This window comes from Sorex fumeus, unplaced genomic scaffold, assembly GCF_029834395.1.
Source record: "Sorex fumeus unplaced genomic scaffold, SorFum_2.1 ptg000050l, whole genome shotgun sequence".
Lineage (NCBI taxonomy): Eukaryota > Metazoa > Chordata > Mammalia > Eulipotyphla > Soricidae > Sorex > Sorex fumeus.
In genome coordinates, this window is record NW_026606107.1 from 1,621,085 (window position 1) to 1,753,867 (window position 132,783).

General features: G+C 41.4%; 5 protein-coding genes and 1 non-coding gene across 7 annotated transcripts; 3 read left to right on the forward strand and 3 right to left on the reverse strand.

Annotated features, from left to right (window-relative positions):
* Positions 1 to 44,609: 44,609 nt before the first annotated feature.
* LOC130032701 (U6 spliceosomal RNA) lies at positions 44,610 to 44,715 on the reverse strand. Its single transcript, XR_008793875.1, has one exon. It is a non-coding gene; the product is annotated as a U6 spliceosomal RNA (small nuclear RNA).
* Positions 44,716 to 46,787: 2,072 nt separating this feature from the next.
* HNRNPH2 (heterogeneous nuclear ribonucleoprotein H2) lies at positions 46,788 to 53,178 on the reverse strand. Of its 2 annotated transcripts, XM_056124177.1 has the most exons (3): positions 53,034 to 53,153; positions 51,106 to 51,137; positions 46,788 to 48,977 (listed from the first exon to the last, which is right to left on the reverse strand). In XM_056124177.1, exon 3 carries the CDS (start codon positions 48,922 to 48,924, stop codon positions 47,575 to 47,577), a length of 1,350 nt encoding a protein of 449 aa, XP_055980152.1. In that variant the 5' UTR covers positions 48,925 to 48,977; positions 51,106 to 51,137; positions 53,034 to 53,153; the 3' UTR covers positions 46,788 to 47,574. The 2 variants fall into 2 exon arrangements, with proteins under 2 accessions (XP_055980152.1, XP_055980153.1); XM_056124178.1 differs by lacking the exon at positions 51,106 to 51,137 and having other exon boundaries at positions 53,034 to 53,178.
* Positions 53,179 to 53,399: 221 nt separating this feature from the next.
* GLA (galactosidase alpha) lies at positions 53,400 to 65,700 on the forward strand. The gene is made up of 7 exons (XM_056124179.1): positions 53,400 to 53,639; positions 56,838 to 57,012; positions 59,060 to 59,237; positions 60,215 to 60,306; positions 62,765 to 62,926; positions 64,191 to 64,388; positions 65,280 to 65,700. Exons 1-7 carry the CDS (start codon positions 53,446 to 53,448, stop codon positions 65,550 to 65,552), a joined length of 1,272 nt encoding a protein of 423 aa, XP_055980154.1. The 5' UTR covers positions 53,400 to 53,445; the 3' UTR covers positions 65,553 to 65,700.
* A 2,560-nt stretch (positions 65,701 to 68,260) lies between these two features.
* On the reverse strand, positions 68,261 to 70,934 carry RPL36A (ribosomal protein L36a). The gene is given in 6 exon segments (XM_056124183.1): positions 68,261 to 68,406; positions 68,576 to 68,698; positions 70,062 to 70,129; positions 70,316 to 70,421; positions 70,825 to 70,856; positions 70,859 to 70,934. Coding segments are annotated over 6 exon segments (426 nt in total). The 3' UTR covers positions 68,261 to 68,385.
* A 177-nt stretch (positions 70,935 to 71,111) lies between these two features.
* Positions 71,112 to 117,760, forward strand: BTK (Bruton tyrosine kinase). Its single transcript, XM_056124197.1, has 20 exons — positions 71,112 to 71,135; positions 74,390 to 74,535; positions 87,165 to 87,332; positions 88,183 to 88,281; positions 91,164 to 91,232; positions 93,263 to 93,344; positions 101,425 to 101,553; positions 101,884 to 101,951; positions 103,035 to 103,222; positions 103,897 to 103,959; positions 104,589 to 104,643; positions 104,926 to 105,005; positions 105,302 to 105,429; positions 106,070 to 106,144; positions 107,293 to 107,464; positions 107,962 to 108,178; positions 109,752 to 109,816; positions 110,576 to 110,694; positions 112,692 to 112,849; positions 117,331 to 117,760. The coding sequence occupies exons 3-20, from the start codon at positions 87,192 to 87,194 to the stop codon at positions 117,400 to 117,402; spliced, it is 1,980 nt and encodes a 659-aa protein (XP_055980172.1). The 5' UTR covers positions 71,112 to 71,135; positions 74,390 to 74,535; positions 87,165 to 87,191; the 3' UTR covers positions 117,403 to 117,760.
* A 787-nt stretch (positions 117,761 to 118,547) lies between these two features.
* On the forward strand, positions 118,548 to 121,600 carry TIMM8A (translocase of inner mitochondrial membrane 8A). Its single transcript, XM_056124198.1, has 2 exons — positions 118,548 to 118,767; positions 120,563 to 121,600. Exons 1-2 carry the CDS (start codon positions 118,636 to 118,638, stop codon positions 120,722 to 120,724), a joined length of 294 nt encoding a protein of 97 aa, XP_055980173.1. The 5' UTR covers positions 118,548 to 118,635; the 3' UTR covers positions 120,725 to 121,600.
* Positions 121,601 to 132,783: the final 11,183 nt, after the last annotated feature.

Sequence of the window (132,783 nt, forward strand, 5' to 3'; positions counted from 1 at the left end):
TGCGTGCAAGGCAAATGCCCTACCCGCTGTGCTATTGCTCCAGCCCCTAAAGATGTAAGTCTTAAGCTTATTTTCCTGCCTAAATTCCTTCTATTGTGCTCTGATGGGTCTCAGAATAAATACCAGATCCTTACATTTACACATAGCAAGGTCCTACTAAATTGGGTCACACCTAGCAATGCACAGGGGTTACTCCTGGCTCTGCGCTCAGGAATTACCCCGGAGGTGCTCAGGGGACCATATGGGATGCTGGGAATTGAATCTGGGTTGACCGCATGCAAGGCAAACGCCCTACCCATTGTGCTATTGCTCCAGCCTCTAAATACCTGCTACCTCAATAGCCTTAACATCCACCATTTTGCCTCTAATTCTCTTCAGTTCAGTTACATTGACTTTATATTTTTCTGCTGCTTCTATGTACAGGTAAGCCTTCCTTAACCTGAAACTCTTCCTCATTCCCTACTTCTTGTCTCCCAAGCTCTGCGTCTCTTCTTTCTTCTATTTTCTAAATTTATTTTAAATGTAGGGATAGTGATATTTATTCAGCCATTGATTAAGCTGACTGAATTAGGCATGAACTCCACATTACTTTTGTTTTAATTTCTTTAATTGAATATCCATGAGATAGATCACTACAAAGCTGTTCATAATTGGGCTTTAGTCATACAATAATTCAGCACCCATCCCTCCACCAGTGTACATTTCCCACCACCAATGTCCCCTGTTTCCCTACAACCATTCCCCAACACCCCATCCCCTCACCTTCAGCCTCCCCCTCTCTCCTTTTCTTTTTGTGCATTATGGTTTGCAATATATGTGCTAAGAGGTCATGGTAGTTGGTCAGGGCATTTGGTATTTTTATCAGGATGGTAAGGCTGGAGTAACTTTTCAGTTAGGTGGCAGCTTTGAAGTGTGAATGTGACTGCCAAGGCTTTCGTAAGTACAGGAAGATGGGAAAGGTATCCCATCCTCACCTTGAGAAAGCCTGGAGATTTCAGTCACAAAACCTGCATACCAGAATTTCCAGCAAATTATGTTTCGGTGAGATCCATCCTGAGACGGTTGAGTCAGGCTGAGGGTATGGCAGTGATTTTGGATTGTGGGAGCAAGCAGCTGCTGGGGGCTCTGCTTGGGCGGGCATCAGGCTGACCAGCCTCCCTCCTATTTACCCTGATCTGTTCAGCCTTGTGTGGGTCCAAGATTAACTGCAGTTTATTTATGGGTCTCTGAAATAAGGCCGGTAGTAGAGCTACATGGTGGCACTGGAGTTGGTTCATGGGGGTCACTGCCAGTGCTTCCAGGAGTACTGGGAAGTGGGAAAATATAGCCCATCCCAACTCTGAGAAAGCATGGAGATTTCAGTCACAAAGCCTGCATTTTCAGCAGATTATATCTTGGTGAGGTCCATCCTGAGACAGTGGAGTCAGGCCAGGGACATGATGGCGATTTTGCATCATGGAAGCAAGAGGCTGCCCGGGGCTCTGCTTGGATGGGCACCAGACCAACCTGCCCCCCTCTGATTTAACCCAGTCTGTTCAGCCATGTATGGATCCGAGATTAATTGTGGTTTTTGATATCTTTCGAGATTTATTTATAGTTCTCTAAAATAAGGTCAATAAATGAACTTGTATAGCTGAACCGGAGGTGATTTGTGGGCATGGCTCCCACATACCTAACTTTTGGCTGTTTAATTTCTTGGTAAACTTGGTCCCAAATTGTTGGGGTCTGGCCAAAATCACAGCAGCGATTTTGAGGGCTGGAGTGATAGCACAACGGGTAGGGCGTTTGCCTTGCACACGGCCAACCGGGGTTCTATTCCTAGTATCCCATATGGTCCCCTGAGCACCACCATGAGTAAGTAATTCCTGAGAGCAGAGCCAGGAGTAACCCATGTGCATTGCCAGATGTGGCCCAAAAAGCAAAAAAAAAAAAAAAACAGCAGCAATTTTGGGGTATCAGTTGCCTGAAGGCACTATCAAGATGGTGATGCACTCACTCTGCAAGTAGAAGTTGACCTGCTGGCGGCACCATACCTCCACTTCTTATCTTTTAGATAACAATTTAATATCTCTTTCTCAAGAAATTTTCTTATCCTGACTCCTTCACTTCTAGGTAAGGTAGTGCCTTTCTTCTATGTTGACGAGTGCTTCTTTCATCATATTATTTAACACACTGCAATAAACTCAATTTCTGTAAAAGAATCAGATACAACTTGTTCACTATATTTCTATCATTTAGCACATTGCATATTGTCATTGTCACTGTTTTCCCATTGTTCATCGATTTGCTCGAGCAGGCCCAGTAACGTCTCCATTGTGAGACTTCTTGTTACTGTGTTTGGCATATCAAATATGTCACGGGGAGCTTGCCAGGCTTTGCCGTGCAGGCGAAATACTCTTGGTAGCTTGCCGGGCTCTCTGAGAGGGGCGGAGGAATCGAACTCGGGTTGGCCGCATGGGCCGGTCGCGTGCAAAGCAAACGCCCTATCGCTGTGCTATCACATAAGATAAATACTAAAAAGAAAAACAGTCTGAAATAAAAACATTGTCACACTGTCCTCCCGTTGTTCATCGATTTGCTCAAGCGGGCCCAGTAACGTCTCCATTTTGAGACTTGTTGTTACTGTATTTGGCATATTGAATACGTCTCAGGAAGCTTGCCAGGCTTTGCCGCGCAGGCGAGATACTCTTGGTAGCTTGCCGGGCTGCTGGGCTCTCCGAGAGGGGTGGAGGAATCGAACCCGGTTTGGCTGGTCTGGCTGCTCGCAAGCCAAACGCCCTACCGCCGGATGGAGTCTGAAATAAAAGACAAATAAATCCCTTGCTGTTTTGAGGGGTTCCCTGTTCTTAAGATGACATGACTGTATTAATTTGTTTGTTTCAGGAGGACCTCCCTTTATTGAGAGATATTCTCATTATGATAGTTACATATAGTTACTAAAGACTTCAGACCGATAATCTAGCCCTGACCTCTCTGTTGAGCTTCCAACACAAGTGTAACCAGACTATACTTACTTTACAAAACCAAAAATTAGTCTTAGTATAATTATATTCTGTGGAAGTGGAGGTTACTGTAAAAGTAAAACTTGTTGGGATGTGAGGGGGCAGTGACACAATGGATAAAGTATCTGATTATGAAGCAGCAAACCTGTTGGAGACCAAGAGACAGTACAAGGATTGAAACGCTTACCTTGCATGTGGCAAATTCAGATCTTTTGATCCCCAGCACCACATACGAACCTGAGAGCACTGCCAGGAGTGAATTGACAGAGCTGGGAGTAAGTCTGAACACTGCCAGGTGTGACCCCCCTGCAAAAAATAAATAAATAAATAAATAAAAATGTTTAAAAGTTTAAATGTTTTAAATCTGGAGAGACAGTAAAACAGGTAGGGTGTTTGCCTTGCATAATCCTGCCACCCCATGCCACTCCTGAGCACAGTCAGAAGTAATCCCTGAGCAGTGAGCATGGGCCAAAACCCAAAATAAATAAATAAATAAACCAATAAATAAGCAGGTAGTACAGTAAGGCACTTATATATATTAGGTCCTGGATTCACTCTCTCTCTCTCTCTCTCTCTCTCTCTCTCTCTCTCTCTCTCTCTCTCTCTCTGGGAAATAAAAGAATAAAATGGAAGCATCATTATGAACAACAAAGGCTTGAGAGTTGTTTTTTTTTTTAAATCCTGGTTCGAGTCCTGTCTGTTCTACTTGCTGACCCTGAGGAAACAACTCTTTTAATATCAGCTTCCTCATTGACTGTGACAATAGTGGGCTGGGCATGCATGTGACGCAAGCAGTAGAGCACACAGCGGTAATGTCTGAGACCCTGAGTTCAATATGTAGCACTACATGATACCTCCCAAACCTCAATTCCCTGCCTCGGAATTGCCAGGTGCAGCTCCTACCAGAATCTGCCATTTTACTAGTCCTATTAGTGTTTTTTAAACAGTTCTCTGCATGGAAGACATCACTTATCTGCTCTTAATCTACTTCCATGAGGACCATAATATTTTCTTAAACATAACACTGGATGAACAAGATGAGCACATCTGAAACTATAGGAGACCAAACAAGGGGGAAATGAAAATGTGCTCAAAATGAACCAAGGGGCCTGCAAGATAGCTCAAGGGAGTGGAGGACATGCTTTGCATATAGGAGACCTGGATTCAATCCCCAACACTTCCAGGAATGATCTTCAAGCACCAAGTGAGGCCTAGTCCCAGATTAGCACTGGCTGTAGGACAAAACCCATATATATGTATATATATATATATATATATATATATATATATATATATATATCCCGGAGAGGAGAAATCAGTGTAGTTGGAGTGGTAAAATGTGGTTTTAAGAAGACATAAAATATTTTCAGTATATTCTGCAGAGAATACTTTTGCTAATCAACAAAAGGCAAACTGTAAAAAGTAAAGGCATATTAATATCAGGACAGAGAAGGGCTCAAAAGACTGTCATGTGGAGACCCTGAGTTTAGTCCCCAACACCAAATGCCCTTGCAGCACTGCTTGGAAGGTTGTCCCTTCCAAGGGACATCTGGAGGATGTCCCCTCCAAAATAATACTAAGTTGGAATGTCCAATAGTAGAATATACTGAAAATATTTTATGTCTTCTTAAAACCACTTTTTACTACTTCAACTACACTGCTTTCTCATCTTTTTGGCCTACAACCAATGCTACTCTGGGACTACTCCTCAGTTGGTGCTTGAAGATCATTCCTGAAAGTGTTGGGGATTGAATGTAAAACTACATTTCATATTCAATTCGTATAAACATTCTGTAAATGTGAAACAATGCAGTAACAACTGGTGAATTATTTGTCTTTAATCTAGTCAGCAGTGAAAGCTTCCAGAACAGAAAGTATGTCTTATCAATCTCACAATGGAGACGTTACTGGGCCTACTCGAGCAAATCGATGAACAACGGGAGAACCGTGACCATGACCGTGATCAATCCACAAACAATAAAAGCAACAGTCAATCAGAAATAAACATGCAATGAGCACTCACTGTGTATCAGAGAAGAGACACATAGACATCGGGAAAGGTGACCTACTTTCGTCACTCCATAAATGGTATCTCAAGACTAAGTATGACCTCTTTTTCATAGGCTGGCCCCTACTCTTATCCCTCTTCTGTACCCTTCACAAAATAAGTGAGAGAAAGTAGAAGCAAGAAACATGAAAATAGAGATGGAAAGGGAGGGGCGAATTCTTAACACTGCAGTAAATGAAACTTCAAAAAATAATTAACACCATTTTAGTAGCTTAAATGTATGCTAAATGAGTCATATTGATGTCACACAATGGCATCTTCACTCTCTAGCCACATGCTTTCCTACAAACGTGAGGCTATCTTTCCAGTTCTTGCCCTCCTTGAGACTCAGCTTCTTGGATCAGAGAGATAGTACTGTGGGTAAGGTGCTTGCCTTGCATGTGATCAACCTGTATTCGATCTTCTGCACCATATCTGAGCACTGCCAGGAGTGATCCCTAAGCACAGAATCTACAGTAAGGCCTGAACAGTGCCTGGTGTAACACCCTCCAAAAAAGGAGAAAAGAAAATAAAAAGGAAAAGAAAAGAAAAAGACTAAATTTCTTCTCTAAGATAAGGGTAATAACATTGCTTCCTCATGGGGTTGATCTGAGGATAAAATGACTTCATATGTGTGCAAGGGCCAAGTTCTGTTGGAATGAAAAACTAGCATGTGAAAGGGGTATGGAAATGCAGGAGTGTCTTAAAGGAACAAGCAACTATTGCATTTCACCAAGAATATCAAGGGTGCTCTTGAGACATTGGGGAATACATTGGGGAATGTATTCTGGAATCATGTTGAATGTCAAACCCAGTCTCTACATATAATATCTGAAAATACAGCATAGCTAATATAATGTTTTCTGAGACAAGGGTGGAGATATTTTGGCATAAAATATTCAGAATAACATTAAATCATGTAATAATGACCTAGAAACTTTGTTTTGTTTCTTCAACTTATTTCAAGATTTTTTTTGTATTTTAGGCCACAACCGGTCGTGCTCCTGGCTCTGTGTTTAGAAGTTACTTCTGGTGGATTTGGGGCAATATGGGATGCCAGGGATCAAAATCAAGTTGGCTCCATGCAAGGCAAGCACATTACGCACTGTACTAGCACTCTGGATCCAAGATTTTATTTTAAGAGGTCAATATACAACCTGATTTATAGTACACATGTAATATTCACATTTCACAACTCTCTGATGGCAGTGTTATTTCAAAACCTTTGAGCATAAAAAGAGGTGCCAAGGCAAGTAATCAGTACTAAGCAGTGGGGTCCTTATGAGTGTCTGGGTGATAAGACTAGAACCAGCTTCAGCTTCCAGGAATCTTATCTGGGAAGCTGTGAGCTATTAAAAAGAAATTATTGGATCATAAAGATATAACAGTGGGGAGGGTATTTTCCTTGTACACACTTGGCCTGGGTTTAAACCCCAGCACTACTAAGGTTCCCTTACTATCACTGGGTGTAGTCCTGGAGACACCCAGCAGGTGGCCCAGGTAACCCCAACTCTTCAAGGACCAAACAACACTGCATCCTTAAGTCCTCAAATATAACCACTGACCATTGGCCAAAACAATTTAAAGAGGGGTCCCTGACCTCCTGAGTATGACTTGGGAGCCCGCCCCAACAAAAATATGTAATAGTAGGGTTTGAAGAAACTAGCTAAAGTTTGGTCAAGGAGAGAGAGAATTACAGGTGAGAAGTATGGGAAGCCCTTACAGAGATGGAGTACTGTTTGTGGTGGTGGGTGGGGGCGATGGGTTGCTTTTTCTCTAATAGAATGTCTAAAAAAGTGGACATGGCCCTTGATGAAGGAAGGGGAAAAGGTCCTCCGGGAAAGTATTCTCTCAAATATAGGTGTCCAGTCAAGGACAATTGTCAGCATGGTAGGTTGAATATGCATCCCAAAGACATCCTAATCCCTGCAGCCTATGAATGGTACCTTATTTGGAAAATATCTTTACAGATTGTATTAAAGATTTTAAAATAAGGATATTATCCTGAATTATCAGCATTGACCATAAAATCCATTGTAAATGAATTACAAGATGAAAGCAGAGGGAGTATTGTCAAACAGAAAAGGAAGAAATATGACCATGGAGATAAAAATGAGAACAATAGTCACAAGTCAAGGAATGCCAAATTCCACCAGAAGGTAAAGAGAAGTTAGTTCTCTACTCCAAACAATCTCCATGGGGGGGTGGGGGCTGGAGTGATAGCACAGCGGGTAGGGCTTGCACACGGCCGACCCGGGTTTGATTCCCAGCATCCCATATGGTCCCCTGAGCACCGCCAAGAGTAACTCCTGAATGCAGAGCCAGGAGTAACTCCTGTTCTTTGCTGGGTGTGACCCAAAAAGAAAAAAATCTCCACAGGGGATGCACTAATAATTAATACCTTGATTTGGACTCAGCAAAACATGTACAATATCTGGCTTCCACAGTAGTATGAGAATAAATTTATTCTAAACCACTTAATTGGTGGTGGCATTTTGTTACAGCAGGCATAGGAAACTAATAAAATTAGAACAATATAATCTAACTGAGCCACAGGGCCATTGCCAGCATTGTCAATGTACAAGGCACACACTGTCCACTCCATATGTGGTTACCAGCAATGGATTTTACTACTGGACTCAGTCTCTGACAAGGGCCTACCAGGAAGTAGGGTCTGAGCACTTCTGCCCCATGGTCACTGGACACCATCTGATGCAGAATCAGGACAGTATTTTCAGGAGTTCTTAAGACTTCTCCCCCTATAATATCAGGCCAGAACCCCACATAACTTGTCCTTATCTGGGGGCAGTGAATGGGAGTCTCTCTTAATTGAAGCGTTTTTAAAAAGAGCTGGCAGAACCTGAAAGATATGCCCAGAAAATTTAGATCTCACTAGTCTTTTATTGTGGGGTAGGAGATTTAGATTCTTAAAAGAACCCTCTATTTGCTTAAAATCACTGACCTTAAGAATTGAATATCCTATGACAAAACCCATATATATGGGCAGTTAATTTTTGATAGGGGAGCTGAGAACACGAAATGGAGTACAGATAGCCTCTTCAACAAATGATTCTGAGGAAACTGGATAACAACCTTTTAAAAATTAAAGCTGGATCGATATCTTTCACCTCACACAAAAGTCAATTCAAAGTAGATCAGGGACCTTGAGATTTGACCAGAAACTATAAAGTATATTGAGGAAAATGTAGGCAGAACACTTCAAGATTTGGACCTCAAAGGTGTCATCAGTGATCTTGTACCACTCCCAAAGGCGACACAATAAAAACAAGCATATGTGACTATGCAAAATTAAAGAGCTTCTGCATGACAAGAGAAACACTGGCTAAAACTAAAAGACAGCTAACTGAATGGGAAAACATTTGCATCCAACACATCAGATAAAAAAGGTTTAATATCCAGGATATATATAAAGTACTCACAAAGATAAAGAAAAATCAAAAACAGGGAGAAGAAATAAATAGACCCTTCTCAGAGGAAGACAGTAGCCAATTTTTTTCAGAATCACTTTTCACCAGAGAAATCCAAATCAAGACAACAATGAGATGCCATATCACACCAGTGAGAATGGCATATATCAAAAATAGTAGGAACAACCTGTGTGGGCAGGAATGTGGTGAGAAGGAAACTATCATCTACTGCTGGTGGAAACGTCTGGTACAACCCCTATGGAAAACAGTATAGAGAGCTCTCAGTAAACTAAGGATTGAACTGCCATATGACTCAGTACTACTTCAAGATGTGTTCCTCAAAGGTATCGTCAATGATCTGGTACCACTATCAAAGGCAGCACAATAAAAAAAAAAAATAAGAAAAATGCCCTAAGCATCTACCCCCAGGACATAAAAACATAAAAACAATCTCTCAAAAGGACATATACACACCATTACTCATCACTGCACTGAGAACAAATAGCTATTATATAGAATCAACATAGGTGTCCAATGACAAATGAAGGGATTATGAAGATGTGGTATATAAACACAATGGAATACTATGCAGCTGCAAGGACTGATGAAATCATGCAATTTGCTGCAACATGGTTGGAACTGGAAGATATCATGTTGAGTGAAGTAAGACAGAAGAAGAAAGACACAGGATGGTCTCAATAATATGTGGCATATAGAATACTGGATACGGAAAGGCCTAGAGCACCCTTAACCCCAAGTATTTAGAGAGGATAAAGAAGGAAAGAATCAAGGGGGTAAGAAGAGAATGGGAAGTAATGTTTGAACAGGCTTCAAGGCCTCAGTTATGCTGGTGATATGGGTGATTGGTGTAGCCATATGCCAAATCATATATCCAAACATATATCCAAAATCCATTAAAAAAACTGAAAAGATGAGATCAAATCTGCAAGCATTGGAACTTTTTAATGTGCCTGTCAAGTTGACAGGCGGGGATGAGGTGGGAATTGTGATGGGAATGGAATATAGGAAAACTGGTGGAGCGAAATTGACCCTGGTGTTGAGATTTGTAATGAAATATTATATGATTAAAACTCAACTATCAATAACTTTGTAAATTACAGTTCTTTAATTTAAAATAATAAAAATTCACTGACTTTTGATCAATTGAATAAGAACCCCATCAGAAACAAGCACCTTTATTGGCAATGGTAGAGGTACTAAAGCATTGGGAGGATGATCTCCATAATATTTTCCACTGCTTTTTATCTATGGAAACAATGGCTAAGAACTTTAGCAGTTCTTTTCTATTATCAAATGAAAACTAGACGCTATGAAGTTCTGCAGCTGTGCATGCCTGGAAATGATTTATACAGGAACTTACATCTCTTTTAATAAGCACCAATTCTTTATTTTGACAGCGGTCAGAAAGTTGCTATGGAAAATGGGTCAGCCTCCCCTCGGGGGCTGATTCATGAGCTCATACTCAGAAAACTACAGAAACTGGGAAGATTTGAAAGATTTGAACAAGTTCACTTCTGGGTGAGTTGGGGAGCCCCCATTTTTCATATATTAGAGGGACTACCATTGTCTCAGTAGTTATACACCTCCGGAGCAACTGGTAAAATCGTTTTAGTGGAAGTCTAATTGCAAAAGAAGCTCAGGAAATGATTAAGGTTATGTTTATCACTTATGTTTATCACTTGTGAGGGAAGCCTGGCACAAGAATATTTCAGGTTTTCAGTTCTTTCTGAAGGTGGAAAGATCTGTAAAAGAGAACTTAATCTGAGCGAGAACAGAATAAGTAAAAATGAGCTCAGGTCAAGAGTAAAGCCTTGTCACTGGGGGACTCTAGTTATTTCAGTGACAGTGTGGAGACATATGCATACCATTACACATTGCTGCACTCCGTACAATAGCTATGATATGGAATCAACTCCTACTTGTGCTTGTTCCAACACTGTTTTCTAGTATATGTTAAGTAGAATTATTGAATGAAGTATACTAATTGTCAGTTGTCTCTCACTACCCAACTCTTCTCTCAGAAACCTTCTCTTCTCATGGGGCTAGCGGGTTATGATTCTGTTTATCTCTCTATGCAGATCAACACTGTAGTCATGGGGATGTGGATAAGGGTATGGCGAAGGGGGCTTTTAGAGACATGCTCCAGATACAACCTAAGCCGACACCTTCAAAGTGGGGTCCTGCACCACATTAACCTGGTGACCTCGAGAACATGAACATGCCTGCTATGCATTCCCAAGTCTGAATTGTAGTCCTTGTGGGAGCAGCTTGTGAAATGACCCTTACAACATTCCCAGCTTGCTATCAGCCACAGCCAGAAAAATTTCACTCCAAGCAGCTGCTTTCTGTTTTGCAATAGCTCTTGAGGCCCATCTTGGAGGAATCTTTGTTTGTGCTGACAGTCTAGGAATTCTCCCTTATGGAAGAGGACCTTGATTTGTAAACGAACTTTCATATCTTGAAAATGTTCAGAGCTTGAATTTTCGTATCTTTTCTCTGAGTAAAGGGGTAAAGGATACTAAGCATGTGTCATGCTTACCAGCAATATTTTCTTTTTACTGACCCCCTGTGTGGTTGGATGAATGAATAAATGAATAGAGGAATATATGAATAACAAGATGAAATGAGTGGGTGAATAAAAGGATCCATGCATAAATTAATGACCTGTGTGTCAGAATCACCTGAAAGGTTCATTAAAGCACAGACATATTTTAGAGGTCCAGCATATGAGTTTTGGATTTAGTTAGTCGAAGTTGAGTTTGCGCCTTTATATTCCTGAATAAGTGTCGAGATCATGCTGATGCTACTGATCCAAAACCAGACCCTGAAAACCACTGGCATAAGTCATCAGTGAAGATCCCCTTTAAGCCAGAGTCTTGTGGTTACAACATTTCTGACAGATGCCTGGCAAATTGCTGGAATATGCTGTTTCAAACCATTGCCTTACTTGGTGATTAAGTGTATACATGGGCTACCTGCCTTATCTCCCAACATACATACTCTCCTGTTTATTGTATTAGATTTGGAAGACTCAGAGGTGGTGTGTGTGTGTGCGTGTGTGTGTGTGGACACATCTGTACTGCTGTCTGACAGATGCCAGAGCCCCTTTCTACAACTCTACCATTGACTTACTCAGGGTCTCACTCTTTTGCCTCTTTTTTGTTTTGTGGGGAGGGTTTATGTGGCCACACTCAATGGTGCTCTGGCTCTGCACAGAGGTATGAATCCTGACAGGCTCCAGAAATTATCTGGGGTGCTGGGAATTGACTATGGATTGTCTCCGTGCAAGACAAGCATCCCTTTTGCCTTTCTTGAACTCATGGATTTTCTCAGTTAAAGAAAATGGTGTTGACTGACTCTCTGAGTCCTCCTACCAGTCCACCATTATGAGAATGAGAGAATCATGGGCTTGGAATAAGGTACTGGCATGGGAGAAGGGCAGGTGGGAAGGTTACATACAGGCTCTACTACATAGCAGTTATGTGCCCGTCTCACATTTTAGAAACTAACTAAGGATCAGCTTCATTTAAGCTAACATTAGGATTATGACTTTTGCCTCACAAATGTGTTGAAAGTATTAAATGAGAAACCCTGGGGGAAACATTTGACAGAATTATACACATAGCAGGCATTCCTAAAATATTAGTTTTGTTTAACCCTCTGCTCCACTGGGCTTTTAGATGTGGGGTGTTTTTATTTTGGCTTTTTCTCTTTTGAGGTCACAACCAACAATGACCATGGGTTACTCCTGGCTCTGTACTCAGGAATTATTCCTGGCAGTGCTCAGGGGATCATATGGGATGCCAGGGATTTAACCCTGGTAAAGCCCTACCCAATGTACTATCTATCTGACCCCTGGATGTGTTCTAAGAGTACTCTAAGGTGAAATGCGTCTGTTCTACAGAATTTCAGCCCGAGCATTGTTTCTGTGGATTTTAAAGGAGATAATAATTTTTATATTATAATTAATCACCACTCCAATACTCTCTCCTGTTTTCTCCATTCCATATATGTATCTCCAAATTAGGTCATTTGTCAGGCAACAGTAGTAATAACTGACATTTATAAAGCATATTTTATATGCCATATTCTGGGATTGGTTTCTGAGGCATTTTCAATTTAATCACTACAATGAAGTTGAATTTTTGTGATCCGTTTCACGGATGAGGAAATTAAGACTTAGAGAAGTTAAATAACTTTCCAACCAAAAATTTAACAAAACCCTCCCAACAATAACTTTATTTTAAAATGGGCAAAGGCTAACACCATATACAAAAGTAAGATCAAAATGGATTAAAGACCTCAACATCAGACCGGAATCCATAAGGTACATTGAAGACAAAGTTGGCAAAACCCTCCATGACATTGAAGCTAATGATATCTTCAAAGACGTCACGCCACTGGCCAAGCAAGTGAAAACAGAGATAGACAAATGGGACTATCTTAAACTAAGAAGCTTCTGCACCTCCAAAGAAACAGCGACCAAAATACAAAGACAGTCTACAGAATGGGAAAGGATATTCGCCCAATACACATCCAACAAGGGGTTGATATCAAGGATATACAAAGTACTGGTTGAACTCCACAAGAAGAAAACATCCAACCACATCAAAAAATGGGGCGATAAAATGAACAGAAACTTTCTCAAAGAAGAAATCCAAAGGGCTAAAAGGTACATGAGAAAATGCTCTACATCATTAATCACCAGGGAGATGCAGACCAAAACAACAACGAGATATCATTTCACACCACAGAAACTGGCCCACATCCAAAAGAACAAAAGCAACCGGTGTTGGCGTTGATGTGGCGAGAAAGAGACCCTCCTTCATTGCTGGTGGGAATGCCAACTGGTTCAACCCTTCTGGAAAACAGTATGGACGATTCTCAAAAAATTAGAAATTGAGCTCCCAATTGACCCAGCAATACCACTCCTGGGAATATATTTCAGAGAGGCAAAAAAGCATAGTCGAAGTGACATCTGCACTTGTTTGTTCATTGCAGCACTGTTTACAATAGCTCACGACCACGATCACGACCATCCTGTTATTCATCAATTGCCTCGAGCAGGCCCCAGTAACATCTTATTATGACATCTTATTATCTCATTCCTACTTTGGACAAACTGGCAGGCTGCCGAACGTAACCTGCCCACACGGCAGAGTCTGGCAAACTCCCCGTGGTGTACCCAATATGCCAAATACCAGTAACAATGATGGGTCTCATTCTCCTAACTCTGAAAGAGCCTTGAATATGGCACTTTTTAAAAAATCTCAGGGCTAGGACGAAGGAGACGTTACTGGGGCCCTACAATAGCTAGAATATGGAAAAAACCTGAGTGCCCGAGAACAGATGACTGGTTAAAGAAACTTTGGTACAGCTGCACAATGAAGTACTATGTAGCTGTTAGAAAAGATGAAGTCATGAAATTTACATACAAGTGATACTACATGGAAAGTATCATGCTAAGCAAAATGAGTCAGAAAGAGAGGGACAGACATAGAAAGATTGCATTCATCTGGGGAACATAAAGTAACAGAATAGGAGACTAACACACAAGAATAGCCAAGATAAATACCAGGAGGTTTACTCCATGGCTTGGAGGCCAGCCGCACACGCTAGGGGAAAAGGCAGCTCAGATAGAGAAGGGAAGCCCAAATAAAGGGTGTTGGGAGGATACTCCCAGGATGGGAGATGCGTGCTGAGAGTAGACTATAGACCGAACATGATTGCCACTCAATCCCTCTTTTGCAAACCACAGCACCCAAAAGGAGAGAGAGAACAAAAGGGAATGCCCTGCCACAGTGGTAGCTTGAGATGGGGGGATGGGGGGTGGGAGGGATACTGGGACTGGTGGTGGTGGAGAATGGGCTCTGGTGGAGGGATGGGTATTCGATCATTGTATAACTAAAACCCAAGCACAAAACTTTGTAAGTCTACAACTGTACCTCCTGGTGTTTCACTAATAAAAATTTTAAAAATAATAAAATAAAATGGGCAAAGGCCTCTAGTCCCAGAGTCCAGGCCCCTGTTCCCCTAGTTTCCAATTCTTCCGCTCCCACCTGCCCCCTAATCCCGGTGCCCCCTGAACCCCCTACTCCCCAGGTCCCCAGAGTGCTTCCCTGTTCCCCTAGTCCCCAGGTCCCCAGTGCACCTACTTGCACCATAGTGCTAGCACCCCCTGGCCCACAGTGCCTAGGCCTCCAGTGCCAACCTGCCCCCCAGTACCAATGCTCACGTGCCCCTGTCCCCAGTGCCCACCTTTCCCCAGAGTCCACCTGTCCCCTGTCCCCATGTCCTCAGCATCCACCTACCCCCTAGTCCCAGTGCTCCTTATTCCCAGGTCTCCAGCATCAATTTGATCCCTAGTCTCAACACTCATTTGTCACCAGGTAGCCAATGTCCACCTGTCCCTAAGTCACCACACCCAACTGATCCCCACCAAATAAGGTAAAGGTAAGGTAAAGGCCCTCCCGTTGATCGTCGATTTGCTCGAGCGGGCCCAGTAACGTCTCCATTGGAGACTTTGTTGTTACTGTGTCTGGCATATCGAATACTCTCGGTAGCTTGCCGGGCTCTCCGAGAGGGGCGGAGGAATCGAACTTGGGTCAGCCATGTTGGCCGCTTGTAAGGCGAACGCCCTACCCGCTGTGCTATCGCTCCAGTCCCCACCAAATAAATAAATAAATAAAATGGGCAAAGGAACCAGGTATACCATATACCAAAGAACATATGTAGATGACCAACATATACTTGAAAAACGAATTCCATGTCACTAACCATAGGGGAAACAAAATAAAAGCCACAGTGGGAATGACAATAACCACAAAGATAAAACATGCCAGAGAGATATTTAAGAGATAAAGCACTTACCTTGTATGTGGTCAAGTCCTCTTTGATACCTAGCACACCCTGAGCCAAGGCAGAGATCACTTAAAGAGCACAGAGCCAGGAATATCCACTGAACATCATTGTGTATGACCCAACTCTGCCCCCCAAAAGATAAGATAGCCAGTTTGGAAGATAGAACATGGATAAAGAACACTTGAGAACCATGGGAATAGCTCTAGTAACGTTTTGGCCATAAGGCCAAATTTTTTTCATAACCAGGTTTTTGCAACCTAACTTTGAACCATCTACCCTCATAGTCTATTTTAACCTGAGTACTGCTTGGGAAGACCAAAATAAATAAATACAAAAGAAGAAAAGACTTGATATAAAAAAAAGTGTTAGCAAATATGTGAGGAAAGAGTATCTAGTGCTTTGTTGGTGGGAATACAAACTGGTGAAGACATTCTGAAAAAAAAATAAGTATAGGGTTCCTAACAAAATAAGAATAGAAGAAAGAAAAATATTAAATAATATTCTCACTTATTTGTATATATACAAAGAAATTAAGGTAAGAATCTTGTAGAGATCTTCATATCCCTTTAATTGCAGTATTACTCACAATAACTAAGAAAAACAAATATTGTATGATATTACTTATGTGTGGAATCTAAAAACAAATTCAGGGCCAAAGAGATGTTCAACATAGTAAGTACCTGCTTTACAACTGGAACGTCCAATGTCAATCCCAAGCATCACATGGTTCATGAGCACAGAGCTGAGAGTAGCCCTTGAGCATCACCAGGTGTGGCCCCCCTAACCCAAATCCATGAAAGTGCATTTATATATAGATATTCTTTAATATGTGTATATTAAAAAAAGACACACTCAGAGAAACCAAGTGTAGTGTGGTGAGTACTAGTTAGGGTGGTGGAGAAATGGGTAATTACTCTCAAAGGGTGCAAATTCTCAGTTATAAGATGAACAAGTTTAGGTATCTCATGTACAATATGGCAACTTTAAACATGCTGTATCATGTGTATGAATATTGCTAAGATAGGGCAGCTTAAATATTTCACTACAAAAAAGAAATGGTAAGTGTGATACTATGGAGATGATAGCTAATCTATGGTGTTAATCATTTTTTACTTTATAAATATATCAAATCAACACAGTGTAAACTTTCACTATATCACTGTACCACTGTCACCCCGTTGTTCCTCGATATACTCGAGCAGACACCAGTAATGTCTCTATTCGTCCCAGCCCTGAGATTTTAACAGCCTCTCCTTACTCATCTTTCCCAAAGATTGGAGGCTCTTTCAGGGTCAGGGGAATGAGACCTGTTATAGTTACTGGTTTTGGCATATTGAATACATCACGGGGAGCTTGCCAGTCTCTGCCTATTCAAGCAGGATACTCTTGGTAGCTTGCCAAGCTATCTGAGAGGCATATATATATATATATATATATATATATATATATATATATTATTTGTTATCTACTGTCTGAACTCCATCAAACATGGTGTGGTAATTATGAAAAATGGATAGGAAGTCTCTCATGATGCGTCATAAGATACCATAAGCGTGAAAAGCAGCCTGGAGCATGGCGGCAGTTGGATAGTGGAGGTCGTCTGCCAGGGCTGGGTCCCTTGGGGTGGGGAGGGCTCTCACTCAACCCCCTCTAGGGTGCCCCGAGTTAAAACAGCTTGGCATGGAGTCCAATGTAAACTTTAAACATTTTATTTGCATCTTCTATATTAGTAAGTTCGGGGAAGAAGATTTTATGTGGAATACTTGTCTATTCAATTGAGGAAAATACACCAGAATGTATAAAAAGTAGATATTTATAATTTCATTAATTTCTACAGACAATGTAGTTACTGCATGATCAGCAAATATAAACTATTAGCAAAACTAGGAGCAGAGGAAGTAACCAGTACATTGCCTTGAAGGAATGGAATTTGGTCCATAAACTTTTGTAAGACCACATATGGAGAAATTTCTTAACTTATCTGTGGTTTAGAAAACATTGCGAAGTACTGGGAAATAAGTGCAAAGTGTCATAGAGCCATATAACAAATCTAAAGTCTGAGCACAGAAAACATATACTAAGGGACACCTCTGTGCAAGCCAATTAATCAATCGATCCAAACCTTGGTCATACTCGGTCTTTTACACATCTTTCACAGGGGAAGAAGATTTAACCCATACTTTCTCCCAGAATCACTATATCCTGACCCTCCAAAGTGGTAAGATACCTAGTTTGACATCTGATCATTGCAAGCAAATAAGATAGACATAGAGCATGGAATAAAATAAACATATATTTTAAATTAGGGTTTGGATGTAGAGACAAGCATGGATTTCTGAGATGCAGGAGTCGGGTGAGTAGGAAAAAGAGTGCTGAAAGGGGAACATGAGGATCTCTGGCCCTTTAGAGCCCCAACTCTAAAGCAGCTCTCTAAAATCCTCTGGAGGGGCAGGGATGTGACTCAGTGGTAGAGCACATTCTTCACATATGTGAGGCTCTTTGTTTAATCCACAAAACCACAAAGAAAATACTTTGGTTTCTCCATGCAATTTATTGCAACCTGGACAGAATTGGAGGATATCTTGTTAAGTGAATTTAATCAGAAGGATAAATTTCAATGACCTCATCTATGGTATATAGGATAATAGGACAAGGGAATGCAAGGTATCAAAGTGGGTATTCCTAGATTACCCAGGCTCCTTGATTTTAGAACCATGAAGGTTAGGGAAGTAAAGAAATTGGGGGGGGGGGGGGTGTATGTAAGAAGAGGTAAAGGGGAGAAACAGGGGCAGTGATCATGAGCCTGGACGCACATCTATAGTTTCGAGGTTAGGTATATGTATATATCTAAACCATAGAGCCAACAACACGGTAAGCAGATCCAAGCTACAATAAGCAAACTTAAAATGTACCTGTTGGGGCTGGAGCAATAGAACAGCATTTAGGGCACTCACCATGCACATGGCTGACCTGGGCTCAATCCCTGGCACCCCATTTGGTACCCCAGCCCCTCGAATGGTGTTCCCTCAGCACAGAGCCAGGAGTAAGTCCTGAGCACCAATGAGTATGGTTCAAAAAATTGCCATCGAGGATGTAGGCTACAGAGTGGGAAAGAACCTGGGGACATTGGTGGTAGGAAGTCAACACTGATGGTGTTATTGTTATTGGAACATTGTATGATTGAAACTCTATTATGAACAACTTCAAAAGATGTTTTCTGGTTTTTTTTTGGGGGGGGAGGGAGGACTTAGTCATACCTGATTGTGCTAAGGACTTAACCTGTCTCTGAGCTCAGGGATCCCTCTGGGTGGGTTTAGGGGACCATACAGAGTGCCTTGGATTGAACCCCGGCTACCCACATGCAAGGTAAGTGTCCTACCCACTGTACTATATCTCTAGGCCCTAAACATCTTTGTAAAGAACTGTATCTTAATAAAAATAATTTTTAAAAAGAAATAAAATGCTGGGGGTATGGTGCCCCCAGCAGGTCAATCTGTACCTGTGAGGTGAGTGCATCAGCAGCCTCGTGGTGCCTTCAGACTTCCAGATATACCAAAATTGCTGCTGTGCCTTTGGCCAGACCCCAAAAACTTGGGGCAAAGTTTACCAAGAAAGTAAACAGCCAAAAGTTAGGTATGTGGGAAACACACCCACAAACCACCTCCGGCTCAGCTATATAATTGGAGGCAAGGCCTCTCTGGTTCCTGATTGAACTGCTTAATGGCCATGATCCCAGAGACTCAGAAATGAATCTTGGAAACCAGAGGCTTTAGGTAGAAATGTGTCCGGTCCCTGCAGTAGGTTACCGGTGCTGGGCCAACCCAGGTGGGAATAGGTTTCATGCCTTGGCTTGTTCCCCCTGGCGGCGCAGTGGCCACCATCCTTCAGAGGCCACTGGATAGTCAGGTTTGGGCCCGCAGTGACGAAACTTGTTGGGCCTCACGGGATTGGGGGGGGGGGGAGCTGGGCCTGTCGAGACCCCAAGTCATCGCCCACAAATGGCCTCTCTGGCTCCTGACAAGCTGTTTAACGGCCTTGATCCCAGAGACTCAGAAACAAATCTCAAAACCCAGTGGCTTTTGGCAGAAATGTGTCTGGACCCTGCAGTAGGTTACTGTCACCAGGCCACCCCAGGGGGGAAAGGGTGCTGTCCCTCTGCCTGTTTCCCCCTGGCGGCTCGGTGGCCGCCATCCTCCAGAGGACATTGGACAGTCAAGCTTGGGCCCGCACTGACGAAACTTGTTGGCCTTCATGGGATGGGGTGGAGCCGGGCCTGTCCTCCCCACCCCAACAAGACCACAAGTCATCGCCCACAAATGGCCTCTCTGGCTCCTGATCAAGCAGCTCAACAGCCATGATCCCAGAGACTCAGGAGCAAATCTCGAAACCCAGTGGCTTTTGGCAGCAATCCCTTCAGATTTAAGTGTTAAAATTTCGGAATTTCAAAATCACATGGCCCTACTGCAGCCACGCGACATCATATGTTATTCATAACCAGCAATAGAAAACAAATTGTCTATTGTTGCCTTTTCAGCATATCTGAGTGTTGGGGTAAAATCTCAAATAATAATGGTGGGTCTGGTGTTGAAATATTGAATATGATCAAAGTAGAGAGAGAGTAATGTGGAAATCATCTGCCCCACAGGTGGGGGGAGGGTGTGGGATGGGGGTATACTGGGGTTTTTGGTGGTGAAGAATGGGCACTGGTGAAGGTACGGGTGTTTCATTGTATGACTGAGACTTAGACCCAAAAGCTTTGTAACTGCTCTCACGGTGATTCAATAAATAAAGTTATAAAAAAAAAGAAATAAAATGCTGCTGCCTAGAGTTAAGAATCAAGAATCATCTTGGGGATTGAGCTTCCAAGAATTCCACAGATCTGACACAATTCATGCTCAGTAAATATTTTCCCTTTATTTTGAGACTTTAGCCGCAGTTCTTACCCCATCTCCAAAACTTCTCTCTCCTAACATGGGTCCTCTGAGAGGGAAATGTTCCACTTGTGGAAGATAAACTGTTTCACTCTGGGGCTGTCATACCTCACATGAGTTAGCACATGATAAGTGCTCAATAAATATTTGTTGAACCAATTAAGGAATGGTCATTGATCGGTTAAGGCTTTTTCTGTAGATTATGTACTATCAGTGTTTCCAGTATTCAATTTTCATCTATGAAAAGAGTACCTGAACTTACATGAGTGATTCCCTGAGTTCTATTCCTGGAACCACATGGCTTCACAAGCTGGGAGCAGCCCCAAGCACTGCTGGGTATGTCTGCAAAACCAAAACCAAACAGACATACAGTGTTTAATTTGCTTTTATGGTTAATCTGAATAATTTTGGTTTCAGGTATACACCTTGGTTGAAGGTTAATACAATAAGCCCAATATATAGAAAGGCTGGTCTATTTCTCATATACTCTCCATTCTGATGTAAAGCAAAAAAAATCACCTCAGTAGGTGGAGATAATAAATACTGTCTCTACCATACTTTAGCTGAGTGATTGTTTGGAAATGACTCCTCTGGGTTGAAGAGATAGTTCAATGAATCGACTGTATGTTTTGCATTTAGGAGTCCCAGGCTCTATTCATTGCATGGCTCCTTTAGCACTCACAGAAGCAATTCCCAAGCACTGAGTGGGGAGTAACCCCCTAAGCAAGCCAGGTATGCCCATTTTCAAAAAAAAATTGTTTTCCAAAACAAAATTTCTTCATCTCCAACATGTAGTAATGCACTTATCTCACTATTGCTCAGACCTGTTTTTTTTTAATAATTAACCCCTTGCTTGACACACAACAGTCATTCAACAAGCATCTCTTTTTCCATTCGATATTCCCTAAAGGAGACAACTCTGAGCTTACCTAACTAGCATGGCTAGCATAAAAAGCTTTCCAAACTAGGTCAGCAAAGAGGGAAACATATATATATATATATATATATATATATATATATATATAAAATATTCGACTTTCACAACACTTTCATGTGTTAAGAATAGCTGCTTGGTATAAGAAAAAAGCATAACTATTTTATTTCCATAAGTATTTTCAATGTCTTAGCATACCTCCACCAAAAGACACTGGCATCTATTAGGGTTTTATCTATCACTAAACTATAAGATATTGGTGAAGGCAAAATGCCTCTTCTGTCTTTTTTTTTTTTTTTGCTTTTTGGATCACACCCAGCGATGCACAGGGGTTACTCCTGGCTCTGCACTCAGGAGTTACTCCTGGCGGTGCTCAGGGGACCATATGGGATGCTGGGAGTCGAACCTGGGTCAACCGCGTGCAAGACAAAAGCCCTACCCGCTGTGCTATCTCTCCAGCCCCACCTCTCCTGTCTTCACTTCTATAACAGAATAGCCACAACTAGTTTTCTTGAATAAACTATTCAGAACATTGAGGAAGTTGATGAAGATTTAAAAAATACCACTCCATTTTCATTTGGTATGGGGCTATGTGAGACCAAGAATGGGTTTACAAATCACATTACAAGTACAAGTCTTCCTCTTAAATGTTAATGTCCAGTGGAGCAGGGCCATCCATATGCCACCCAAGATTAACAGGGTACAGGCTCATAACCTTGTAGATAAATAAAGGAGTCATCCAAAAGCAAATAATTTCTCTGTAGCAGACAAAGTGCTTTAGCTGAATTCTCCCACAAGAGTTTAGGAAAGATCTAGAGCGATAGAAAATGTGTTAAGGACTTGCAAATGACCCATCCCGGCACAGCAAATGGTCACCCCAGAACAATTAGAGGTGATCCCTGAGCATAGAGCCAGGAACACCACTGGATGAGCTCTGGCTCCCCGCAAAAAACTAAACAATGAATTTAGGAACATGGGATTATAGCCATACTCTGGATGAGAAAACTAAGTATCACAGACCTTAAATTATTTCCGCAGAGTCAAACAGCGCGTAGGTGGTACAGCAAAGATTCAAAGGCAAGTCTATTAGAACCCCAAAACACCAATTCTTAGAGAAATACCACAACAGAAGTTAGTATCCCAAGACACATCTAACCCCAGTGCAGGGAAAAGGAAGTAATGATGCCTCTCAAACATCATCTTTAACTAGACTGCTTTGATCCTGCCTTCTGAATAAACTGCCTTCTACATTTTCCACTTGATGGGAATGTGGCTATTGAGTTGGCATGAGTGTTGGGGCCTGAGAGATCAGTAGGTAGGAGAGTTCCTGAAGGGAAGAGAATAGATGTAGGGGACATTAGAACAATGTTGGAGGAGAGAGGACACTCTGAGGGAGGGTGTAGTGATAGATTATGTTATGCATGAAACCCTGTCATTAATAGGATTTTAAACCATAGTACCTCAAATAATTCTTAAAATTTGCTACTCTCCTGAAGGCTGGAGAGATAGTACAGCAGGTAAGGAGCTTGCCTTTCACATGGCTGACCCAGTTCAATCCCTGGCACCCCATATAGTTCACTGACCACAGCCAAGATTGAGTCTTGATCAGGGAGCCGGTATAAGCCCTGAACATCACTGAGTGTGACCAAAAGAACCCCTAAATAAATATTTACTCTTTTGGTAGTCTTCACTTCTTTCAGCAAAATTTATTATGAGATTTATTTCCTTTTTTTTTTTTTGCTAAGTAGTATTCTTTCTTTTTTTCTGAATCACCGTGAGATGCAGTTACAAAATTTTCATGTTTGAGCTAAGTAGTATTCTTATAGGAATGTATTCCAGTTTGTTTCATTTGGAGCAACTACAAATACAGTTACTTTGAACATGCATGGATAAATCAGTGTATATACATATGTTTTCATTTTGGGGGAATATACCTTAGAATGGAATTGTTTGATAAAGAACAAGCATATGTTAACTTTAGCAGTCAATTCAAAAACAGGTGTAAGTCAAATCTTAGAATTATGTTCTCTGCCTAACCTGGATTTTTATTTTTGGTAAATAAATTTCATTTTACGAAAAAACATAAAGTCATACACAACCTATAAAAATGGGGTGGGTGGCAGCAAAGCAAAGCAAAATGAAAGGAAATTCAAACTCCCTGTTACCCTATCTGAAATAAACCTATTGGAGATTTAACATTGTCTTTTGGCTGACTTGAGAATATGATTTTACTAGTTTAAGTGGTCAGGAATGCTGCTCTGAGAATGTGAATATTGAGCTAATTAGGTTGAAGTTGGGATGTGAAAGAAAGTTTAAGAGTACTGATTGAGAGATAGCACAATGACTAAAAGGAACTGAAAAAATGCCAGCATGGCAGGGCCAGAACAGCACCACATCGTTGGGCTTCTCACCTGAGCTGTTGGTGAATGACTGTGTTGGTTGTAGTGGCCACCACTACCCAAAAAGGAAAAGACAAATTTTATTTTAGTTTATTTCCCTTTACCATTTTGAGGCATCTATGACTCACAATGCTGTCAATTATATTTTTCTTTAATTTTTAAAACTTAGACATAGTCATTTACAGTAGGGTTTCAAGCTGTTGCTTGCCCATGAAACTTTGTGTTAGTTGGGAATGACAGGAAAAGAAAATTTAACATTACCCTGGGTATAGTATATGAAATAGGTATAGAGATAAAACATTTACTGATAATCATAAATTTATTTTGAAATGACCCCTAATTCATTTATATGAGCCCATATGGGACTACAGCTCACAGTTTTTAAGAATCTAATGAATAGATCCGGAACACAGAAGAGAAATTCAGCCTAAAGATATGAATTGTGAGCTCTGTCATATAGGTGGCAATTAAAGACATGTTCTGGGCTAACCTTATTCCGGCTGGCTAGAGAATCTCTGAGGGAGAATGGAAAGATCCTTGTGAAACCTCAGGAACCAATGTGGTGTATAGGCATATCAACCTGCAAAGGAGATGGAAGGTTTAAAGAATATTAGAACAGATACTCATGCCATTGAAGCTAGCACTGTAGCATTGTCCTCCCATTGTTCATCGATTTGCTCGAGCAGGCACCAGTAACGTCTCCATTGTGAGACTTGTTACTGATTTTGGCATATCGAATACACCACGGGGAGCTTGCCAGGCTCTGCTGTGCAGGCTGGATACTCTCGGTAGCTTGCAGGGCTCTCTGAGAGGGATGGAGGAATTGAACCCGGGTCGGCTGCACGCAAGGCAAACGCCTTACCCGCTGTGCTATCGCTGCAGCCCACCATTGAATTTAAAGAAAAAATATTTTTAAAAATGTTCAAGAAGGAAAGAGGTCCCAGAGAAATAGCTTATGATATCTTTCAAGCATATGGTTATGAGTTCAAATTCGTGGTGTCCCACATATACCAAGCACAGAAAGGCAGCTCTGTTGTTTGAGCCAGGTTATGCTATCTGTGATCCCTGAAAATGGTTTCTGGCTGCATTATAGCCAGGTGTGTATGAGCATCAAAAAATAGAGCGTTGGGGCTGGAGAGATAGCACAGCGGGTAGGACGTTTGCCTTGCACGCGGCCGACCCGGGTTCGATTCCCAGCATCCCATATGGTCACCTGAGCACCGCCAGGAGTAACTCCTGAGTGCAGAGCCAGGAGTAACCCCTGTGCATCGCCAGGTGTGATCCAAAAAGAAAAAAAAATAGAGCGTTACCCCTGGAGATGGCTGTAACTAAAAAGAGAAGTATCAATAGCACCACCGGGAAGAGAGATTCTGGTGGGGAGCACATGTGTCACCACCACAGCTGTGTCTTGAGCAAGCAGTCCAAGTTGTGCCTCAACTTGGAGCGCAAACAGCAATGAGCACTCAGCCAAGTGTGTAAGCACCACAACCCGATGTGTTTCCTCAGGCAGGCACCATCCTCCCAGCCCCCATCATGTCATCATTGAAAAGGAGGAGATAGGAGGAAGGAGAAGTAAAAATTTAAGGACTGGTCTGCCAACAGAAACTATTGGTGCTGATGGGTCTAATTATATGTGGATTTGTAGAGATGTGTTGGATTTAGGAATATGAAGGTTGTTGTCAGTCTTAGCCAACTCTGTTTTCATGGCATGACAAGACTGCAATCTGGGGCTGGAGCAATAGCATAGCAGGTAGGGTTCAATTCCCAGCATCCCATATGGTCCCCTGAGCAAGACCAGGAGTAATTCCTAAGTGCATGAGTTAGGAGTAACCCCTGAGCATAGCTGAGTGTGACCCAAAAAGCAAAAAAAAAAAAAAAAAAAAAAAAAAAGACTGGAATCTACATTGCATTGTGGTTAGCAGAAAAAGAAAGGCAAGGATGCAGAAGCAAAAGAGTAAAGAAAACTGCTTGAGGCTATTTGTTTATTTACTTATGGGTTTGTCCCATATCCATTAGTGCACAGGGCTTATTTCTGGCTCTCCTAGTGGGCTCAGGGACTGAACCTGGGTTGACTGAGTGCAAGGAAGGTGCCCTACTTGCTACACTATCTCTCTGGACCCTACTTGAGGCAATTTAGCCAAGAAAAACACAGAAAAGTGAAGGTAGTAACAGGAGTGGGATTAGAATTCTGAAGAGACACTCAAACAAACAAACAAACAAACAAATGAAACACAGAAATCTTGTACAAGTGTGAAAAAGGAGGCACTCACTCTTGGAGGCTCCTTTTGGTTTGGGGACACATCTAGTGGTGCTCAGGGTTTACTTCTAGCTCTGTGCTCAGGGATCACCCATGGTGGGCTCTGGGGACCACACTGGGTATCAGGGATAGAACCCAAGTCAGTTACATGCAACGCCAGTGCCCTAGCTGCTGTTCTAACTCTCCAGCCCCTATTTTTTCTATGGGTGTATGGCATCTGCATACAGAGAAAATAAGGAAGAGAAGTTGGGTGTTTGTAATAAATTAAAGGTTTAATTGGTTGCAAGGGTGAGAGTGGGTTGACCAGAGAAATATAGAAATATCACATAATAATGCTGATGACCCATTCCTTTTGTTGATGGTACATTTATCTCGAATCAAGCTTCACTTATTTGATGTGCTTTTTTAAGTGTCAAGCATTTTATTTTATTTTTATTGAGATTCTGTGGCTTACAATACTATTAATAGTTTTCATACACATACACTGGTGATGAGACCCTGGTGATGGATATGTGGTGGTCATGGAATTAAGTGCATGAGAAACCATTTTATCTTATTTAAACCTGAAAGCAAACCCACTAGATTCCTCTCTTCTCACACATAGAGGTTCAGCAAAGTGATGTCATTTGTTGAAAGGTCAAAGAGCCAAGATGGAGCCTAGATTGTCTTTCTCAAAAGTTTGTGATCTTAATGACAGGCCCTGGTCTATTTTGATGATAGAAGATATATACAATGCCACATAACTGTATTTAGTGAATGCACTGCATTCCGTTCTAGAGATGTAATACATGCTTAGAATGCAACATAAGCACTTATCTCTAAATAGGTACAAACTCAGTTGCTAGGATAGGAAGCAACTGTTTTGTGTTTCTTTACCCTCTGAGTTATGTAGTAAGAAAATTCAACAAGGCTATCAGAGAACATGCAGTTGTTTGTCTTTCTAAGTAGAGATTCTGCCAAAATCAGCACAGCACCGTTCTGAGCCAATAGAGTCTCTATGAATTAGTAAATTGGTTTTATGCTTCAAAGTATGCTTGAAAGTTTGATTTTCTGAAACTTTAGCTAGATTTGTATCTCACAGACTTTCAAAGCACCATGAATCCCCTTCTTTCTAGACGATGAGTTTCATGTTGATAGAAACCTAGATGGGTTTTACTCACATCTGCTTTCTCAGCACCAGGCACAGTGCTGGCAATAAGCAGACCCTCCCTAGAGAAGGATTTTGTCAATCAATAGGTACTTAGGCCCTGATTGGTTGTCTTTTTTTTCCAGCTGGATAGAACCCAGGGCCTCACATATGCAATGCAAGGCATTTACTCTACCACAAAGTCATATGCTGGGTCCCTTTGATGGTCTTTGATAAACAGATATAGATACAGATATTCCTTTTTCTTTTTTTGTGGTGACAATGGTTGTTTGCCAGGGGTCAGACAGGTGGTTGTGGTGTTAACACTTTCAGTTGTGGTGCTCCAGAGATTACACACTCCTGTGGCATCTGGGATCCCATGGGTCATACTGCTGGGGTCACACTCTGTGTGTTAGGTGGTGAAAGGCAGAGGCTTTACTAACTGACCTCTCCTTGGACCCTCTGGGGGGAATCTTTAAAAAATGAAACCAGGTGGCCACGTTTATGTAAGCGATCATATTTACCGTCTGAGAGGGCCTCCAGTCAAAGAAAAGAGAGCTAGATGTTAGTTAAAAGATAGTAAAGATGTAATTTTGTTTAGTATTATCACAATAGAGGAAAAGAGACTTCAGTATAGAGAACGTGGCTCTATTCTGGATACAACAAGGACAAATGGAGATTTACAAGCAAGAAACAAAGTAGGTCAGAGGATAAAAATTACTGAAAGTGATGTTGGTGGGCCCCATGAGTGACTCATGTGACGTGGGGAAGAGAAAGACGGTCACTTTCTCCCAATCCACCTCTGTCACCCAGGACCCAGGGGTACTGGGTTCTTGTTTCGCCTCACAGAAAAGAATTTTAGGAGTTGACAAGCAGTGAAATAAACAGATTTTATTTGGAGGTTTTTTGAACTTGTGGAGGGGGAGAGAATGAGAGAGGGCAAGAGTAATGTATTCAAGAGAGAAGCTGGGCTTCTCCAAGGGCTGAGAAAGCCCTTACACACATCCCAGCATTAGAAACGAAAGCATGAAAGTACACATCTCAAAAGGGGAGATGCAGGAGACACATGTACTCAGGCAACACATGTGCTCAGCCACATGGGCACAAGCAGCACATGGGCTCCACGGGCTCGGGCAGCATATACACACCCCTCCTCTGTTCAAGGTGACTTTTATAGAGTATCCTCTTGGGATGTTTTGGTCTTGAATGTTCTGAAGTGTTCTCTGGGCTAGGTCACCAAAGTTAATCTGATTAAGGGAGAGGTCCTTGGGTATTTGAGGAATTTCTTTTATGGGGAGGGGTCCAACCTCCTCAGAGTCTGCTGAAGGTCTTATCATATCTTCTTTTCAGTATCCACAGGGTGGATCAACATGAGAACTTTCCTTTCCAGAGATTTTGTTTACCTCAGCAAGTTTCATTGCCCGAGGGCCTTTCTTTCCCTGTCTACTTGCCCACATCAAAAGGAAAGCCAGATAGATAGTGCAGAGGATAAGGTACTTGCCTTGCACACATTGACCCTAATTTTAATTCCTAGAACCGCATATGATCCCCTGAGTGCCACTAAGAGTGACCTTTGAACACAGAGCCTGGAATAACCACTGAGAACTGCCAGGTATGGCCACAAAACAAAAAGAAAATTACTAAAAAAAGACATCAAGAGGGAGGTTTTTGCTAAACTCACTTAACAGGATTCTTGTTAAAGACAGTTCAGGCCAAAGTGATTAGTTGTTAAGGGTAAAAGGACAACATAGCAGAAATTAATTGCTAAAACTGAGCTATAGTTGCCAGGATAGGGCCCAAGAATGAGGTCTAGTTGAAAAGAGAGCTTAGTGATGAATGAGGTGTTGGAATTATGTCCACAAGAAAACATTATTAGGAGTATTGTAAACCAAAAATAAACCAATTTAATTTTTAAAAAGGAAAGAAAAGATGGGCCAGAGTAATAGTCCAGCAGGGAGGGCATTTTCCGTCCATGTGGCTCACTCGGGTTCTATTCTCAGTAGCCCAAGTAGTTCCCTGAGCAACACCAGGAGTAATTCCTGAGTGCAGAGCCAGGAGTAACCCCTGAGTATTTCTGGGTGTGACCCAAAAAGCCAAAAAAAGGAAAGAAGAAACTAGAGCTTAAAATAATATGTCTAAAATTTAATTGATTCTACTTCACTTCTTTTGGCCATTGTACTTTTTAATCATTATAATCTAAATATACCTCTAGCCTCCCCCATTATATATATATATATATATATATATATATATATATATACACATCACTGTCACTGTCCTCCCGTTGTTCATCGATTTGCTCTAGTGGGCCCAGTAACGTCTCTATTGGAGACTTATGTTGTTACTGTGTTTGGCATATCGAATACATCACGGGTGGCTTGCCAGGCTCTGCCGTGAGGGCGAGATACTCTCGGTAGCTTGCCGGACTCTCCGAGAGGGGCGGAGGAATTGAACTCGGGTCGGCCATGTTGGCTTCGTGCAAGGCCAACGCCCAACCGCTGTGCTATAATCAGGAGATATAATATTGGTCCAAAAATATTTGTAAGCACACGGCCTCTAACCCTTGTAATATATTACGGGGTCACACCAAGGATCAGATCTGAAAAGGAGAAGCGGTCCTCAGAACCTCCTATACTCTCTTTACCCAAACCTATTCTTGGTCATAATAGCAGTCTTGTTCTGCAGTCCTGTGGTAAGTGAAGATAAACATGTCTATTGGACTTACATTCCTAACCCCCCACTTTTACAGGTTGTGGATTGGACCATGCCAGGATCTCGTGTTTGGACTAACAATTCCTTCCTTTTACCCTCTCCTTGTGATTCACAGATGCCTCAGTTACCTTTTGAAGAAGGGACACCTTTTAACTTTTCTCTAGGATATTCACTCGATCCTGTTTGCATTGGAGTGCCTCTATGTCTTTCTCTTCACCCTCAAACTTGGATTCATACCAAACCCCCAATGCAAACAACTTCTGATCACTGGCAAAGGAATTATTCTTTTACACGTTTCCTTTCCATTGATGTGACACCCACTAACTTAACCTCTCTAGGTCAACCTTCCATTCCACTTTGTGAATTTATCTCTACGAAAGATTGGCGATATTTGCCCAGAGAGTGGACAGATTGCCGGTCCCCCTAGGCAAACTATCGCATCGTGATGACTACGAGTTGATAGACTGGGGACCTAGAGGCAAGTTCGTCCCTGATTGTGTTGATGATTCAGATTATACTAAATGCCATTTTCTCCCTGCAGCCAAGTAGTGTATCACTTCTCCTTTTAGTTCTCCTCCAAGCTTTCATACCCAGACCCACGAACTACTGGAATGGCACGATGGGGGATATGCTCCCCCTAGCCCTAGAGCTGTCTGTAATGTAACACTCTATCCGGAACATACTGACCTATGGAAGGTGGCTGCAGCCCTAAGCCCTGGCCACTATGGGATAGATACTTGTGTGACTCTGAACAGCACAATTTCATTTATTATATCAGTTACAACTCCTCTTTCTGTGTGCAGGCATGTGTCAAGCATCCTTATGTGTTTGCTCGAGGCACTCTTTCTTTTGACCCTGTCAAAAAGAAGTTTTCGTGTCGTGATTGTGCATTATTTACCCGTCTCAATTCTTTCCTCTCAGTCCAAGATTCTCTCCACAGTATAATTTTATTAAAGGCCAGATCACCCCCACAGTATAATTTTATAAAGGCCAGATCACACATATGGCTACCAGTGAACCTGACCAGAGAATGGCAACGCTCCCCTGCTGAAGGACTCCTGACCGAAGTTGTGACACGACTGCCCCGGCATTCCCTACGATTCCTTGGACTCCTGATTGTGGCTATCCTGGGACTCATTGCTGTGACCACTACTGATGCTGTTGCAGGAACAGCTCTTCAAACCTCAATCCAGATGCACGATTTCATCAAAACCTGGCAAAATGACTCTCACCACCTCTGGGGAAGGCGGGCTACCGTCAACCACGATGTTGAGCAATGATTGGACACTTTACAACAAGCACTACTTTGGGTCCGGGGGCGGTTTGATATCTTAGAGCAACAAATGAGACTGTTTTGTGACTGGAATTTTGTGACTGGAATAGCTCTTCTTTCTGTGTAACCCCCCATAGATATAATGGGTGTGCTCATACTTGGGACAAAATCAGATACCATTTGCAAGACCTGAAGGGAAATGTGTCTCTAGATACTCTCGCCCTTCAGGATGAGATTGTTTGAGGGTTTAAGGATAAACTCCCAGATGTTCAGTATGAGAATTTAGCCCAGGGTATTGTGGACGCATTACAGGGCCTTGACCTGAGGTTATGGTGGCAAAGCATTACCCACGCTATTGGTAGTGCTGGTACAGCCTTATTAATCATGTTCAATCTACTGGTTATAGGATGTTATAGGATGCTGCCTCTTTCGGAAAAGACTAGCTAATGCTGAATCCATGACCCATCGGAACTATTATAATCTTTGGCATTTTGTAAACAGAAAAGGGGGAGATGTTGGAGTATAAGGAGCTTAGGTTTATCAGGTTGCACCCATCACAGTGTTCCCAAGTCACAAAATTACTTTATTTGTCTGTAACTACTTCTTTGTGCTCTCTTCCCTAACCAATTTGTAATGTCGGATCCTTCTAGGACACTGAACTTGTACTGTAAGTTAATATTGCCTTTCTCCTCTCCTTATGTCTTTTGAATAGTTTACTTTAATGCAATGTCCTTTTTGTATAGATACAGGAAGACAATTAATATTATGCTTTATAACTTAGGAGTTAATTGGCTTTGAATATTATTTACTCCCGAGCATCTGCTTTCTCAATTTAAGTCTCAGTTGCCCTCACTTCCTAGCACCCCAAAAGCAGGGTCCCGATGTGGGACTGGATGGAACCAGGGCAAGCCGGTAAGTTATGTGCTACCCTGGCATCGAGATGGGCCAGGCCAAGGTGCCACGCTTCTTAACTATAGGTTAAGAGTTTGATCACAGACTAATGCTGTCATGACCCAAAAGTAACGACAAGACTAGGACCCTGCTAAGAATAGGAGAGATATCTGGCCTGAGCACTGCAGTCTGAGATCGAGATGACCCTAGGAGAGCAATTCTATAAGTTTAAAGTATTTCTTATTGTGTCCATACAAAATGATTTATATTATGTATGCTTATATGTTTCTTGGACATGGAGAGGAGAAACACACCCAGGGAAATCTGTTCTAGGGTGAGTTGATCTGCTAAATGAGAATCTGTCCTAGAAGCAGCTTTCCCGTGTGTTCTGACTAGCTTGGATGAGACTGAACCTTTCTCCCCTTCAACTGCCTTCAGTAAATAATTTCAGTATATTGTAAGAGGCAGCTTCCTTTTTCTCACAGAAACCTAGCTGGTCTTAGATATGCAGATCTCAGGTGCTAGCAAGGCCTGATCTTTGGGATGTAGATTCCAAGCTCTAGCAGAGTGGTCTTTGGGTTGCAAATCCAAGTGCCTGTGGCTTGTGAAAGTGCTTGTGAAAGGTTTCAGTCTTGATTTTGTATCTTCTTTCTGGAGGCCAAGATTACTGGCCTGCATTGTAAAGAAACAATGTATGTTTTGCCGCCTCAATATTCTTTCTCTAACTCCTTTTGATGACATCACTGTATTGCGCCCTTTAGAGGTACCATGGTCTATATAAGGGAGATTTCAGGGCTCTCTGAGGGAACACAGGCTGAGAGAGTCTGGGGAACGCGTGCCTGAGAGAACAGTGAAGTGCTGAGAGAACTGAAGAGACAGGTCTGAGAGAATGGGGACAGAAGCTGAGAGAACAAGGGAGCACGTGCTAGAGAGATCCTGGGGCCTCCATGACATACATCTCTTCCATGTACTAAATTGCTACTAAGACCAACCAGCCTGACCCTCATTTCCTTCCTTCCCCTGACAATTGCCATCGACCTCCCTGGAGTGGGGAAACAAACTGAGGCTACCGACCGCAGGCGGCGGGAGAGATAGGCTGCTGCCGTCCCTTTTCTCGTTTTTTTTTTTACACAGCAGTGCTCAGAGGTTACTCCTGGCTCTGTGCTCAGGAATCACTCCTGGCTATGCTCAGGGGGATATATGTAGTGCCAGCGATCATAACTAAGTGAGCCCACCTGCTGGACAAGTGCCTTGCTTACTAAACACTATCTTCATTTCATTTCATCATCCTGTTATTCGTCGATTGCCTCGAGCAGGCCCCAGTAACATCTCTTTCATCCTAGCCCTGAGATTATATCCAAGGCTCTTTAGGAGAATGAGATCCATCATTGTTACTGGTATTTGGCATATTTGGTACGCCACGGGGAGTTTGCCAGACTCTGCCCTGTGGGCAGGCTACATTCGATATCTTGAACCCTATAAACACTTCTTTTACATATTGTTTATTGTGTAAACTCAAAAAAGACAGCAACAGCAGGAGTCTATCTCTCCTGCTGCCTGTGTTCGGTAGTCCCCCCATCCCGGGGAAGTCGATGGCGATGGGCAGGCGAAGGAAGGAAAGAGGGCCAGGCTGGTTGGTCTTAGTTGCAGTTTATTCCGATCCTCTCTCCATTCATTCCTGTCTCTCTCCTCTGCCTCCCCTCCTGCTTCTTCCTCCCCCATGCTACTTCATTCTCCTTATCTATCCCCCTTAATCCTCCTTCTGACTCTGGAATCTGGATACTGATCCCCATTCCCTTTCTCCTCTTGCTCTGGAGTCTGGATTCTGATCCCCCAGCCCACTTTTTAAAAAAAATTTTAAAATTATTATTATTAGTGAAACACCATGAGGTACAGTTGTGGATTTACAATTTTTTGTGCTTGGGTTTCAATTATACAATGATCAAATATCCATCCCTCCACCAGTGCCCATTTTCCACCACCATGGATGATATCCCTCCCACCCCCAACCCCCTTATCCCACCCTGCTTCTGTGACAGGGCAATCCCTTGTGTTCTCTCTCTCCTTTTGGGTGTTGTGGTCTGCAAAAGAGGCATTGAGTGGCAAACATGTTCAGTCCATAGTCTACTTTCAACATGCATCTCCCCTCCTGGGAGGATCCTCCAAACACCCTTAATTTGGTGCTCCCTTCGCTATCTGAGCTGCCCTTTCCCCTAGAATGCCCAGCTGGCCTCTAAGCTATGGAGTAATCCTCCTGGTGCAGATTTTAGCCATTCTTGGGTATTAATCTCATATTTTGTTACTTTATATTCCCCAGATGAATGCAATCTTTCTATATCTATCCCTCTCTTTCCCCTCCAGCTCACTTTTACAGTACAGTTAAATCCCAAAGCATGAGGGGTTGAGGTAACAACACATAGGTGTGGTCACAATCAACAGGGGTAGAATTCTTTCCCTCAGGGAAAGCTGCTTCTAGGACAGATACTCTCTCAGCAGGACGACCCACCCTAGAGCTGAATCCCATGGGTCTGTTTCTCCTCTCCTTGTCCAACAAACATATAAGCATTCATAATATAAATCATTTTGTATGGATACAGTAAAAAATACCTTAAACTTATAGAATTGCTTTCCTAGGGTCATCTCTATCTCAGACTACAGTGCCCAGGCCAGATAGTCTTTCCTATCCCTAGCAGGGTCCTAGTCTCGTCATTACTTTTGGATCATGACAGCATTTGCCTATGATCAAGCTCTTAACTTATAGTTAAGAATCATGGCACTTTGGCCTGGCCCATTTCGATGCCAGGGTAGTTCACCGCTTGCCCTGGGTCCATTCAGTCCCTCGTTGGGACCCTGCTTTGGGGGTGTTAAGAACCAAGGGCAACTGAGGCTTAAGTCGAGAAAGCAGATGCCCGGGAGTAAATAATATTCAGAGCCAATTAAATCCCACATTATTATCTCATTCTTACTTTGGACAACCTGGCAGGCTACCGAATGTGAATGTAACCTGCCCACACAGCAGAGTCTGGCAAACTCCCCGTGGTATAGCCAATATGCCAAATACCAGTAACAATGATGGGTCTCATTCTCCTAAACCTGAAAGAGCATTGAATGTGGCACTTTTTAAAATCTCAGGGCTAGGACGAAGGAGACGTTACTGGTGCCTGCTCGAGGCAATCGACGAACTACAGGATGATTGTGATCGTGAATTAAATCCTAAGTTACAAAGCATAATATTAACGATTTTCCTGTATCTATACAAAAAGGACATTGCTTTAAAGTAAACTATTCAAAAGACATAAGGAAAGGAGAAAGGCAATATTAACTTACAGTACAATTTCAGTGCCCTAGAAGGATCTGACCTTATAAACGAACAGAGTCTGATTAGGGGGAAAAGCTGATTAACTGTTTGGGGAAGAGAGCAGAGAGAAGTGGCTACAGATAAACAAAGGAATGGGAGCAACTCGGGAGCACTGTGATGGGTGTAACCTGATAAACCTAAGCTACTTGTGGAGAAAGGGAGAAAGGACAAAGTAATGTCATCCTATAGTTTATATTTGTAAAGTTTAGCCAATTTAAGTATACATATAGTTCAGCAGCTGTTGTGCAAACCATTACCACAATCTAAACGAAGGATGTTTTCATTAGCTTTTCTAAAAGATTCCCATTTGCAGTCACTTCCTCTAGCTCCATCCACAGGCATTTGTGAAGGCATTCATACTTTCCTAAGACTATAAGTTACATCCTAACCTGTCAGAAATCAAAATTACCATCTGTGGGATAATTTGAGAAGCACTAGTAACCATACAGTCTAACTATTTGCTAAAAAAAAAATTTAAAAGACAAATCAGTTTAAGCTGTGTACTAGTAAGGTGTTCCAAAGAAGAGATAGGATGTTTTAAGACTTTGCTACAGACAACAAATTTTTGAAAAGGTTGCTTATTTCCACCTTGTAGAAGCCTGTATTCTCTTTTGAACACACACTTCTCCTTCACCCCTCACAACTTTCTAAATAAGTGGCAATTTGAAAATTCTTTTTAAAAAGACTTTTCAGGTATTTGTAGCTGGAGGGAAAGAATAGTGAACGGGGCCCTTGTCTTGCATAAGCATGATCTAGGTTCAATCCCTGACACCACATATGGTGTCACCCAAAGCACTACCAGAAGTAATCCTTGGGTACAGAACCAGGAGTTAGCCCTGAGCACTGCTAGGTGCTATTTATTTAAGGTGGGCACCCTTAAATAAAAAGAAAAAAATAATAAAGCAAATTAAAATGGGTGCATGTGTGTAAAATGAATTTAGAAATAAAAATAAAAAGAACCAACATCTTTTTTCTGAATTTTTGGGTCACATCCGGCCCAGGGCTTACTCCTGGCTCAGCCCAAGAGATCCATATGGGATGCCAGGGATGGAACTCAGGCTTATTCCTGGTTCTGTACTCCGGGATCACTCCTGGTGGGGTTCCAGGATCTATGTAGGGTACTGAGGTGCCAACCCAGGTTGGCTGCTTGCCAAATCAGCCCCTAACCCGCTTATTATCATCTCTACTCTGTCTGTCCTTTTTTTCAGTCTACAAAGGCAGTTTCCGGGACAGAAAGAAAAGAGTTAATCACAAGCCATAAAGATTATGTCAACATCCAGCTGAAAATAAACATATATTGAGCGTTTACAGTACTGAGCGTTTACAGTGTGCCAAACACGGGGCTCTGCACAGGGAAATGTGGCGGCTTCCCATAGCCCCCCAGAGGCCCTTCTCGGCACCTCTCTGCTTTGTTTACGTCCACCCTCCACCCCACCCCCACCCCAGTAAGGCAGCAGCGAACGCCCACCCTCGGCTCGCGCGGTGACGGGCTTGAGATAACCCAGGAAAGCTCACAGGCCATTCTTTTCCTGCCCTATAACCGGATTTGGCCTTTTGGCCTCCAGCTGCCAGCGATCAGCAGGACCCTCTGGGGTCAAAGGGGCCTGGGAAGGCGGGCGAGGTTCACCCCCCGCCGGCTTAAAGTGAAGCCTCAAAACGGTCCTTCTCTTAGATCTCAGCAAAGGCACGCAGCTCCCTCCCTTCTTGGGCCCCCCCAACCGCCTTTGACCTAGCTGATCACTGCCCTCTGCTGTAGCCAAGGCCTGTCCCAGCCCGCCGGTTCCGCTGTCCCCCAGCCGGTCTCTGCAAGGAAAATACACAAAGACCCCGAGGGAGAGCCCCGAGGCAACTGAAGTTCTGGAAAGCTAGAGAAAAAGCAATAATTCTTACAGAATTATTTCTCTGCCCTCCTGAGGACCCCCTAACCTACCTTTGCCTCTGCATCCAGGCGGGTTAGTAGTAGCTAAAGGGAACTGAGGGTGGGAGATTCAGAAAAGAGCAGCCTAAAAGGAAAATAAGAGAGAGGGAGAAGAAAAGTGTCTGCCATAGAGGCAGGCTGAGGGGGCGGCGTGGGCTTGGGGTAAGTGGACAGGAGGGAAACTGTGGACATTGGCGGGAAATGTGCCCTGGTGAAGGGATGGGTGTTAGAACATTGAATGGCTGAAACTAAATCCTGAACAACGGTAACTTTGTATATCACGGTGATTTAAAAAAAAAAAAGGAGCTGGATCCCGCACCAAACATATCCATCCTCAAGCACACAAGTTCTAGGGCACAGATGTCCTGAATTCATCCCGAAGGATATGACTTGTATCCTGGCTAGATTTCCTAGCCAGACATAATTTCTCCCTTCCTGTCCAGCACCTCCCTTCTTTCCCAAAGGAAAGAGTTACTTCTGCTCCTCCCTGAGACTCAGTTCCCCCTTCTCTAAAGTGGAGAAAGTAAAGGGGTATGGTGCCGCCAGCAGGTCAATCTGTACCTGTGAGGCGAGTGCATCAGCAGCCTGATGGCGCCTTCAGACTTACAGATACCCCAAAATTGCTGCTGTGCCTTTGGCCAGACTCCAAAAACTTGGGGCAAAGTTTACCAAGAAAGTAAACAGCCAAAAGTTAGGTATGTGGGAGACACATCCACAAACCACCTCCGGCTCAGCTATATAATTGGAGGCAAGGCCTCTCTAGTTCCTGATCGAACTGCTTAACGGCCATGATCCCAGAGACTCAGGAACAAATCTCAAAACCCACCAGGTTTTGGCAGAAATCCCTCCAGATTTAAATGTTAAAATTTCAGAATTTCAAAATCGCGCTGCCACTACTGCAGCCACTCGACATCATATGTTATTCTTAACCAGCAATAGAAAACAAATTGTCTACGTTTCCTTTTCAGCAGATCTGAGAGTTGGGGTAAAATCCCAAATAATAATGGTGGGTCTGGTGTCAAAATATTGAATGTAATCAAAGTAGAGAGAGAGTAATATGGAAATCATCTGCTCCACAAGTAGGGGGAGGATATGGGAGATGGGGGGTATACTGTGGTTTTGGGCAGTGGAGAATGGGCACTGGTGAAGGTACAGGTGTTTCATTGTATGACCGAGACAGACCCGAAAGCTTTGTAACTGCTCTCATGGTGATTCAATAAATAAAATTATAAAAAATGAAAAAAAGAGTAAGGTGGAGTTCATGCACAATTCAATCAGCTAATCAGTGGCTGAATTAATCGCAGTACTTCTACATAAAAAAGTGGAGACGACATGTAAAAGCATCAGCTATGAGAAACAAGTACCGTGCAAAAGGGAAAGCAGGCTGGTTTTCTTTTCTTTTCTTTTTTAATTTATTTTTTAATTTTATTGAATCACCGTGACATAGTTACAAGGTTTCATGTTTGGGTTACAATCACACAATGATCAAACACCCATCCCTCCACCAGTACACATTCCCCACCACCAATATCCCTGGTATACCCCCCCTCTCCCACCCTCCCCCTGCCTCCATGGCAGACCTGATTCCCCATAATTTCTCTCTACTTTGAGGCATTATGGTTTGCAATACAGACCCTGAGAGGTTATCATGTTTGGTCTTTTATCTATTTTCTGCATACATTTCCCATCCTGACCGATTCCTCTAGCCTTCTTTTTCTTAGCGATCCCTTCTCCATTCCAGCTGCCTTCTCCCCTTTGCTCATAAGGCAGGCTTCCAGCTATGGAGCAATCTACCTGTCCCGTGTATCTACTACCCTTAGGTGTCAGCCTCATGTTATGTCGTTCTATTCTCCACAAATGAGTGCAGTCCTTCTATGTCTGTCACTCTCTTTCTCACTCAGCCCCTGTTTTTTGGACACCTCTCTCTCCCTTGCTCTCTTAAGTCAAATAAATTTTATTTAGAAATTTAATAAAATTTCTCTCAACACCACTAAATTTCTTTCAATAAAATCTATTGAAAGAAAGAGAAGAAAAAATCAGGAAAAAAAGAAGCAGCGGGAGGACGCTAGAAAAGAGTCCTTGGAATATACAGATAGATGTCATAGCTAACATATTAGAATATTACAATAAATATATAGTAAAGAAATAATTACTGAATAAATTTCACTAAGTTCTCATTTTTCCCATAGTGTAACCATGACAGATCAATTGAGACAAGATGAAAGGTCAAGAAGGATTGATTAGCAACAGGTCAGCAGGACAGGAAGGAGTTTTATAGGGAAAGAACAGTGGGAAAAAGAGTGGGCTCCAGCATGAACAATAAAATCCCCTTAAGGGCTGGGCCCCTAAGACTCATTGTTATCTGCAAACTTAAATAAAGTAAAAACAAAAGAAGAAAAACTGCCCTTAGCTCTAGGCTTTTGGGCTGATAGGTCAATAAGAAAAGAACTAGTGTAGAAGAGCTAACTGCACTTAATTTGAGCCAGTTTCATCCATACTCTTTCAGAAACCAAACTTTCTCTTCTCATGGCGCTATTGGGTTGTGAGTTCTGTGCATCTGTCTATGCAGATCAACATTGTGGTCTGTGGGGGAGGGGTAAGGGAAGGGGACTGGGCCTTCAAGAGACATGCTGCAGATATAACCTAAGTCTGCACCTCCAAAGTGAGGTCCTGCACCACATTAACCTGGTGACCTCCAGGATGTGAAGATGCTTGCTATGCATTTGCAAGAATGAATTGCGTTCCCTGTGGGAACAGCTTGTGAAATGACCCTTGCAACACTCCCAGCTTGCTATCAGCCACGGCCAGAGGAATTTCGCTCCAAGCAGCTGCTTTCTGTTTTGCAATAGCTCTTGAGGCCCATCTTAGAGAAATCTTTGTTTGTGCTGACAGTCTAGGAATTCTGTCTGATGAAAGATAACCTTGATTTGTAAATGAATGGGCCTTGAATTTTCATAGCTTTTCCCAGGGTAAAGGGTAAAGGGGTGAGTTACTGAGTTTGTGTCATGCTTACCAGTGATATTCTTTTTATTGAACCCCTTTATGGTTGTATCAGTGAATAAATGAATTAAGAGGAATATGTGAATGACAAGGAAAAATGAATGGGTGAATAAAAGGATCCATGAATAAATTAGTGTCCTATGTCAGAATCAGAATCGCCTGCAGGGCTTGTTAAACACAGACATATTTTAGGAGTCCAGCAGAAGAGTTTTGGATTCGGTTAGTCTAGAGTGGGGTCTGAATATTATATTCAGGCTTTATATTCCTAAATAATTGCCCAGATCATGCTCATGCTACTGATCCAGATACCACACCCTGAGAGCCACTGACATAAGGCATCAGCTTTAAGGGTTTCTTCCCTTTAAGCCTGATTCTTGTGGCTGCAAATTTTCTGCCAGATGCCTGTCAAATTGTTGGTATATGCAGTTTAAATCCTATGTCCTGGGGCTGGAGAGATAGCACAGTGGGTAGGGCGTTTGCCTTGCATGCAGCCGACCCGGGTTCGATTCCCAGCATCCCATATGGTCCCCTGAGCACTGCCAGGAGTAACTCCTGAGTGTAGAGCCAGGAGTAACCGCTGCACATGGCCAGGTGTGACCCAAAAAGCAAAAATAAATAAATAAATAAAATCCTATGCCCTTACTTGGTGGCTGGGTGTATACGTGCCTTATCTCCAAGCATATCCTCCTGGGAGAGTTATTGGTGGTGTTGGTGAGTGTGTGTGCACATCTACACTTTTGTCCAGACCGGTCCTGCAGTCCCTTTCCATAATTCTATAGTTGACTTTCTCCAAGATCTCTCTCTTTTTGCTTTTCGGGTCACACCCAACAATGCACAGTGTTACTCCTGGTTCTTCACTCAGGAATTACTCTTCGTGGTACTCAGGGAACCATATGGGATGCTGGGAATTGAACCTGGGCTGGTCGCGTGCAAAGCAAATGCCCTACTCATTGTACTGTTGCTCCAGTCCCTCCAAGACCTCTCTTTTGTCATCTTGAACATCTTGAAAACTCAGAGGTTTTCCTAGGTGAGGGAAATGGAAAGTTTCACGGCTTCTCTGAGCGCTGAGAGAACCATGGGCTTGGAACACAGAATTGTTATGTGTGGGCAGGTTCTGCCACTTAGCAGACATGTGCTATTCTCACAGTTTGGGACCTATCTGAGGTTTGGCTTCATTTGAGCTAAAGCTAGGACTATAACTTTTGTCTCACAAAATTGTTGAAAGTACTAAATGAGAAAACCTGGGAGAAATATTTGACAGTATTTAACACATAACAGGTGTTCCAAATAACTCCACTGTCTTCGTTGAGATCTTTTCATTCTCTTTTGCTTTCAGTTTGGGGCCGGTGATGCTCAGGGCTTACTCCAGGCTCTGTGCTCAAGGACCACAACAGTGCTCCTGGGATCATATGTGGCACCAGGGATTAAACCAGGGTCGACCATATGCAAGACAAACCCTTTACCCACTGTACTATTTCTCTGGCCCACTACCTGCATGTTTTCCAAGGAGAGTATACTCCTAAAGTGAAATGTTTTCTGAGGTGTTCTCAATGCTCTGAGACCCAGCATAGTCTCAGCACACCTTACCTCCATTAAAGTGCTCAAGACCATCCACAAATATCCTTGTTACTTCTAGTCTTCCTTCCCCCACTTCCTCTCTCACCACTACGTGGTAATCTCTTTTGTAACTGAAGGCAAATATTTTGTCCATTCCCTTCTTTTGGTTCTCTGTCTACCACAGATGAATGAGAACATCCAATACTTTTTCTTTTTCATTTAACTTGCAGTGAAATGCAAGATTTTCAGCATTATTTATAGCTGCATAGTATTCCATTATGTATATATGCCACAGCTTTATATATATAACTTTTATATGATTTATATATTTATCTGTCATTGGACAATTGAATTGTTTCCACATTATACTTATTAAGCACTGCAATGAACACATTTGTGCACATTTCTCTTCAAATTACTAATTTTGTGTGTTGGGGTCAGAGTAATAGTATAGCAGGGAGGCCTTGCATGCGACTGACCCAGGTGCGATCCCTAGCATCCCATATGGTCCCCTGAGGACTGCCTGGAGTAGTTCCTGAGTGCAGAGCCAGGAGTATCCCCAGAGAATTGCTGGGTGTGACCTACGAACACAAACAATAATAATAGTAATAATAACAATAATAATTTTGTGTGTTTGGGGGATAGATGTGAAGAAATGGAATCACTGAGTTATAAGGAAGCTCTATTCTTCCCTTTTGTGTTTTTTTGGGGGCCACACCCGGCGATTTTCAGGGGTTACTCCTGACTCTGCACTCAGGAATCACTCCTAGAAGTGTTGGGGGGATACATATGGGTGCAGGTGGTTCAGCCTGGGTCAGCATCATGCAAGACAAGTGCCTTACTTGTTGTACTATCACTCCAGTCCTGGGAGTTCTATTCTTATGTTAAGGACTTTCCATACTAATTTCCATAGAGACTGAACCAGAAAATGTTCACACCAACAGTAAATGATGGATACTTTTATACCACATCCCTGTCAATGCCGACTGTTTCCAGTCTTTTCAATATATGTCATTCTTTTTTATTTTGGGGGGGGCAGGGGGTTACACCAGGTTGTACTCAGGACCACTCCTGGCTCTGAGCTCAGGGATTACTCCCGTTGGTTCTCAGGGAACTATTAGGGGTGCAGAGGATCGAACGTGGGTCAGCTTCAAATTCCTATCTGCTATACCATCTCTCTGGGTCGTCTGTATGTTCTTTTGTTAGAAGTGTCTGTTCATCTCCTCTCCATTTTTGGATGGAGTGGTTGTTATGAACTTCTCATCCAACAGAGCAAATACCTTCAGTGTCAGGCCCTGTATTATCCTTTCCTGGAAACTGGTGACATCTAGTGGCTAACTAGAGAATCTTGTTTATGCTTCGAGAATTTTCTGGAAAATAAAATGAGCAGACTGGTAAACACCAATTCCTGAACTCTCTGAGGTTTTCTGAAAGGCTTAGACGGGCTTGGACAAGGTAACAATTGACCCAGTAGGAAGTGGCAAGTTAATTTCTTGCAGTGGTGACAGAAATTAGATGTTATCAAAGAATCTCAAATCACTTCCTACTGTTAGTGCAAATGATTTTCTAGAAATGAAAATTAAAAGTGGCCTTTCCAAATTTTAGTACATCTACACAATGGAATACTATGCAGCTATTAGAAAAGATCAAATCATGAAATTTGCATATGAGTGGATCAACTTATCATGCTAAGTGAAATGAGTCAGAGAGAGAGGAACAGACATAGAATGACTACACTCACTTGTGGAATATAAAGTAACAGAATGGGAGACTAACACCCAAGGATAATAGAGATAAGGGCCAGGAGGATCGTTCCACAGTTTGTAAGCTGGTCTCACATGCTGGGGGGAAAGACTGCTGGGACAGAGAAGGGACCACTAAGTAAATGATGCTTGGAAGGCTCACTTGGGATGGGAGGTGTGTGCTGAAAGTAGACTATGGACCAAATATGATGGCCACTTACTGCCTGTATTGCAAACCATAATACTCAAAAGGAGAGAGAGTAAAAGGGAATGTGCCTGCCACAGAAGTAGGAGGTACATGGCAGGAGGTGGCAGGAAGGATACTGGATATTGGTGGTAGAGAATGGGCACTAGTGGAGGGATGGGTACTCAATAATTGTATGACTGAAACATAATCACGGAAGTTTGTAAGGCTGTAACTGTATCTCATGGTGATTCATTAAAAACAATTTAAACATTTTTTAAGTGTCCTTTCTTCGAAGAAAACATATAAATGGCCTTTGTTCAATGAAGATGAGTGGACAATGAAGTTGTGGTATATATACACAATACTATGCAGCTGTAAGAGAAACTGCAATCTTGCTGTTTACAGCAATGTGGATGGAACTGGAAAGTATTACGTTAAGCAAAACAAGTGGAGGGAGGCCAAATATTTGATGATGTCACTAATCTCTGGTATAGAAACAAAACAAGGAATAGATAGTAACAGACGGACCCTTGGCCTTGGATTACAAAATCAGATTACAAAGCAACGGAGGGAAAGGTGGGGATCGGGAAACGAAGAGATAACATATAGAAATAGAAATAATATAAGGACATTGGTGGAGAGTCTTGTAAGCTTTGATGAAGGGGTGCAGTAATTTTGTACATCAATGCCATAAATGTTAATACTATTGCAACCATGCTGCCTAATCTATAATAACTTAAAATAATTTAAGTGCCCTTGAATAAAATGAAGTCAGGCAATATGAATTGAGTACCTGCTTCCAATTTCGGAGCATTCTTCTGGGCCCAAGTCATGAACAAAGGGTAAAAAACCATTCCCAGGCTGGTCAGATACATAGAGACCTGCTCAAGTTCATGTGTATCTGGTACTAAACTGAGGGTTCCAGGCCTAAATTGAAAAATACAGTTGTTTCTGCTGCTTTTGTTTTAAATACAGATCAACTCATGAATTTGCATGTCATAATTGTGCAGGGCCCGTACTAAAAATCTTGTATGCATTGTTCCAGTTTTGGCATGTGCTGCCTAAGCAAGCATCGAGCAAGCATCGAGGGATATAATTGTTAATGGCCACTGTGACATGGACAAAGATTTAAGATAACACTGGATGTTATAGGAGGTGAGTTTTTGTGGAAGGTACAAAATATTATAAATAATGTGATTTATACAACTACTTGTTCAAACTATTTACTGTGGACAGAGAAGAGGCAATCAGAAAACATAATTAGCTGCTTTATTTAGGTTAGGAAGTCACTCTGCACTGCTCAGTGGATACTCGTCTCTACGCTTGAAGCTTGATCCAGCAGTGCTCAGGGACCATGTGGTGCCAGGCACAGAACCAAGGACTTCCGCATGTGCTCATGCAAAGCATATTCTCAGCTTTTTGAGCTATCTCCCTGGACCCAGGAAAGCTGTGATAGGTGGTAAAATATAATTGAAAATAGCAGATTCTTGGGCACCACACCCAGAAAAGGTGAATTTCAGAATGCTTAAAAGTGGGGCTCAATAATAAACATTGGATTTTTGGAGGCCACACTCAGAGTGTACAGGAATCTCCTGTGTTCAGAAGATCATAAATAGTGCCAGGGATCAAAATCCAGAAGGCTGCGTGCAAGATAAGAGACCTACCTGTTTTACTCTCTTTGGCCCCCAGGAATGAATGTTTTAACAAATCCTGCAGATGATTTTGGCACACAAGATTTAAGAATACCTAGTCTAAAGCTTTAATGTCTTGAAAAGAAGGCACTTGTATTACACACGGTGGACTCCAGTTTGATTCCTGCATATGGTACTTCAAGCACTGCCAGGGGTGATCATTGAGTACCACTGGGTATAGCCCCAAACCCAGAAAAAAACGTCCTGAAAAACCTGAAAGCAAGTAAAATTCTTACAAATGAATTAATAAAGGAGACTAAATTCTCCAATAACAAACCTACCAATTTTTAAAAGCTGCCTTAGATATTCTAGTTTATACTCAAAGGTAAAGGATTACTTTTTACTTCTTTGGATTTTGAAGAATGAGGTCTCCTGAGCACTGCCATAACTGACCCTCAAACACAAAACTGGGAGCTGCCCTAGGCACCACAGGGTATGCCCCCAAATGCTGCTCTGATAAAGTACAAAGACTACAATAAACTTGTGGATGTGGTAATGTTAAGTTTACAAAGAGAAACACACCACCATAACATTAATCATAGTATAAAATAGCAATAGGATATAATTTTTCAACAAATCAGTCAAGATCAAGAAGAGTAAGTGGGGTCTGAGCAATAGTACAATAGGTAGGGTGCTACCTTGCAGGCAGCTGACCTGAGTTCCATCCCTGGCACTCCATATTGCACCCCAAGTCCACCAGAAGTGTTCCCTGAACACAGAACCAGGAGTAAGCCCCAAGAACAATGTCTGCAGCCCCAAAACAAGAACAAAGAGAAAAGAAGAGTACATACATTATGAGGAAGCCATGGTGGGAAAATTCAAAAAACAAAACATAATCTGGTGAAAACAAAGTTAACAAAAGCATGCTTCTTTTAGAAACAACTATCCCTCACTTTTTATTGAATCACCAGGAGATACACAAAGTTGGGTTTTAGTCATATGATGTTCTAATAACCAACCCTTCATCAGCATACATTTCCCACCACCAATGTCCCCAGAAACGAAGTTACCTTAATCTTTCTGGTAATATAAATCAAAAGTCTTTAAAATGTATGCCTTTAAAAGTTAGCAGTTACAGATCTAGAAATATATCTTACAAATAATGACATATACAGTGTTATATGTATAAAGATAATTTTGGAATAATTAAAAAATTAAAAACAATGAAATTCCACAGGTCAAAATTTCAGATAGTACAGTAGGTAGGGCATTTGCCTTGCATGCAACCCACTGACCCAGGTTTGATTCCCGGTACTCTGTATGGTCCCCCAAGCACACCAGGAGTGATCCCTTAGTGCAGAGTCAGGAGTAAGCCCTGAGCACCACCAGCTGTGGTGTACAAAAATAAAAAAAAAAACAAATTTCAACAACAAAACAGCACAGAATTGTATAAAAGGCACCACACCATGCTCATATGCTAGAACATAAGAAAAATCAAGCCGAGAAAGGTCATTTTTTCCAGTTTTTAAAAGGAAGATTTATTTAACAAGTTTCACTCAGTACAATACATCTAATGGAAATCACAATACAAGGAAAGATTTAAATCAAAGTTTCAGAATTTCATACAAACAATACAGCCAAATTCCTAAAGTGTTGGTTTTACATCTCAAAATTATCCCAGTTCTTTTTTTAAAAAGAAAAGAAGTGTACACTCACGTGCCTTATAGGTTATTAAACCAAAAATCTATAATTAACAAACATGCCAAATGTTTTCACTTTGAATCGTAGACACAGCTCCTATATTTTGAGTTTTACAGAAAAGCATGTTTCTCAACATGCATCCAAAGTTTTTAATGTATTGTGGTATAAGAGCAACATTTAACATAAGTAAAACTGCTTTAACCTAAATACGCTTACTGCTTAGGTACACTCCTATAACATAACTAACTTGAGGAAAGCTGAAAGCTGTTTTAACAGTTATGGTCAATACTGAACTTTGTTATTACATCCTAGATGAATGTTTCGTTGTTCAAAATTACTGAGCTTGAAGTTTTAAAACATTCTGACTTCCACTTTACAGTAAGCATGAATTACAAGCCTGAATGCAAAACTTAATATTTGTTTTTTAAAAAAAGAGAAAGGAAGAAAGAAAGAAAGACTGACCAAGAGTGATCAGATTCCATTAAACTTCCCATTTAACAATCATACTGGATATACTAGACATCCCTCCCATTCTATTCAACTCCTAGAAATGCACAACTTCTATCTCTATAGTAGTTGCTTGGTGTTCATGATCTATCTAAGCAAGATTGGACTGATAGTCACTGGAGTTTTCCTGCAGAACTTGGTCATATCCACTCATACTGCTTTGACCACCGTAACCACCGCCATAGCCACCACTCAGCTGCTGGCTAGCAGGACCGCCGTAACTAGATTGGTTGGACAAGCCCATCCCCCCCATCATTTGGCTACCATAAGCTCCACCACTTGCCCCTGCTGTAGAATTCAAAAACAGTTCTACATAGCTGTGATCATAAGCACCTCCACTTGTGCCTGCAGTAGAATTCAGGAAGAGCTCAACATATCTATGTTGCATATTAGCTTTGTCTTTTGCCATAGCTGCCACAGCATCCTCATGAGTAGCAAATTCAACATCGGCCTCACCAGTAACTCTGCCATCAGGTCCAATTTCAATGTGTACTCTCATGGGATTAAGAGGGGAGAAAAAATTGTAAATATCATTCTCAGTGGCTCTGTAAGGTAATCCCCTCATGTGTACACAGTGCCCGGTGGTGCTCTGGAAACTGGACCCACCATCTCCGTATCTATGATCAGACATTCCTGAAAAGCAGTAATTAAGGTCTCTTCCAAATCTATCGGACCCAAAGCCATACCCATCATTATAGCCACCATAGTCGTCATAGCCTCCATACCCTCCACCGTATGCGCCCCGCCTCATTCTTTCAAAGCCTGCCCCCCTACCAATACTATTATATCCTCTGCCAGCTCCTGGCCTATCATAGGGACCTGGTCGCTGCATAGCCATGAGCTTTCGAGGGGGATCATAATGGGTTCGAACTTCAGCTCTGCTACTCTTGAAAATTTCAATGTACCTGTGCCCTATTCTTTCCTTGTGTTTCTTTAAGGCCTTTTCTGCTATCTCCTGGGAAGCAAATTGTACAAAGGCCTCCCCTGTGCTCCGCCCCTGAAAGTCCACTGGCAGTGTCATCCCATTTGGCACAATTTCCAACCCTGAAAAGAACTGAACAATCTCTTCCTTGCTACAGCCAAATGGGAGTCCTCTAAGGCGGACGAAGCCATCATTGGCAGTATCAGGACTATTTGGACCCGTATGCTTCAACACCCAATCCATTTCAACACTATTAGACTTGAATACTTCAACATATCTATGTCCCATGGTTTCTCTGTCCTTCTTCAAAGCCAATTTCACTTCATCTTCAGATTCCAGTTCAACAAATGCTTCGCCACTGGGTCTGCCTTCCCTGGTGTAGATGAACCGAATACCTGATGTACCATTTTGGATTTTGCAATCGGAGAAGAAGCGCATAACTTCATCTGCTGAGCATGACCAGGGTAGGCCCCTGACCTTCACCACGAACCCCTCCCGGCCTTCTGTGCTCAGCATCATGTTGACTGTTGGGTTCTTGGTGGCAAGCTGGGCTTAATGCAATTTCAGGATAGCTGAAAATAAAGAAAGGGTGACTGTCATGGATAATGTTCATAACAACGAGAAATTAATGCCAAAATTTGATTATGCTAACGAATATTTTTCTTTGAAAGACATTCAAATAAATAAGACTCACACCAGGGGCTGGGCTCAGTAGAAGAACACATGCTTCACATTTGTGAGGCCCTGGGTTTTATTACCAGCATCAGACACCAAATAAATTCTGTACCAAATTTCTAAAGTATTCATTCATTCCTTTATTTCATGCCAATTATGTTGGATAACATTTAATGGTGATTACTTTTGGTTGGCAGGATGATGAAAAAATTCAGGGATTTTTTTCTTTTTCTGTAAGTTCTAGGTCTTCTTACCAACCATGTATCAACATTAAAAAGGCATAAAAAGGTAACAGCAAAATCAATGAAAGACATTCTCCCTTGAATATTTATATTGCTTGCTTGTCTGTTTCTTTGATTGCTGTTTCTCCTCTGGAGAAGCCTGTTGTTCTCTAGAGCACATACTTCTCTCTCTCTCCCTTCACATCTTTCTAAATAAGTTTTAATGAAAACTATCTTCCTCTGCCAAATAAAAATAAAGTATGGTGCTTGCCTTGCATGTAGCCAAACCAGATTTGATTCCCAGTCCTCCAAATGGTCCCCCAAACCCCCATCAGGAGTGATCCCTGAGCACAGAACCAGGAGGAAGTCCTGAGCATCGCCAGACGTAGCCCAAAAGCAAAACAGAAAGATGGCTATATATGGTTACATAAAACAAAGAGTCCATTACATCAAATTATTAAACAGAATTAAGAGATAATATACTTGAAAAGATATTTGAAGTAAATTAATATCCTTCTTACATAAAGAGTTCATACAAATTGTGGGAGGGCGGGAAAGTGGGGTACACTGGGGATATTGCTGGTGATGAATGTGCACTGGTGGAGGGATGGGTGTTTGATCACTGTGTGATTGTAACTCAAACATGAATGCTTGTAACTATATCTCACTGTGCAGTGATTCAATAAAATAATAAAAAATTCATAAAACATGATGAAAATCAGGGAAATCTTAAAGCCTAAGAGATACAAGGGGGAAAGACCTATGGGAAATTCATCCATTCATTTTAAAGTTTTTGGCTGAAAGTTTCAGTATTCAGCTCTGGCATACAAAGATCAATAAGGCCAGAAAGAGTTTATGGTTCTACAGTGACACTATACATTTTTACTAAAGACATAGGGCAAATAAACATTATCCTTGCTATGACATAATTCTGTGCAGGGAGGGAAGGTGTCATAAAACAGGGATTGGTTGGTCAATTCTATCAACAGTAAAATGATGAGATAAAACAACTAACCTAATTCAGAGATCCATAAACAGATTTATTAAATGATGGAACATAAATCAAGAGGAAAAGCAAGAGATAAGGTTGGCAGGATTAGCAAGGTAGGGATCAGATCCCAAAGGCATCATCTGATAGACAAACTCAAAGGGCCTTTTAAGGTTTTAAGTGGGGGGAGGGGAAGGGAGTGATGTCATGGAAGCCTTTCAGAAAGATTACCCAGACAACAATATGGCACTGTTAAAACCCTAGTCTCTTAGAAATATGCTTAGGGATTCACCTCAAACATCAGCAAGTTTTTAAAAGAAAAGATGTGATCTTTCAAACACATTCAAAACAAGGGGTATCTGGGGTATCTGTGGGACTTGGGAGATTAAATACAGAGGGAAACACATAAAGGATACAGGACAGGAGTCTAGGAAACGTCCAAATGTCATCCATCATAAAAGTGAACGTTCAAACTAGAATTATTCACCATTTTTCACCCATGAAGATAGTGAAATTAAGGAGAACATCAATGCTGATGTTCAGATTTGGCAAGCTAATATACCAAAGAGTCCAGTAAGATTTCTGGAAAGCAATTTGAAGTATGTATCACACTTCTGGACAGAAAATTGACTTCAGGTATTTGTTCAAAGGATATGATCTGAAATCCTAACACTTGGAAAGCTACATATTCTTTGAAAGGTATATTAAGTTAGAATATTAGACAAAAAACATGAAAAATTACTTATGCTATAATCTTAAGTGATTCAAAATTCAGCTATGTAATATCAACTATGGAAAAATAGATGTTTTACATACCCTTTGACCCTGCCAGAATTCCTTCCAGGATCCTGGTCAACAAAAATACAAAAGTTTATTGTAGCACTTTAGTAATGGCAGAAACTTAGAAATAGCAGAAACTCAGAAACTACACTACCTATTAATGGGGGGGTTGCATAATGAATTATACTTTATCCTTAAAATGTAATATGAAACTCTTCCAGTAACAGTCTTTTCAAGCCACAGTGCAAATTTTTAAAAAATGTAATATTCTGCAGTTAAGATCTAGGAAAGACCTAGGAAGATTTCCAAAACATCTAAAATGAAATTATGTAAGAAGGAAGGAAATTAGCATCCTGCACTTTCTCTGTAACTCATGATTTTTATTTATGGTAGTTAGTGTGGCCCTAACATTTATGAGGTTTTTACCAAATAATAAAATGAAAACACACCCAAAATTACATAAGAAAGTCCTACTCATTTTAAAATATAAGCAAGCATGCATATATTTATGAAAACATACAATATAAGATATGAAATCATGATACAAACTGTTTTTGTGAAAAGAACTGGAGAGTGGGGTGTCACTTTTTAATGTTCACACTTCTATATAGCTTTAATTTTTTAACTTTCCACATACTAATTTTAGCACGTGTATATTTTTCTCTATAGTTTTATTTTAGGCACCTGGTTTACAATACTGTTAATGGCAGGGTTTCATACCTTTTTTTTAAAAAAATCACTGAAACTGTAATTTAGAAGTTAGAAAAAATGTGTGAAGAATGGGTTAAATGTTAATGGAGCATGGTCCCTACAATTTTACTTTTTAAAATTTTGGTGCACTCTTCATTATCTATACAAAACGTTATTACTTTTAGTTCAAAGACAGCTTAAACTCTTGCATTTGGGGGTGCAGCTGAGCAAAATGTACAAAACAGTTCTGTACGGGGATGGCTTATTAGATCTCAGAATACTGGGGCCTTTTGGAGAGAAAGTACGGTGTATTAACGGCCATAAAACTACACTTGAGTTAATTCAGCATTTACTAATGACAATTATGTGCTCCTGGCTCCACTGCATCTGCAGCGATAACAATCTCCCTAGCCATCTGTAGGCCCAAGTCAGAGATTTACAGGCTCTCTACGTGCTTTATCTCTTTGATGACCAGGTGCCCATCTGCAGCACCGGGGCCTTCCCACCCACTCCGTTGTGGCCCGGGGCGGTTCTGCTTCATGACTGCATCTCTAATCCTGGGAAAGCAACCAGAGTTGTTGCTTCCCTTCAGTAGAACTCTGAAGTACAATGGCATTTGTGAGTGTAGAATTTGTCTTTATCTGTGTGTTGATACACATACTTTTGACACATCAGAATACTGAGTGGTTATCGCTGGGTGGTGAATTACGCATATTTAAAAAATTCTCGCACCGTGCTATTTTTTGAATGTTCAAAATTGAACACGTAGTTGATTATCAGCGCCACCCTCCCTCCCCGCCAATAAACCATCATCAATTATTCAATGGCGAATAAAATATTCAACTTAGTGAAAATATTTCTCGGGGGCCTCTCTTTGTCAGCCACGCAGCATCTGCCTCGATACGATTCTCCAGATAAGAGTTGACTTGGTACCTCTGGGGCGCCTGGATGCAAAGATCGGTACTCAGACCACAGTTAGAAAATTTGTTTATTCTCATCCAGGGCTGTGGTTTTCAAACGTTTCTCGGTTTACGGTTCCGGTTAAGGGTGCCCCACGGCCCGCCCAGATACACAGATAAGCGAAAACACATTCACAGTCACGAACGTCCACCATTTCCCCACCAGGCGCAGCAACGGCGCTTCCCGGCACTGAGGGGGAGGGGGAGCGGGGGAGGGGGAAAGGAGGCAACGGAAAAGGCGGAGGCGGCCCACGAACCCCGTTTTCGTCTCCTACATCACCACCCTGGCTCCCCCCTGCCCATTTCCACACCAACCTCTAAAGATATCGAATAATTTTCCTCCTTCTTCCCTCAAACGGCTATAGCGAGACGGTAGACGACGACGAGAACTACTTCTGCTCACGTAAGCGGCGGATCACGTGAGCGTCTACGTCATGTGAGATCTGAGTCACGTGAGCAACCCTAGATTTTTAAATTCTAGATCACAAAGGTGCCGCACTTCCTTCTGGTAAAGAATTAGGGTGGGCTATTGTCCAGGAAGAAGGGGTGTGATTGGTTGCGGTGAATCTCTGTGCCCGCTCATTGGCCCAGCTCTAGGGAAACCGTCCCAGTTACCTGAGAAACAATAACGTCATAATTTAATAACTCGGCGACTGATTGGTCCGCCCTTAAACTTAAAAGGCTAGCTCTTACCCGCGGAAATCAGTACTGCGACACTGTTGTCACAATGAGGCTGGAAGGTGGAGGTGGGATGCCGGTCTGCGTTTTGACGCTTCGCTTCGCAGCCCTGCTTCTCTGGGGCGTCTTGGGGGCCAGTGCCCTGGACAATGGTTTGGCGAGAACCCCGACCATGGGCTGGTTGCACTGGGAGCGGTTTATGTGCAACGTGAACTGTCGAGATGAGCCAGATTCATGTATCAGGTATCTATCAAGAGTTGTCGGGAACTCTTCTTTCTCGGGAGGACTGGAGAGCTGGGGGTCGGGATGGTGGTGCAGTCTGAGGGATGCGCCCCACGCCCAGCATACCAGCCCGAAAAATGCAAACTTTCTCCTCCCAAGCCTTCTCGGGTGGAAGAGCCACCAGCGATCCCCACTTTTCCGTCTCTGGCTGCCTAGCTAAGGATAGTTTTCACTTTACCTCCCAGTGCCTTTCCGATTTGTCTTGCAAGCTGATTGCTCTGCTTCTGCCAGGTACTGGGAGCGAGCACGGCGAGACGGAGGACTAGGGGTCACGACTTTCTTGTCTGTAATTCGAGAAAGTCTAGATTCCTCATATTTTCTGGGATCGTCGCCCCCGCCCCCGCACTCCAACCCCTTAGCGTGGTCTCTGGCTAGAAGGTTGTTGGAGCTGAATAACTTTTTAAGATGAAAGACGAGGGTGTTTAAGGCGAGATAAAAACAGGCGTCACATATGTCAGATCCACACATTCCTTCTCTGTAGATTGGAATAACAACTCTTACCTCACACAGCTGACTCAGAAGGATCCGTAAAATAGTTCCTTATGGAGATGAACGTTCAACGAGGTAACCCGTTTCACAGTTCAGTGCCTGACCCTTCAATTCAGCATGTCAGAATGGTCTTAACCTGAGGTCTATGGGAAAAAAATCAAAGCGAAGTGTGTGGTTTTCTAGAGAAGAATCTTTTAATTTGTCCAGAGGTTCAAAGGAATGTGTTACCCATAATACGTTAAGAATCTGATAGCTTGAGGCCAGTGACAGAATTTGTTTATCTGTAAATTAAAATCACGTTCCTTTTATAATGAGATCTATGTCACGAGACACTGAAGTCAACCTGCCTGGATTCAAAGTCTGGCTCATCCTTACTTAGTGTGATCTTGGGCAAAAGAATTTTACTATATAAATGTAAGCAGAGGAGAGTACCTATTGAATAAGAGCCTCATAAATGGAAGTTATGTATACCATACTTTATTTGCACGGTCTCCTGATAGCTATTTAAGCTTTTTTAAAATTTTTCATTATGAGCAGAGCTGTACTGATCATCCTTGTATATCATCTGATTCTTTTCCCAAAAGTCTTAATTACTGGGTTCAGAGTATTTTGTTGTATCCTCTAACAACGTTTTACCAATATAAATACAGTGTGAGAATGGTTGTTTCCCGTACCCTGCATGTTTGTCATTCTTTTAAAACTGCCATTTTGATAGATTGTTTTTTATGATACATATATGTATATATATAAACATGTTTAATTTTTGCAAAGCAGAAGGTCCAAGATTTTGTAGTGTCTTAAAATTCTTATTTTTTAATATTATAAAATGACTAAAATAGTGAGACTTTTAGTTTTGGTAACAGTGTTCCAACATTGCTACTTTTATTATCTTACTGTTAACATTTTAAAATCCTTGTTTAGGTAACATGGTTACAATAGTGTTAACTTTTGTTATACAAAATTATCTAACACTTCACCACTTCCAAAGTGCCCAATACCTCCCACCTCTGTCCTAAAAGTCACTTCTAGTTGTACATTGTATTGTATTTTTCATTTATTTGATTACTAATAAGGTTGAACATCTTCTCCTATCTTAAATTGGCTATTCACATAGTTACTTCTAGTGGATTGCCTGTTTCTGCTCCCTGGTTTTCTGTTGGGGTGTTACTTTTTATGGTCAGGTGTTGTGAATATGATGTTCTTACTCTATGTTGGTTTTGATATTCATAAACCAGGCACATTATTTAATGATTCCCAGCTCTGGAGTCATACTCTGAAAGTTCTTTTCTACCTGAAGATTTATAGTCTCAAATTTTTCTTCCAATATTCTTGTGTTTAAATATTTAGACTGCCTGGGCTTTATTCTTTTATAAGGGATACACGTTTTCTTTTAACTTCTAAAAATATGTTACAGGGTCAGAGCTACAGTACAGAGGATAGGGCATTTGCCTTGCACATGGCCACGATCCCTGACACTTCATATTGTCCGCTGAGCCTACCAAAAGTGATCCCTGAGCACAGAGCCAGAAGTAGGCTCCAGTACTGCCAGATGTGGCCCAAAAACCAAAAATTAAAAATATACCACATCTGGCCAGGTACAGGGGTTAAGGGCTAAGGTGCATGCAGAAAACACTGATTTGATCCCCAGTGTTGCACCTGGTCCCCCAGATAATGCCAGGAGTAATCCGTGAGCACCACTGAATCTGGCCTAAGCCACTTGTCCCCCAAAAGAGAATTACTATATTTTTCTTTTTCTTTTCAGTTGTTCTTGTGAATGTTTAGCTGTTTTTTTTTAATCTGAGGAGACCACATCCAGGTGTGCTCAGAGGCTACTCCTAGCTTTGCTCTGAGATCATTCTCTGCAGTGCTCCAGTGATCATGTGATTACGGGAATCAAACCCAGGCTTCCTGCATGCAGAACATGTATTTAGACCGTTGATGTATCTCTCAGGTCCAGTGAATGGTATCTTTTCCTGCAAATAGGTTATTATTGATACCTAAAGAAGTTATTGAGTATATTATCTTTCTTTGCTAAACTTTTTTCTTAATTCTAATAATAGTCTTTTAAAATTGTTACAGTATTATAAACACTAATAATACATTTTATTTTTTGTTTTGGGGTCATATCCCATGCTTATGACTTAGTTTGAGCTCTTTTCCTTAGGGATCACTCCTGGTGCTGCTCACGGAACTATACGGGATGCTGGGGATTAAACCCGTAATTAAGCCACATGTAATGCAAGCAAGCACCTTACCCATTGCACTATCTCTCAGACCCTCACAATGCTGTAATAATAGAGTGTCATGCATAAAACACCAGAATGACCACTTTCTTCCATCATTGTTTCGGGGTCCCCTCCCAATATCACCCCTACCCTTGATAATTCTTGTTCTATAAACCACTTTTCAGGTTCCTAGTAGCCTTTTTATTTCATGTATTACCAATTTCTGTTTTAATTGTTTGAGGGTCCTTAGGGTGGAAGTATGAAGAGGGGAGGAGAGGAGAGAGAAAAATACAGTGACCTGGTCTACTTTACCTTATGATAGTTGTATTTACTACTAAACTCTTAATGGGTTGGGGGGGGGGGAGTGTTACGTTTAAAATGCCTAATAAACAGGGGGTACTTAAACAATTGTTTAGCAGATTTTAATAATTGCAATCTCCTTCAGTGAAGAGCTTTTTATGAAGATGGCAGATATCATGGTTTCAGATGGCTGGAAGGATGCCGGTTATGAATACGTCTGCATTGATGACTGTTGGATGGCGCTTGGAAGAGATGCAAACGGCAGACTTAGGGCAGACCCTACCCGCTTTCCTCGAGGGATCCCCCACCTGGCTAGTTATGTGAGTTTATAGATAATTCTCTGTCCTTCAGGAACCTCTAAGCTCTTCTGTACCAAGCTTTTTTAGAAACAGAATGGCTGCTGTTATCTAAAACCTTAGAATTGCTGCTGTTATCTGACCTTATCAGGTAGAGTTTTATCAGACTTATCAGGTGGAATTTTTGTCCCATCAGCAGATTGATATTTTGTAATGCCTCTTGAGAGCCATCTTAGACAAGATATTTTGCTGAAATGGCAAAATTACCTAGGAGGAAAAGAAACTTTATTTTTGACATGTGTGTATATAATTTGTATATAAACTATGAGCAGATATTTGCAATTATAATATAAACTATTCTTCTTAGTTATGCACTATACTGTAGACTCTACTAATATAGCTTCATTTTATAATCAGGGGCTATAAATGCAAATTGTAGAAGAAGGACTATACTCTGAATAATATACTTTTTAGAAGAGTCTGATGGAAGACAAAGAACACATTTTCAAATTCTGCTGACATGCTTCACATTATACATTAAAACGTTAGCACTAAACTGAAGAGAAAGCTACTAGCCACTCCAGTCTATCCAATTCACTATACTCTGAATAATATACTTTTTCGAAGAGTCATAACTAGTAAGCACTGTAGCACTGTCCTCCCATTGTTCATCGATTTGCTCGAGTGGGCCCAGTAATGTCTCCATTGTGAGACTTCTTGTTACTATGTTTGGCATATCAAATATGTCACGGGTAGCTTGTCAGGTTTTGCTGTGCAGACAAGATACTCTTGGTAGCTTGCTGGGCTCCGAGAGGGGCGGAGAAATCGAACACGGGTTGGCCAGGTTGGCCGTGTGCAAGGCAAATGCCCTACCTGCTCTGCTATCACTCCAGACACTAGTAAAAGGTGACATATTCTACTCTACACTATCACTTGGGAAAGAACCAAGCTCAGTTCAGACAAAAACAAGTGGGGATTTATGGTCACAAAGAAAGGTGGGTCAATAGGTGGAAAATTACCCAGAAGATAAGGCCAGAAATATAGTATAGAGGGTAAGGCGCTTGCCTTGCACACAGCTGACCCAGCTTTGATTCCCAGCACCACATATGGTTCCCCAGGCACCCCCCAGAATGATCCCTTAGCAGTAGAGCCAGGAGTAAGCTCTAAATACTGGTGGGTATGACCCAAAACAAAACAAAAATTACTAAAAGGAAATATCAAAAGGACAGGGGAGATTATTGCTGAAGTCAGACTAAGAACTTACACACATCACAGAACTTGATCAAAGATGTGAGGTTGGCTTAGCAAGAATCTGGCTAAACTGGATATAGAAGATTGAGTTTGGGGGCTGGAGCAATAGTATAGTGGGTAGAGTTCTTGCTTTGCACAGAATCGACGTAGGTTCAATCCCTGGCTTTTCTCAGCCCTCCAAAAGTTATTTGGGAGCATAGAGCCAGGAGTCATTTCTGAGCACATCAGATGTTGCCCATAGAGCAAAATAAAGTCAGAAGGTTAAGGTTGAGGCCTCATTGAGATGAGGACTCTGAGGAGCCTAACCAATGTTTTTTTAGGAGAGAATCCATATAGATAAATCTGTCATTACCCTAGTAAAGTGACTTTGAAGATCACATCCCAAGAAGGTTGGAGTGGCTAGTAGCTTTCTCTTCAGTTTAGTGCTAAAGTTTTGATGTATAATGTGAAGCAGGTCAGCAGAATTTGAAAATGTGTTCTTTGTCTTCCATTAGACTCTCTGGATAATTTGCAGAGGGTAGGAAGGCTTTATATCAGATGAAGTGTATTTGTCTGTATTCACAGCCTGGAGTGTGCAGTTTTATTTTTGTTGTTTGTTTGGGGGCCACCTTCAGTGGTGCTCAAGGTTTATTCCTGACACTCTACTCAGGAATCACTCGGGGGGGGGGGGGGGCTGCAGGAACCGTATGGGATACTAGGAATTGAACCTAGATCAGCCCATGCCAGACAAATACCCTACCCTCTGTACTATCTCTCTGGTTCAGTATTCTTTTTGCTTCATATTTGCCTTTTGGTCACGGTGACTCTATTCTCATTTCAGGTCCATAGCAAAGGGCTGAAGCTAGGGATTTATGCAGATGTTGGAAATAAAACCTGTGCAGGCTTCCCTGGCAGTTTTGGATTCTATGACATTGATGCCCAGACCTTTGCTGACTGGGGAGTGGATCTGCTAAAATTTGATGGTTGTTACTGTGACAGTGTGGAACATGTGGCTGAAGGTATGTTTCATTAGAGCTTTAACCATGAACAAAGAAAAGAATTTTGAGACAAAAGAAACTGAGTATCCAAAATACTTTTTTATATTTTTCAATACCCAGTGACGATATTAGAATTATTCTTTAGTGAGGTGAGATTTGGGGCCACACCCAGCGATACACAGAGGGTACTTACAGATTAGTGCTCAGGGGTCATTCTTGGAGGTGCTCTGGATTAAACATGGGTCTTCTGCATGCAGAACACGTGCTCAACTTATTGAGCTAACTCTTTGCCCTCTAGGAAGAATATTTTTTCTTTTCCAGTGTTTTTATTTTTTTGTTATAGTCTGAATATCATGCTTATAATAATGAATATTTATGATATAGATAGGTAGTTACTGCACTGCAGCACCACAAAAATGCACAAGAACCTCATCTTCTGTCCTTACGTCACTTCTGGTTTTCCTCTTCATTGCCCTGCCCCATTACACCTCCCCCGACTCTTTTGAGTTTTTTACTCTTTTGAGTAAGCTGAGTTTTCTAATCTAAGGTCAAGGGTTTACCATTTTTTGATAATGTCTTTATGAATAAATATCCTTAATGTGCCAGATCTGTTTCCTACCTCTTCTTTTATTCATTTATGCATGCCTAACCTTAACTAATATTGTACACTCAATTCAAGAGGACTCTTAGAGTTCATTGCACACAGGAATTGTTACTGTCTGTAACATCACTTGAGAAAGCATCTAGACTGTCCACAGCACAGAGAAAGAAGCATGTTTATTCCTGCCTTCCCTCAATCGATCTATTCTACCTCCTTAGAACAACCTCAGCAGTCTAGGAGGAATTAGACACAATTAACACATAAAGCAGCTGCCTGTTTAGACTACCAGCTTCAAATATAGCGATGACTCTTTCAGGCAGACTTTTTTAAAAAAAACAGAGCCCCAACTGGAAATTCACTTCTTTCTTTTATTTTGCCCATTTTTTTTCTCATGCAGGTTATAAGCGCATGTCCTTGGCCCTGAACAAAACTGGCAAAAGTATTGTGTATTCCTGTGAGTGGCCCCTTTATACGTGGCCCTTTCAACGGGTGAGTTAATGAGCCCAAAATCCAGTAGAACCAGAACCTTACTGATGGATTTTCAGAACTTGAAAACAGGAGACAAATACTTGCAAAAAGTCCAGCCCTACCTAATAGTCTCATCACACAATGTTCCCAAGATCCAAGAACGTATTTCTCAAGTGCTGGGCTTGGAGTCTAAACCAGTGTTTCCCAACCTTTTTATGACTGCATCCCCTTCTGAACTTATTTCTTGACCTTATTTCCTAGTCAGTATTATGTCTCTCCATTTACATGGTTATCACCTATAGATTCCGTGGACTATCCTGAGGGTCCTCAAAGGACACATATGGCCTCCAGTTGAGAAATGGCTGGTCGAAACCAGTGGTTTTGAATCCTTTCTTCAACTAATAGAAATCACTGGTCTGAGAGACTGGTTTCTTAAACTGTGGGTCATATCCTCATTTGGGGTAACTGAATATGGGGTTGCAAAAAATTTCACAACAGTAAATGGTTTCTGAACATGCAGCCAAAAATCCATTCAAAATTCCACACATGATGAATCTAAGGTATTTCTTTCAGCACTCAACCGTGTTCCATTTCTCAGCCAAAAAGGTGTCGCGGGGCCAGTGAGAGAGTACAGGGGGTCGGGCACTTTCCTTGCATGTAGCCAACCCAGGTTCAATCACCGGCATCCCATGTGATCCTCTGAGCCCTGCCAAGAGTGATCCCTGAGTGCAGAGCCAGGAATCAGTCTTAAGCGCAGCTGGTTATGGTTCACCCCCACCCCCCAAAAAAATGTTGCAAGTAGAAAAGTCTAAGAAGCCCTGCTCTAAGATACTGTCACCTGGGAACTCATCTTTCATTCTTCTCTCTGATTCACTGTTGCCATCCTATCCACCAAGGTCCATGTATGAGGTCCTGGATTCAGTCCCCAGCACCGCAAGTACCATTTTAAAAAATCCTGTCTGTTCTGTCTCCAAAACCTCAACCAGCCCACTTTCCATCTTTACTGCGACCACTTCAAGTCACTATTGTATCTTACCCAGACTTCTTCAATAGCCTGATGTTTCCACTAATACTTTAATAATTCTAAATGCTCTAATGCTTCCATTCTCACCTGAACCCCATCCTTTTCCCAAATAGAATCCCTCTCACTCTCCGGCTTAAATCCCTTACCTGGATTCCCATTGCACTTGGAATGAAGCTAAAAATCTTACCGTGGCTGATTTTCTTTCTTTTTAAGCCTGTTGCTGACTCATTCACTGAGCCGTATCCTGGCCCCTCCTAACCCCCAATGTTTTTTAAATGGCCTACTCCTTTTTAACATTGGTCTCTCAGATCAAATGCCACATATTTAGACATGTCTTGACTTTTTTTATGTAGGAGTACTGCTATTTATTCAGTCACTGATTAGGCTGATTGAATTGTGCAAAGACATGTCTTTTCTAACTCTACAAATAGCTCTCCATCCATTTATCCTTTATCACACTAACTTATTTAGCTTCCATCTAAGACCTCAGCACTCTCTGGAATTATTTGTTGACCTCCTGTCTTTCTTCCCCATTGGAATACAAGCTTCAGGAGATATTTTGTCTTTTCCTCTTAGCACATGATTGAATATGGAATAATATAATTGCTGCAAAATACATTCCCCTCTTTCTTGGTATGTTAACCCTTAGATATACCACCTGCCTGACCCCAAACTTTTATTTGTTTCAGTAACAAATTACATGCCTAGGATTTAGGTAGTCTTAGATACTTGGTGAGTCCTATGAAATTGTGAAGACTTTTATTTATTGAGATCATTTTAGCTATTTCTGTTTATAACAATACATGTTCAGAGACCCAGGGGTGTAACTCAGTGATAGTGAATGTGTGGGGGCCAGAATGTAAGCGACCACACATGCCTCAACCAAGTATATGACCACTGGTGCCACAATCAGATATACTGGCCCCTATACTACTGGTACCTTGACAAAAAAATGCATGTTCATTTTTTTAAAGTTTGCAAATATAGTAAAGTATGGACAAGATTAAAATCCTCCATAAATCTAACACCTTAACAACCACTTGATAAGTTTACATCCTAGTGTTGAAACATGCCCTTAGACCCTTAGCCTTTTAAGTTTCCTGGCCTATTTCTGAAGCAAGCTCACAATAAAATCTTTTTTGATAAGGATTTTAGCTATTCTTATGGAGACCTGTAATCCATAAAGAGAAGGCTACAAGTGCCTCCTTTAAATGTGACTTTTTTGGGGCCAGAGTGACAGCACAGTGGGCAGGGCGTTTACCTTGCATGCAGCCACCTGGGTTCGATCCCCAGCATTCCCCACATACTCCTGTGCACCGCCAGGAGTAATTCCTGAGTGCAGAGCCAGAAGTAACCCCTGAGCTTTTCCAGGTGTGACCAAAAAAAAAAAAAGTAAACATGACTTTTTCAAATTATAAAAATACTAAAAAGTTAATGAGTTCTCTGTTTTAACAGCCCAATTACACAGAAATTCGACAGTATTGCAATCACTGGAGAAATTTTGCTGACATTTATGATTCTTGGCAAAGTATAAAGAGCATCTTGGCCTGGACATCTTCTAACCAGGAGGAGATCATTCATGTCGCTGGACCAGGGGGTTGGAATGATCCAGATATGGTAAGAACTTTAGCCTTCTTTGAGCATTTGCAGTGGGCCTGTTTCAAAGGCAATATCAAAGTAAATCAGAAGGGAATGTTCTGGGTCTAGGGAAATAGCTCAATGGATTGAGCATATGCTTTGCAAGTGGGAGGCCCAGATTCAATCACCAGAACCAAATGGTGATGCCTGAGCACTGCCCACTAAGTCTACCCTGTCACTGTCACTGTCCTCCTGTTGTTCATCGATTTGCTCGAGCGGGCCCAGTAACGTCTCCATTGGAGACATTTTTTTGTTGTTGTTACTGTGTTTGGCATATCGAATACCTCGCGGGTAGCTTGCCGGGCTCTGCCATGCAGGTGAGATACTCTCAGTAGCTTGCCGGGCTCTCCGAGAGGGGCGGAGGAATCGAACTCGGGTCGTCCATGTTAGCTGCGTGCAAGGCAAATGCCCTACCGCTGTGCTATCGCTCCAGCCCCTATAAACAAAAAAGGGGTGGGGGAAGCTCCAAGGAACAGCCCCTTAGTGAGAATATTGGAAGTAGGATACAATAGAAGGTGGCTTAAGTGTCTAGACACCTTTTTAGTTTTCATTTTTTGAGGGGGGGCAGAGGAGAGAGTCAACCCAGCATTGCTCCAAGGACCATGTGGTTCCTGGGAAACAAATCTGGAGTTCCTGCATGCAAAGTTTGCATTCCTGCCCATTAAGCTATGTCCTTGGCCATTGTCTAGACAAAGTTCTTTTTGGGGGGGGCACACCCGGCAGTTCTCCGGGTTACTTCTGGCACTGCACTCAGGAATCACTGTTGGAGGGGCTCAAATCATATGGGATTGAACCTGGGTTGGCCATGTGCAAGGCATATGCCCTACCCACTGTACTACTGCTCCGGCCCCATCTAGACAGATTTTTCACTTAAAGAACTGTGATTTAGATAGCATTTAAGAATGTTTTGTGAAGGGGCTGGAGCAATAGCACAGCACGTAGGGCGTTTGCCTTGCACATGGCCAACCTGGGTTTGATTCCCAGCATCCCTTATGGTCCCCTGAGCACCACCAGGGGTAATTCCTGAGTGCAGAGCCAGAAGTATCCCCTGTGCATTGCTAGGTGCGACCCAAAAAGCTAAAAAAAGAGAATTTTTGTCAAGGCAGAGACATAGTACAAAGGATATGACTCTTACCTTGGATGCAGCTAGCCCCAGTGGTACCCCAAGAACTATGGTATGGCCCAATCTCCCCAAAAACTGAAAACTGAGTATTTTGTTTTATTTGAATTCTTTTTTTCCTAGTTAGTGATTGGCAACTTTGGCCTTAGCTGGGACCAGCAGGTAACTCAAATGGCGCTGTGGGCTATCATGGCAGCTCCATTACTAATGTCCAATGACCTCCGAACCATCAGCCCTCAAGCGAAAGCCCTCCTTCAGAATAAGGATGTAATAGCCATCAACCAGGACCCCTTGGGGAAGCAGGGGTACCAGCTTAGAAAGGTATAGTAATTAATATTTATTTTATGGGGGAAAGGAATAGGAATTGGCCATAAATATCATATTTTATGCCAAATATTTTGCAGAAAGTGGTGTGCAACTATGATATAAGGCTTTTAATTATTCTGGTATTTCTACAAAACAAGTGAGCACAAATTTTGTGGTGAAAGTTGTCTGACTTCTAGTATACAATTTATGCAAATCCTTATCTTGGAAGTATATTTTAAGATGGACTTGTACCCAAATCCCAAGATTCTCTTGATCCTAAATCTTCTATATCTGAGGACATTCACTGATCTTGAATATATATTTTATAATTATGATACTTGTATTGAGGTTCCTTTTGGTAGACTTCAATACTTTATTCCCAGAACATGATAGGATCATTTAAATTTTCCTTTAAGTGTTCAATAAATTTCAAAGAGTCAAAGTGATCATAATGTATACATTTTGGTGATCATAATGTATAAAACTGATCCTGAAACCTGCAACTATAAATAAACCTACAGAATTCTTTCCAGTTGAGCTTTAAACTGAGGTTTACAGCTTCTCAACTTCAAAATACATTTCCGTACTGTGTGTATCACCAAATACAGTATCCTTCCACCAGGACAATGAATTCTGCTCCAACCTACTCTATCCCCTTTGGTAACCTCAGTTCTGCAGTCTAAGGGTCTTTTTTAAATTCAGTCTTTAATTCAAAGAATATATATTTTATAATTATGATATCTGTGTTGAGGTTCCTTTTGGTAGATTTCAATACTTTATTCCCAGAACATGATAGGATCGTTTAAATTTTCCTTTTAAGTGTTCAATAATTAAGAGTCAATAAATTAAGTTATCATATTGGTAGTTATCATGGTTTCACACTTACTATCTTGGGTTGTTTTTTAGGAAGACAACATTGAAGTCTGGGAACGCCCTCTCTCGAACTTAGCCTGGGCTGTGGCTATAATAAACCAACAGGAAATAGGTGGACCTCGATATTTCAGCATCTTTATTGATTCCCTGGGTAAAGGAGTGGCCTGTAATCCTGGCTGCTTCATCACACAACTCCTTCCTGTGAAGAAAAATGTTGGGTTTCATACGTGGACCTCAATGTTGAACACTCAGATAAATCCCACAGGCACTGTTTTGTTTCGGATAGAAAGTACACAGAAATATTGATTTAAAACCTGTTGTGCTACCCCACTTTTGTCACCTTTCCCTCTATCCCCACTTTAGCTATTTTCAATTTTCCAATTGAAATACTTGCTGTACTAAATCGTACCATTTATAATATGGACTAGAGGGGATTATCCTTTGTGAAATAAATCAGAAAAAAAATTCATGTGGGCTGAGTGAATTGGGTTGCATAAATGATGCATATATGGTTGTATAAATGATGGTATTAGGTTTCTAGTGGTGATGATGGGCTGGAGTGATAGCACAGTACTAGGGCGTTTGCCTTGTGTGCAGCCAACCCGGCTGATCCGGGTTCGATTCCTCCGCCCCTCTCAGAGAGACCGGCAAGCTACCAAGAGTATCTCGCTGGCACGGCAAAGCCTGGCAAGCTACCTGTGACGTATTCGATATGCCAAACACAGTAACAAGTCTCAAAATGGAGGCGTTACTGGGTCCGCTCGAGCAAAATCGATGAACAACAGGAGAACAGTGTTTGACAGTGGTGATGATAATGTTTAAGACTGATCCTGTAATCTGCAACTATGAACAAACCCATAGATTTCCAGTTGAGCTTTTTTTTTCTTTTTGGGTCACACCCAGCGATGCTCAAGGGTTACTCCTGGCTTTGCACTCAGGAATTACTCCTGGCGGTTCTCAGGGGACCATATGGGATGCTGGGAATCGAACCCGGGTCAGCCACGTGCAAGGCAAACACCCTACCCGCTGTGCTATCACTCCCGCCCCCCCCCCCACCCCAGTTGAGCATTGAACTGAGGTTTACAAGACTGTATTACAGCTTCTCAACTTCAAAATACATTTCCATACTATGTGCACCAAAAAATGGTATCCTTCCACCAGGCCAATTAATTCCACTCCAACCTACTCCATCCCCTTTGGCAACCTCAGCTCTGCAGTTTAAGGATCTAGATTTTTTTTTTTGCTTTTTGGGTCACACCCAGCGATGCTCAGGGGTTACTCCTGGCTCATGCACTCAGGAATTACTCCTGGCGGTGCTCAGGGGACCATATGGGATGCTGGGAATCGAACCTGGATTGGCCATGTTGGCTGCGTGTAAGGCAAATGCCCTACCTGCTGTGCTATTGCTTCAGCCCCAGGATCTGGATTTTTAATTTTGGTTTTTCAATGTTGAGGTATCTGAAGAGAACATTTTAGGTAAAAGCTTTCTTAAAACTACAATAATTTAGGTCCTATGCATTCAAGTCTGTTCTAGGTGTACTGAGCACCTTTAATCCTCACCAAAACTACTTGGGCAAAATGACCAGGACTTAGACATTGCACAATTGCCTACTGAGGTGTCTGGGTAGTATAATCCAAACTCCCCCTAATCCCAAATCTGTTCTTATAACTGGATTACAATACTCAAGTAGAAATCTGGGCAGAGGGGGGGTGTGTATGTAAATCTAGAACCAGAGGCAGTCCACATTACTGGATACTTGAATTTTAAGCTATACACGAATACTCTTTTTTGGGAACATAAGACATTGCTCAAGGGACCCTAGTTTCACTATGCTAGGCACTAAGCCTTCCAGATCACTCCAACCCTACCAATCCCACTTTCAAATGGTTTTGAGGGGGGCTGCTTTTAGGGCACACCTGACTGTGCTCAGGGGTTACTGTGCCCATGGGGGACCATGCCATGCCAGATACTGAAATGGTCAGCTGTGCACATGCATGGCAAGCACCCTACCTCCTGTACTCATTCCAGCTCAAGTGCCTTTCAGAAAGCCTCGGTTCCCAGATCCTGAGTTTGGGAACTAGTTTAGCAAACATAGATGAAGGCTTCAATCCTAAAGATGGGGTAAAATCAGCAAGACAGCCCAAGTGGTTCAATTGTGTAGCATCTAGAAACCCCTCACACCTATGGGGACACAGGTAACTCTGGAGGTTGACTCCTGATCTGCTAAGAGTCAACTCTTCAAGGCTGTGATGTGACAGGAAATTTCCAGCTAGGGTATAAAGGCAACTGACTTCTACATCACTTTTTCATTTGTTCCTACAAAACGCCAACCTAGCCGGTGCTTTCAGTTCCCGCAACATTACTATGCTCAGCCTTATGGAATGTTTGATTCCTCAATAGAGTAGGCAGTGCCCACTCAGAATACAATTGCCTGTTATGTAACTACAAATTATCACGGAATTGAACTATTGTCAGCTAGATAAAAACTATTAATCATGACAAATGCAATCCCTTATCCATGGGAGACAGCATTCTTTCATACATCTCTTGTTAAAACATATTTCACCATTCCCAGCTATGTATTGTTGAATCAAAGTTGATACATAACCTGCTTATATTCCATGGGGAGATACAATTCACTTTAAAGTATATTCTTTGTAAGTTAACATTACCTTGTCCAACTTGTCTTGGGGGTTACACTGAGCTATACTCAGACACTACTCCTGATGGGCTGGGAGTCATGTGGTACCAGGGTCAGCCTGGTGCAACACAAGCACCTTAACCCGTCTTATCCATCATGCCCAAATCTGACAAATTTAAGAGACTGACTTACTGCACCTAGTGAACTAGGCCAAATTTCTCTGAATGACTTAAGTAGCAAAGGCATGTGAGACACTACTCACCAAATTACAACCAATGTGTGATTAAAAGCAAAGGGAATCCCACATAATTAAAAGTGCCAGATAAGATTACATCTGATGAGCAAGACCAGAATGCAAAACAAGAACAAGAATTATCAAGCAAATTTCCTCTCAGGAAGTTTATTCATGACACTACTTAATTTCCCTCCTAAAACATGGATTGTTCCATCAGTCTAACACAGCCCAGGATTTCTGTCTTCGTATTAAAAGATGAAGCTTAGAACTGGATCACTTGTCCCTGTAAGAGAATAGAAAAAGGGGTGAGTTTTTACTTTGAAAAGAGAATCAGTAAAGTCCCTGCAAGGGAAGTTCCAATCCTTCCTTTCCTCATCATGCCAAAACTAACACCTCCCCAAACAGAAAAAGCTAGACAGGAATGATTGTACCTTCCACCCGTAATTACATACCTTTCTCTTTTTATCGCCTCCCAGTTCAAAATGCTTGCATCTCTTAATGGCCAGCATTCTCTTAGATCTGCAGTTGGGCTCGACGCATTCAAGTCTCAATACAATCTTCTTTGTAGTTTTAGCCTAGAAAAGTAATTAAGATGAATCTCCACCAAAAATAATTTCTTTAAAATACGTTGGCTTATGTACTACCCAAAGCAGTTTTGCAAATTGCTATTTACAACTTTCCACAGGGAGAAAACAAACCCAAGTTGGTGGACTTCCAAAGGTGGAGCTTATCTTGCTTTAAGTTAACTCTTCTCCATACTACAGGACTATCACATTAGGCATTCTTTATACCATGACCTTGTAGCCCATTATAGCTTTGCAGGTTTTCAAAATCCAAAATGGGTCAACCAAGTGCATGCAATGTTGTAATAAAACACAAATTTTGCAATTCATTAAATAGGGCTAATTACTGTTCTCCAAGAGCTACCTATAATTATGCCTCGGTTGTGAATTTATTCCTATCTCCCCATGGTAAAACCTGTCAGAATTCTTCTGCTAGTTCTGATTCAATTTAGAGTTGATATTAAGGTAGTCCTCATTGTCAAAAGAAACCCTCAAAATCCTTCTGGTTTTCAGTCTCCCCACAGCAAAATCTAGTTAAACCCCTTTGCTAAACAAGTTAACTGAATGTGAAGAGGCAGTTTCACTTGCCCCTCAGATCAGTTTATTGCACCTAAATGAACACTAGTCACTCCTTATTACTTTGTAGAAATCAGATTAAATGAGCAGTTTAGCTGCTCAAAGAATCACCTAGGGCAGAAAACTCGGTTTGAAAATAATACAGAATCTTAGAAGCCAGTGGAAGGCTCCTAATAGCTATTATTAAGAGCTTAGGGACTTGGACTACATGGTGGGTAGCTGATTACCTTCAGTCTTCTAAGCAGAGTCTGAATGAGGAAAATTACTGCAACCCAGAGTTACTCACACATTAGTTCTCAAAATAAGCAGGCAGGGAGCCAAGATCTACTACAGGCAACACTTATTTTCAATGCCGCCGACACTTGTTTAAACCTCAGAACAACGCTGTCGCGTTCAACAATCCTCCCCACCCAATGTTTAAGTAGGCACGAAGCTCAGTGGTATAGCACTTGCTCTGCAGTATGTGCCCTGGTTTCAAATCCCTTTAAGTAGGCCAAAAATATATATATATATATTTAAACAAGGTAAGAAGGAACAGGTGAGATGTTTGCCTTGCACGTACTTTGATCCCTGGCACAAGTGAACCGTTGGTATCGCCACAAACAGAAAAAGGTAGTTTAGTATTGTAAAGTCGGCTCTACATTACACAGGTTCACTTGGGGACCACTGCAGGTTAGAGTTCAGAGGAGCGCTGGCCTCCACCCACCTCGGAGCAAGGAAAAGTCCTACATTGAAACCATGTGGTAACAAACGCAGCTTTCAAAGGGTAACGGGAATTGTATCATACAGAACTACCAACCTTCTTCCGGAAAATAGGCTTAGTTTGACCTCCGTAACCACTCTGCTTCCTGTCATAACGACGCTTTCCTGAAAAAATAATGTTATGTTACAATAGACTACGGTCCAGAAATCACAAAAGCCACAAGTCGTGTGGGTTTTAGCTCGGGCTTTCTGTTTATCAGAAAATAATGCCCAAGCTAAAACCAAAAAAATGGGCTCGCATACGATTACACAAGTGCCACATTGTAAAGAAATTACGTCAGACGATCTTACCCTGGGCATACAGAGAATCCTTGCCCTTCTTGTACTGTGTGACTTTGTGGGGCTGATGTTTGCCACATTTCTTACAAAAAGTCCGGCGGGTTTTCGGTACGTTCACCTAGTAAATAAAGCGTCCCGAACGCGGAGTTATTACCAGACATAGCACAACGCCCTTGCCGACCCAGCTGAAGCTAAAACATTCCAGAAGACATCAGCTCTCTAACACAAAAAGTTCCGAAAAGGAATGGTTCCCAAGTCCTTCAGGCGGAACGCCCTCCGTGGAGGCCCCAAGAGTGGGAAGAGAGCATATTTATCCCACCCCAGCTAAGTCTACCTCTTCGACCCCATCTCTTCAGCTTCTGTCCCCGAAGTTAGTCCCCCGGGGGTCGATCCCCACCACAAAGGCCATCTTGGGTACAATAAGTCCACGCAGTTGCCTGGACCCATCCCTCGATAGCACTGCCGGCGACGGCGAGGAGGATTAAAGTGGATGTTGCGGGGTGCCCTCCCCTAACTCCTACCATGCTTGCGGCAGCGGTGTCCGCGAGGAAAGGAAGAACTTGGCCGGAACGGGAAGTTTATAGGCGGGTCTTGCTCGCACCTCCTCATGGGAGTCTGGGGGAGTGACCATAGAGTGCAAAGGCTCTTCGTGCTGCGCCACCAGGCGGCCCAGATGACTCGACGGCGCCTTCTCGCGTAAAAGATCGCCTGCGGTGGAGCAAAAGGGCTTTTCCTCCATTTTCTCCATTGCCGGTTCACCTCGACGACAGTGAGGACAACGTTCTCAGTGATGCGAAGTCTCGGAGGGGGCCACTTCATTTTCACGTAGTTGGTCAGTTAACTAATGCTTACTTTGAGTGCTTTCTCTGTAGGTTCCTACCGTTGGCGAGGGACAAAAATAACAGTGTCCATAAAAAATATTACACACTAACTGCATTACAAGAAGGAACAATGCCATGCATTAAAGTAACCCCCTGGGGCTGGAACGATAGCACAGCGGGTAGAGCGTTTGCCTTGCAAGCCCTGAGCACTGCCAGGAGTAATTCCTGAGTGCACAGCCAAGAGTAACCACTGTGCATCACCTGTTGTGACCCAAAAAGCAAAATAAATAAAATAGAGCAGCCCCCCCTTTTTTGGAGGGGTCACACCTGCCTGGCTCTGCACTCAGGAATTGCTCTTGGCGGTGCTCGGGGGACCATGTCGGATGCTGGAAATCACACCCGGGTCAGCCGTGTGCAAGGCAAACGCCCTACCCGCTGTGCTACCACTCCAGCCCCAGTAGCCCCCTTTTGTACTCACCCCCTTATCGTCTTGCTTGTAGACCGGACACGTTGCTATGGCACAGAAAATTCCAGAGTTTGCTGGAATAACATTTGGGTTCACACAGCTGTGAGGCCCAGTTTATGGAACAATGGGTCTCCTACTTGGAAAATCTAATGCTCTACCATTGAGTTATCCCTGGACCCTAAGATCCCATTTATAAAGGGAGTAAGTTGGCCACCCCAGATTCTTAAAATTCACTATAAAATTGTTCATCTGATGAAATGAGAATGATAAATATGGAAGGAAATAGCCAGCAGCTTCTATTCCCAGAACACCTGGCAGAAGAGATGTTCTAAGTTTCAAGAAAGTCTGGCAGAGAAAGGCTACGGGAAACTTGACCATATAAGATGAATTGATCGAGAGAGAGAGAGAGAGAGAGAAAGAGAGAGAGAGAGAGAGAGAGAGAGAGAGAGAGAGAGAGAGAGAGAGAGAGAGAGAGAGAGAGAACTCCCTGCCATAGAGGTAGGCTGGGGTGGGGGTAGGGGATGAATGTGGTATGGGGAGGGAAACTGGGAACGTTGAAGGGATGGATATGACTGAAACCTAATCATGAACAACTTTGTAACTGTGTATCTCACAGTGAAAGAAAATGAAAGAAAAAAATAAATGAAGAACTGAATGGTCTAATAAAATCCTGGAGGTAATCCCAGGTAGTAGCTAATATTTTCTCACTTTCCCAATGAAATTGAGCAGGGTAGAAAACAATGTGTCTAATGTGAACAATATTTATTGAGCTGGGGATACTCTAGAGCCTGAATACTTCTTATGACCGATAATTAAAAGCAATTATTGGGCCCGTATGGTATGCCAAGTGTTTCTTTTTTCTGGGCCACACCCAGAGGTAGTCAGGGCTTATAACTGGCTCTGTATTTAGTAATCACTTCTGGTAGTGCTTAGGGCACCGTATGTGGTACTAAGGATTGAACCTGGGTTGGCCACATGAAACACAAGTGCCCTACCTGCCATATTATCACGCTGACTCCTGCCAAGCATTTTTCTAACCACCTTACTACCTCTTTTCATTGTAGCAACAACTAAGGCTTTATATGCCATTGCTAGTATTTTTCAGGATAAAAAGAAACCCTAAGGCACATGAGGCTTTAAATGTGCTTACCCAAAGTCCTACAGGTGAATATTTTGTGGAGCTGCAATTTGATCCTAATCTAAATATCACAGCTTTACTCTTAACTGCTACATCATATAGGTAACACAGGAATATTTGCAGCAAAGAGAATAGTGGAGAAGAGAAATTGGATAAGGGTACAGGATTAGGGACCTGGCAACTATGAGATCCTGGACTCCCCTATTTATATAACTTTCCAGTGGCACCCATGGATTCTGAACTGTCTCAGATCATCCTCTTTTTCTTGAATGGTCTCTGTAAATAAGAATAAAAGCCTACCGTTATCTGCTACATTTCCTAAAAGATTCTTCAGAATTATTACGGGGGGAGCATTGTTTGGTTTGGGACCAGACCCAGTGGTGGTCAGGGGTTAGTCCTGGTTCTGTGCTCAGGAATCACTCCTGGTGGACTTGGGGACCATATATGATACTGGGGATGCACTCTGGGTGACCACATTCAAGGCAAGTGCCTTGCCTGCTAAACTATCTCTCTTCCTCCCTCACAGAATGTCTTCCTTCTCTCCAAGACTTAGGCATACTGATAAGATACTGTGTTTGGGGGATACACCTGGTTCTGTGGTCAGGAGTTAGGAGTAGCTCCTGGTGGTGCTGGGGGTAATCATGTAGAAACAGGTATATAACCTGAGTCAGCTTTTTGTAAAGCCAATGCCTTAACCCCTTTACTACCTTTCTGTTCCCTCTGACGGCTTTTTTCTTTTTTTCTTCTTTTTTTTTGCTTTTTTTTGGGGTCACACTCTGTGATGATCAGGGGTTACTCCTGGCTTTGCACTCAGAAATCATTCCTGGCACTGGTCAGGGGACCATATGGGATGCTGGGAATCAAACCTGGGTCGGCCACATTCAAGGCAAACACCCTACCCACTGTGCTATTGCTCCAGCCCCACCCCTCTGAAGGTTTTGGTATAACATGGACATACTAAGTCAATGAACATGACTTCTCTTAGACTGTGGTTCTATCGTACCTCATGTGGTGTATCTTTGATTTCCATTATTTTCAACAATCCTGGTTTCTTTTCCCTCCTTTTTTTTGGTGGGGGTGGGAGGGAGTTGGGCTTTGTGGTGCTTGAGGGACCATATGTGATGGGAGGGATCAACCGGGGTTGGACACATGCAAGGCAAGTACCTTACTCACTGTACCATCTCTCCAGCCCCATCAGTTCTGGTTTCCATTTTGATTACGCACCTACTCATTAATTTCCCCTAAGATAAGGCATTACGAACTGAGTTCCTAATAAAGGGCTGTGGTCTGAACTGTTCACTTTCCAGCCTAGATATTTTACCTCTACACAGAACCTTGGATTTTCTAAGCAGCTAAGTTACTCACATGACATTTCTTCTGATTGTTATCAACAAAAGCCTCTATGCTTATTTCACAAATGCTACTGTTACTCTACTTTTACCTGGAGTTACTTGAAGTTCAATGCTGGTGCTCATTTATGGAATATGACTCTTATTCCTGGTAAATGTGCTTTTTTGGTAATTAGCTCAATATAGCAGGTGGTCAGGATCATTTTGGAAACCAATTGCACTGTTTATGTCATGCAGTCTAGCTCACGACAACGTTGCACCATTCACAGATTAGCTGGGCCACCTTATATCTATGTTCTGTGTCTACTTTAGGATGCAGCAGCCAAGGCAAATGACTGTGTCTGATATCACAATAGACAACCAGAGCAGTCACTATGGAGTCTGCCATCCTGGAGTGTAGCCAATACTTGCCTTTTCTGGGAGAACCTTCCAGCAGGAGAGTCCTGCTGTAACAGAAGGTAAGAGGTGACTGAGGAAGTATTCAGGACTTCAGTAACATGCCTATTGTGGCTTATGGGTCTACAGGTGTCAAGAGAAATGTATTAATTAAGAGTTAATCCCTGAGACCAAATTTTAACTGCGACTATCAACATCCACAGAAAATGGGGAAGACCCAAGTCTTGTGTGGGTTTTCATTTAGACATTTTTATCTGTAGAAAGAAAAATTCTTTCTTAGAAAATGACTCAGCAGGGGGAAGTTTTGTCGTTACCTCTGTCAGGTTCTTAAATTTGGGGCCCCTTTAGTGAGTGCTCCCCATTTTTCACTATCAGGTTTGTGTGGTACCGAATCTCCTGTGCCTTAGAGGACAGGAGACTTTAATAATAGTCTTCCTGAACTGGGGAGATGGCTCAGGAGGGCTGGAGTGTATACTTTGCATGCCAAAGTCTCCATATTCAGACCTCTGGCACCACTTGATCCCCTGCACACGAGGCTAAAATTAATCCTCAAATATCACTCAATGTGACCTTCCAAATCTAAATAAAGACATGTTTCCCCAACTGTCCCTTTGTTCTGTCTCTGCCAGTTTGCATTTCTTCTATTTTCTGTTAGTCTTCATTCCTTGTGCTGACTGACTCCCTGGCTCTGCACATATGGCCCCAAGGAGGTTCTGTGACTTCTCTAGCCAGCCCCAGATAATTGAGTCTCAGTGGTTCCAGTGACACTGGAAAGGGTTCTTTCAGAACCAACTCAAGATGGTAGTGTCAGAGGTCACAGGCAAATGAAGGCGGGGACAACTGGGGGTGGGGGTGGAATGGGGACAGCAGCAGGGAACCAGATACCATGCTGCTGAGAAAAAGAGAAAAAAAGTCATTGGTTTAAGTCAGGAAACAAAAAAAGGGAACTGAGTGGCTGTGAAAGGGTGGGGTTTGCTCAGACTGTCCTTCCTCTCTGGACTGTAAGAATATGTCTCCAGGCCCAGTGTCTTCTGAGACCGAGTCCCACCTGCAAAGTCCTGGCATCTCAATGCTTCTGGAAAGCTTCCTACCTTAAGTCAGGACTGAGGTGGGTCTGGGGCTTGGTAGGGGGATGGGCAGCAACAGCTCGGACCTTGCGCGGAATCCCTGAAGGTCAGAGAGAACGCATGGCTGGTGCCATTTAGTCTGCTGGTGAAGGAAGTTGACAGAGAGTGGGAGTGTCATCAGCATAAGGCCCTCACCATACCTCTGATCATGGGAAGGGGCTGTACGGGTCCATTCTGAGTAGGGCTGTGGGGAGGGGGCGGGGGAACAAGAAAAGAAAGTGTCCGAGGGGACCATCAGAATAGGTTGCAAACGTTGGAAAAGAGTACGTCTGCAAGATTTAGCCATAGAGGAGTATTGCCATTGACAGTAGAATAATAATAAGCACTTGGGTAAAATAGTGCTTGAAGATCCAATATGTATACGTGTGGTAATGTGGACCCTAGGGAAAGAAATTCTAAGAGGTAGATCCTCTAAGAAAACTTATTGTAAGAACTCGCATGCCACAATAGAGAGCTGGGGAAAAGCAAAGACTACATTAGGTTGAAAGCTACCTGCCTTGGGCTGTAGTGGGCCAGTGTTAACTGCATTCAGAGTTGACTTGTTTGAAGAATTGTGTGTCCCAACCTCGTGGTAACAGTAGGTAAGAGTCTGGGGCAGGAAAGAGCAGCCCAGGGAGTGTGGCCAACCCTGGAGGCTGTGGGGAAGGTTTCTCTAGTTACCATTGCCGACCATGTGCATGCCTTTTTTTCTCTTGCCTTCATTCCTTTCCGCTCCTTTCCTCTACAGCTCTTCTTTATATTCTCCTTTATCTTGTTTGTTGTCACATCTCTTGAAATACTAAGGTTTCAATAACTGTTAAATTACATCAGTCTTTAACTGCCCCTTTCTTCCCTTGGCTTTTCCACTCTCCCCATTTCCCCTTATTTAGTATCTTCGGAAAATTGTTGTGAGTGGTGTGTTAAATCTGTGTACAGCAGTTTAAACAAGGCCTGGCATTAAGAAGACACGCTTTATCTCAGTGTCTGCTGATTCTTACTCCACCAGAAACCTGCCAGTGTCCCCTGAGGGTCTGCCTAGAGTAGTGTGGCATTTAAAATTAAAGGGAAATTTGATTAACAGTGCTGTAAAAAAATTAAATTAATAAAATGAAAGGAAAGGGCCAGAGAAATAGTATATCAGGTAAGGCAGTTGCCTGGTATGTGGCCAACCTTGCTTCTATCCTCAGCACAATATATGATCTGCCAAGCACCACCAGGTGTAATCCCTGAGCACGGAGTTAGGAGTTAAGTCCTGAGCATAGCAGTATGTGGCTCAACCTTGTCCTCCTAGAATAAAAATAAAATAAAGTGTAAGGGATTGCTAGCCCTGATTAAGATATCCTTGAATGAGTTTCTGGACCTCCAAATGGGATCCCACTCCAGTTTTCTTGCCTCAGCGCTCCGGACAATTCCAGAGATAGAGCTCCAGTAAGCCCAGAGGCTGGGAGTCTGTGCAGGTCAGTGCTCTCTTCTGTGCCATTAGTTATGTTGTAGTTCTGCTCCTTCTCTCAATTTGCATGCCAACCTTTTGCACCAAGTGTGCTGCAGCCACACAAGAGGTTTGATAAAATAACGTTAGATATTTCATAAAACAATATCACTCTCCACATAAGCCACAAAGTGCAAATAGTTAATGAATTCTTTCTTCCAGAACAGTATGCCTTTAAGGCCAGCACTGTTTCTTTTATTCAGACTGCTTTAACTATTGGCTTTTGTTAAAGTCCAAATTCCTAGTTGTTTATAGCTTTTGATGAATTTGTTCAGAATCCTTTCCAAATTCCTCACTTTGAGAACTAATGCAAGTTTCCATCTAATTTTAGAGTCTTGGTGCAATTTTAAATTATCATCATTATGATTTACTGTTTCCATTTTAGCAAATTTCCTATATTGGACTAAACCAGGAAGTGATTTAGGTATAAGGGGAAGAAATGGCATTTGAAAAGCAGTTTGGGTATTCTTCGAAGAGCCATCAGGAACCTGCTGCCTTTTGCCCAGTGATGACAGAGCTCTCTTTGCTAACTCCTAGAAATAAGGCAGAATTTGAAGGTAGTAAGGCCATGCTCAATATGAAGCTAAAGAACTTGACCTAAATCTCTCCCAAGCTGCTTGGCTATGCAAATGAAGCCGTCAGGGTATGGCAGAGAGAGGATTCCTCTGAGGAACCTGAAATAAAGAGGATAAATGTGACTTTATTCCTGGGCACTTAGAGTGTTCAAGAAGCACTGGAAACACAGAATCCTTATTCCCAGGATTTCTTCACCCCTCTCTGAGATCCTTAGGATTAATTTTGGTTTTTTGAGCCTTGAAGAGCTCATCTCACAGAGTTACTTCCCTGAAATGAAATGTATATGCTCACCGCCAGAAGAAGGACATTCTTGAGTCAAGAGAAGTTAGATTTTGTACCAATTGGTTGGAATATATCAGAGTTGAAAATCACCGACGCAGATGAAAAGAATAGTAATAACAAAAACAAATAAACAAAACAATAGTGTGGGACCAGAGCAATAGTACAGCAGGTAGGGCGTTTGCCTTGCACACAGCCGACCCAAGTTCAATCCCCAGCATCTTATATGGTCCCCCAAGCACACCAGGAGTAATTCCTGAGTACAGAGCCAGGAGTAACCCCTGAGCATTGCCATGTGTGGCTCCAAAACAAATATTTAAAAACCATCAGCATATGGTAAAAACAGCATATTTTTAATTGCCCTGTTGAAAAGTCAAACTTTATTAAATTTTAAGTGACAGCACTGGAAGAAGCTAGCAAATGGGGAAGAATGTGAAATTTGTATATTTTTTAAGATGGGACTTGGGGTGGTACCTGGCAGTGTTCATGAGCTACTCTTGATTCTGCTTGGGGTGACCCTGGTGGTGATTAGGGCACCATATATAGTGCCAGGGATTTGAACTGGAGTTAACTAGATGCAGGAGATCAAACCCAGGTTGGCTACCTGCAAGGCAAAGCCTTACCTGCTATGCTATTTCTCCATTCCCTGTATTTTTCTTTTTTGGTTTTTGGGCCACACCCGACAATGCTCTGGGCTTACTCCTGACTCTGCACTCAGGAAAAAAACAGAGAATAAAAGATAATGTGTAGTGAAAGAAAAATCCCTCCAATTTTTTTGAATGGGAATTAGGGCAATGTTTCTGTAAACTATTTTGTCAATATATAGCAAAATACAAAATTCACACACATTTTGATTTGGTAAGTGATGCTTATATAGAAATCCTAATATCATGGGAAAATAATCAAGAATAATGACAAATTAGAACTTTAAATATTTTGAAGAAGGATGTGTTGGATGAATGGTTAAGAAAAATAAGCAAGTTACAAGTATGTGTGATAATGATACAAAACCATTTTTTAACTTTTTGTTCAACACTTTCATTTATTTTTGATTGATTAATTTTTATTCCGTTTCCATCCTTTTCCATCCTTTTTCTTTTATTTTTGTGATGACTGGGGGTCACACACATGCCTAACTATGGTGCACATTGAATGCCATATATCATATTTGTACAATACTCACTGAAGATTGTACTCTTAGCTGAGATATGTAAATTTTGATTGTGGTGCTTGTCAGGGGTTGCTGCAGTATTCACACACATGCTCACAAGCAATTGCACTTCCTGGCTTGGGTACTAACACACTGCTTTATTATTATTTTTTTTGAGTGGGGGGACTCCACACCGCTGTTCCCAGGACTTCCTTCTGACTCTGTGCTCAGGGATCACTCCTGATAGGATTTGGTAAATTAGATGGAGGTGCCTAGTACAAGGCAAGCACCTTACCACTGTACTATCTCTCTGTCCTTCGCTCATTATTTTCATAGTGTGTTTTCCAGGGGTCACAATTTTTTGTGTCACTGACACACACCTGGCTGTTTGTGGTGCAGCTGTAAAGGCTCACAGCACCATAATTACCAACAGCTGAATTGCCGGGTTTAAACTGCAGAGTTTCCAGGGTCATGCATAATATATATGGAGCACTGGAGGTTTGTACTCATGACCATATATACTCGCAAGGTAGGTGCTCTAAGTGAGTATGCTATACCTCCAGGCCCCTAAAATTGTTTTGAACAAAAGTTAAAACAAAAAGGAATTCAAAAGTGGTCATAAAAATATACAGAGTATCCACTGTCTGAGTCTTCCCTGAATATCTGCTAGTGGTATTCAGAGGACATATGTGGAAATTGAAATAGAGTTGACTGCCTGCCAGAAAATTGCACCTTATACTATCTCACCCACTTAACCAGAATGTATCATTTGTAGTGGAGGTCAGAGGAGAATGAATCACAGAAATTGAGTGTGTTATAAACCCACAGAAGAAAAATATAAAATGCGAAATTGTGAAATGCTGAGGAAGAATCAAGACCTTGTGGAGAGGTCAAGGTCAATTCAGATAGTACCTTCAGTTAGTACCACAGGAGACAAGAATTTCTCTGATCAGCATGCAGCCAGGAAAAAAATTTATTTTGGGTGAAAATCTTCACCACAAATTTGGCAAAACAGTTGGCTTAAATCTAAAGTTTACCATCAAATAATTAGGTCTTATTGGAGCTTACAGAGCTTCTGGGAGACTCAATAAGATTAATTAAGTTTCTTTGTTTCCACGATTATACTTTAAAGAATATTTCTGGTTCTAATGGCATAAAATTGTCAATAAACATAGTTGGAACCTGAAAGAAACCTGGAACTGAGAGATTTCTAATGAGTCAAATTTAACTGATCAGTTTTGCTGTGATTAAAGATAGTTGATATTTTTACCAGATTTCATAGTAAGGCACCAAGAAGATAATACTGAAAAGAGAAACACTTAAGGGGTCAGAGAGCTCAGAAAGCAGATTGGACACTTACTTTGCATGTACCCAACCTGATTTCTATACCCCAGCCCCACATATGGTCTCCTAACCACCCCACACATTCCTCATCCTTGTGCAAAGAGTTGGGAATAATCACTGAGCACCTCTGATGTGGCCCAAAAACAAAAGCTGAAGGATTTCAATTTTTAATTTATTTTTTATTGAATCACTGTAAGATACACAGTTACAAACTTGTTAATGATTATGTTTTAATCATAGAATGTTTCAACACCCATCCTTTTACCAGTGTACATTTCCCACCGCCAATGTGCCCAGTTTCCCAAAAAAAACAAAAAAAGAGAAGATTTCAATTTTTAAATATTTATATTATTTATTTTAAATTGTAGTTGAGGTAACATGGTTACACTAGTAAACACTATTGTGTTTATGGTTTACAGAGTTACTGCCACCCCAACATCACCAGAGTGCCTAAGACCCTTCACCATTGTCCAGGTGTCACTTCTAGTTCACAAACTCTGGCCCTCCCACCCCTGCCTCTTGCTTGATAACCTCTATATCAAGAGTCCAAGGGTTATCATATTGTTGTTTGTTTGTCTTGATTTGGTGGAGACACACAGTGGTACTTGGGGAATACTCCTAGCTTTTTGCCCAGGGGTAGCTTCTGCTAGTGCTCATGGACTATATGGTGCTGGGGATAGATTCTGGTCTTCCCACTTGGAAAACCTACTCGGCATGATCTGAGCCCATTAAGCTCTTCATTTCCAAATTAATTATTTTTAAAAAGGGAACAAGGGATGGCACAAGGTGAACAGAGGAGCCAAATATATAAGTTTGCCACTTAAATTTGAAAATCTCTACCAGCACCCCTGAGCAATGAAAGGTGTGGCCAAACCTTCACCTCCAAAATAGGAGTGTATAAATTGTGAGGTTATTTATCATAGAGAGTACTTAGTTCATATGAAAATTGTACACAAATTAGAACTACCATTTTTTCAAATTAAATCATAAAAATTATTTTGAGGGGGAGGAAAGCAAGTTGCTATAAAATATGTGCCAGTTATATAAGAATGTGAAACATGCAAACCAACAATAACTCTTTGGGCGGGGGGCAAAAGCGGAGGTGCTCAGGAGATATTCACAGCTTGGTCTCAGAGGTTGCTCCTGGATGTGCTCAGGGTCCATACAGTGGCAGAGATCAAATCCAGGCCTTAGCACTTAGCCCATTGAACTGTATCCCTGAATTCTAAATATATATTTTATGAACTTTTACATATGTAATAATAATATAAATAGGCCTAGGACTAATAATCGCCCAAGTATAGACTTAGTACTTTTTGAATACAGCAGGGGCTAAGAGGTTACAAGAGGTTTTGACTCTATGGATAGTATTTCATTTCTAGAAATTCCCACCAACAAAGTATTAATGGAACAATGTTAGGATCTGAGAGAGCTAAGATGTGAATACATGGTTATAAAGTTATTCTTTTTATTTTCTAATTGAGATATTTCATAATACAGAAGTATATCGAGGGTTTATCTTCAAACCCTTCTTCTTCCTTAAACATATCTCCGTTGATTATCTCTATATCTCTTTGCTTATGGTTTTTTTCACTCTGGAGAAGCCAACGTTCTCTCTCGAGTATGTATTTCCTTTCCTTCCCCTTCTAAGTAAATTTTGTTCAATAAAAACTATCTTGCTTCACTAAAACTAGAAAATATATTCAATCAAGGGTTTACATTCATATTTATAAGTCCCCGAAGGACAGAGATGAATGGAGGTTCCAGCTAAACACTGGACTTGCAAACCATCAACAATTTAAAAACCTAAAAAGGAAACAGCAAATTACTTGAGGAATCAACCAGTTGGACAGGATCTCCTCATAAAGGATTTCAAGGAAAAGTGTAAGAAAAAAATTTTCCTTGAGAAAATGTCTTCCCGAGAAAAGAGGAAGATATGAATAGTTGTCATGAGGTGAAATTACAGTACACAGTTAACAGTGGCTGATCATCTTTTACATTCTGAGGAACACTGCAGAGGAGAGTGCCCCTGAATTCTGAATTCTTTCTTATCCCCTAGACTTACCACCATTTCCTCTTTCGCCGTATGTTCCTGGAAGATGCAGAGGGATTGTCACAACTGCTCTTTGGTGATAGTCATGGGGGAATGACGGGGTGCTGAGGAGCATGGCATTGCACCTCTGGGAGGCAATGAGGTATTACAGAAATGCCATGATCTATGGAGTCACATATAGATGAGGTTGGATATGTCTCATAATTTTACTGCCACGAGTCTCACTTTCCTTGCCTGTTTGTTGTGAGGATAAATGAAATACGGCATATAAGACACCTGACATAAAGATGACACTGAGAATAACAGAAATTCCTTTCTATTCTCCTGGGGGAGAAAAGAGAACAGCCAAAATCTTGCTGTGTAAATAATATTAAATATTAATAATAACAGTTATTATTAATATTAAATAATAATATTAAAGGAGAAGTGAAGAAAAATCCTGCTTCTTAGAAGTTCTAGTTGTTAGGGACTGGAGCGATAGTACAGTGGGTAGGGTGTTTGCCTTGCATGCGGCCGACCTGGGTTTGATTCCTAGCATCCCATATGGTCCCCTGAGTACCGTCAGGAGTAATTCCTGAGTGAAGAGCCAGGAGTAACCCCTGTGCATCGCTGGGTGTGACCCAAAAAGAAAAAAAAATTCTGGTTGTTAAATATAACTGACTAGGTTTGGGGGACTAGGGTGCCAATCACATGCAATAGAAAATTTCAGAACATTTAATCGCCAAAATCTATTAATTGCCTGCCATTGAGCAGCATTCTTACTAGTAACATAAGCAGTTGATGAACTTGTACTTTGCAAGCTATAGATATTATATACTATATCTTACATTAAGGTAAGATTCAAAAAAGAAAGTGTTTTGAATAATAATAAGTGGATTATCACAAAGGCAATTTTTGTTTTTACCTTGTTTAGGTTGGATAGAACAAAAAGGAAACAGACCCTTGAACTTCAAACTTGTGTTGTTTAAAGGTCAACTGTAGTTATTTGAACTATGCTTATTTATAATTAGAGTCTCCTGGAGTACGACCAGTAATAGATCCCAAATGGATTTAGTTTAGTTTAGGGATCAGCTCAATGTTTTGCATGCAGGATGCCTGAATTCAACTCCTAGCACCACATTATTCCTGAGCACCATAGGAGGTACCTTCAAATACTACCTGGTATGCCCCCCAATAATACCAAAATAAAAAATGAAATACAAAAATGATTTTATTTATTGATTCTGCAAGTGTTATTTATATCAGTTGTTTCACATATTGCAATGTGTAATATGGCTTAACTCTCTTTGTTTTTTAATTTGGGTGCCATGCCCAGTGGTGCTCAGGGCCTACTTCTGGAAGCTCTGTTCCAGGAGTTGCTCCGGGCAGTGCCAGGGATTGAAGAAGTGGATTATCACAAAGGCAATCTGCATGTAAAGTCTGCACTTATCCCATTAATCTGTCTTTTCAGCCCAAGATGGCTGAGCTCTTACAAGCAAGCATTATTTTTTAAATTCTGCTGCTGCATACAAACCAGCAGGGTTGCAAAATACCATGGTGTGAAAAATCCTCACTTTATATTTAATAAAGAGAATGCTACAGCGAAGGAATTATATGTTTTAAATGAAAATCTCTGTGTCTTTTAATTATTTTGCCTCCTTTCTTTATCTAGATGAACAATAATTCTCTGTCACTGTCACTGTCCTCCCATTGTTCAATTTGCTCGAGTGGGCCCAGTAACATCTCCATTGTGTGACTTGTTGTTACTGTGCTTGGCATATCGAATACGTCACAGGTAGCTTGCCAGGCTTTGCCATGTGGGCGAGATACTCTCTGAGAGGGGCAGAGGAATCGAACTCGGGTCAGCCATATTGGCTGCGTGCAAGGTGAACGCCCTACCCGCTGTGCTATTGCTCCAGCCCATATAATTCTCTATGTGTATAAATATAAGTACAACATTTAGCTACTTCTATCTCTCATCCAACCACCTGAGTAGGATGCAGGAGTGGCCCTCACGATGCTTCTTTTGTTGTTGAATTGACTCAGTATGCGCTGAAAAAGAAAACAAAAATCCCTGACACTGCATATGGCCCTTTTTAAGACCTTCCACAATAAGTGTTTAAAAAAACAACAACTATCCTTTAATACACAGTGCTAATGACACACTAACCTTCAGGAAAATTTAAAGAAGGGTGCTTGGAATTTCACACTGTTGATGGATGGACCAGAAGTGACAAGGAAGAATTCTCATATTTTCATACTATGGGTGTCTGAACTAGATCACAAGGAATAAGTGGGGACAATGAGGTCATGGAAATACCAGAAATTCCCCATTTTTAGAGATAAAGGACATTTCACCACTTGCTTAGAAGGTTTATGGTTAATGAGAGACTTTCTTCTCCAAGTGTAGACCACCACTAATCTCTATCTCATTACAGAATCTTGAAAGAGAGGAAGGCTTCCCCTTGTACAAACTGGGTTTTTTGTCTTTATAAAAATTAAAAGATCAAGGGACCTTAGTGATAGCACAGCAGCTAGAACACTTGTCTTGAGCTCAGCAATCCCAGGTTCAATCCCCAGCACGTCATATGGTCCCCATAAGCCTACCAGGAGTGATCCCTGAGTGCAAAGCCAGGAGTAAGCTCTAAGCACTGGCAGATGTAGCCCAATAAAAATAAAATAAAAAATTTTTGAAAAGAAAAAGAGTGGTCCTGGGAAATAGCAAAGTGAGTAGTCTTTTTCTTTGCATATGGATGACCTGGGTTTGATCCCTGGCACCACATATGTTCCTCTGAGTTCTGACAGGAATGATTCCTAAGCACAGAGTCAGGAGTAAGTCCTGAGCATTGCCAGGTGCTGTCCCCCAAATATAAAATAAATGAACAAATTTACTTATTTATTTTTATTTTAGCTTTATAATTAAGGGCTAGAGTGATAGCACAGCGGGTAGGGCATTTGCCTTGCATGCGACCATCCTGGCCGACCTGATTTCAATTCCTCCACCCCTCTCAGAGAGCCCCGCAAGCTACCGAGAGTATCTCGCCTGCACAGCAAAGCCTGGCAAGCTACCCGTGACGTGTTCAATATGCCAAGCACAGTAACAACAAGTCTCACCATGTTACTGGGCCTGCTCGAGTAAATCGATGAACAACAGGAGGACAGTGACAGTGACAGTTTATAATTAAGGTTTAGAATTACTATTATAAGATTATACATAAACTCTAAGTGGGTATCTAAGATGAAGTATGAATAAGTCATTTAAATTCTTTTTAGTAACTCAGTTCTGTGGAATACTGTTTAAACCAGGAATTCAAGGAAGGAAGATTGCACTGTGGCAGAGTGCAGAGACAGTTTTGCTCCTTTGCCCATTTTTTATCAAAAGATTCCTTTACATACCATTGAGCTAATACACTATTGGGAGACAGTGGCATCCACATGGCGAGTAAGTGGCATTCTGAAGATCCTTAGTGCTCCTTTAATCTACTTCTATCTTCTTGGTATGATAATAGAACCTGCTCGACCACGGGAAATATGGATTGCCACTGGCTTCAATAAAAGCACTCTCATTATTTCCTGGTATGAAAATGATCTCTGCTTAAAAGTAGAGAAAATTAAATTGCTGACTTTATTCTGCTTCCATGGTGCCATCAAAAATCACAAGGAGTTCAGCTTTAAAAAATAACAACCCCTCCCCAGGAAAATCCACCTCTAACAGAACGTGAGAGTTAGGGGCTAGAGAGGTAGTACAGGGAGTAAGGTGCTTGTGGTAACCCGGATTTGATCCCTGCTTCCCATATGGTCCCCCAAGCACCACCAGAAGTAATTCCTGAATATAGAGCCAGGAGTAACCCCTGAGCATAGCTAGGTGTGGCTCAAAAACAAACAAAACAAAACAAAAACATGAGAGTTGTAGCAATGCTTTTTTTGGTATTTATTTACTGCCCCAATTTGTGAGAATATTTATGTTTTCATTTTAGCTTTATAGTTAAGGTTTTGAATTAGTAATATAAGATCATACATAAACTCTAAGTGTATATCTAAGATGGAGTGCTATTGTTTTGTGTGAGTAAGAAAACCTAGAGGGACTTGGCTTTCTGTAGTTCATACAAAAATATACAATATCAAAATATACAAAATCAGTTGGTTGATAGTTTATGTCCATGACTGCAGGTGCAGCCTTCATATCCTTATTAGACCCCTGGTTAAAAACCTCTGCAACAGTGTTTGAAAAATCAAATTCACTGTCTAGGAAACTGGGAACTGAAAGACAAGTATTTTCCTCAGTAGAGTTCTGACACCTGCATTTTTCCTTTTGGGGATATCACAGTCAACAGCTGCATGGAGACTTTTACTATTCACAACTTCTGCATGTATCATAAAATGGTGATTAGTGTAAAACTGCCTCTCACCACAATTTACCAAGAACACAGGGACAGCTCATCTGATATCCAGAACCTTTCATGGCCTTATATAAGAAACCAGTTTACCAGTTCTACATAGTGTAAAACCAATCCTTTCAACTGAATGTCCATCCGTTATATCAGAAAACTGACATAGATGGGGGCTGGAAGAAGGCAGACATCAATGTAGGCAGAAAGCTCTTTGTAAATTTAGCATGTTTCTGTTCCATTTGAAACTATGTGGCTAGGCTTAGGTGTAGGGAGGAATAATAAGGATTAATGTGATCAGTTCTCAAGAATTTTCACTACCAACAGTACACAAGGGAGCTCCAGAAGGAAGCTATGGCTGCAGTAATACTGGAGAGCATCTTTCTGAAGCGATCCCAGCAGAAAAAGAAAACATCACCTTTAAACTTCAAGAAGCGTCTCTTTCTCTTGACTGTACAGAAACTTTCGTACTATGAGTATGACTTTGAACGTGGGGTAAGTTTCTTTGCTGTAATACTTAAGTATCAAAGACTTGGCCTTCCATCTTCCTGGAGAAAGATACAACTTCTTTGTTTTGAGGAGAGGCTGAAAGGAAACTTATTGCACCTCAAACTTAGAGGGTTGGAGAGATAGTACAGCAGGTATTTGGCTTGCCTTGCACGTGGATAACCTGGATTCAATCCCTGACACCTGCAGAGCCAGGAGTAAGCACTGAGCACAACCAGACGTAGCCCAATCACCAAAAAAAAAAAAAAAATCAAACTCAACAAAATGTTTTTAGCCAATATCTAGCTACAGTCATGATGGGGCAAAATTCAAAGGTATTCAAAAACTTTAGGGGAAACCATACTATAGAATCTTAATTTTAATTTAATTAGTGAGGAATCACTAATTAATTATCCAGAATTAAATTAAATTCGGCCATTGCTTCCTTATTTCATTTGACAAAGGCACACACATTCACACAATATTCTGTAGTATTTTCTCTCTATCTGTCAAAAAAGGTTAGATTATTAGATCTGGAAATTTTCAAAAGCTCATGTTCTGATACAGAGCATGAATGCTGTTTCTCTATGTTAAAGAATTAGATAATAAAACATAATTATCTAGTTACTTAATCCAGGTAATCCAATGCAAGTCATCTACTCTACCCCTGAACCACCTTCTTGGCCCCTAAGGGGTCAACTGTATGATTTAACTGTATGTGGTGCTGCTGCAGATCAAACCTAGGACCTAACAAACCTAGGGCTAACAAGGCAACCAAACGGCTTATCCCCAGTAATACCTCTTCAAGCCTCTCTTAAACACCTTTAATATTTCTCTATTTCTTCCTCACTCTATTCAGAGAAGAGGCAGTAAAAAGGGCTCAATAGATGTTGAGAAGATCACCTGCGTTGAAACAGTGGTTCCTGAAAAAAATCCTCCCCCTGAAAGACAAATTCCGGTAAGAAGATACCATTGTCACATCAGAGCAGGGAGACTGGGTGGTTGGTTAAGTAACTTGGGACAGTTCAATTTCTCTGTAAATAAACAGATGATATTGTGCAATGCAAAACACAGTAGAGCTTCTGTATAAAATTATTTATTTTGTTGTTTATTGGTTATTTGAGTCTGAGCATCTTTCACCAAGATACAAAACAAACTGATACAAAACAGTCTTGAAAATTTGTGAAATTAATTTTTGAATTATGTCATAACATACTAAGTATTTTAACTGAACAGAAATAGTTGGTTTTACTGTTTCAGTTACCAAGTTCAGTTTTACAGTTTTAATTTGAAAGTCAGAATTATAAGGCTCTGAGTCATTAAGATTTTTCTTTTTTTGAAAAGTAGATTTTATTAAAAGAAATTTATTTAAAGAATTGTGAAAGGCACAGGGGCCAAAACAATAGTACACGTCCCACCTGGGTTCAATCCCTGTTATTCCATATGATCCCTGTGCACTGACAGGAGTAATTCCTGCGTGCAGAGCAAGGATAACCTCTGAGCATCATCAAATGTGGCTCAAGAAGAAAAAAAGTGAAAGGAGAGAACGAGAGATACTTAAACTTGTTCAAGAAACGAGAGAGCTTCTCCAGAGTGGAAAAAGTTGGTTTAATAGCTTATTACTTATTTTCCTCTAACTTTCCAGATTCCATCCAGGAATACTGTCTTCTAAGTTGATTAAAAATATGTGTCATTTAGAGTCAGAGCTATAGTATAGTGGATGGGGTGCTTGCCTTGTGTGACATCCCAGAGCACCATGAGGAATAATTCCTGATCACAGAGCCAGGAGTAACCCCCGAGCATTTCAGGGTGTGGTCCAAAAAACAAAGGAAAAAAGAATTATAATTTATATCTTGCTTTGTAAGCTACATTTTCAATTTGACAGTATATGCAAACTTTTTTTCCAGGACAGTAGAAAGTCTTTAATAACACCGTTTTAGTAACTATGCTGTCTTCCATTTTCTGGGTACAATGTTAATTATTTAACCAATCTACTAGTGTGCATTTAAATTGTGTCTAGTTACTTGATATTATCACCATATCATGATAAACATACATTTTATATGCCTCTATCTTTCTTATAATAACTTTCTAGAAGTAAAATTTTGTTCTCTTTATGAAATCTGTACATTTGGTTATTTTTGGATTTTTATTACGTGTTACTGTCTAAAAGTGGAACTTGAATTTCATACACTACTAGAAGATATGTAGGAGGGTATTTATTTTTCTATAATATTTCTCTATCATTATTTCTCTATAAAATCCAATACCAGATATTCATAATATTTGACAGTCACAAAAAGTAATACTTTATTGCTGACTTATTTTGCAACAGTTTTGTTACTCATAAGGTTGAATAATTATCTGTATATGGTACATTTATATTTTTCATTTCTGAGTTGGCTATCATTTTTGCCCATTTTCTATTGCATTATTTAACCTATTATTAGTATTCTTCAAGAGATCTTAATATATAAGATTAATCCTTTAATAGAATGCGTGGCATCAAAGAAGGAATGCCTTGATTTCCCTGCATCCTAGGTTATAGAAATGAGAAAGCTCAGGGAGGAAAGAGATCAAGCAAGCTAGTAAGAAGAGGTGGATGGAAGGTAACAGGACCTGGGGTCAGGAGTCCCTAGTAAATCAGTGGTGTAGAGCTTGTGTATATTTTGAAACCACAGAGCTAATAGCACTGTAAGCAGGAGAACCAAACTACAGTAACAGAACACAAAAATGTGCCTGGAAAGGAGGCAGGATGGGGTGGAGGTAGGGTGAGGGGTCTGGGAAATATGGTGAAAGGAAGTTGACACTGGTGATGGGATTGGTGTTGGAACATTGTGTGCCTGAAACTATTGTGAACAATTTTGTCAATCAAGGTGCCTTAAATTTTAAAAGATAAATAATTTTAAAATATTAATCTTTTATGTATGTTGAAATATTTTTAATTTGTCTTTTTAAATCTTTATGGTGTTGTTGCTTTTCTTTTAAACCATACGGAGGTTTTCTTTTTTAAGTCTGTGTCATCAAATTCACTCATCTTTTTCTTTCTTTCATAATTGAATCACCATGAGATATAGTTACAAAGCTTTCATGATTGAGTTTCAGCCATACAGTGATTGAACACCCATCCCTCTACCAGTGTGCATATTCTATCACCAATGCCCCCAGTATCCCTCCTGCCACCCCACCCAACTCCACCCCACCCTCTGCGTCTATGGCTGACAATCTCCTTCTTTATCTCTACTTTTGGGCATTATGGTTTATAATACAGACACTGAGAGGCCATCATATTTGGTCCTTTATCTACTTTCAGCACACATTTCCCACCCCGAGTGATTCCTCCAACCATCATTGACTTAGTGGTCCCTTCTCTATCCCAGCTGCCTTCTCCTCCAGCTTGTGAGGCAGGATTTCAACTGTGGTCACTCATCTTTTTCTTAATGGTTCTGTTAGAATTATACTAGACCTTGCTACCCACAAAATGATATAGCTGCTAATACTATTTCTTGGTCACCCATGCTTTCCTTTTTTTGGTGTTAAGTGATTAAACCATCTGTATTTTACTCTACAGTGTAAATGCTTATCCCAGCACCATTTACTGAGTAACCTTCATTTCCTTAGTGATATAAAATTTCTGAGGTTTTGTTTTGCTTATATGTTTGAGTCAGTGTGTAGTGGATCCTATGGATAGGTCTCCCTGTTGGATTATAGAAATAAATAACTAAGCATTAACACTGTGCAGAAGAACATTCTAGAATCATTGTTAAAGAACCCCAGTTCATAAGGAAATTTAGAAAAGAACAATGCTTTAGTCAATAACCATGCCCTCATTCATTACAGAGAAGGGGTGAGGAATCCAGTGAAATGGAGCAGATTTCAATCATTGAAAGGTTCCCTTACCCTTTCCAGGTAAGATATTTTATCTGACCTATTCTCTGAAGGACTGTATGTGGCAAAGAGAATGATTCTAAATCCCAGTGAACTGAAGCTAAAGCAAATAAAAAACTGAACTTAGAAATGAGACTGGCATGGGATGAGGGTGTTTGATTTTCTATTTTCTTAATCTAACTAGTTTATTTTAGTTTCTACACCTCAAAGAGAATCCATAATGGCACAAATTCTATTATGGTGTGCCGGGTCAATGGTAATTGCATTGAGAAGATGCTCTATTTGTTGAGTGAGCATTTCACTTCCTTCTGGTTCTGCCTATTTGTCTAATGGTGGTCATGCGGGTTGAAAAGAAAGAGGAGGGTAGGAGTATTAGGAAATTCAGTATGTGGAAGACTTATTAGACTGACACACAAATCTATATCCCATTCTAGTCTAGAAAAAGCCACATAGACATCTGCTTGGTAGATGCAGTGTAAGTCATAAAGGAGAGCAGAAACTTCAGATTTTATCTTCAATTTGGCATTCTTATGTCCTGATAACTCTGTTGGCCACATGACATGAATATAGCAGCCTCTGCAACTGTGAAAGCCAGAAAAGGAAGTGGAAAGTCTCAGGGGAGGGGGCTTTCTGTCATGGACTTATAAACACAGCAAGACTAACAAGCAAAAGAAAATTATAAAAGGATCTCGTTCATGTTCCTCACTGTATCAAAGTTTACAAAACCTGCGAAGGCGTGTTTTAAATAGTCTTTTACTGGGGCTAGAAGGTTAAGTAGACATGGTCTTTAAGACTAGCACTGCATGGTTCCCTGAACACTGAAGGGAGCAACTTTCCCTCCAAGCAAAGGGCCAGGTATAGCCTGGGTATGGCCCAATCCCCTTTCCCACATAAGACCAGTTTTTACTTCTATTGTCTTTAAACAAGATGACTGGGTAAGTAGATAATAACAAATAGCAAGTAATTTAAAATTAATTTTCACTTCATTTTATAATTAGTTATAGGCCATAATTTAGATCTTTGGTGGTTGGAAACATTTTTTCATGCACCTCCATGATACTGAGCACAATGACTAAGTACATGTGAGATAGTCAAAAATACCAATTTGATTTTATCATAGTGCATAAGATATACTTTACTCGTTTTTGTTGTTCAAGGACACACTTAGCAGTATGTAGGTTTACTTTGGGCTACTCCCAGCAGAATGCTTGGGGGTTGCTTCAAGCAGTGCCCAGGAAACCATGTAGGGTTAGTGATCGAGTTCAGAGCTTTTGGTTACAGAGCATGCGCTTCTAGGCCTTTGAGTCGTTCTAAGTTTATTTTCACTAATATTGGGAAAGAGGACGCCATTAGGAAGTAGGAAAAGGAAGGAAAATTAGTTGTGATTTAAATTTTTTTCTCTATACAGCCAAGTGAATATGGCTAATTATCTATATGTATTAATTATGACCTGGGTTATATAAATCATTTCTTCAGTTCTCTTCTGTACAAGGTTAAAGCTTAATAATAAGATTATAGGTTTAATAATAAAAGAGACAGGAGCTGTTAAAGCACTTACCTTGCATGTACCTGTCCCTGGTTCAATCTCTAGTATTACGTAGTCCTCTAAGTATAGTCAGGAGCTATCCCCAGCATGGAGTTGGGAGTAGCGTCTGAGAACTGCCAGATGTGACCCAAACCCTCCCAAAAGTAGTTTATTGGGTCACCAGTTAATAATAACACTAATAAAATTATAAATCCCCTTTTCTAAAAATTCTGTCTCCTCCAAGGTCTGAGAAAAACATTATGAACTAAGTTCACACGAAAATTGAGGCATGAGTCAAGAAGACGTGGGGTATTCAAAAAAGCTAAAAAGAATTTCTAAGTCTTACGTTCTTAATGAATTGTTCAGGAATTCATAAAATAATTCATAGAATCCTAGATTACTGATGATTAAGGACCCTGTCTTTATTTGTTTTCCTCTATGAATAGAAGAATTGCAGCTTAAGATTAGTTCATTCAACATTTCCTCTTTTTTCCCTGAGTTCTAACTGCTGAAATCTTTGCCCCAGGTTGTATATGATGAAGGACCTCTCTATGTCTTCTCCCCAACTGAAGAACTGAGGAAACGTTGGATTCACCAGCTCAAAAATGGTGAGAATCATACAGATAATAAAGTAGTTTTCAAGGAAAGAAGGAAGGGAAAATATGAAGAAAAGAGAAGGATTGGAAGGATAAGAATAGAGAAAAAAAGGAGAAAGGTAAAGAGAGAGGGTCAAAGTTGAGGGAAAAAATAAGAGGGGAGAGAGAAAGCAGAGAAGGAAAGAGGAAAGAAGAATGGGTGGAAGAAAGGAGATTAGAGAAAGAAATGAAAAAGAGAAGAGACCAGATAGTATAGGGATTAAGGCATTTGTCTTGCTTGCATGCAGCAGACTATGGTTTGGTCCCCTGAAAACTCCCAACCATAGTCAAGAGTATCCCCTAAGTACCACCAAGTATGGACAAAAACCATCCAAAAAATAAAGAAAGAAAGAAAGAAAATGTGAGACAAATAAAGAAGGGGAGAGAGGAATGAGGAAACAGGAGAAAGGAAGGAAGACGATTTTTAACGTACAATTTGGTTTAATAATCTATCATATGTGTAGAATATCACACACTAGATTAAGAATTTTAACCCAGTTTTACCACTATCTTTTTAGTGTAATATTTATTGGAATTGTAAGCACCTCCATTTCCCTATTCATGAAAAAATATTCTTTAACTCTATTATAAAGGTCATGTCATTTCATTTTGAATTCTAAGTATGAACTATTTAGTTCTTAAACAGATGATTATAAGAGTACTTTAAGAATGAGAGTACTTCACAAAACCTGAACCCAAAACCTCTTCTACCACTAACAAACTGGGTAATCTCTGGCAAGTAAGCCAACAAGTTTCCTTGAGACCCAGTTTCTCCTTCTGAGATAGGAATAATAATGATGCCTTTCATACCTACCTCCAGATTTTCCTGGGGATAAATGAGACAGTATGTGTAAGCACATGGAAAACTGTGAAGCACTGTGCAAGAAAGCACTATACGTATCTTGACTATGGATAAATATTTTCCAAGGAACTAGTTTGTGTTCCTTGTTTTGTGGGGATCTAAATTTGTACATAGTTGCAGCATTTCATGCAGACCATACAGTGTGTTCAGATAAACTTGACTGTAACTGCTTAGACAGGATGCCTGCATATATATTTGTGTGTATATATAGCCACCCGTCAAGTGACTGAGAGATTAACTGGTTGAGTTGACATCAGGAAAGGCGACCTAGAGAAACAGGAAGGATGGCCAACTGATAACAGCATGGTTGGGTTATTGCATGACAGCTCTTTGTCTTAAAAAAAAACATTTACATTCTGATATTCAGTGGGACTATTTCAGCTTTGTTCAATCCCTTGAACGCAAGTCTGGGTAAAATACAATTCAACAAAATATTTATGCTGAAAGGAAAGTGAAAAAAGGAAAAAGATGGGCTATTTAAACACTTATTGCTATGTGCCAGACATTGAGGTAGATGCCTTATATTTATTTTCTCATTTAATTCTTATAGCAACTTTTATTGAAAAAATAATAATTAATGTTTAACAAGCTGTTACTATGTACCAGGCTCTGTGCCAAATCCTTCAAGTACATTCGCTCATTTAATCCAAAGGGAGATTATGAAGTAGCACCAATGAGGGCACTGAAGCTCAAAGAGGTTAAGTATTTTCAGTCATATAATTACTGATTCGGGGAGCCTGGATTTTTACCAGATTTGGGTCTGCGATACCCAAAAGCCTAACTAAGTTTTGTGCTGCTTAATTTTCTAGCCCAGAAACGGGCAGGATAGTCTAAAGTCATGTTGAGATTACAAATAAGTGTTATCTTGTACCACACAGTACAGTTCTTGATATATTTTGAGATAAGAGACCTATGTTAGCCCTGGGGGTAGAAAACAAATTCTTCAGTACTGTTTCTTGTGATCCAGGATCTCTTCTAAATTCTTTACATATTTTAACTTATTTTTTCTTCATATTAAGCATATGAGGCAGATATTTCCATCATCTTTATTTTACAAATAAGAAAACTGAGTTATAAAGAAATAAGTAACTTGCACAACAGCACATAATTAGTAAATGACAGGCTCAGTCTTATAACTTGAGCTCTAAATTCCCTGTTTTGAATGAATATTCTTTTTTAGTAAGCAGAGAAGTATTTGCAGAGACAGCGGTAAGAGCTCCAGAGAGCATATATATTTAGTTCACTCCATAGAGACTCCTACAGTGCTTTGAATACAGAAAGGGAATAATCAATAGTTGTGTAAGTTGATTTTGTCTGTGGGAGCAAACAATCAATACCAACGTGGACCCAACACTGATGGGCAGCAAGGACTTGGTTTGGAAGTTAAAGAGAATGGGACATAATAGGCAAAAGAGAGACAAGAAAGAAAAAAAAAACATGGAGATACTAATACAAACTAGTAGCTCTTTTATACTTCAAATATTTTTTAAATATTTAAAACAGTTTTAATTTAATGAATATTTACTGAATGCCCACCATATTCAAGGTATGAGTAATGACCAGAAATAAAAATTCCAGTTTTTATTTATATATTTTTTGTGAAGCAAAATATTTTTTATTAAGAGAAATTTACTTAGAAAGATGTGATGGAGAAAAAGATGGTGAATACGTATTTAAGAGAGAACCTGGGCAGTGGAAAAAGCAGAGGAGAGAAAGAGAGACATACATGTTCAAGAGAGAACATGCACTTGAAAAAGCAAGCCAAACAAAGTTAATTGATAGACTCAGATGTTAACCTAACTATGTTGCTTCTGAATTGCTATTGTTATCAAGTAAGCAAAATGACCACAGTAAAAGTAAAGCAAAAACAAATGAACAGAATATAGTTCATTTTAGTTCTGTGAGTATTGTAAGTTGTAAATGTACTTTCTTTTTCTTTGTGTTTTACCGAAGGCATTTGTTTCCCAGTTTTTCCAGATGTAGGTGTACATCTTGCTGAACCTGCTTGGGCTGACGATATGAGTCAAATAGTAGGCACCTTGTGACAAATAGTATAATTACTGGGAGATTTAGGTGCAAGGTCTAATAACCCTAGATCAGCCCCAGTTGCCAGCAATGCAAGTAGTGAGGTATTATAGGGCTGGAGAACTAGACCATGAATGAAAGCACAAGTTAGCCTACTTTAGGGTAAAAGTCACCAACTGAAAATCACTAACAGAAGAAGGAGAACCTTACCAGAATACTGGCTACCTTTGCAAGGGTATTTGTCATGACAGGGCACACAGTGAAGTGATAGAATTGAGTGGTGGTTAAGTTGTGGTAGACAACCTTTGCTAGCTGTATTCCTGAGACTGCACACCTTATTGAATGTAAGTATACTTCGGTTTCCAATATAGTGCTTCAGATGCCTCATAACTAAAATAAGTAGGTCTTCCAATTGGCTAATAAATGTTGTTGCAGTTCTCTTATTGGGATGACAAATTGGCAAATTATGTTGCAGGTCAGTTGGTATTGGTTACATTACCTACCAAGTAATGTAGTTAACTTGGGTGAAGTCGGAGCAAGGAAAGTAGCTTTGAGAGAAGAGTGCTTTCCTCCTATACTACTTGGACTTGGTCTCCCTGGGAAATGCATAGGAGGGATAAGATGGGTAAAGTCTTCCACCAGCTCCTATGCATCACGGACACTAGCGTCTCATTAGCTCCACTTGGCACTCATTAGGCTTCACCTGAAGTCCCCTTGATCTCGGTGGCATGGAATCAGTCCCCACCACCTGCAGTTCTCAGGGAACCATGATCACAGACTGGAATGAGGAATTGCTCTTTGCATGGAAATGAGAATCAGATGGCGGCTGCGTGGCAGCCAGCGCCAGAGCTGGCGGAGCGGCAACAGTACTCGGCGCTCTGAACAGCAGGGCTGCTGGGGTCCGAAAAGGTGGGAACGACTGTCAGCGCCATTTAAAGATGCTCTTTCGAAAAGAGTGGCTGTTTGAGAACCAAACGGGCGCGGGTCGGAGCGGGACTCTGCAGATGGCAGCGGCGGCGGGGCGGCGGGTGCTGAAGCTGGCAGGCTCCCGCTTCTCTGTGTGCTGGGGGCAGCCGGCCGCCATGGATGAATGGGGCTTCCCGGGTCCAACTTGGAACTACCGTGGAGGTGCTGGAGTCCTGGAATTGAGGGGGCGCCGGAGTTCCCACCATGGGAGACCGGCTCGGGCAACTCGCCAGTGACAGAGCGTTGCGGCCACCATTTCTTCCAGGACCCAGCCCGCAGCATGTGGCGGAGACTATCTGGAGACCAACGATGGGGGCGTGTGCTCCCTGGGCAGGTTCTGCCAGATTGCAGCGCCACCCAACACATGGTGGGGGTTGGAGGGTGGGGGGAAGGGAAGGTCAGGGTATCCGCAAGCTGATGGTGCCCTGGGCCTTGCCTCTGGCCGGACTCCAATGACTCAGGACCAAATTTTCCTAGAAATTAAACCATCAAAAGTTAGGTAGTGGGTAAGTCTGCAACTGTACCTCATGATGTCTCACTAATAAAAAAAAAAGTTAGGTAGTGGGAGCGAAGTCCACAGACATCTCTGCCTCAGCCATATAAGCTCATTTATGGGGCTTCCTATATTCCTTTTCCCCCTATTTTAAAAAATGAATCACCCTTGATGTACAGTTACAGACTTACAAACTTTCATACTTATGTTTCAATTGTACAATGATAGAGGACCCATTCCTCCACCAGTGCCCATTCTTCACCACCAGTGTTCCCAGTATCCCTCCCACCACCCCCACCCCATCCTCAGCTCCTGCCTCTGTGGCATGCGCATTCTCTTTTACTCTCTCTCTCTCCTTTAGAGTATTGTGATTTGCAATGCAGGTATCAAGTGGCCATCATGTTCCATCTATAGTCTACTTTCAGATAGAGAAGGGACCACCAAGTCAAGGATGCTTGGAGGGCCTGCTCTGGATGGGAGATGAGTGCCTTCCCTATACTCTTGGAAGCACCAGCGGTCACTCCCATGAGCCAACTCTGGTTCCACCATCTAAGTTTTTCTACCGGCCTCCCTTCAGAGAGCCATAAATCTCAAAAGAGATCAAATGCTGCAATTAATCTCAGACCCGCCCAAGGCTGAACACATGGAGGAAAGGTTTGCCTGGTGCACATCCAAACAGAGACCCCAGCAGCCACTTGCTCCCACAATCCAAAATTGCCACTATGCCCCTGGCCAGACTCCACTGTCTTCGGACAGACCTCACCAAGATATTAATCTCCCGAAAATTTGGGTACCCAGTTTTTGTGACTGAAGTGTCTACGCTTTCTGGGGGTCGAGATGGTCTACTTTTCCCACCTCGCTGTGCCTCCGGAAGTCCCAGCAGTCATGTCTACACCCCCAAACTGCCATCCAGTTATAAAAAGCTACTCCAGATGTACCTTCCTGATAAGAAAGCTGAACGCCCTGAACAAACACAGTGACCTCTTGGCACCTGTACCTAAAACCATTAACACACAAAAGTAGAGAGAGAGAGAGGAAGAAGAATGGTGCCTGCAATAGAGGCAGGCAGGGGGTGGGGATTGGGGTGGTGGTGGGAGGGAAACTGGGGGCATTGGTGGTGGAAAATACACACTGGTGGAGGGATGGATGTTGGAACATTGTATAACTGAAACCCAAATATGAATGGCTTTGTGGCAATCTATCTCACGGTGATTCAATAAAAAAAGAGAAAGAAAGATAAAAGAAAATTAATCCTAACCTCTTCCCAGCATTTCCAGCATCATTGCCATCCCTTGCAGAAAAGAATTTCAGGAGGAGGCCATTAAGTAAAGTAGTCATTTTTAGAGAAATATTAGATAGGTGGAGGGGTGTGTTCAAGAGAGAACATGGGATTTTCCAGAGAGAAAAAAAGCTGAGAACATATATCAAGTTGAGATATGGGCAAACCTCAAGGTGGATAATGTACAGCCACTTGTCTTTCCAGAGGTGGTTTTATAGTAGCCATTTTCCCAAACTGCCCTACATAAGGCTTTGTTGCTCGAATGTGGCTAAGGGAAAGAGCCTTTAACTTTAGATGGCCTTTTCCATAATCTTATCATGACTGTTTTTAATTTCTTGGAGCTTCTCCTTTTCTGAGAGGGTCCTCCCTTCTTTGGGTTGTTCTTCAGTTGCTCTCTCTGGATGTTGCCTTCATATTTGTGGGATGATACTTCAGGGTTGGTGGCTTGGCAATTCTTTAAATCACATGTTGATATTATTGCTCCCCCCAATCACATATTGATATTATTACTTCCAAAAATGCTCATTACCAGGGGCCCCTCCTGATCCACCTGCCTGCAATTGCTGGAGAATTTCAAGGATATAGCTAAATACTGCTATGTGTGTGTATGATTCACTACACCCACCAACAATATTCTAGTGTTTTCTCACTACCAAAAAGATCCCTTACCTACTCCCTCCAACCCCTCTTTTCCTTCTGGTAATGACCAGACCATAGTTTCATCAGGTGGGCTCTTTTGTTTTGTTTTGTTTTGTTTTAGTATAGTTTTATACTTTACAGCATTTTAAAAATTGAATCACCATGAGATACACAGCTACAAAGTTGTTCATTATTTGGTTTCATTCATATAATGTTCCAACATCCATGCCTTCACCAGTGTACATTTCCCACCACCAATGTCCCCAGTTTCCCTCCTGCCACCCCCAACCCCCAGCCTGCCTCTATGGCAGAAACTTTTCTTTTTTTCTCTCTCTCTCATTCCTTTTGGGTTTGCAATACAGGTATTGAAAAAATATAATGTATATCCCCTTATCTCCTTTGAGCACTCAGTTCTTGTCCAGAGTGATAATTTCCAAACATCATTGTCATAAATGGGTTCTTTTGTTCTGTTTTAGGGTCATACCCAACAGTGTTCAGGGGCTACTTCCAGTACGTTGCTTAGGATCACTTTTGGTAGCATTCAAGGGGCCACTAGGAACTGGATAATGAAACTGGAACTCACAGGTGCATTAGTTCTATGACTTCTGTCCCTGGGCTGTATAGACTAAATTCCTAATGAATGAACTGAATATGGAGAGGGATGGAAGCCTTAGAGACCCTCATTAGCATATTAGCACAGTGTAGTTTTCAGAATAGCTAGTTGTTAATTAAAAATTCCTAGACTTGGGCTGGAGTGATAGTACAGCAGGTAGGGTGTTTGCCTTGCACGCAGCTGACCCGGGTTTGATTTCCAGCATCCCATATTGTCCCCTGAGCACCACCAGTGAAGAACAAGGAGTAGTCCCTGAGTATCGCCAGGTGTGACCCAAAAAGCAAAAAAAAAAACTTTCTAGGTTAGACTGGTGTGATAGTAGAGCGGGTAGGGCATTTGCCTCACACTTGGAGAATCTGAGTTAGATCTCCCGCATCCCATATGGTCCCTGAGCACCGTCAGGAGTAATTCCTGAGTGCAGAGACAGGAATAGCCCTGAGCATTGCTGGGTTTGATTCAAAAAAGAAAAAAAGAATTTCTAGCCTCAGACCGGTGCAATAGTACATGAGTCAGGTGCTTGCAAATGCCTTAAGCCTTGTACTATACTTCCTGTCCCTTGTCACACTTCTTACAGAAAATCTGGCTTGTTGTAGTAATGGTCATCATGTTTGTGAGCTGATATTGGTATGTCAATAGTTAAAGTGTGGATTTAGCTTAGGCACAATGTTTCCCTTAGCTTGGAAAGGGGATAAAACTCCTGGTCGCACACTTGCAAAGCAAGTATTGTTTTATCACTGAGCCATCCTCGTGACTCCCTATATTTTTGTCCCTGAATTTTCTGGAGATATCAGATATTCTTTATGTTTCTACTTTTGGACCCTACTCAGTGGTGTTCATTCCAGGTTCTGGGCTGGGGAGTCATGACCAGCATTGCATGGAGTCAGGACTCAAACCTGAACCTACTACATGTACAGCACACACTTAGCCCATTGATCTATCTCTATGGCCCAACATAAGATATTATTATCACATTGATTTGGGCATAGACATAACAGACTCCTGGCGCGAATTCCACAGGAACTCTCCGGGACAAGGTGTGTGTTAGCTGGTTCTCTTCTCTGCATTCTTAAAAAAGAGCAGTTTAGTGAAGTTCACACTAAGTAAAAAGAGGGGAAAATGCAAATAGTGGAATCTCTAACATGTCTGTTGTAATTGTTCTAATTTTTTTTGTTACAGTCATCCGGTACAACAGTGATCTGGTGCAGAAATACCACCCTTGTTTCTGGATCGATGGGCAGTATCTCTGCTGCTCTCAGACAGCCAAAAATGCAATGGGCTGTCAAATCTTGGAGAACCGGAATGGAAGTAAGAGATCTGATATCTATGATTGGATTATATCTGTCTATGATATGTCTCCTTTTTGACTCTATCCACTATTATCTCAAAGGGTCTGTCAAACATGGTATCAGGTTGTATCCTTTGATCACTGTAGCAAGGAACCTGGAGAAGGAATTTGGGGGTGGGGGCAAATCTAGTAGGTGTTCAACTTTACAAGCTGTGTGACTTGCTATGCTATATTGACCCAGAAATTTTCTAACTTGCCTAATGGCACTGTGAGCAAAGTCTCTAGCTAACCTTATCCTAGCTATTTCCTAAGATACATTTTTCTATTATAACTTGTTTCTTATTTTGCAGGTTTAAAACCTGGGAGTTCTCACAGAAAGACAAAAAAGCCTCTCCCCCCCACACCTGAAGAAGACCAGGTATACAGGGAAATTGGGTACTGCTACTGCTTAGGTGGAAATTTTACTCAGAAACATACCTAGAGGCCCAAGATATAGCATAGTGGGCAAGGTGCTTGCTTTGCACACATCCCACCCAGGTTCAGTCCCCAGCACTGCATATGTCTACAGTTAGGAAAATCAGGAATACTTAATTGTTTTAGCTGAAAAACATGAAGATGAAACAATATAACAGAGAACATCTGTATGTCCACTACCTAGATTTTTTCACTAATATTCTACTTAAAATCTTGACTTTGATTATGTTTTGAGGTCTAGAAAACCCTTTCTTAGACATTATAAATAAACAAGGCAGGAATTACTAAACTCATTTGACAAAAAAGTAATTGTAACTAGTGCCAAGGCATTCTGCCTATGTTGTACGCTTTTATTTGTGGGAGGGACGGTGTCAGGGAAGCTTTAAAAATATGGATACCAGGGACAGAAGAGATAGTACAGAAGAAAAAGCACTTACCTTGCATGTTTGAGGCCCTGGGCTGGATCCCCAGCATGGAAAAAAATACCAAAACCTGTGTCCTTTCTCTGTCTAATTGGTCTGTGAACTATACCAGTGTCAAGGTTTTCAATCACCCTCTAGGTGATTCTGCTATGCTTTCCAGGCTGACAACCTTTGCATAGGGAGCTTTAAACATGATGTTAAGGACCAGAGGGGATAGCACAGGAATTTGGGGTGCATGAAAAACATTCATCTGTACCAGTTTCAATCCCAATGCCATTGGTCCACAGCATTTCTAGGTATAATCCTGGTGGACCCTGAGCCCTGCTGGTGTGACCCCACTGATCCCTAGCACCGTGAAGCCCGAGGTGCACCACATCTTAGCGTTGTATTGTCTGACTAGGTTTGCAATTCTGAGACAGGTTTCGTGAACACTCCAGAACTTGGGAGCACCCCCCCCCCACAAAATATTAGATCATTTTGAATGAATGTAAATAAACCTTGCACTGTGCCTAATTTGAATTATAAAAGTATTTCTAGTAAGTAGGGGGAAGAGAATACTTGATGTCTAACCAACACCCCACTTCTTTTCATCCCCAACTACTCAGATCTTGAAAAAGCCACTGCCCCCTGAGCCACCAGCAGCACCAGTCTCTACAAGCGAGTTGAAAAAGGTTGTAGCCCTTTATGATTACATGCCAGTGAATGTCAATGATCTCCTGCTGCAGAAGGGCGATGAGTATTATATCCTGGAGGAGAGCAACTTACCTTGGTGGCGAGCACGAGATAAAAATGGGTCAGTACAGGGGCTGGAGTGAAAGCACAGTGGGTAGGGCACTTGCCTTGCATGTGGCCAATCCAGGTTCAACACATATGATCTCTTGAGCTCTGCCAGAAGTGATCCCTAGACATAGAACCAGGAATACACAACAATGTGGCCCCCAATATTTTAAAAAAGGAATCATTCTTCCCAACCCCAAGTGAATCTACTGTTCTTTCAAGTACATTCCAGGGGACTGGAGCAATAGCACAGTGATAGGGCATTTGCCTTGCACGCAGCCAACCCAGGTTCGATTCCCAGCATCTCATATGGTCCCCAGAACACTGCCAGGAGAAGTTCCTGAGTGCATGAGCCAAGAGTAACCCCTATGCATTGCCGGGTGTGACCCAAAAAGAAAAAAAATCAAGTACATTCCAGAGTGAGTTCTGCACATGGTCACCTTTCAGAGACTGGAAGCTTAGACCCACGTGTCATGGTGCACATAAACTCAAGGTTGCATTTACAGAAGTGACACACTTCACTGGCTTATCCCTGCATCAGTAACATGACCATTTCTGAGGGAGAAGTATGTTCTCTATAACTCCATTTGAGATGATTTCTGAGTACAGGGTTCTGAGGACAGGGGCATCAGTCTGTCTCTCCCGCAAGAAGGGGAGTAATACATAATGAACTATTTTCTTCCTCTACAGGAAGGAAGGTTATATCCCCAGTAACTATGTCACTGAAGCAGAAGACTCCATAGAAATGTATGAGTGAGTATGCTTATGTTCCCAGCATACAGAGGGACGTATCGAGAGGAACCAGAGTATATACATTTTTATGCATTTAAGCATTTTTTTAAAATTTCAAGATTACTTACTTTCATCAGTGCCAATGAGGTTGAATGATACCACCATCTCAAGTTACTGCCCGTGTATAATGCCACCATCCAGTCAAAATATTCCTCTGCTTGTGAAAGCTGCTGAGGTCATTATGTGCCTCCCACCCCCTCCACTAGTTCAGAAGAGCTACACTAACCACATTCAAATAAAAGGAATTGAAAACGTGATAAGGAAGAGTGGAAGTATAAAATATCCGCCTTTGTCATTTCTCCATAATCATGGATATGTATTGCTATCGGATGCCCTTTCCCTGATTCCCCTAACTCCCCACACACCCATTGCCACCTTCTGGTACCCACCTTTGCCTTCCAATCTCCAGTTTCTAGGCTTTTCAGAGCCATTCAGGCTTCAGGAAAATGCTACACTGTGCTATTCACACTCAATTAAAAGGGTTTGGGGAATAGGCTTAATAACTGGCATAATCAAGACTTGGAGGGGGCTCAATTGATGAGCTATATAGGCCATGCCTTTAGAGCCACTACAGCACTCTCCATTCACAGGTGGTATTCCAAACATATGACTCGGAGTCAAGCTGAGCAACTGCTAAAGCAAGAGGTAAGTGTTCAACTGCAAGCAAACAGCATTCTCCTGTACAAAACTCAAAGTCATGAAAGGAGGACTTTCTGCTGCCCACTACCTCCAAGCAAAATGATATCAAGGACCTATGATTTTATGGAGTCGCAATTGCACTTTTCCCTATCAAATGAGGCTGCAGTTCCAACGTGGAGCTTCCTAGTAGAACCAGGGATGTTCTATTTTAACTCTGATTTGGGAAAATGATAGGCAGTTTTGAATAGCCCTTTCTTCTTACAGTCAGTTTTGTTTCTGTTGTTTCAGGGAAAAGAAGGAGGTTTCATTGTCAGAGATTCCAGTAAGGCTGGAAAATACACTGTCTCTGTGTTTGCTAAATCAACAGGGTAAGAACTACTGTTGCTCACAGTGGTGAGGATAAAGTCCAGGCTAGGGGTGGGGTTCCTCCTAATATCTTCTTAAGGCTGGAAAATACACTGTCTCTGTGTTTCCTAAATCAACAGGGTAAAAACTACTGTTGCTCACAGTGGTGAGGATAAAGGACAGGCTGGGGGTGGGGTTCCTCCTAATATCTTCTTAATGATGTAACTCTCTACTTTCTCTATCTCTTAAATTAAAAACTCATCTCACTTCTTGGGTCCTGCTGGTTACTAAGTTGATGACTGAGCTTCCACTTTTTCAGAGACCCTCAAGGGGTGATACGCCATTATGTTGTGTGTTCCACACCTCAGAGCCAGTATTACCTGGCTGAAAAGCACCTTTTCAGTACCATCCCCGAGCTTATTAAATACCATCAGCATAACTCCGCAGGTGAGTAGGAGGTCACAAAAGCAGAAGGGTATGGCAATCATCAGGAGAAGCAATTCAGGTCTAGGTGAGAGGGAAAAAATAATTTCAGGGGTCATGAGAATTAGATGTAAAGTAATCAGTCCTCTATGATGCTGGGTAAAGTCAAGTAAAGAAGTACTCAAATACAGTCCTTTTGCTTTTTTTGTGATTGATATTCTGTGCTAAGGAGAGGAGGAATCAGAAGAGACTGGAATTAATTAGTCAGAAACTATTCATTGGGTTCCTGGTAAGTACTCAGCAATTTCCTCTGAACTAGAGGAGAATTTAGGAACATTATTAACAAAGGTCCTTATTCTAAAAAGACATACAGGTTAGAAACCATTTGAAAACCGTTTCTAAATAGTGCAAACATTCTGACAACTGGGAAATTGATGAGGGCACGGTTAGAAGAGAAAAGATGCACTGAGAAGGCAGGATGTGTCCTAACCCTGAATTAGGAGGTGGGGACATATTTAGTGGGGGATGTATTTCAATTTGTATTTCTTTTTTTCTGTCCCCAAAAACTCTTTTGTGAGAGGATACAGTTCCAGACAACCTGAGTTTATGAAGATCTTCTGGGATTCAAAATGCACCCATAGCATGATTCTCTCTGTTGTTTCAGGACTCATATCTAGGCTCAAATATCCAGTGTCTCAACAAAACAAGAATGCACCTTCCACAGCAGGCTTGGGCTATGGTAACTGCTTATTTGGCTAGGGTTGGGTGGATTGGCCAGTTGCAAGGACTACCTTTGACACACCCCAAAGCATCCTGATGGTGTGCTCTCCTGTATCATCTACCTCAAGGAAGGTTAAGACAGCCAAGCAAAAGTTATAATTTCTCTCTCTTTGGTTTCCTATACTGAAACTGTAGAAAAATCTTTTAACAAAGAAATTTTTAATTATGGGCAAATAAAAATACATCCATAAAGTGACGTTTTTCTCTTTTAAAAATTATAGTAACATTGGTTTATAACACCAATGATTTCAGATATATAAATTATATATCAGCATTTTTACATACTATCTTTTGCCCATCACCAAAAGTCTAGTTTCCATCCATCACCATATAATTGACTCCTTTTATCCAAAAGTATTTTAATTTTGTTTTTTATATTTTTATTTAATTAAACAATAAGATTTACAACATTATTGATAGTTGAATTTTAGGCATATCAATACCAATTTCACCACCAGTGTCAACTTCCCTCCACCAGTGTATCCATATCCCATCCCACTCCCACTCTCTGCCTATTATTCAAAGTATTTTGAAAAGTTTTTAATTGATTGAGCCTCTGTTATTTAAAGAGTTGTTAATTTATGATTTCTCAGGGCCAGAATGATAGTAATATATTGGTAGGATGCTTGTCTTACATGTGGCTGACTTGGGTTCAATCCCCAACATACCACATGGCCTTCCAGCCTCCTCCAGGAGTGATTCCTGAAATCAGAGCCAGAAGAAAGCCCTGAGAACTGCTAGGTGTGGCCCCAAAAGACAAAAAATGTTGGTTTCTCATGAACAGAATTCCAACACCACACCCATTACCAGTGCAAGAACTCCAATGCCCCCTTTCTTTTTTTTCTTTTGCTTATTTTATTTTATTATTTATTTTTACTTTTTTTTAGATTTTTAATGCCCCCTTTCAATCCAAAAGTATTTAAATGGGCTTTCTAGCTTACCTTCTTGCCTTATATTCTAACTTGTAAAATCCCCCAATTCCCCCAACCAGTAACTCCCTATCCCTTTTACGACTTGACATTTCTACTCCATTAGGCATTATTGTCTATTGTAGAAATTATACATGTGTGACTTCCACAGAGTCACACCAAGGTCTTGTTATTATAGGATCATGGGAAATCGATCCAAAGGACCTGACATTCTTGAAGGAGCTGGGGACCGGACAATTTGGGGTAGTGAAGTATGGGAAATGGAGAGGCCAGTATGATGTTGCCATCAAGATGATCAAAGAAGGCTCTATGTCTGAGGATGAGTTCATTGAAGAAGCTAAAGTCATGATGTGAGTTACAGCCCATACTACGTTCTCAATTCTTTTGCTAGAGTCTGAGAATTACCAAGACAATTCCCAATGTGGTTTTACAGTTAGAGGATTTTGGAAACAGGGCCTGAAGTTAGCCTTTGATGGGATGGGTAGGAGGCCTAACTTCAATGAAAATAATTTTTCTGCCTTAGACATTGGTTCTTAATAATGTTGATCATAAGGATGTACCATCTTAAGTAGCATTTAGGAATAGATAGGAAGACCGATTCTAATATAGCTTTGGAATCCACTCAGCCTGATCCTCAATTTGTTTCCTGTTCTGTTGATGTGTTCCAAATGTTTGCTTACCCCAACATATCAGGCCCTTTGCAGGGTTAGGAGGAAAATGATTGAAGAAAGGCAATTTGCTGTTATGGTCTCTTTGCTCTACTCCTAATAAACTCCTTATCTCTTGAGCCCCTTTATGGCTCATATGAAGAACCAGAAAGAGAATTTATTCTTTATGTACCCTATAGGAATCTTTCCCATGAGAAGCTGGTGCAGTTGTATGGAGTATGCACCAAACAGCGTCCCATCTTCATCATCACTGAATACATGGCTAATGGCTGCCTCCTGAACTACCTGAGGGAGATGCGTCACCACTTCCAGACTCAACAGCTGCTGGAGATGTGCAAGGATGTCTGTGAAGCTATGGAATACCTAGAGTCAAAGCAGTTTCTTCACCGTGACCTGGTCAGAAGGATTGGCTTAAAACAAAAGGCTCAGGTGGGAGGGGGTAGGAGAGGAGAGTGGTAGAGAAGAACCTCTCATACACAGATAAGAGGGTTGCTGGTTTTTAAATCAATTCATTTGATCTAGAAAATACTAAAAAACAAGGTTTGCCTCTATCCAAGTAGTCAGTCAGTTAAGGATCTCCAACCTAAATACACATTTTGCCATGGTGGAAGCTCACTCCCAGCTCCCTGCTGCCCCAAGGAAATGATGGGTCCTTCAGCAGCTAAAGGACAACTCACTTCCCAATGTAACTGTTGCTGGTATCATTTTGGCTATGTCAGTACCAAAATGGGGGCCTGTAGTTGTGTTTTAAAAAAATCATTATGTGATGGTTAGCAGACACATAAAAGGAAACATTTTATTGGCCAGGGAAGTAGCTCATGCATGCAGAGTGCATCTATGGGGCCCTGGATTTGACACTCCACCCCCAGCGCCAAAGAAAAAACTGTTTATATTAGAAAACTGAATTTGTACTTTCTTTAGAAAATCTAGATCATCTTGTAAAACTGAATCCAAATTTACAGTTGTGCTGCCAGTCAACTGGAGCTCAGGAGTTAAGCTGACAACTTTTTTCTGGGAAAGGACAGTGGTTTGAGTCACACCCGCTAGTGCTTAACTGGACAGCAATTAAACAATAAAGCAATGATACACTACTCTTTAGCCCCCAAGATACCTCTTTAGACTAGCCCCTTGATCTCCTCTACTTTCCTCAAATCTCCACTCATTCCACATCACTTTGCCCCTGCCTGGCTTCTGGAGGGAGAAGACTTTGTGCCCATTTATTTCAACCAGGCCCAGCAGCAACCTTTGTACACCTGGCAAATAGAAAGGAAAAAAGGGGCCAGAACCATAGTAGAGTGGGTAGGGTGCTTGCTTTGCATGAAGCTAACTAGGGTTTGATCCTTGGTACCCCATATGTTTCCATGAGCCTCACCAAGAGTTATCCCTGGGCACAGAGTCAGGAGTAGCCCTGATTACTGGACTTACTTTTTTGGTAAAAAGTTAAAAAAAATAATAGAACAAAAAAATAGAAAAATAAACTTATCTTCTAGTCTCCCTTAATCCCCTCATTATTGTAGCAAAGCATTGTAGAAGCGTGTAGTGTCATGCAATTTCCGATGTGAATGAAAATCTGCATTGTGGATTATTTTATACAAGGTAGAAAAGCATCAAAATTTCTCAGTGGCAGGTCCAGGGATGTGGATCAATAGTAAACTGCACGTCTTGCATGCATGAGACCTGGATTTGATTCCTGGCACTTCCTAAATATTTTGGCCTGGGAGATAGCGGAAAGGGCTGAGCATACTGGAGGCCCAGGTCCTATCCCCAGCAATATACAGTCTCCTGTAAACCCCCAGGAGTAAGCCTCCAGATTCCCAAGTCTTTCCACCTGTAGTGGTATCAGCTTAACTTTGTTATAGGTAGGAAGGTAACTTTGGTTAAAAAAGGTTTCCCTGGCTTCTTATTCCATGCTATGTGCTTTAAACCGGTACGTGAGGGACGAGACTCACTGATATCTGTTGCACTACAGGCTGCCCGAAACTGTTTGGTAAATGATCAAGGAGTGGTTAAAGTATCTGACTTTGGTCTGTCCAGGTGAGTGCAACTCTTTCATCTTCCTTCTTAAAAATCACATAGTACAGGGGCTGGAGCAATAGTACAGCGGGTAGGGCATTTGTCTTACAAGTGGCCGGCCCGGGTTCAATTCCCAGCATCCCATATGTCCTCTGAGCACCGCCCGGAGTAATTCCTGAGTGCATGAGCCAGGAATAACCCCTGTACATCACCAGGTGTGACCCAAAAAGAAAAAAAAAAATCACACAGTACAGGTGGAATCACTCTAGTTTTTAATGGTCTTCCTTTTTTGGTAATCTTCATTTTTCTGACCATATCCTTTCTCTCTGAATTGTCACTTCTTTCATTCTTTTTTTTGTTGTGCCCCTCTTCTTCCTTTCTTCTTCTCTTCAGCTATCTTTCTAGCTTTTTCTCCCAAATCTATTAAACCTGTTCGCTTTACTCAATCCTTCCTTCTTCCCTAATCAGTCTAATTCCCACAGGCAACTGCAGAATATAAAGGAAGGACAAGAAATGAGAAAGGAAAGAGAGGTAGAGAAGAGGAAGGGAGATATCTGTTAGATGTTATTTCACTTCACCCTCCTGTAAACCATGCTGTCAATAAGGAGCCCTAAAACAAATATGTTTTTAAGAAAATAACATTTGTAAAAGATTTTGGTCGGTCAACAGAGGCTGTTGAGAAAGATTGTAGGCGTGTGCAACTCTTGTGACTATGCCTAGAAAACTTCAGCATACAGCATCTCCACATCCTAATAATAACAAGTCCACAATCCTTTGCAGGTATGTTCTGGATGATGAATACACGAGCTCAATAGGCTCCAAATTTCCAGTCCGATGGTCTCCACCAGAAGTCCTTATGTATAGCAAGTTCAGCAGCAAATCTGACATTTGGGCTTTTGGTGAGTGGATAAGGTTATGCAGATAATATAACTCTAAAGATGAGGAAGGGGAATAGTTGGATTTTTGTTTTATGTGTTTTGTTTGTTTGGGGATCACATCTGTGATGCTCAGGGTTTACTCATGGCTCTATAATCAGGAGGCTATATCTTGTTCTTGAATAGAATCTGAATAGAACACACAAAGCAAGTGCCTTATCCACAATACCATCTCTCTGGCCTCTACTTTTTGATTTTTCTGTTTGATTGTAACTTCAACTTTGATAGCAGGAGGTGACATATTCGATATGCCAAACACAGTAACAACAAAGTCTCCAATGAAGACGTTACTGGGCCCGCTCGAGCAAATTTTAATATTGAATAAAGAAAAGCAAAAAAGGATAACCTAAAACTATTTTCCTGCTCAAGCATTTCAATTGCAAGATACTATTGAAGCTTAAATAATGACAGGAAAAAGTAATGGTCACTACATGAGTGACTGTTCTTTTTCTCTCACAGTCTCTCGATTTTATCTTTGTTTTATTGAATTCCCAAAAACATAAATTTTGGGGATTCAATGTTCATTGAGAAGTTGGCCTTAATACTAGATATGGAAGAAAACTAATAGTTATAAACTTAAGCTAACAAATGATTACTGACCTAATTTTATCTGTGAAATAGTTACCATAGTTAAATAGGCAAGGATGGGAAAACATTGCTTTCCCCTTGTTATTGATAATGAACTTTATTTTTAGAATAGTTGTAGATCCAAAGAAGAGTTGAATGTAAGTGAAGAAAATTTACTGCTACCCATCTTCAACATACACAGATACCATCAGTGTTTCTTAACAGAACTGTATATTTGTTACAATTGATGAATTTATATTGACATGTGATTAGCACCTCAATTCCATAGTTTATATTAGGATTCATTTTGGAATTTAAAAATAAATATTATTTTAAACACCCCAGCATATAATCATAAAAAATCAATTACCTGGGCTTTGTTTTAGTAAAAGATGATACAGGGGACACATGTGTTCATTGTGTTAAAAAAATAAAGATTGAGGAAGGAAAAAGGATTAATTCATGCTTGCAAACTGCAAAGAGAGAAAACTAATTTGTTTTTCTTTTTTAAGTTTTGTGTTCACACCTGGCACAGTAGTTAATGTTCACTCCTAGAATTGGTGCTCAAAGTGCTGGGGATTGAACTGGGCAAAGCCTTTGTACTAGCCCTTTGAGTCTCCCTGACTTCTGGTTCTTTCTTTCATTCATCTATTCTAGTGCTTCTCATAGTGCGCAATACCTCCTCCAGGAGATACTGGAACAATATGCATCTCCTAACCTGAGTTTTTTTTTTCCTGAAAAGGCCATGGTAGGCCATTTATGTTTTGGAAATTTTGGTCTAATCTACAGAGAATGTATAGTTATAAACTTAAATTTAACCCCAGGGATAAACAAAGTCACTATACATGACTCCTGTCTTTTTAGAATTTATACTGTGGTAAATAAACAATTCATTTAATATCCAACAGCTTCTCAATACTATGTACCAGGGATTCTGCCAGACCCTATTACTTTTAAGACAAATTAGAGGCTCTTTGGCTCTCTCCTAGAGAAGTAACAGTTCAGTGTAATACTGATAGTCCTCCAGTATGATCAGAACTATCAAAGGAGTTTGGATAGAATGCAAAAAGCACTGAGGATTGGAGAGATAGTAAAGTTGTTAGGGCACTTAACTTGCACATGGTTGACCCTGATTCAATCACCAGCACCCCATATGGTCCCCTCAGCCCCTCCAGGAATGATTCTTGAGCACAGAGCCAGGACTAAGCCCTGAGTACTTTCAGGTATGGCCCAAATAATAATAGAAATAATTGTTTAAAGAAATGCAAAAAAACACTGAGAGGGGAACCAGTTGAATACAATGTATAGGGTTGTTCTAAGATAACTATGACTGCCCACCCCCAACTCCCTGAAAAAAAACAAGAAAATGATTTAATAATTTTTCTGTCTCCTAGGGGTTTTGATGTGGGAAATATACTCTCTTGGAAAGATGCCATATGAGAGATTTACTAATAGTGAAACTGCTGAGCACATTGCCCAAGGCCTGCGACTCTACAGGCCTCATCTAGCTTCAGAGAGGGTATATACCATCATGTATAGTTGCTGGCATGAGGTAAGTCCTTTGTTAGACTAATCTAAACTCTTTCATTGAATTTGCTTTTCCATTATGCAGGGCTAGCACCCAGAACTCATTCTCCCTAGCAGCATGGTAGCCAGGCACAAACATAGTAGCATCCATTTCCCAATGTCAACCTCTTCATGGCCCAAGGCTTTCCCATGCCTGTTCTCCAAGTCTCAGTAAGATAAATTTATCAGAACCCGATCTAGCTTTATACTTTTACAAGAGAAAGTGTTGTGGGGGTCTTGTCACCTAGTAGAAGTCATCAATCAAAGGAACTAAGACTAATGTGTAAACATTAAAACCTTGGGGCTGGAGTGATAGTATGGCATGTAGGGCCTTTACCTTGCACACTGCTGACCCAAGTTCAATTCCCACATCCCATATGGTCCCCCAAGCACTTCCAGGAAAAATTCCTGAGTGCAGAGCCAGAGTAACCCCTGAGCATTGCTGGGTGTGACCCCCCAAAATTAAATACATTAAAACCATAATGTCATTAACATTTAGGTGCTGAAGAGATAGTACAGTGGACAGGGTGCTTGCTTTGCACATAGTCGACCAGGATTAAATCCCTGGCACCTCATATGGGTCCCTGAGACCCACCAGGAGTGATCTCTGAATGAAGAGCCAAGAGTAAGCTCTGAACATCACTGGGTGTGGCTCAAAACCAAAAACTTAAATTAAAAATTGTTTAAATAAAATTTCTGCCCATTCTTTTAGGAGTCACTGGCCCTTTCATCTTAATGACTCTCCTAAATAAATTGTTTGCTTTTCCCACACCAGGTGTTAAATCCAGGACTTCATACTTGTGATGAGGCATGTACTCTATCATTGGGCCACATCCCTGGCTCCTAAGTGAGATTTTGTCTTTTTCTCCATCTAGTTTTTGGGCCATGTCTCTGATATGTACCCAGGCCCCATTCCTGTCTCTTTGTTCAAGGATCTATCCTGGTGGTACTCAGGGGACCTATGCAATGTTGGGGATCAAATTGGGGTCAGCAGCATGCAAGGCAAGCACCTTAACTTCTGTATTATCACTCTGGTTCACCTAAGAGAGATTAAAAAACAACTCTAATATCTGAAAAGGAACTAAAATAAATAATTCAGGATAGAAAGATAACTCAATGGGCTGATTGCATGCTTCGCATGTAGGAGGCCTGGGTTTAAACCCTGCCATCACATGTCCTCCCGAAAATCATTGGGAATGAACTCCAGCCACAGAGCTAGGAGTAGCTCCTGAGCACTGTTGGGTATGAGTCCAAAAATTAGGCAATTCTCATTAAAAAGTATGTTGCATTATGGGATCTGTGAGTGGAGCATATGCTAATTTGGTGAAAAAGGGTGTCTGTCCCACTATTACTGAAATGCTTTCCTTGTCTCACCTCATGTTCTTCCTGAGGTGCCTCTTATACTTTTCAGTAGATCCTTGGCAACCTTCATTTGATCATCTAAACCTCTAGTAGGAAATAAATACTTAATTCTACTTCATCAGATACAAGATAGGCTCCAACAAGCCCATGTATAAATCTGGTGCTCTGTGGGTAGGATGAAAAGTAGCTCTCTGGATCAGGGCATAGCTTCTTTCCTTCAACAAATGACTAAGATCACAAAGGGTGCCATTTCCCTTCTCCTATAGCAAGCAGGATTGATCAATGGTGATTGGCTCCCTTCCACCTAGAACATCTTATCTTTGTTCTGCTAGATAGTTATTTCTGACAGGCACTTTCTCCACTGCCTGTATAAAGTGGTAGTCACCAAACTACATGCACATCAGAATTCCTGAGGGCCATTTTTTGGAGGGGCTAAAATGTGGTGTGGGTCATACCTAGCAGTGCTCATGGGCTACTCCCAGCTTCATGTACTCATTCCCGGTGGTGCTTCCTGCATGCAAATGATATGCTCAACCTGTTGAGCTATCACTTTGGCCCCAAAGGAACTCTTAAAACCACAGCTGCCAGAGGTAAGGAAGTGCCTCTTGTAGATCATATGCCTTGAATGTACAAGATGCTGGGTTCCATTATCAGCAACACACAGCTCCCTAAGCACCACTGGGTGTGCCTCCCTCTCCTTCACTAAAAAACCTACAGATGCAAGAAGCTAATGTTTCAATCCTACAGAATAATTTTTTTGCTTTGGGCCATACCCTGTTACTCAGACACTATTCCAGGCTCAATGCTCAGGTGCAGCTACTCAGTGATTGGGAGATCATATGATATCAGATTTGGAACTCAGGACTCCTGCGTGTGAAGCATGTGCTACAGCCCTTTGAGCTATATCTCAGACCTAAGAAATTTTTTAAGTCAGAAGTTTATAAGTTTTACATTTAAAATTTATAAAATTAGATAAGAGATTTATATTTACAGTGGCATTCAAATTAAGTTACCAGATTCATTACTCAGTTTTCCCCATTACTTAAACTGATCCAAATATTCAAAGCAGAGGTAAATCTAATACAAATAAATGTAATATAAAACCAACTTATCCAGGGCCAGGGAAATAACTCAAAGGGCTAGTGTTCATGCTTTGCAAACTGGAAACCCAGATTTGATCCCTAGAGCTGCATGGTTTCCTGAGCACTGTGCTGAGAGTAGCCTCTAAGCACCACCAGGTGTGTCCTCCAAAGAAAATAAAACCCCAAACCTAATTTATCTTCATAGAGCACAGAACCTATATTAGAGGAAATTTTTTTTGCTTTTTGGGTCACACCCAGCGATGCTCAGGGGTTACTCCTGGCTCTACACTCAGGAATTACTCTTGGAGGTGCTTGCGGGACTATATAGGATGCTGGGAATCGAACCCAGGTCGGCCACGTTCAAGGAAAACACCCCACCTGCTGTACTATTGCTCCAGCCCCAGGAGGATATTTTTAAATAAATTTTAACTAGCATTATAAAAAATATAGATGACTGGGCTTCAGCTCCAGAGAGTCTCATTAAGTTTGTCTGTGATGGAACCCAGATATTTCTTTTTAAACTTCCCAGAAATTGATACTCAGTTGTGTCTGAGAATGACTCAAAGGAACAAGTAATTGATGACTTTTTGATTTTGATAGCTTGAGACTTTCTGGCATGACTATGCCCTGAATCACTAAAAAGCACAGGAGCCTAAGAACCATAACTATCAAAAAAGGGCCTTAGTCTGAAGGCCAGACAGTGGTAACAAAGGGCTCCAGTTCTCATAATCCCAGTTCAGAGATGCAGCCTTTGGTTTTACAATGTAAAACTCTTTATCTTTTGCTATAAGATGACAGAAACAGTGTTTTAATTTATTTAGTCAATACTAGCAAAGTTTATTTGACAAAGAGCTTGTGTTTGTGGGGGGCATGGGGTCATGCCCAACCCTGTTCAGGGATGCTGTGCTCCAGAGGTCATGGCCTGTGGAGCCCAAATCAAACCCATCCAGGTCTCCCACATGTAAAACATGTGCACTAACCCTTTGAGCCAGTTTCCTGGCCCCTAGCCTTTTGTTTTAAATTTTTTGGCATCTTAGGGCTGGACTGATAGCACAAAGAGTAGGGCATTTGCCTTGCACGCAGCCGACCTGGGTTCGATTCCCAGCATCCCATATGGTTCCCCAAGCACCGCCAGGAGTACTCCAGCATGAGCCAGGAGTAACCCCTGTGCAATGCTGGGTGTGACCCAAAAAGCAAAAAAAAATGGGAGTGGAAAATTCTATCATATTTATGGACACATGCAATCATTTGGACTTACATACTTAGTATAAAAACTGTTTGGACAATAAATCATAAAGAAGATGTGTTTCAAACCAAATTACAAACTATCACAATGTATAAAAATTCAGTTCTGTCAACTTTGGGAACTATTTTTCAATTGAGGATCATTTTGGTGCACAATTATATAAAGAATTTGCCAGGTTTTAATTATTTGCCAGGTTTAATTATTTGTTTAATTTGCAAATTGTTGTCTCCATGTTAATGACCTGAGTTACTAAAGATGAAAAGGACTATATGGAACAATTTTGTTTACTTTACCTTTTAGTAATCGAAAGGGTTTGCTGCTGGACATGATGGATATACTTAATAAGCATTTGCTGCTTACTCATTGCATTTTCCTTAAGTTCTGCATCGTAGCCCATTATAACACTGCCTTTAAAAATTATTTTATTTTATAAAGTTGTTCATAATAATTTATTACATTCAATATTCCAACACCAATCCCATCACTATTACACCTTCCCACCATCATTATTTAGAATTTCCCCACCACCACCCAAACCTGCCCAAAGACAGATCCTAAATAATGTATTTTGTATTGCTTGTTATGACTAATCTGCTAAAAAGGATCCAAAAAACTTTCCTTAGATGAATGTGAGTGAAGAGTATTGTATCTCACCCTGGAGACATTAAGCTCTTGAATAAGAGATTACTAACATGTTGTTAAAGGTTGAGCCTTGTATGCTAATATTTTCTTTTTTTGATCACGATCCATAACACTGCCTTTTATCTTTGGTTTTAGAAAGCAGATGAGCGTCCCACTTTCAAAATTCTACTGAGCAACATTTTAGATGTCATGGATGAAGAATCCTGAACTGATCAATAAGCTTCTTCATTCTACTCCTCTCCTCCAAAAAGCCCCAATTTCACTTTCTCTAAAGAAATCCTAGATTAACAACGCTGGGGACTATGTGTTCTCATTGAATACACAAACGACTCTCACTCTACATCTAGGAATGCCTCTCTTCTTTGATTCCCTGGGATAACGCCTTTTGAACAAAGGCCAAGGAATTATTGGGCCTGGTTATTGCCCTCCGGAGTGGAAACTTCCCCAGAGTATTATTAAGTCAGACTGCATTTGAGACGGAAAGATTTTGGAGAAGGGCAATGTAAATAGCCTAAGAAGGAGGGTGTAGCAGCTCTTTGGGTATGCATTAAAGTTTGGGGGAAGGAAAGCAGAAAGTGTACGGGGGCGGGGGGGAACGGTGTCAAAAATAGTAGGGGAGAGTGTTTCGGTAAAATAAAATTCCTGGAAAACATGAAAGTTTCTTGCTATCTCAACGAATCATACAGCTTCGCTGAAGCACTCTCCCTGTATTCCAGAAAGCGCTGTGTGACATTGGTTTGGTGTAATTTGACACTGAGAACTCGACTGAAACCTCGGCATTTAACCCTTCTAGCACTAGAGCTGTGTCTCTTAAGCACGGTGGAGCCACAGCACGGTGACTGGCACACAACAGGCATTCAACACTAACCGAAGTGATTCTGACTATTGGAGACAGCCTTTGTTGCGGCTCTTTCCCCTTACTTTGGGAGGGGAAAACACCAGTAAAGTAGAAGCGGGGCCCCCTGGATCGCTCACGAAGGGCGGTGCGCGAGCAGAGCCGCTCGGACAGCACCCGCCAATCTGGCAACGGGCCACCGGGCGGGACCGTGAGGCCATGCAGGAACTGTCCACGTGGTTTTAAATAAGTTCCTTTCGACTTTGTAACTCCACCCCCCTCCTTTTTTCTTGGGAATAACTTCTAGATCGCGACGTTGAAGCGCCAGCCCCGCGACCCCAGGGCGCACGCAGGATACTGCAGCCCGACTCGGGACGGGAGCGCGGAGCGGCGCGCGGCGCGCGCGGGCGAGCCGGCGGGCCGCGCGGGGGGGGGGGGGGGGGGGGCGGGGGAGGCAGCGCGCAGAGCCGTGCGCAGACGCAGTGCACTTACGCTTACGGGGCGGTCCCCGAGGCAGAGGATTGTGGTTCCACTTCCGTCTTGGAGACACGTGAAGGTCGGTGAGTTGGTGCGGAGTTCAACTCGGCACGCGGGGTCGCGCCGGGATGGATTCCTCCTCGTCTTCCAACGCGGGGGGTTTGGGCTCCGTTGACCCGCAGCTGCAGCACTTCATCGAGGTGGAGACACAGAAGCAGCGCTTCCAGCAGCTGGTGCATCAGATGACAGAACTTTGTTGGGTGAGGATTCTAGGGCTGGGTCCCGGCCGGTGCACCTACTTTTATCCCATCCTTGCCCTGCTTTTCGTATTCGGGGAGGGGGAAGCACCCGGCAGCACCTGTTGGGATTCCTCGGGGAGAACGGGTTACTCCACTTTCCGAGGGGCTGTCACACCGGACTTGAGCTTTGCTGGTGCAGAGGTCTGGGGCGCGTGCAAGAGTTACTCCGCTAATCCAACAAGCACTTTCAGGAATCAGAGGTTGAAACTGTCTAGTTCCCGTCACTCCAGTTTATCAGAGCCGGAGTGCTGGGATTAAATTGGGCACCACGTGTCTCAGAGAGTCGGTCATTTTCGCTTTCCTGGATTCTTCAGGTTTACTTTGAGCACCCACGTCCACTAATTCTCCCGACGTGAGAATTGACTGGCTCTAGCCCACTATAAGAAAGTGGCTTAACGTCTCCCAGCGCACACACTTACTCGCCTTCTTGTTGGGTGGTTGTGTAATACCAGGAGGCTTTGGGTCTGAAGGTTGAGGGATTTAGTATGCCCCGAAAGGGGACTTTGGCAAAGCCATTTGCAGTTTGGGATCAAAGTATTTTCCGACTGCCAAGGGCAGCATGACTGTCCCTTCCGTGATAGCATTTGTAGAATTCAAAAGCCAACGATAGTTCTTGAAATTGTAGGGTCTGTGGCTTTAATATAGAGCAAAGGATGATGAATGAAATTTATTTGAATCATGTAACTTGAGCTATTCCAGTCATCAGTTTCCGTAGCCCCTTACTTAGACATAGGTATTCTCTGGATTCTGATCCTTAACAAATTACCACTTGACTCATCTGCTTTGCATTATAATGTTTTGTTAAAAATCTGTGAAATTTGTTTTGTATTCAGGTGGCCAGGACTAGGGGTAGATGGTTAAGGATTTCCTGTAAGTATCTAGGCTATGGGCCCTTTCAGAGATAATTCCTTTAGTTTTTATTTACCTTGAAAGATTCCAGAATCTCAGGTCATATACATATTTTTCCTTTGCTTGGTGTTTTTTTTTATTTTTGGGGCCACATCCGACTGGCAGTGCTCAGGGGTTACTCCTGGCTCCGTGGTCAGGGATCACCCTTGGCAGGACTTCAGGGGACCATAGTCCTCACCAGGAATTCAACCAGGATCCCGCCGAAGTTTTGCCTGATGCATTATCTCTGCAGCCCCTTTGTTAAGTTTTGCTAAGTTTCTTGCTCCAGTGATCACTCTTTTATTCTGCAGTTATTTTAAAGGATGCATAGTTACAAATAAACTAAGTAAATGGCTACTTGTATGCTACTAGTTTTCTTGCTCTGTATTAGTGCTGCCATTTTTTTGGCCAGTAACTAACTTTAGGGCAAAGTATTTTTGTGCTACAGTTTCCTTCTTTGTAAAATGGGGATTAATGCTATTTGTTGTATTTTCGGAGAGCGAAATGTAAGAGTATAAAAAATTGCTCTCTGTAAAGTAAGCTGCCAAATGTGAATGATATTATATCAGATACTATTTGGGGGATAACTTTTTCTTTCTTATTGTTTTGGGAGGGTACACACTCAGCAGTGCTCAGGCATTGCTCTTGACTCAGCACTTAGGAATTACTCCTGGAGGTTTCTGGGAGCCTATGTGGGATGCTCGGGATTCAACCTGGTTTTGCTGTGTGCAAGGCAAACGCCCTACCCGCTGCACTATTGGTCTGGCCCTGATATTTTTTTCTTTTAAGCATCAAGTTTATCCCCTCTCTCCTCTTTTCTCCCTCTCATCCCAGTTCCCTTTGTGATTCTGTATCTTGTCCTGAGCAGGAGAAATGCATGGACAAGCCTGGGCCAAAGTTGGACAGTCGGGCTGAGGCCTGTTTTGTGAACTGTGTTGAGCGCTTCATTGATACAAGCCAATTCATCTTGAATCGACTGGAACAGACCCAGAAATCCAAGCCAGTCTTCTCAGAAAGCCTTTCTGACTGATATCAGCATTACCTCTTTGGAAAAGGAAGGTACTTCAAGAAATGAAGACCTATTGATGGGGTGGTTGAAGAAAGGTTATGAGGGGATTGACTACCACCTGTGTCACTCTTGGGTCATCCTGTCATCATCTAAGAATGAACAAAGACCAATATTATGTGTGTTTGGCTGGGGTCATATGTGTTTTTGGTTGTATTTTTTAAATGCCAATCATGTGAAGACAGTTGACAGGTGAATGGAAAATTACTAGATACATATTACTGTAATAAGGGGCTATGCTTTCCTCAAAGTCCCATTAAGTGCTTCCTATAATTTTAATAGTGGAACTGCTTTCTTTGATTTGATAGTGGGACCACATAGGTAAAATCCATCATGTGTATGGATTTATTTGTTTCAGATTTCTGGGGAGATTGATAGACATCTTTTGTTTCTCAAAAAAAAATGGCAATGGGAAAAAGAGCAATTTGGTAACTAACTCTTAGACCTCCTTTTCCAGTATTTTAACTATGAGTGCTGGGAAACCATCTGTAATGTTCATATAGTATACTTTACCTTCCTAGTTTATCTCCCTTATACTGTGAGTTAATTATATCTATGAAATATGATATTAAGATAATATACACAGCCTGAGAATCTAAAGGCCTTTAGTGATAAAGGACCCTCACCAGTGAACATAAATATTATTACTAAATTGCCACAGGAAAAAGGTAACTTATAACCCTGTATATCTCAGGGTCTCAACCATTTAAAGATGTGCCTAAGTTACAAAGATTAGGCCAGTTTAAAAACTGTCATTTCAGGTAGAAGTGCATGCCTAATGCATAGATTGCATTTACTGCATCCTTTGATCATGGAAAATAAAAGCTTCTTTAAGTTTCATGTTTGTGATTCAGAAGGTGTTCTTTTTGGGTTTGGGGCCACACCCAGCAGTGCACAGGGGTGACTCCTGGTAGTGCTCTGGGAACTAGGTGCTGAGAATCAAACCTGGGCCTCTTGCCTGCAAATCATGTGCTCTTGCCCTTTCAGATATCTCTTTGGCCCTGAGAAGAATTTCTATTCCGGTTATCACCTGTAACCTGCAAGAGATATGGTGTGGACTGTTTCCCTGGCTAAAATGTCAATCTGGGTGCCTACTCCATAGGATATATAGCACATGGTTCCAGAGATCCCCGATCTTGTGAGAAAAAGAACCGTAAGAGCTGGGATGACAAGGAATTCAATGCTGACATTTCCCTGAGTGTAGTATAACAGTGTAGTATTGATTGAACTCCCTTTTATTACAGATGCGGTTTAGACCTGAAGAGGAACTTGATAAAAGTAAATTCACAAAAATGGGGGAAGTACACAGTTAAAGAAGCCTCACATCCCTGTTTAGCTTCTGCCCGTAGAAATACTAAGAGATTTTTTTTTGTTTGGGGGCCACATCCATCAATACCTGGGAACTGGGGAAAGGTTATCTCTGTGGCCCAAAGAGGAAATTTTTTTTTTAATTTTTTAATTTTTATTAGTGAAACACCATGAGGTACAGTTGTAGACTTACAAATTTTTGTGCTTGGGTTTCAATTATACAATGATCAAATACCCATCCCTTCACCAGTGCCCATTTTCCACCACCATGGGTCCCAGTATTCCTCCCACCCCCCAACGCCCCCAACCCATCCTGCCTCTGTGGCAGGGCATTCCCTTTTGTTCTCTTTCCCAAAGAGGAAAATTTTAAATCCCAATGAAAATAAATATTTAAGTGATAACTTGGTGCCAGACATCAAACTGTTTCTCAGCATTGCCCAAAACAAAGACCTTGCCCAGGTGAAGCTTACATTGTAGAGAGGTGACATAAGAAATAAACATGTAGGGGCTGGAGAGATAGCACAGCGGGTAGGGCGTTTGCCTTGCATGTGGCCAACCCGGGTTCGATTCCCAGCATCCCATATGGTCCCCTGAGCATTGCCAGGAGTAATTCCTGAGTGCAGAGCCAGGAGTAACCCCTGAGCATCACCAGGTGTGAACCCCTCAAAAAAAGAAAGAAACATGTAAAGATGTCCGTGAAGGAAAAAAATCAGTAATAATATAGGGAATTCCATGCTGGAGATGCCTGTGTTCTCTCTTGAACACATTAACTCTCTCAAATCTTTTTTCTCACATCTTTCTAAACAAGTTTTATTCAGTAAAACTATCTTGCTTACTAAAATGCATTAGGGAATGTTACAGGGTTATTGTTATTTTGATAAACTGTTTAGAGAAGGTTTCTGTGGGAAAGTAGCATTTCAATAGCAATGAAAGTAGCTGGGAGAACGTTTCAGGCAGACATGATAATGCTATGTACAGCAGTGAAAAGGTCAATGTCACATGAGTAAGATGAGTAAGAAAGAGAAATAGACATGGAACAGGAGGAGTGTGTGTACAGTGGTCTTGCAGAGAATTGTAGGCCATAATAAGGACTTGCCTTTTCTTAAGGAGCACCATTTGAGGGTTTTTAGCAGACAAAAAATGATGTAATGTTCAGGTGCTATTTGGCGAATTTGTACATGGTAAAGAAGTAATAAAGTAGTTATGGTGTTTTGGAATCCAGAATAAATCAAACTTTTAGGGTAGATATAGCATATACTTTACGTCTAGGAGCTTTTGTGTATGTGTGACACTGAGGATTGTTGTGTCATTCCTGAGAACCATGTGCTCTATCACTGGGCCACAAGCAGAGGCTCTGTATAACTGGTATCTATCTGCCTAATTTGAGTTTTTCCCAGAAAATTTAATGTGTTCATGTAAAACCTCAAATCATAACATAGTCTTCCTTCCTTATTCTTAATGTGTCTTTGGAGGCACTAGGGACCAAGGCCCAGGGCCTTATAAATGTAAGACTTGTGCTCTACCACAAGTTACCTTCTCATCCCATTATTCCTTTTCATATTTGTTACTATATCATTATTCATTTTAGTATTAAATGTTCTGATTCTATTTAGACAAACTTTAGTGTTTTTGTTTTCACAGTGTTTGTAAACATTAATTATTAGTACTCAGCTAATACATGTGAAGGGATCTGTCAGTTTCATAACAATATACCTGAGTACCAAGTATTTGTTCAACACTACCTGGCATAAGACAATGAGAAAGAAAAGATAGAACGTCGATCACTGTTTTTACTTTGCACAAGGAGGTTTAGTACCAGAAAAACATTTTTTGTTTGTTTCGTCAGTCTCAGTTTAGAAAGCTGGTACTGTCATCTCTGGATGACATTCTAGTTCTTCATTCCAAATCAAGTAGAAAACTCAAACTGTAAAATTTAAGGGTTAGATGATCAAACTTTTCCTGACATGAAATTTTACTCAGAAGTTTAATTTATAAAATAGAAAAACAAAGCTGCTTTTGAAGATGAGGTTCTCAAGGCCTTTATGCTACTGTTGTGTCACCCTCCTCCGCCTTCTAGTGATGTCTAATGCATTGTCTTATATCCTACAGCATTATTTTCCACCTTTTTACAAAAATTTGCAGACTGATCTGTCTATTGAATACTACGCCTCTAGTCTTAAACCAAGGACACTGAAAACTGGAACCCAATATCCCTGCTCAATATATTTTGAGCTATTAGAGATACCAGAAGGAAGTCAAGCAAGAACTTCATATTTAGTGGGCCGGAAAGAGTACAGTACAGCTCTTACCTTGCACATGGTTGACCTCAAGCAGTGCCAGGAGTTTTCCCTGAGTGCAGAGGTGGGAATAACCCCTGAGCAATGTCAGGTGTGTCCTAAACTGCCACTCCCCAAAAATTAACTTCATATTTATGGTAATCACCTTAAGGAGTTTGAATTAAAAATACATCGGGCCAGAGAAACTGTACAGAGCTCGAGGCATTTGCCTTATATGCGGGTGAGCTTGGTTTGATTTATGGCACCGCATATGATCATGAGAACCACCAGGTTCGATTCATGAGCACAGAGCCAGGAGTAAGCCCTGAGCACCTCTAGGTACTGCACCCAAAACAAAAACACTAAAAGCCAGGTGAGGAGATGGCTCAAAGGGCTGGAGGTACTAAGTTTTGGGGGACATTTGCTGTGCTCACGGCTTACTACTGGCTCTGTTCTTAAGAATCACTCTTGGTGTTGCTCTGATGACCATATGTGATGCCAGGAATCTAACATAGGTCAGCAGTGTGCAAGACAAGCACCCTATCTGCTGTACAGTCTTTCTGGTCCCTGAGGTCCTGAGTTTCATTTCTGGCACTGGATGCTTCCAGAGCACTTTTGGGGTGTTTCTGGTGTGCCTGAGCCCAGTATATGCCCAAGCATCACCAGGCCCAAGCATTGAACTATCCAGTTCAGTTGTATCTACCATAAAGTGACCCCTGGGTTCCCTAAGCACTTCTTGAGGATTCCCTCCAAATCTCTTAAAAAATTTAGACCAGATTATTGCTCAAAGGCATTGTATGAGTGTGATTTCTATGAGTATAGTTCCTGTCACTGCATGGACCCCTAAATATGACTAGGTATGTTCTGACAGACCCAGCACCAGACCACAAGCACATACAGCACTGGGCCCAGTCACTGAACAGTTAGGTCTATAAAGCACCATGGGTCAAGCATCACCAGGTGTGGTCCATAGGTTTCTGGAGCATTACTAGGTGTGGCCCCTATTTATAACAGGCAACAAGACAATCAATCCAATGTAAAATAACTTGGAAAGAAGTTGATGGCCTTTACATTTTTTTCTATTTTTTTGTTTGTTTTTGGGCCACACCTGTTGCTCAAGGGTTTCTTCTGGCTCTGCACTCAGGAATTACTCCTGGGCATGCTTAAGGTACCATATTGTTATGGGGTGAGAGATTGCTGAAGAAGTCTTGAACACATTTGTTTGCCAAATTGAAGAGCCTTTAACCTGCAGGTTCTGCTGAGCCTGAGAGCAAAGGTCTTAGCACAACGAACAGCCCTAGCCAAAGTCTAAGCCAAGTTTTAAACATTTCTTAAATCACATTCTGCTTGGCTGCATCAGTCAACTTTCGCATTAGCTAAAGCAACAAGCACAGTTACAGTACAGAAGTCAGACACTTGGCTTAACCTTGAACAGTTAAAGAATTTTCTACTTGGAAGCTGTAAAGAGAAATGTGTGACAGCTACTTAGTCTAGATTTGAGTTTTCTCTGCGTCCTTGGAGTGTCTTGTTCTGCTTCCCAGCTATCTTTTGGCAGTCATCTGCATCTGTACTAACATTGCCTTTATTGTAAACCTTAATACACTGGCACATCATCACAATATGGGGTGCAGGGAACCAGACCTAGATTGGCCACAATCAAGGCAGCACTCTACTCACTGTACTATCTCTCCATCCCTGATAATCTTTAAAAATTTCCCCCTTTTTAAATACCTGAATAAAAATCATTCCAAATACAATCCAAAAGTATGTCTTAAAACTCCATACTCTGTCTCATTTTTTTGTTGTCAGCTTCTGGGACTCAAAAGAGGTTGGTGGAGAAAAATGTGGTAATCTTCATTTCCATTCCATGGAGAACTTAGGCTATTGTTGATCTCCAGTTGAAGGGCATTAGGTATGGACTAGACTAAAGGGATACCTTAAAAGGCACTGGGAAGTGCCAAGAGCTATAAGAAACCATTAAAGTCATTGTGGGTCATACGCTGTCAGTCCTTAAGGAATGACAGACTAAATCATGATAGTACTAAGAAAAAGTAGTATATATGAAAATGGCCATGTAGGTAATGAAAGCAGCCAAGACCTACCTTAGATCATTCATTTGGATACTTTAACAAATCACAAATTAAGAGTAGCCCAGTGGCTGGAGTGATAGCACAGCGGGTAGGGTGTTTGCCTTACATGCGGCCCACCTGGGTTCGATTCCCAGCATCCCATATGGTTCTCCTGAGTACCACCAGGAGTAATTTCTGAGTGCATGAGCCAGGAGTAACCTCTATGTATCACCGCATGTGACCCAAAAAGTGAAAAAAAAGTATCTAGTCCATGGGCCAGAGTGATAGTACAGTGGGTAAGGCACTTGCTTTGTACATGGCTGACTTGGGTTCAATCAGAGGGCTCCATATTATTACCCAAGTTTGCCAGGATTGATCCTTGAACACAGAGCCAGGAATAAGCCCTGAGCACCACAGGGTGTGCCTCCAAAACAACAAAACATAAAGAGTGTCTAGCCCATACTGGTTTTGTGATTGACTTCTCTATAACAAAATTACGACCTGACACAGAAAGTCAGTAGAAGAGCAGATAATATATGCCAGAAAATTTCTCTAGTCATAGCAAAGACCTATTGAAAGAAAAAAATTAGAATTGATCACTATGCATGGGGAAAAAAGACAAGTCCTGTCATAAAACAGTTGAACTACTTTTAGTATTTATATAAGAAATGCTAAAGTAGTGGTTGGGTATGGAGCTAAGAAGTAGAACACTTTCATTGCATGTGTGAGGCACACATGCAATCAAAAATGAAAAAAATGAATACTATGTTTCCGCAAACCTTTTATTTATTTTATTTTTGCTTTTTGAGTCACATCACAATGCTCAGGGGTTACTCCTGGCTCTGCACTCAAGAATTATTCCTGGTGTTGTGCTCAGGGGACCATATGGGATGCCAGGGAATCGAACCTGAGTCAGCTGTGTGCAAAGCAAACGCCCTTCCCTCTGGACTATCACGTCGTCCTAACCTCAGACCTTGTTAAGCAGCATTTGAGCCATTATCCTTTATGAATTGATGACTTGTATGGTGTATCTAAAGCTCTACTACATCACTATAAAAATGAAAGTTTGTACCATATAATTATGGTTCTTTCTGATATTGCAAATCCAGACTTCAGATGAAAAAGGGCCAACAGAATTTTGAGCTCTGTCTGAGTATAGTGGCTATGCTTTGTTGAGGATGTGTGTACTATTTGCTACACATTGTTTCGTCCTTTTCATGAATCATCTTTTTAAAAGTAAAGTACAACTTTAATAAAATTTAAAAGAAGAAATAACTGAGACTAACTTATGAGGAATATCACTGTATCCATTTTACAGATGGAAACGTTAAGGTGCAGAGAATGCAACTTATTCATGGTTATACAGTAAGTTCTAGGGATGGATCTTGAACACAGACAGTTTGACTCCAGAGCACATGGTCTGAGTTATACTAATGTTCTTTAACCATCAGTTTGCAGATTCGTGTTGGTTTGCAGGTGTAGAAAGGCCTACCCCTTTGGTTATAACTGCCATTTGGAGGACCAGTATGCAGGGCAGGTGCTGGTGTGCAGGTGTAAAATATTTGAGGATTGCTGAAATATACTAGACCCCCTCTGGTGTATTTAGATAGGAAAGTAACGTTTCTCTTTTTTTTTTGTTATATTTATTTATTGAATCGTTGTGGGAAAAGTTACAAAGCTTTCATGTTTAAGTCTTGGTCATACAATGATCAAACACCTTTCCATTTGCCCATACTTATTTTTCACCACCAAGAATCCCAATATACCCCCCTCCCACCCCTCCCAATGCCTGTGAGGCAGATGATTTCTACTTAACTCTCTCTACATTGATTACATTCATTATTTCAACAAAAGATGCACCATTATTGTTTAGAGTTTCTGCCCAACAATCAGAACTGCTGAAAAGGCATTGTGAAATAATTTGTTTTCTATAGCTGGTTATGAGAACCAAATGATGTTGCATGGCCGCAGTAGTGGCCATGAGATTTTGGTTTTCTGATATTTTACCAATCAAGTCTGGAGGGATTTCTGCCAAGAGCCAGATAATCACGAGATTGGTTTCTGTGTCTCTGGAGCCATGGCTGTGCTGGAGAGCCACTCGTGGGGGACAACTCGTGACCTCGGTAGGGCATGAAGAACAAGCTGGTACCGCTCCCCTTCCCATGAAGCCGCAGCTGCCCCTTCACCACCGGCTCATACCTGGCTTTCCAATAAGCTCTGAGGTGGCGGCCACCTTGCTGCGGGGTGGGGGGGAGGCAGAAGGGAGAGACACCCTTTCCCGCCCGGGGAGGCATGGCGCCGTAGTTTAATGCATAGTCCACTCAGTTTTCTGCCACAAGCTGCCGGGCCCTGAACCAAGTCCTCCTGCCTCTGGAGCCATGGCCGTGCCTTGGCTCGTTTAACATTTCTCTTAAACCAGGGACAGAAAGACTGGAATATTCTAGAGCTATCATGGTATGCTGGGAGTAGCATACGTTGTTAGGGTTAGGCAGAATTGGCTTCAACTCCTGATTGCATCCACCTGATACTTCTTTGATCTTGTTTCTTTATAAAATTGAACTGTGCCTATGTTACATGGTTGAAAGATGAAACCACATCTTTGTAAAGTACTTGTAAAGTACTTGACACACTATTAAGTCCTTCGTGATGATTTTTATTTTGGTCACAGCTGGCAGAGCTCAGGGGCTATTACCAGGTCAGTGCTCAGGGGCATATACAGTTCTTAGGTTTGAACTGAGTTTAGATGCATGCAAGACAAGCACCTTACCTTATCTCTCACTCCAAACCTTTAGTGGTAACTTATTTTACTGTTGTTCAGAACTGAGCATCTTTAATAATGCTAGTAACATCATTTTCTGGGAGAACAAGAGAAACGAAAACTGAAAGATAGTGTTAACATAGGCTTGGGAGAGGAACTGGGTGATTATGGTAAGGATTGGGAGGAAACTCCTAATCTGCGTTTCTGTTTTCTCTTCATCTTAACTTTTTGCTGCATCTTTTTTTTACAGAAATTATTTTTTAAAATTATCGAATCACTGTGAGATACAGTTACAAAGCTTTCATGTTTGAATTTTGGTCATACAATGATCAAACACCCACCCCTCCACCAGTGCACATTTTCCACCACCAATGTCCCCAGTGTCCCCACCACATCCCATCCCATCCCCTGCCTCTATGGCAGACAGTTATCCCCATACTGTGCATTATGGTTTGCAATATAAATACTGAGAGGCTATCACATTTTGTCCTTTATCTATTTTCAGCACACATCTCCCATCCTGATCGATTCCTCCAACCATCATTTTCTTAGTGATCCCTTCTCTATTCCAGCTGCTTTCTCCCCCTGCTCTTGAGGCAGACTTCCAACTATGGAGCAATATTCCTGGCCCTTGTCTCTACTGTCCTTGGGTGTCAGTCTAATATTATGTTATTTCATATTCCACAAATAAGTACAGTCCTTCTATGTCCCTCTCTTTCTGACTCATTTCACTTAGCATGATACTCTCCATGACCATCTACTTAAAAATAAATTTTATAACTTCATCTTTCCTAACAGATGCGTAGCATTCTATTGTGTAGCTGTACCAAAGTTTCTTTAACTAGTCATCTGTTCTCGGGCACTCAGGTTTTTTTTTCAGATTCTGGCTATTGTAAAGAGTGCTGCAATGAACAAACGAGCAGATGTCACTTCGACTGTACTTTTTTGCACCCTCGGGATATATTCCCATAACTTTTCTCTGCGTTTTAACTTTTGACTCGTGAATATATTTCCTATAAAAACTAAATCTTACTTAAGCAATAAAATTGCTTCTCACTTCTGTTCTTTGAACTCTGTCAGAGTGGTGTTTGACTATTAGATAGTATAGCAGGTCAGACATTTTACCTTGCACACGGCCTACCCGAGTTTGACCCTGGCAAAGGTCCCTTGTGGGAATTCATCCCCCTAACAATAAAATCTCAAGGATGACATATGCTCCTGCATAAGGTAGTTTAGGTATTAAAATGCAAAGAACTTGCAAAAATGTATCTAGGAAAGAACAGGAGAGCAGAAAAGAATAGAATAGATGACAAACATCTGTCAGCTGCCAGAATGCACCAGGGGAGCATAGAATTAGACTGTTTAGGGTCTTTTAGATATCGGGACGACATGGGCAAAAACAATAGGAAATTTTCATGATTTTATACTTTAAAAGCTGCCTGCTTATGAGCTATGTGAAATACCCAGCCTCTGATCTTCATGTGCTTATTGTATGTAATGTCTGTATGTAATGTCTGAATAAATGGCTAGCCTGTAAAACCACTCATGGTTGCCCAAGTGACCCTAAAGCTTGGATGTGTGTTTTTCTGTCTCCTTATATGTGTGTCTGTCTGTCTCATTCTCTGTGATCGATTCCTACTGCACAGGGGTTCCAATGTGTCAATCTGATCAGCTTTAGGCAGTCCTCAAAGCCTTCCAGGAGTGATCCCTGAGCACTGTTGGTTATACTCAAAAACCAAAACAAATGTAGACTGGTGTGAAGGATGTTACATATAAATTGTGTGGAACAAAAGTCCTATATTTTGACTACAATCCTTTCAGATACCCGGCAGTCTTGAAGAGAGATATCTATAGACCTCATGCAGGGCTGGGATAAGGGTGAGATAAGTGGTATTTGTCTCATGTTTAAATTTAAGAAGATGCCAAAACAGTCATCATGACAATATTTTTTTAACTTTTATTAGTGAAACACCATGAGGTACGGTTGTAGACTTACAAATTTTTGTGCTTGGATTTCAATTATACAATGTACGAGTACCCATCCCTCCACCAGTGCCCATTTTAGACCACCACTGATCCCAGTATCTCTCCCACCCCCCTTACCCCCATCCCTCCCTGCCTCTGTGATAGGCATTCCCTTTTGTTCTTTCTCTCCTTTTGGGTGCTGTGGCTTGCAAAAGAGGCATTGAGTGGAAATCATGTTTGGTCTATAGTCTACTTTCAGCATGCATCTCCCATCCTGGGGGGATCCTCCCAACACCCTTTATTTGGTGCTCCCTTATCTATCTGAGCTGCCTTTTCCCCCAGCTTGTGCGGCTGGCCTCCAAGCCATGAAGTGAACTTCCTGGTACTTATCTCAGTTATTCTTTCGTGTTAGTCTCCTATTTTGTTACTTTATGTACCCCAGATGAATGCAATCTTTCTATGTCTGCCTCTCTCTTTCTGACTCATTTCGCTTAGCATGATACTTTCCGTGTAGTACCACTTATATGTAAATTTCATTACTTCATCTTTTATAACAGCTACATAGTACTCCATTGTGTAGATGTACCAAAGTTTCTTTAACCAGTCATCTGTTCTTGGGCACTCAGGTTTTTTTCAGATTCTAGCTATTGTAAAGAGTGCTGCAATGAACAAACAAGTGCAGATGTCACTTCGACTATACTTTTTTGACTCTCTGGGATATATTCCTAGGAGTGGTATTGCTGGGTCAAATGGGAGCTCAATTTCTAATTTTTTTTATTAGTGAAACACCATGAGGTACAGTTATAGACTTACAAATTTTTGTGCTTGGGTTTCAGTTATACAATGATCAAGTACCCATCCTTCCACCAGTGCCCATTTTCCACCAACACGGGTCCCAGTATCCCTCCCACCCCCCATTCTCCCCATCCCACCCTACCTCTGTGGCAGGGCATTCCCTTTTGTTCTCTCTCTCTCTCTCCTTTTGGGTTCTGTGGTCTGCAAGAGAGGCATTGAGTGGCAATAATGTTTGGTCTATAGTCTACTTTCAGCATGCTTCTCCCATCCTGGAGACACCCTTTATTTGGTGCTCCCTTTTCTATCTGAGCTTCCCTTTCCCCCAGCACGTGTGGCTGGCCTCCAAGTCATGGAGCAAAATTCCTGGTACTAATCTCGGCCACTCTTGGGTGTTTGTCTCCTATTTTGTTACTTTATGTTCTCCAGATGAATGCAGTCTTTCTGTGTCTATCCCGTTCTTTCTGACTCATTTCGATTAACATACTTTCCATGTAGTACCACTTGTGTGTAAATTTCATGACATCATCTTTTCTAACAGCTACATAGTACTCCATTTTGTAGGCGTACCAAAGTTTCTTTAACTAGTCATCTGTTTTCAGGCACTCAGGTTTTTTCAGATTCTGGATATTGTAAACAGTGCTGCAATGAACAAACAAGTGCAGATGTCACTTTGACTATACTTTTTTTAACTCTCTGGGATATATTCCCAGGAGTTGTATTGCTGGGTCAAATGGGAGCTCAATTTCTAATTTTTTGAGAATCGTCCATACTGTTTTCCAAAAGGGCTGAACCAGTCAGCATTCCCACCAGCAGTGGAGGAGGGTCCCCTTCTCGTCACATCCACGCCAACAC

Excerpts from the sequence above, each read along its gene's own strand:
- GLA (XM_056124179.1), top strand. The coding sequence starts at position 53,446 with ATGAGGCTGGAAGGTGGAGGTGGGATGCCGGTCTGCGTTTTGACGCTT. Across the intron at positions 59,238-60,214 it reads TGTGGAACATGTGGCTGAAG|GTTATAAGCGCATGTCCTTG; the intron begins GTATGTTTCATT and ends TTTCTCATGCAG. Across the intron at positions 60,307-62,764 it reads ATACGTGGCCCTTTCAACGG|CCCAATTACACAGAAATTCG; the intron begins GTGAGTTAATGA and ends CTGTTTTAACAG.
- TIMM8A (XM_056124198.1), top strand. The coding sequence starts at position 118,636 with ATGGATTCCTCCTCGTCTTCCAACGCGGGGGGTTTGGGCTCCGTTGAC. Across the intron at positions 118,768-120,562 it reads AGATGACAGAACTTTGTTGG|GAGAAATGCATGGACAAGCC; the intron begins GTGAGGATTCTA and ends TGTCCTGAGCAG.
- BTK (XM_056124197.1), top strand. The coding sequence starts at position 87,192 with ATGGCTGCAGTAATACTGGAGAGCATCTTTCTGAAGCGATCCCAGCAG. Across the intron at positions 104,644-104,925 it reads AGCAACTGCTAAAGCAAGAG|GGAAAAGAAGGAGGTTTCAT; the intron begins GTAAGTGTTCAA and ends CTGTTGTTTCAG. Across the intron at positions 107,465-107,961 it reads GAAGAAGCTAAAGTCATGAT|GAATCTTTCCCATGAGAAGC; the intron begins GTGAGTTACAGC and ends TGTACCCTATAG.
- HNRNPH2 (XM_056124178.1), bottom strand. The coding sequence starts at position 48,924 with ATGATGCTGAGCACAGAAGGCCGGGAGGGGTTCGTGGTGAAGGTCAGG.